This window comes from Muntiacus reevesi, chromosome 3 (assembly GCF_963930625.1).
Source record: "Muntiacus reevesi chromosome 3, mMunRee1.1, whole genome shotgun sequence".
NCBI lineage: Eukaryota > Metazoa > Chordata > Mammalia > Artiodactyla > Cervidae > Muntiacus > Muntiacus reevesi.
The window spans coordinates 269403905-269520941 of record NC_089251.1 but is presented as its reverse complement, the minus strand read 5'-3'; the positions used below and the strand labels follow the sequence as shown (position 1 = coordinate 269520941).

At 44.5% G+C, this 117037-nt stretch overlaps 1 long non-coding RNA gene and 1 pseudogene across 1 annotated transcript; both read left to right on the top strand.

Annotated features, from left to right (window-relative positions):
- The first annotated feature begins 23971 nt into the window (after positions 1-23971).
- LOC136164260 (adenomatous polyposis coli protein-like) lies at positions 23972-71884 on the top strand (annotated as a pseudogene).
- Positions 71885-77353: 5469 nt separating this feature from the next.
- LOC136165513 (uncharacterized) lies at positions 77354-85470 on the top strand. The gene is made up of 2 exons (XR_010662536.1): positions 77354-77943; positions 84397-85470. It is a non-coding gene; the product is annotated as an uncharacterized lncRNA (long non-coding RNA).
- The last annotated feature ends 31567 nt before the right edge of the window (positions 85471-117037 follow it).

The following is a 117037-nucleotide window of genomic DNA, read 5'->3' as shown; positions in this document are numbered from 1 at the left end:
AGTCAGGAGCTAGAAGTGTTTGAGGAGGAGTTCTGGCAGTGTCAGCAAGATGGAGGGGCTGCCATCGGGTAAAAATCCAGTTTCTTACCATGGCCTCAATGTTCCACCTAAACTGCCCCTGTCCCCCCCCCCGCCCCCCCACATATCCTCCCCAGGTGTCCACATCACCTAGTCTTTCTGTCCTTTATGTGCTGGTCTCACTCCCACCTCAAGAATGAGAGGTGTGCTGCATTTGCTGTTCTTCTGTCTAGAACGCTCTGCCTGGATGATTCTCATAGCTTCTGGCCCCAGTGGTCAGTCAGGCCTCAGATCAAGTGTCATCTCTGGAGAGAGATTGCTAATTACCACCCCTCACCCAACATTAACTTTGGTGGTATTTTCCTCTTCCCATCCCTCACCACTATGAAATGTTATTTCGTTGATTTTTTGAAGTTTGTTTTTTTTGTTTGTTTGTTTTATACTCTCCCCTAAAATAGAAGTCCCATGAGTTTATATTTCTTATTGCTATAACCTAGAACCATATCTAGACTATAAATGAAACTCAAATAGTACTTGTTGAATTTACAATGAATGAAATAAAGCTTAAAGAGGTAAGGCGAGGTATTAGAAAAGAACTAACCAAATTGTGTGAGAGTAAGGACTTCCTGGAAGAGGTATGTTTTCAGTTATTAAAATCAAAGGGGCAAGAGAGTGAAGGTGGCGTGCAGGTAACAAACAAGAATTGTGGAAATCACTCGTTCATCCCCGTCCTTTTTCACTAGATTAGGAACACCTTTAGCACTGGACGGAGAAGGTGATGGCACCCCACTCCAATACTCTCATCTGGAAAATCCCATGGACGGAGGAACCTGGTGGGCTGCATTGCATGGGGTTGCTAAGAGTCGGACAGGGCTGAGCGAGTTCACTTTCAGTTTCATGCATTGGAGAAGGAAATGGCAACCCACTCCAGTGTTCTTGCCTGGAGAATCCCAGGGACCGGGGAGCCTGGTGACCTGCCATCTATGGGGTGGTACAGAGTCGGACACAACTGAAGCGATTTAGCAGCAGTGGCAGTTAGCGCTGAAGCCGCGTTTTACTAATCTTTCACCAGAGCCTGTCCCGGGACCTGGCACACAGATAGGGTTTTACACAATGACTGACTGTGAGGTGCGCAGAAGGGTCTATTAACTCGGCTGCGGTGCAGTTTGTGGCTGGCCACTAAGCTTGGCAGCACCCGTGCGAGGGAGCAGACGGCTTTGCGGAAGACGGCCTCGGCGGGTGGGGGTGGGGGGTGGGGTGGGAAGCGCCCCCCGCGCCTGCGCGTTATGGCGGGGAGCCGGCAGCGTCGGCGCGCGCCTGCGCAGTGCGGTCTTTCCCGCCTCCGACAAGATGGCGGCGGCCGAGTAGCGCGGGGGCGGGTTGTGGCCGCAGGAAGCCCGGCCGCTGCAGCGGGCCGAGGCGGGATGCTGTTCCCAGGGAGCGCCGTTGGCCACCGGTGAGGAAGGTCAAGCACAGAGCTGCCTTCCCGAGCCCCCCGGCGCCCCCTACGTACACCCCCGTCTGCTCGAGTGCGGTCGCCGCTTTGCCTACTTCGCTACCGCCCTGTGCTGTCGGGTCCGGAGCTCCGGCGGCGGCAGGGGCTGTGTCCGGCAGGAGAGGAAGCGCCCGGGCTGCGTCCGTGCTTCTGTCCGCGGGGCGAGCGTCTGGCAGGTGGGTGAAGCTGCAAGCTTCGGTGTCTCCTCTTGGGGCAAAGCTTTCTCGGCTTTGCCCCGCCGTGGCTCAGACCCTGGTGGTGTTCAGCCGGAGTCCACCGCTGCTTTGTCTCCACGTCCCGCCCCCTCTCCGCGCCCCGCTCCAGGCCTCCGGCTGGCCCCTGACTTTGCGTGCCCTCCATTCCCACGCAGGGGCCGGGGGTCGCAGTGCCGGCCGCCCTCCGCAACCTTTCCTGCCTCCTGCTGAAGCGTCAGCCCTTGCAAGCGGTCCCTCCTTTGCGTTAGGTGGGTGGGTCGTCTGCCTGTTTTAGTCACCTCCCCATCTTCCTGGTCTCGACCTTTTGCTTCCTTGAGAAGTCTTTTTAACTGTCTGGAAAGCTTTCCCAGGCTTATAGACTTACAGAGAAAAGCTTGCTATCCAGACGCCAGTGGATTTTGTTCATCTTGTCGGGGGGATCCAGCCCCCAGGAGACTTTGATGGTTTTGAGGAATGGTGCCAGTGACGGCAAGTGATTCTTCATCTAAATTAATCCTTTTCTGACTACAGCGAGTCTTTGGTCTCTAAACATTTTTTTGGGGGGGGGCGGGGCGGACGGAGGGACATATGTATACTAGATGCAGGGAAAGAATTGAGAAGTGGTCCTGGTTTTAAAAGAAGGCTTTGTGAGGGTAAGAAATGTAATAGCCCAAGAAAGGATAAGCGATTTTAGTGATTCTTTTATTCACTGTTAGGCTAAATCGTCCGTTGAAGCTTCACAATCTTGTGTTGTCCAAGCCCTTTGTTTTATTTGGAAAGGACTGAAATGGAGAAAACGCTTTTTAAACTTGAAACTTCTCAAATTTCTTGGGTTCTCAATTGTTATTAGTACTACTTGGCAATCTTTCTTGTACTTGATATTTTCTGCAAAATTTAGGTTGTGCCAGTGTCATTTCTTCTTCATTTATTACTAGGGCAAGAGTAGTCAGAATTAATGGTGTAAAAAGTGCAAACTGAAGGAGGGATGTGGTAGTGGAGGTTGCCATGTCTGATTTTTCCCAATTTTTTCCTGTAATTGGATAATGTGTCAAGAGCAGCAGAATGGTGAAAAATGAAGCTATGAGTATAAATGGTAGTGTATCCACTGAGATTGCAATGGGTGGAGCTTTTAAAATTAAATTGAGTGATATCCTTTTTTTGAAGCCATGCTAGGTGCTCTCCAGAGTTTCTAAAGCACAGACTGTTGTTGCCTTATTGGAAATTTATGCTAAAAGTCTTTTAACAGGTGGGTTACAATTGGCCTGACAGATTTAACTTTTTGTTCTACCTCCTGACACACATCTGCCTTAACCTTTATTGTAGACTTTTAGCCTCTTGATGAATTTCTTAAATTTGGAGATAGAATTGTTCATTTTAAAAGGAGAGGAGATATTTTAAGTGTTTGATTCCTGTACGGGCAGATTCATTCACTTGTTTGTTGCTGTGCTATGCTAAGTCGCTTCAGTCACGTCCATCTCCTTGCAGTCTCCACAGGACAGCCAGACTCCTCTGTCCATGGGACTTCTCCAGGCACGAATATTGGAGCAGGTTGCCATTTCCTCCTCCACAGGACCTTCCCGACCTAGGGATCAGAGCCACATCTCTTCTGTCTCCTGCGTTGGCAGGTGGGTTCTTTACCACTAGCGCCACCAGGTAAGCCTGTTTGTTTCCTGCACCCGAGGACTGCGTGTTTTTACAGGCACTTGTCTCTCAATTCTGTGCTTTTAGCTGACGGGGTAGTGCTCAGCCCTAGGCAGTAGCTCATTGCCTGAGGCATTGTGTCAAGACCTGTCTGACCACAAACAAGCACTCTTCCACACTTATGGAACCCGTTTTCTCTCTCTCTTTCTTCCCCTCTTCCTGTCTTTAGGAACCCTCCCGTCTTTGTGTCTATTCATTCAATTCTTTAGCCTACTGCTCTTTTCATTTGCCTCCCCTAGTCACCAGGATCCCATGGTCATCAGTTTTTACCAGCCCATCATTGATACCTTAGAATACTTAACTTTATGTCAATTTATCTTTCTAGTGCCCAGTTCTGAACAGGCCTAATCACTATCTTGATCCCTGAAGGATACAAGAGACAGTTGTGTGAGGATTTTGGATTGTTTTCATACCAGTTAGTGTTCTGTTATCCTCCAGATCTATAATGTCGATTGTGAGGGGTTTTTTTTGGTCTTACTTCATGAAAGTGTTTATAGCAAATAACTTGATCTTTTCCTTTCCTGAGAAAAATCTCAAGCATCTGAGGTATAATCTTTTCTATCCTGATATCATTTCTTTATTTACTCTTCTCTGAAAAGAAGGAATTGTCCTTCCTTTTCTTCAAGAGCAACCTTCTCCAGATGTGTCCATGATCATCCCTCTTTATCTTTCTTTCTCAGTAATTATCCATGATCACTCCTTTTTAAGTTTTGCCCTCTCTAGCCTCCATGCATGCTTAAATATACCTTTGCCAGGGCTGCCAAACACCGTGCTGTGTGCCGTGCAGCTCACAGAAGCCAGTCTGAATTTTGAGCCTGCTGTGCCACTGTATTTTTATTCTTTAATCCTAGGAGCCTGGTGTAGTTGTTGTTCAGTCGCTCAGTTGTGTCCAACTCTTTGCAACACCAAGAACTGCAGCATGGCAGGCTCCTCTGTCCTCCATTACCTCCTGGGGTTTGCTCAAATTTATGTTCATTGAGTCGGTGACACTACCTAGCCATCTCATCCTCTACCACCTCCTTCTCCTTTTGCCTTCAGTCTTTCCTAGCATCAGGGTCTTTTCCAGTGAGTTGGCTTTTCGCATCAGGTGGCCAAAGTATTGGCGCTTCAGCTTCAGCATCAGTGCTTCCAGTGAATATTCAGGGTTGATTTCCTTTAGGATTGGTTGATCTTCTTGCAGTCCCAGGACGCTTAAGAGCCTTCCCCAGCACCACAATTCTCAATTCTTTGACACTCAGTCTTTATGGTCCAACTCTCACATCCATACATGACCACTGGAAAAACCATAGCCTCGACTCGACGGACCTTTGTCGGCAAAGTGATGTCTCTGCTTTTTAGTATGTTGTTGAGGTTTGTCATAGCATTTCTTCCAAGGAGCAAGCATCTTTTAATTCCATGGCTGCAGTCACCATCCACAGTGATTTTGGAGCCCCAAAAAATAAAGGTCTGACACTGTTTCCACTGTTTCCCCATCTATTTCCCATGAAGTGATGGGACCAGATGCCATGATCTTAGTTTTCTGAATGCTGAGTTTCAAGCCAACTTTGTCATGCTCTTCTTTAACCCTTATCAAAAGGCTCGTTAGTTTCTCTTCACTTTCTGCCCTTAGAGTGATATCATCTTCATATCTGAGGTTATTGATATTTCTCCCAGCAGTCTTGATTCCAGCTTGTGCTTCATCCAACCCAGTGTTTCTCATGATGTACTCTGCATAGAAGTTAAATAAGCAGGGTGACAAGATACAGCTTTATTATAACTCTTTCCCAGTCAGTTGTTCAATGTCCGATTCTAACTTGCTTCTTGACCTGCATACAGGTTTCTCAGGAGGCAGGTAAGGTGGTCTGGTACTGGTGTTTCTTTAAGAATTTTCCACAGTTTGTTACGATCCACACATTCAAAGGCTTTAGCGCAGTCAATGAAGCAGAAGCAGACGTTTTTCTGGAATTCTGTTGCTTTCTCTATAATCGAACAAATGTTGGCAGTTTGCTCCCTGGTTCCTCTGCATTTTCAAAACCTAGCTTGTACATCTGAAAGTTCTAGGTTCACATTCTTTTGAAGCCTAGCTTGAAGGATTTTGAGCGTAACCTTGTTAGCATGTGAAATGAGTGCCATTGTATGGTAGTTTGAACATTCTTTGACATTACCTTTCTTTGGGATTGAAATGAAAACTGTGACCTTTTTCAGTCTTGTAGCCACTACTGAGTTTTCCAAATTTGTTGACATATTGAGTGCAACACTTTAACAGCATCATCCTTTAGAATTTCAAATAGCTCAACTGGGATTCCGTCACCTCCACTAGCTTTGTTGGTAGTAATGTTCCCTAAGGCCCCCTTGACTTCACGCTCCAGGATGTCTGGCTCTGGGTGAGTGACCACAGTGACTGGTGTACTGTTCTCTGTGTATTCGTGCCACCTCTTCTTGATATCTTCTCCTTCTATTAGGTGTGTACCATTTCTGTCCTTTATGGTGTCCATCCTTGCATGAAATGTTCCCTTGATGCCTCCAGTTTTCTTGAAGAGATCTCTAGTCTTTCCCATTGTGTTGTTTTCTTTGCATTGTTCACTTAAGAAGCGTTTCTTATCTCTTCTTGGTATTCTCTGGATCTCTGCACTCAGTTGAGTATATCTTTCCCTTTCTCCCTTGCCTTTCACTTCTCTCCTTTCCTCAGCTCTTTCTAATGTCTCCTCAGACAATCACTTAAGCTTCTTGCATTTCTTTTTCTTGGACTAGTTTGGTCACTGCCTCCTATACAATGTTACGAACCTCTTTCCAGTGATGAACCTCGTATATAAACTCATATAAAACATATGAATCTCTTTCAATAAACTCATATATGAACCTCTTTCAGTTTTACGAATCTGGTAGACACTTTCTCTACCAGATCTCATCTCGAATCCATTTGTCACCTCCACTGTATAATCATACGGGATTTAATTTAGGTCGTATCTAAATGACCTAGTCGTTTTCCCTACGTTCTTCACTTTAAACCTGAATTTTGCTATTAGGAGCTCACGACCTGAGCCACAGACAGCTCCAGGTCTTCTTTTGTTTGTTGTTTTTTGGTTTTTTCCATGTCCAGTTCTAACTGTTGCTTCCTGACCTGCATACAGGTTTCTCAACAGGCAGGTCAGGTGGTCTGGTATTCCCGTCTCTTTCAGAATTTTCCTGTTTGTTGTGATCCACACAGTCAAAGGCTTTGGCAAGTCAACAAAGCAGAAATAGATGTTTTTCTGGGACTCTCTTGCTTTTTCGGTGATCCAGCAGATGTTGGCAATTTGATCTCTGGTTCCTCTGCCTTTTCTAAAACCAGCTTGAACATCTGGAAGTTCACGGTTCACGTATTGCTGAAGCCTGGCTTGGAGAATTTTGAGCATTACTTTACTAGCGTGTGAGATGAGTGCAATTGTGTGGTCGTTTGAGCATTTTTGGCATTGCCTTTCTTTGGGGTTGGAATGAAAACTGACCCTTTCCAGTCCTGTGGCCACTGCTGAGTTTTCCAAATTTGCTGGCATACTGAGTGCTGCACTTTGACAGCAAGCATCATCTCTTAGGATTTGGAACAGCTCAACTGGAATTCCATCACCTCCACTAGCTTTGTTCATAGTGAGACTTCCTCAGGCCCATTTGACTTCGGACTCCAGGATGTCTGGCTCTAGGTGAGTGATCACACCATCGTGATTATGTGGGTTATGAAGATCTTTTTTCTCATGTCACTACATGGTTCTTTATTGCATCCATACTGGTCTTAACTAAAGCAGATATTTTCAATGCCAGCATTGGATAAATGTCAGCCAAACAGAGCCAAAACAAACTTTGCCATTGTTCTGAGCTTTAGGGCAAGGGTCACAGTGCTCTGGGGCTCATCTTCCCCATGTAAGCTCATTCTTTAGAGTGTGTTCCTTCTTTAGGGTTGCAGGCTACCATATGGCATGCAGAGAAAGTGCCAAACGAGTGACAGTGAATCTTGTCTCCTTTTTTTTAAAGTCTGCTAGTTAATAACTTTAGTTAACATCTGCCAAGTCCTTCTTACCATGTAATATAGCGTATTCACTACCGTAACACCAGGGCATACATGTTTGACGTCTTTAATATCATATAAGAGCAGTGAAGCAGAATTAACTCTGACAGAGTTAATTTTTGAGTCATTCCAGTTTTTAAATTTCTTTTACCTTTACTTATATGCCTACCTTCAAGGATTACCTTGATAGTGACGCCTGATAGATTAGCCATACTCCATAAGACAACCCGAAACTGTTTATCTTTAGTTTTAGTTATTTAACTAACTGAACATAAAAATGTGGAAATGCCTCTTGCATTTAAAGAGATTTTGTTCTAGATATCTTCCAGAGAAAGCTGTGGTTACTCATTGATAAAAAGTTGTGGGTCAAGAGAATTTATTGATACTGTCTAAGCTGTTTGAGATTTTTTGTTTTCACTTATTCTGATTATTTAAAAGATGTATTCACTCAATAAATGTTTATTGAGCAGCGCTAGGTGCTAGGATGATAATAACTGAACACGTAACTTCTTTTGGTAATTAATTAATTTATTTCAATTGGAAGCTAATTACTTTACAGTGTTGTAGTGTGTTTTGCAGCACATTGACATGAATCAGTCATGGGTGTACATGTGTCCCCCATCCTGAACCCCCCTCCCACCTCCCTCCCCATCCCATCCCTCTGGGTCATCCCAGTGCACCAGCCCTGAGCACCGTGCCTCATGCATCAAGCCTGTCCGGGTGATCTGTTTCACATATGATAATATACATGTTTCAATGCTATTCTCTCAAATCATCCCACCCTCGCCTTCTCCCCCAGAGTCCCAAAGTCTGTTCTTCACACATGTGTCTCTTTGGCTGTCTCGCATATAGATAGGGTCATCGTTACCGTCTTTCTAAATTCCATGTATATGCGTTAGTACACTGTATTGGTGTTTTTCTATCTTCACTCTGTATAAATAGGCTCCAGTTTCATCCACCTCATTAGAACTGATTCAAATGCATTCTTTTTAATGGCTGAGTAACATTCCACTGTATATATGTACCACAGCTTTCTTATCCGTTCGTCTGCCGATGGACATCTAGGTTGCTTCCATGTCCTGGCTATTGTAAACAGTGCTGCGATGAACATTGGAGTACATATGTCTCCTTCAATTCTGGTTTCCTTGGTGTGTATGCCTAGCAGTGGGATTGCTCGGTCGTATGGCAGTTCTATTTCCAGTTTTTTAAGGAATCTCCACACTGTTCTCCACGGTGGCTGTACTAGTTTGCATTCCCACCAACAGTGAAAAGACAGCCTTCAGAATGCGAGAAAATAATAGCAAACAAAGCAACTCGCAAAGAATTAATCTCAAAAACATACAAGCAACTCCTGCAGCTCAGTTCCAGAACAATAAAAGACCCAATCAATAAATGGGCCAAAGAACTAAACAGACATTTCTCCAAAGAAGACATACAGATGGCTAACAGACACATGAAAAGATGCTCAACATCACTCATTATCAGAGAAATGCAAATCAAAACCACAATGAGGTACCATGTCACGCTAGTCAGAATGGGTGCTATCCAAGAGTCTGCAGGCAATAAGTGCTGGAGAGAGTGTGGAGGAAAGGGAACCCTCTTACACTGTTGGTGGGAATGCAAACTGAACACGTAACTTTTTAGGAATCATGAGACTCTGAAGGAGAAACAAGCTGCTCTGGGAGATAACACAGTCATCGTTTAGTAACTGTGAGTGGTTGGTTCTGAGACCTTGGAGGATATCAAAACCCAGAGATGCTCAAGTCCCTTTTATTAATATAAAACAGTATAGTATTTACATATAGTCTACATATATCCCTCCCATTATACTTTAAGTCGTCTCTAGGTTTGTTATAATAACCTTGTAAGTGCTATGTAAGTAGTTGCCAGGCTGCTTGGCAAATGCAAGTTTTGTCTTTTGGAACTTTCCCCAGATCTTTTCTGTATAGTTTTGACCCGTGGCTGGTTGAATCCACAGTGGTTGAATGGAGAACCCAAGGATACAGAGCACCTACTGTACGTATATCTAGGTAGGTGGTCTAGCATGATCTGCTCATGAGGATTTGACCAACACTGGCTTGCCACTTCACTGTGGGTGGACCTGAATTAACCTTGAAATTTCTTTGAGCGTCAGTTTTCTATGTATGTGAATAGTAATCTTTAATTGGAGTTCCTGTGCCCTTTTGCAGTAGCACTAGCAATTTTGAATTAATTTGTATTAAGAAAGGCTCCCCCACAATTTATATATGTACCTGAATCTGCCTTTGGCTCCCTTACTTTTCTTCTCCTTCAAATGTGATGATTTCAAATTGTGTCCAAACTAGAGGTACTTAACTTTTGGAGGAAAAAAATACAGAAATAATGTGTGTTAGTTGGTAGAAGTGTTATAAAATTTAGAAAAATCACGATTTTTATCATTTCTACACCCAGGGAAGACCCTTGACATTTTAGTGATCTTTCAGTCTTCTCTGTGCACATACATAGTTCATTTAAAAAAAGACAAGGCTAGTTGGCTAGATAGTATCATATTACAAATACAGTATGTATTTAACTTTAATTCATAATTATTATGATCACTGTCATTTAATAAGTTTATATAATTATTAGATTATATAAATTATACAACTATCATAATTTATATAATTTAACAAAATATTTATAATATATGTTATCTAGTTATAAATATTTGTGTATTAATAATTTGATAATTCTGCATTTTCACTTAATGCCACATGAATTACATAATACAATTGTATCTAATTATCTTCTATGACATAATTTAATTTTGTTAAGGTTGGAATGATGCATTTCTCAAATGTTTGGTAGAAGGTGTTTATAAAGCCATTTGAATCTGGTATTTTTGTGTGTGTTGGACAGAGGAAAGGGGAAACATTTAAACTCCTCTAGCTTTCAGTAGTTGTAGAACTATTAAGATTATCTATTTCTTTCTTGAGTCAATTCCCCCCACCTTTAAACTGTGTTCACTTTATATATTTGGGATCTTGTCTGTCTCTAATATTCAATCTTTTAAAGAAACTAACCTTTTGCTCTGAGCTTCAAACTTTACAAAAACGTATACAATGAAAAGGAAGGCATCTTCTCAGCAGAGCTGAGACCTTTCCAGAGGCAGTCAGTGTACTTTTTCTCAATGACATTTTTATCTTTTTACAACCCTTTTATTTTTTACTAAAACAGGATGAACAGTATGAGACGTAGTGATCAGTACTCTCTTGTTTTCTCTCTTCTTTTTGTTTGTTTGTACATCAACCTCATTTTTAATGCCAGTGTAATATTCCACTTCATGGATGTATCCTGTTTAATTAAAAGTAGTTATGCTTTTTTCCCAGTAAAAACCTGTCCCATTTGTTTGATATAACCTAAGAACTTGATTTATTAACCCTATTGTAGTAATAGACATAATCATTTCAGAGGTCCAACAAGCCTTCCATGTGCCTTACCCTTTCACAAATAAGTTGAAATTAAAATGTTCGTTGCTCTATAATAGCCTCCTTGGAAGAGGGTATGTTCCATTTAAGTATTTTTAATTACAAACACAACTCTCTTCTGTAATTTAAATGCCATGTGATGTTGTTAGCACTTGAACCCCTGTTTCTTCTATAACTTACCCTAATGTGCAGTTTGAGAGATAGGTGCCGTCTTATGCTTCCTCATGGCTGCCCTTGCCACTTATTTATTTATTTATTTTTCATTTATTTTTATTAGTTGGAGGCTAATTACTTTACAGTATTGTAGTGGGTTTTGTCATACATTGACATGAATCAGCCATGGATACACATGTGTTCCCCATCTCGATCCCCCCTCCCACCTCCCTCTCCACCCGATCCCTCTGGGTCTTCCCAGTGCACCAGCCCCGAGCACTTGTCTCATGCATGCAACCTGGGCTGGTGATCTCTTTCACCATAGATAATATACATGTGTCGATGCTGTTCTCTCGAAACATCCCACCCTCGCCTTCTCCCACAGAGTCCAAAAGTCTGTTCTGTACATCTGTGTCTCTTTTTCTGTTTTGCATATAGGGTTATCATTACCATCTTTCTAAATTCCATATATATGTGTTAGTATGCTGTAATGTTCTTTATCTCTCTGTCTTACTTCATTCTGTATAATGGGCTCCAATTTCATCCATCTCATTAGAACTGATTGAAATGAATTCTTTTTAATGGCTGAGTAATATTCCATGGTGTATATGGACCACAGCTTCCTTATCCGTTCGTCTGCTGATGGGCATCTAGGTTGCTTCCATGTCCTGGCTATTATAAACAGTGCTGCGATGAACATTGGGGTGCACGTGTCTCTTTCAGATCTGGTTTCCTCGGTGTGTATGCCCAGAAGTGGGATTGCTGGGTCATATGCTTGCCGCTTATTTCAAGTTCATCTTCTTACATGTCTTTGAGATGCTACCTTTACTATGACTAACTTTTCATATACTTCTGGAATTTAAAAAAATGTGTTCCCTGGTTGATCTGCCAGTATCATAGCTTTTTAAAGTCTTTTTATTTTTAAATGACTTTGTACTTATAAAAGAGAAAAATAAGAGAGTTCCTATGTACCCTTCAGTTAGTTTCTCCTAATGTTAACATCTTATATATCCATAGTATAATGATAAGAGCTAAGAAATTAGCTTACTGATACAGTACATTTGACTTCGTACTCTTTTACTTATAATGGCTTTGCAGCAATTATTTAATATGTCATAGGAATACTCTTGCTCTTCCCTTCATATTTTCCCTTTTTTTTGCTTGTTTTTTCTTTCCAGTTGTCTAGCTGTAGCAAACAAAATAAAAAAAAATTTATATAGTATTTATTTGGGGACCATGTAAAATTAACTCAGGGAGAAAGAACATCATTATGCTACTGAATCTTTAGTACAGAAACAAGATATGTCTTTCCATTTGTTGAAATCTACCTTTGTGTCTCTCAGAAGTGTTCTATAGTTTTTCTCATACATGTTTTGAACTCTTTATTCAGTTTATGCCTGTTTTTTTAAAATTATAGATAAGATCTTTTCTTTCATTTTATCGTTTATCTGGTTTCTCTTTGTACATACAAAGGAAAGATTTCTTTATGTTTTGTACTTGACTAAACTACTAGATTATCTTGTTGTAGTAATATTTAGTTGGTTCTTTTGGATATTCTAGTTATTTAATTGTACCCCTACCAGTAGTATTCCTTTCTAATTTCATTCTCTGTGTTGACTGATAAAAATGAGTAACGGTGGTAAAAATGGGGCTTTCCCTGACTATAGTAATATAGTATATCTAGTATTTCCTCATCGGGTGGTGCTGGCTTATTGTGGGTCTGAAATATATTGTGTTTAAAAAGTGTGCTTTTATATCCAGTATTTTCAATAAGAATGGGCATTGAGTTTTTAAGGCGTCTTTTCATCACCTTCGGCATGATAATATTTTTCTTCTATGTAGCTCTATCAGTTTTACAACAGTGACTTTTGTTGTAAATTTTAGATTTTCCATCTCTTGCGGTTAGTTTTTATCAAAGTAGTTTGTATCAAAAGTACACTTTCTAGTAAATTATCTATTTCATTTGGTTTTCAAGTTTGCTTACATAGACTTGAGCAAAGTAGTCTTCTATGATTCTTTTGGTTTCTTTTTGTATTGATATTTTCTTTTTTTTTTTTCATTACCATCTGATAGTACTGACAAATACATCTTTTTTAAAATTCATTAAACCAAAAGAATAAAAGCAGTTTAACTAATTTTTTTAAAATCCCAAACTTCTTAATTTATAATAAAGAATCTTTCAGATTTAATTCTAATTGTGTATCCCTTACCTACCTAAACTTTTCTGCCTCCTTGCGTTAATATCTTAGGGTCCTTGTAGATTTGTTTCTAGTGACCATTTGGATAAAAGTCTAGATAACAGTCCTTTTATAAAACTCTCTTCTCCCCTACCCTGCTCTTAAGGGGTGAGAATCCTTTTAGTGCACACCCTGTCTCCCTGGTGACTCAGAAAGAATCCAATGCTGGAGACCTGAGTTCTGTCCCTGGATCAGGAACATCCATTGAAAAAGAGATTGACTCCCTTCTCCAGTATGCTTGCCTAGAGAATTCCGTCGACAGAGGAGCCTGGCGTGCTCCAATCCATGGCGCTCAAAGAGTTGGACAGGACTGAGCAGCTAACCCTTTCGCTTACTGAGAAGCATGTTTTAAAGATTCAGAGATTTTTCCCATTTCATCAGATAAATTTTGAGTTTGTTTTTTTTTTTTTTAAATGATGCTGGGTGAGTTGCATTTACGATATATTTGGTATGAAATTCTTGTGATTGTTTAAAAGGCTTTCTAAAACAAATTTATGATTTTTTAAATTTTGCATTAAGCAATTTTGACTTAGGTATGGCGGCAACATATTAAAAGGACATAAGGCAAAGTATTACCTCGAAACATCTTATTTTTCTCATAAAATTATATGAGAACATCCTGTTTTCTAAAGCAGAAATGACTTAAATGTTTTGATTCTGGAGGGAGAGAGAAAAAAAATAATGGTATGTTTTAATTGTCCACCTAAAGGGTTGAATTCTTTTTTGTTCCAGTAAAAAGCACTTTTAGTAGTCTCTTGCTCATTTTGTCCATCTGGCTCTTTTTGTGATTGTATGTGGTTATAGCCTCTGTGTCTAAACATAATTCCAGTAATTTTCTCTTTCCCTGTATTATTACTTTTTCTCTTATTTATACTATTTTAGTGGAAAATTGCCTGTTAGGATTTTATTTGGAGTGAGGAATTTTAGGTCTTACGTTACTAAATGCTGTCAGATTCCCACCTTTGTCACATGATTTTTAATGTACTGCCTCTTTGTAGGTAGAGCTGCTTCTTAGTGGTATGGTATAAAATAGATAGGGCTTCCCAGGTGGCTCAGTAGTAGAGAAACCGCTTGCCAGCACAGGAGACTGGGGTTCAATCCCTGGGTCAGGAAGATGCCCTGGAGGAGGAAATGACAACCCACACCAGTATTTTTGCCTGGATCATCCCATGGACAGAGGAGCCTGATCGGCTGCAGTCCATGGAGTTGCAAAGAGTCAAACCCAACTGAGCATGCATGCACACAAAACAGATAAGTGATCCCACCTATGAATTTCTCCTTTGTTTCTCATGTACCTTCTCAGTCCTTTTTCAAAAGAGTGAATTACTTCTTCACCTCTTGTCGATTGGTCAGAGGACTAAGGCTTTTAACAGTAGATTAACTTTAGGTCTTACTAAGGAAGTTACATAGTAAGTGTATTTTCATGGTATAACTTACACAGGACTTTTATTTTTAGACCATCCTTTTGTTTCTCAATTCTAACAATATCCCTGTAAATTATATTAGAAAAGGTAGTAAATGTCCATTTTACGAATGGTGAAATGAGTTAAAATTCAGGGGCAAAGGTGAAGGCACGACCAAGACTGAAACTGAGACCCGGATCCCCAAATACTAGTCTAGCGCTCACTCTTTTCAGTCATGAAGGTTTTTGAGGGTGATCCCCACCACCCAGGACTCTTGTTTCCTTCCAGATTTATTGTCCCTAGCTGTTGGAGAACAGACGGAGACCTGTGTCACTTGATTTCCCTTGTTAGGGTATCCCTTCCAGTTGCTGAACTACAATATTGTCATGACTAGCCAGTGTTGTAATTTGTCTGCCTTATTTCGTATAGTGGATTTTTACTGCAGAAACATTTTTTTTATGTCCAGATCTATTAAGTATTGCTTGAGTACAGACTCTGTTATACTTTTTAACTCTTAAGAGATAGGTAGAATTTTATTCCATAGAAATTAAACTACAAAGAGGATCTGGGTCTTTGGAACTTCGGTAGTCTGAACATAATTTCTAACATTCTCTAATTCTTCAGGCCAAGGACCTCTTATTACCTGACTATCATCTGTATCTTTCTTTTCTCCCCTTTTCTTTCATGGTAATGTAATTAATAGCAAGGCTGTGCTTCGTTTCTCTTTGACAGTCTCTACTCCTAAAATCATCTGTTTTCTTCAAGTGTCTTTCAGCCTCAATGTGAGCACAGTGGGTCCTGTGATACGTATGCCATAACATGGCCTATTGTATTCATCCTTTTGGATAAATGTAATATAATTTATATTAGCAGTTTTTATCATCTTTCTTTCCAAAAGAGTTGAAGTCTCAATCCAATCCTCTCCCTTGTGTCTGTTTTGTTTAATGACCGCCTTTTTAATGAGGCCTTTTTGGAACTTCATATTTCCCCATGGATAATGTTTAAGACTAGCCTTTTATCAAATGAAAAGTGGTAGACTGCAATACCTAATCTCATTAATCCATTTGGGCTATAAAATTATGTGACTGTTGGGCAAAATCCAGAAATAAATTAATATGACCAATATAAATATATTTCTTATCAATAACTGCATTTCCCAAATCTTGTCTGTAAGACCATTTAAAATATCTCTGAAACCTCAAAAAAATTCTAACCTGATAGAAATCTTACCCACCTGTGAAAAGGCAGGTGTTTTTCAAACACTACTGACGTTCTCTTCTATGTTAACTCTTATTTGTCTTTCATTAAACCCCGGTATTTCGGCTTCTCAGAAAGGCCCTGCCACTCACACAGTGTTGTTTTGGTACTGAAACTGCTACATTAACACAGTTCTTGTTAAATGTCTCTGAGGTTTTATTTCTTTATCCCTTTCTTTGTAACAAGCAGCCACTCTATTTTTTCAGTAGTGAATTTCAAAATCCTTTTTAACCTTATAGGTCCAGGGGTAGCCAAGGATGGCTGCAGCTTCCTATGATCAGTTGTTAAAGCAAGTTGAGGCCCTGAAGATGGAGAACTCAAATCTTTGACAAGAGCTAGAAGATAATTTCAATCATCTTACAAAACTGGAAACTGAGGCATCTAATATGAAGGTATCAAGACTGTGACTTTAAATTGTAGTTTATCCATTTTTATTCCATGTTTCTTCCTGTAAACTTTGGGTTAGACACTTCACTTACTTAGAAGTGTATTTTTTAAGTTAAGCAGTAATCTGTAAACTCTTTCTTGCAAAAGTTAACATTGATATTTTCAGTCCAGATGTTTTTAATTCATCCAGCAAATCATATAAAGAAAATGATTATAAAACCACAGTTGACTAAGTAGTTAGTCCTTAGTTATTTTTAAGCTTAAAAATGAGAGACCAACTTTACCATCACTATAGTGAGGCTGAGCATTCTATGTAATTCACAGAAACTAGCCTCACAGCTGCCAAATTTATCTTAAGGATTAAAACAAAGCATAGTCATCATCCCCAACCCCCTCAGATCTTGTCATCACTTAAGTGCTGCAGTGATAGATCGTCAAGAAATTTGGGGTGACCTAATGAGAAGAGTCCCGAAGTGAAGATTAGTACCTGATTCTATTTCTGGTTTTGCCATAAGCTGAGCTACAGACTGTCGGGTGCCCTTCTGGAATTAAATTGCTTTATTTGAAAAAGTAGTCATTGCACTAACAGAAGATGTCCACGACACTCAAGCCCTGAAATTGGTTTGCTGTATAGCATTGCAAAGCTGTGATAACCTCCATGAAAAGTTATAAAATATTCAGTGTTCACTGGGAAAATATGTTCTTAAATCAAAATAATTGCAGTCAAAACTTTAACTGTTTTAATTTCCAGTTAGGCAGATTTTCCTCTCACTGAATTTAATAGAACTGGAGGTCATCAACAAAACTGTTACCTCCTTCTCTTTAAAAAAAATCCTTCTTGCTACGTGTTTTTTCTGCGCCTTGGCCATTTTACCATCTGGGTTTCTGACCCTCTTCTTCCTGTCTGCTTACTACTCTTATTCCTTATTCATTTATTATTCTCTTCTATTTCTTTTTCCATGCATTTTGAGGTCTCTCTTATTCTTCAAGCTTCTGTGTATTACTGAACTATTGAGCTGCTCCTCTTTTGCCTTTTTATTCACTATCAAAGCAGTTTAGCCTTTTACTCATTTGAACCTTTCTTTCTTTTTCTCTCTCTCTTTCTCTTCTATGCATAAATCTTTTCTACTGTGTTGCCTATTTCTGTGGCAGTAGCAATGACAGATCTCCAAGATACCGATCTCAGATCCTTCATAAAGAAATATTTTTTTCTATAGACTGTAAAGAAGCATTTTTTTTTCTCACTGCAAACCATGAAAACAGCTGTGAATCAATTACCTACTAGGTTAAAAAAGCGTAGCTTGATATTTTAACACTGATCAGCATAATGTATCTAAAATTATTGTTCATGACACGTGGTTTTAAAAGTTTAAAGATACAAAATTTAAATTCCCCAGCAAGACTAATGGTTTATCTGCTTCAGAAGTATATTTTGTAGAGAATTCTTCCTAGCACACCTATCTGAATGTCTCTTGTGCAGAATTCTGAGTCCCTTTTTCAAGTTTTTTATTTTTATAAACTACTCGAGCAAATTGAAACTTCATTTTGGTGAAACATTTTAACATACCTTTAGATCTATCTCCATGGATGGAAATGCTGAAATGTGGAATGTCTCTCAGAGTAACACTATAAGGCAGATCCTTAAGTTTCTGCAATGGAATACCAGGTTGGCCTCTTAGGAATGAGGTCATGAATATACATCATGAATATTAGTATTTAAGATATGTCTGAATTCAACCATGAATTGATTACTGCTCAGTGAGTGTTTTTACAGACATCCTTGCAAAGCCATCCACATATTTCTTCAGGATTTAGTGTATGGTATCATAGCAGTTATGCCCTTATACTGAAGTTATTTATGTATCTCCTTTCAAGAAACTTTTTGAAAAAAAAGAAGCAGCAGCAGCTTTATAGTACTAACAGGAAACCATGCTCTGTTTATTTTGTCTTAAAATACTGATGTGTGAATGAAGACACTTGGAAACATTGGAACTTACTACATTGGATTAAAGTTAATCCGAAACAATGGTTATTTTTCAAAAAAATAACTTTTTAGACTTTGTAATACATCATATGATCTTGTATTATGTTTGCTGATCGTTCCTGTGTAATGTGTCCACCCTGTGGATGGCAAGGTGTGTCTCTTTCAACTACATTATTTCAGGATTTCTGAAATTTATACAGTAGTGCCATCTAGTGGCAAAAGAGAATACTGCTTTGTTATTGATTACATGTCATTGATAGTATAAAAATATTCTGTGTGTGTGTGACAGTCAGGGAAATATGCGTACAGCAGTTAAGGAAATGTGAGCATTGACTGTATTTGAGAATATTAAGAAAATGTTTATTTTGTAGTTCTAATGATGGCATTGTGGTTGTGTTTAGGAAGAATCCCTTTTTAAATATACATGTAGAATTTTTTTAGAGAAGAAACAGTATGATGACTGAGATTTGTTTTTCAAATAAATTTGGGTTGAGGGGGAATGGACGAAGTGGTTATAAGCATAGATGAAAGAAGCCCATGAGTTGATAATGTTTGAACTAACATGAGGATACATAGGAGTTCATTACATTATTCTCTACATTTATGGATATACTTGATGCTTCTGTGATTAAAATAAACTGCAGATTTTGTGGGATTTAGAATAAGAATGCAGCAATTATAGCTAAACTTAAGGGAAATTATATAGTATACTTCTTACTCCAGGGCAGGAAGTCAATGTGATTTACTTTAAAATGCTGAGCATCGCAGCATGATAAATATGGTGAAAAATTAAGTTAGTTGCACGGTCGTATCCGACTCTCTGTGACTCCATGGACTGCACCTGTCCCGCTCCTCTGTCCATGGAATTCTTCAGGCAGGAGGACTGGATTGGTTGCCATTTTCTTCTCCAAAATATGGTGAAGTATGAAGCATTTAAATTGAAAGATGGCATGGTGTAGAAAAATATATCTAGGTAAAATATTAACCAACCATTTATATCTCTTGTATTTTAGCAAAATGAAGTATTTATAAATTGTTTTAACTATAAAACCGTGTATATGGAGAGTATCTTGTATTTTCAGAGTGTAAGAAAAAAATGAGAAGTAAAAATTCAAATTGGCACAGTTCATAATTTATTTTGAAGATTTAATTACCAAGTATACTTTTATCTAGTAATAAAAAATATCAGTAACTGTGACATAGTGAGGAAAACAGAAGTGGATCAAGTTGAAAACTCCCTTGAAATGACACAGTTACTCATTCATATTTTCTATTCACTTATATGACCACAGTATATTTGTCTGTAATAATTAATTCTCTCATGTTTCTAAAATCTTAACTTTTTAAAAATAATGTTTGATTATATGATTAATTTTTTAAAACCAAACTTCCAGAATTTATAAATACAAATGAATATTCTCTCCTTTAAAATTACATATTTATTTTAAAAACTGTCATTTCTCAAAACATTTTTTGAAATATTTTGTTTGGAATTGCTTTGTAGTTGTGCTGCATCTTTTAAAACCTCTTTGAAATTAAGGACTTCTTTTTAGGCTGTATTCAGTATGCAACCCCAAGCAATTGATCAGCCCTACCGCAGCAATTAGAAAACACTGGATAAAAACAAAAACCATTCTTTTAAAGACATTGGAGAACTGTGAAATCATCAAGAACTATACTAACTAAAATTCCTAAGAGGAAAGAGTCCTTTCTAGATGAGCTGGGATCACCAGTAATTTTCTTCCCCAGGGGTATTTACTGATTCTGTAACACACCGATAATTAATCATTGGCACAGGCATTGAGACTCCACTGGAGGAAGGAAACCGTTGGGCAAAGACGTGGACATGTGCAAAGCATTGACATTTAGCAGGGCTCCAAGTGTATGACTAGTGTCTCACATTCTCTCCAAATGCATGGGGTGTTAGCTGAGTCTTGTTGGGGGGAAGATGCCCGGGAGGACTAGGAAGCAGATCATTAAGAGGCAGTGTCCTGCTAAAGCAGGTCTCAGCCTCAGTGTAAGAGAAGAGATACATTCAGAGAACTCAGCAAACCAAATCAGATGTGAAAGCGAAAGTCGTTCAGTCATGTCCAACCCTTTGCAACCCCATGGACTATCCAGTCCATGGAATTCTCCAGGCCAGAATACTGGAGTGGGTAACCTTTCCCTTCTCCAGGGGATCTTCCCAACCCAGGGATCGAACCCAGGTCTCCCACATTGCAGGCAGATTCTTCACCAACTGAGCTATTAGGGAATCTCATATGAATTTCACTTAAACTGCATCTGCAACCCATTTTCAGTTATTGGTTGAAGGAAATCAGACCCCAGTGGTGGAAAGGGCAAACTCTGTAAGGGAAACTCTAATCTCAAGTCTTTCCTGCTCTTGTATGTATAATGACTGGCATACGGTTAAAAGTTACAAGAAATACAAAGAAATAGGAAAATGACTGATAACCAACAGAACAAATAGTTAATAGAAGCAAATCCCAAGATGATCCACATGTTGTAAGCAAGTAACAGTCAAGGATTTTAACATAATTATTTTAAATGTTTTGATAAAAATGATGGATTAAGTGGATAAAGAGTCAGAAAATCTCAACAGAGAATTGGAACCTATAATTAAGAAGACTCAAACTTAAACCTTGCTGGTAGGAGTATAAAATGGCACAAACACTTTGAAAAACCACTCAGCAGTTTCTTTTAATCACTGTGACTCAGGGTTTAAACCTCCAGATATATATTCAAGAGAAGTGAGTACGTGTGTCCACCTGGAGATAAGTGCAAGAACGTACATAGTAGCATTCTTCACAATAGCCTCCAAACTGGCAACAACCCAAATGCCCATCAAAAGGATAAGGGATGTATCAGTGCAGATCTATTCATACAGTGGACAACTACACAGTATTAAATAACTGATACATACAACAGCATGGATGAGTGTCATAGAGATTTTGATGAGCAAAAACCACGAGACACAAAAGGCTGTATACTGTATAATTTCATTTATATGCAATTCACAAGGAGGCCAACTAACTGATAACAAAAATCAGAGTACTGATTACTTCTGGAGAATGAATACTGATTGATAAGGGGCAAAAGGGAACCTTCTGTGATACTGGAAATGTTTTGTGTCTTCCCTGGGTGGCAATTACATGGATACTTGGATTATATAAGAAATTTAAGATTGGCGTGCTTTTCACATGTATGTTCTGTCTCAGTAAAACAGAAAAGAAATGAGCTTAATTTTTATTATGGAATAGACACAAACTGTTCACAAGAAAATAGTAATGTAGTCATGCTGGGTGGTGTCATCTTGAGACAAAGTAACTGGATCTATAAATTAACTGCGTATTTTTGAGATTCATAACTCAGAATTTACAAGAATAATTTAAGAGAACACATTGGAATAAGTAGCTTTTCCAAGATAGATGCTTTGAAATTTTAATTTTCTAAACTTTATAAATTTCCATAATTTTATTTACTTTATGGTTATTGCTTTTATCAATAGACTTCTAGCCATATGCACAGAAACTTAAAACTTACAAGTTATGTATATTCACTATCTTTAAAATTTAGGAAATACAGACAGAAAGAGATCAAGCTCACCCATTTAAAAACATTTTTTTAATGTTGGTAACCTTTGATAATGTGTATATTTTTCTCTCTGCATTTTATGCAAGCATGCATTCAATGGGATCATATTTTGCAGCATGCTTTTTAATTTAATATAGCTATCATTTCATGTCATTAAGTATTTTATAGTATTTTCACAGATGTATAATATGCCGTTGTTCGGCTAATGCCATAAATTTATTTAATCCTTTATTGTTGTACATCGCCTTTTCATTTCTGTTGTTGGTGTTATTTTAATTTTTCCTTCTTTTTAATATGTTTTTTAAAAACCAATAATGTGCCATTAATTTTCAAAAATTAAGTATATGTCCTATGACATATATACTATGACATATAATTTTCAAAAATTAAGTATATGTCCTATGACATATACAGGGATTTCTTTTAATTGTTGCTTTTGAATTCTTAAATGCTTGTACTTTTTCTGAAAACAGTATTTGTTTTGATAATATCTGTTGTTTTAAAATGAGGAAACCAAAAACAAAAATTGCTTGTAATCCCAACTTCTATAGAATACTCACTGTTAACACCTTGATGATAGGCTGTAGAGAAGGATCATCTATAAAGAAAGACCTGATCAGAGCTGTGCTTTAAAAGTCTTATTAATCTGTTAGTTCTATGCAAGGTAGGACCATTTAGGAGATTATTTTAGTAGTTTTGGTGGGGTCAATAGTCAGGATAATGACATAAAAATAGAGAAGAGATGGCTAATAAGAGATATTAAGCCTAGAATGCATACCACTGATAGTTCCTTGAGAAAGGTAGCTGTTGAATTGTGAGCCTGCGAATTGTAAGAAATAGGATAAGATTAAAAGATCTTTGAATTACAAGCTGCAGTGGATGGAAGGAGACCCAGGATCCTGAAAACTGCAGGTAGTTTTCAGTGGTAATTCTCAAACTTTGTGGAAGAGAATTGTGTCCTGATGTTTATAGTAATCTACATTCATTCAAGAAAGACATCCCTGTGCAAATTTATTTCCTATCCCACAGTTGTGATACACTGACACAATTTCTGACTATAAATAACAGTCACCTCCACGTTCCCACATCTACTTGTCTAAGCCTTTTAACTTCCAACATGGTCTTTATTTGAAGGTCAGATCATTAAGGTCACAGGCTATTTCTTATTGTTAACATAGGAATTCTTTTCTTAATGCTTCTAATGTCACTATCAAGGTAAACCACTGACATAGTCTTTACTATATTTACTCTTTTTGACAGATTTTCTTTTCAATCTATTTATGGATCCTTTTTCACATAGAGGAACACTGCCCATAGCTATAGGATTGTAACTGTTCAAATACATTGTTTTGCATTTGGAATCCTACTTGGCCAGCAAAGATTTTGCTGTGAACTAGAGTGGGATGCCTCAGAATATGTAAAATGTAAAAATATGTATAAATTATTGTTAAGGAATATACAGAAAAACTAGTAGAAAGTGAAAGTTTTTGACCTCCTCTGACAAAAATTTGTTGAGAGAAGGCTTTAGATGGGAAAGGAAGCAATGGACCAAAAGTCAGGAGACAGCATACAGTCACTTAACTGCTGAGTATAAATCAATGTAGTAGAATGTATATAAATTTAGTATATAACTGCTTGGTATTTATTGGGGTGTTAAATGTGTTAATTTGCTGTCTTTCATGGCCATGTTGGTACAAGCTTAGTTTTTCTGTCTTCAGCAAATCTTTTGAGTCTCAGTTGGTCTGTCTGAAAAATGAGAGTAATCCACCTTGTTATGTTATTTCAGAAGTTACAAATATCTTAACTATTCCGTGTATACTGTATGGAGACTATTTGTAATCACCATCACCACAAAGTATCACTGTTGTTGTTGGGCTGTAATTTATTATTTATAATTAGTAATAGGTAATATATGTAAAGTACTTTGCATTTTATATGTTTTCAGATAGATCTGAAATAACTTTTTTCCCCCAGCAGACCTAAATGCCAAGAAAGTTAAAATCATATCTTCAAAAAGTCATTTAGAATTTCGTCATATTGAGATACTGTGTTCTTTTTTACAGGAAGTACTTAAACAACTACAAGGAAGTATTGAAGATGAAGCTATGGCTTCTTCTGGACAGATTGATTTATTAGAGCGTCTTAAAGGTAAATTTTTAAAAAGTGTTTTAAAGTAATTTTTTTAAGCTCCAGTTGTCAGCTTTAGGTGTGTGTGTCCAAATACAGCTTCTCTTGATTAGAATGTTGGTGTTGGATTTTCTTAGCCTCATGCATTAGGATGTAATTTTTAAAGTACAAATACGTAAAAAGTCTATTTGCTTGTCATTTTTTCAGTTATAACATTTAACTGCCTTTAAATAAACTATTTTAGATACCTTTCTTGACAATTTTCAGCTCTTTCTAAAACGCATTGCTCTTTTGCCAGTCATTAAGTAGGCCTTTATTAAGCTTTATGCTATAGACTGGACCCATTGCTTCATTTGAAGGAGTCAGTGCCCTTCTTTGTTCCATTCAGAATAGAAGTGCTTTATCTTTGCACTTATATACACACAACACTGATTTTAAGCCATTTTAAATAGAATTTTAAAAGAATGTCTTTCTTGTTTTATCACTTAAAAATTCAAATGTCAAATCAGTAAGTTTTAATTGTAATTGAAGATGGGCAGAGAAATTACTTTTGGATCCCCAAATATATTATTACTTAGTAGGAATCTAAGAAAGCACATTCTGTCTAATTTTTCTTTAACATACTTTTTCCCCACCAGACTGACTCAAGCTATCTTGGAGGGAAAGTTTAGCTATTCTGTTCATAAATAATTGTTCATTCACTCATATACATTTGTGGCTTTCTCTGATAGAAATCTATAGTTGCAGGCCTCTAAACCAAAAGGTGAACACTTTTTATTTTTTAATGACCCAATATTTGTGTATATTGCAAGATGGTCACCACCACAAATGTACCCTTTTATAAGTGCTTTGACCTGGTGTTTTTTTTTTTTTTTTTTTTTTTTCAGGACGTTTCTGTTTTAGAACCAGTAGTCAGTGAATTTTTCTGGTCATCAGCATTTGAGATAAGGATTTCTTCTGTCCCTGTATAGATCTGCTGCTCAATAACTGCAATAATTTAGTACTCCTGCATACTTTATGTGATATATATATAATGTATTTCAATTATAAAATGGTTTAAAATTTGAGGGCTAAATGTGAACCTAAGGTTTCATTATTAAAAGATAATATAATACATTAGCAATATTTTAGATCACTTAAAGCAGTTGTTTTATTAAAAACTTGTCTGTATTTTATTTAGAACTTAACTTAGATAGCAGTAATTTCCCTGGAGTGAAACTACGGTCCAAAAATGTCCCTCCATTCTTACGGAAGCCGAGAAGGATCTGTATCTAGTCGCTCAGGAGAGTGCAGTCCCGTTCCTATGGGTTCATTTCCATGAAGAGGGTTTGTAAATGGAAGCAGAGAAAATACCGGTTATTTAGAAGAACTTGAAAAAGAGAGGTAACATTTCTTCATTAAGTAGTAAACTTTTATGCTCCAATTTTTGCTAGATTTTGTCGTTTTGTGGCAATACAGAATAGGAGTTATGAAGCGTGTGTTGGAGGATCACAAGCAGCACTTAGAGAGCATTTTCCATTCATTGTCTCAGAGTGATGAATTACTGGGCGTCCTTACCTTACACCTGAAAACGTGAAGGAGGCAGCTTCTTGGGACTCCAGTGCTCAGATGCTCTGTACAGTGAATAATGTACGAATAGTATGCATAATCACAGTGGCTAAAATATGTAATGCGTTTTGATTGACTTTTTGGTTATCTTTTCAAATGAATTAAATGACTACCAGATTTAGTATAAGGTGACTGGTTTCCATTATTAAAGACCTATTTCAAGGAGTCACAAATGAAGCAATTTATCAGTTTTGGTTTCTTAAAAAAATGTTGCCTGATAGAGAATCAGTTCTCCTTTCTAAGAGCTAGTGTGTTAATTCTTTTCTTCTTGAAGTTAAAATCATCACACTACAAGTATCAGAATATATAGTTACCAAGCACTTGGTCAAGTATTTTTGTACGTCCTATGAGATTATAAATTCCTTTTGCATGATTAATACCATATTATATTGATATTCCTAAAAGTTCTATTAGACTTTCAAGAAATACTCAAATGTATAAATGTTAATTTGCATAAATGTCCAAATGTATAAATTCTCTGGGATCTTGGTCAAGTCTTTAAATTTTTGTGTCATTTCCTTCTGTAAAATAGGAATATGGTTCTACCTTGTGGAGTTATGAACAATGGATATTAACATATGGAAAATACCCAGCATATCTCATTGAGAGGCAAAAGACCTTTTACTACTTTCTCTCTGGTTTTAGATGTGTACATCTCTAAAAATAACAATAATCATGGGCCAGAAATAGTGTTAAGCTTTCTTTAATCTCTTGAGTTTCAGTGAATCTCTGTTTCATATCTTGAACCAGGACTCTTTCTGAGAGTCTAGGAAACAGTGTCCTGAAAAACCAGAAGCTAATTGGAGTGTACATTCTTCCATCGCTTTGTCCCCTTTGAACTCTGTCAAGAGGCATGTGAGCATGCCAGTTTTCCTAAGAACTTACTTTGCTTTATGTGATAAAGGCCTAATTTTATTCACAAAGAGTGTGTGTGTATGTAGTTGTCAATACCCTGTGTCCTCCTGGCTCCCACCGTTGTTTGAAGGTAGATTTAGCCCTTGTTTATGGGACAAAATCTGTGTTTTGCTCTTGTACTTGAATGATAGTTTGGCTAGGTCTAGGCTCAAACTCATTTTCCTTCTTTATAATCAGTGTCACTGATGAGAAATTGCATATCAGTCTTAATTCACGTTCCTTTGCAGGAAGTCATTTTTCTGAAGTTTTTAGAGTACCTTGATATGTGTTTTCTTGATTCATCATACTGGATACTACTCACTGTGCCCTTTTGATCTGGAAATTTATTTTCTTCAACTTTTGAAAATTCTGTTATTTCTTTGATGATTTTACCCCCTCTGTTTTTCTGTTCTTTCTTTCTAGACATCCCTTAAGTCAGAGAACTATCTCTGTATCTTTTTTTCCTTGTTCTCTGTATTACCTATAGATACAGTAAGTTTAAGTGACGTAAGTGTTAGAAAACACTCAAGCCAGAACTCAAGCCCAGATGCATACCCTTTTTTTTTTCTTAATTTATTTTTGTTTTTGACTGTGTTGGGTATTCCTTGCTGCACAGGTGCTTTCTCTAGTTGCAGAGAATGGGGTCTTGTTCTGCCACATGGGCTCTAGGGAGCACAGGCTTCAGTGGTTGTGACGCGTGGGCTTAGTTACCCTCTGGGCATGTGGGATCTTCCAGGACCAGGGGTCAGACCTGAGTCCCTGCGCTGGCAGGAGGATTCTTAACCGCTCTGCAGCCAGGGAAGCTCCATGACCTTTTTGAACCTCAGTTTTCCAGTTAAAAGATGTTGTGAGGATGAAATTAGATATTTTTTAAAAACTCCTTAGTACTTTTGTCTGATACACCCAAATAGTTATTGTCACATTAGCCAGTAATACTTTTTAACAAATATTTAAATGCCTGATACATGTGCCATGTTCTTCTAGATGATCCTGAGTTAGCTAGAGGACTAAGAAGACATGAAATTTATGTCAGATCAGTGTATTTATCTTCCTTGGTTCTTGTCTCATTGCAGCAAAAATTTGGAGCAATGGACCAAAAGGTATAGAACATCAGGCAAGTTACAGCTCAGTTCAGCTCAAGCGGACAGACCTTTTATTAGTAAGATACTCCCAAAGGAGCCCTCCTCATCTTCCCTTGGTCCTCTTTTATGTGTCCAGTCTCCTCCTTTTGGACATGCCTGGTGCAGAGTAGGGCTTGTACCCGCCACCAATCAATGAGAGGAATGCAAATGGTCAAACATTCAAGGCCAATTGACAGTTTCAAGTTATATAACAGCAGGCTGTGTTGTTTATGCCTTCCCATGTGTCTTCGCCTAATGCCATCTTATAATTAGATGTAGAATATTCATGAGCCCTTAATGGTCCCCTAACTGCCTAAAGTTACTTGGAGAAGTCCCTATGGTGGTTTTCTGTCCACTGTGTGCCCAGGGCCCATGTGTTGAAAAGTCTCTGTGGTTATTTTGTAGCATCTGTGAGCTCTCATGGGTGTGTCTGGGATGGAGGTCAGAGATCAGTTTGCATCCCTTTCAGCCAGGCCTCCCCTTGTTTCTGTCTAACTTCCTAGCTAACATTTACATTTTAAAGAAGACTGTTGACAGTCACTAAATACACCTTCAATATGCTAAACAACAAAGACCCACCAGCTTCTGAGTCTGTGCCTTGTTTCAGTTTTGAGCCTTAAATACAGTGATTTGAGTTATAAGATCAGTTCCTATCAGTTAGCCACTTGTTACCATGTTGGCTCTTGACTTTGGCTTCCCAAGAGTATTTTGCCAGAGTTCAGTCTTAAAACTTGATAGCAACAACTTGGCCCTATTCTCCTTAACGTTTTTCTCACTCCAGTACCATCACTAAAATTAGCTTATTCATTTGAGCACTTTTAGCACCAGATCTTGATTAATTGATTAAATAGGCCAATTTATTGAAGATTAATCAGAAGAAATAGCATCTCCCTCTGTCCCTTGTTCCCTTGCCTTGGTCCTGGTGGGTCCTGCAGGTGCTCACCAGGGATCATTAAAAAAATAGGATCAGATCTCATGTTTTTGCTAGTGGTAATACCCAGCCTGTGGAAGGGGTTCAGGATTTCTGCACTGCTTTCTCCTGCTCCTGTTGTCAAAAATGGAAGGGAGAGGGCAGCTTCTCATTGGTCAGCACCTCTGCCCCAGGTTGGCACATCGTAACCAGGAGCTGGCTTCTTCCCATGAATTCCCCCACTACTGAGGTTGCCGCAGCAAAAAGTGAAGGCTTATTCTTATTTTTTAAGTTGCTTCTCAGTAAAGAATGGAAAGTTTAGCAAGAGTAGAACCTTCCACATACATGCATACTTATTCATCAAGAAAATACAATCAAATAGAATTTTAAAGTATTAATAACAGAGTCAGAGTGGGGAATGACTCGGTAAGAGTGAAGCCCAGAAGCTGTAATAAAAAATATCCTCATATTCAAGTGATTCACTGAGAAAATATATTTATAGCTGACAGAGTACTATCATTCTTAATACAGAAGAGGTCCTATAAATAAGAAAAAGTCACAGAAAAGGAAATAAAAATGGGTTTTAAACTTGGAAAAATGCTTACACTTACCTATACTAAAAGAAATCAAATTAAAACCATAGTGAAAAAAAAAACAACAACAACAAACAAACCCATAGTGATAGGGAATTCCCTTTTGGTCCAGTGGTTAGGACTCCGCACTTCTAATGCCATGAGCTGGGGTTCCATCCATGGTCTGGAAACTAAGATCCCACAAGCTGTGCAGTGTGGCTGAAAACAAGGAAGTCCATAATGATATACCATTTTTTAAACCCTAGAAATGTAAAAGAATCTAAAAGGTTTGATGAAGCATTTATATTGTCAAAGGTGGCAGAAGCATAAATTGGTACAATATCTAGTAAGGACAGTAAGTTAAAAGTTTACATATCCTAGGAATTTGTCATCTACACATGCTTGCATATTTGTACAATGAAGTTATATATAAGTATATTCAATGAAGCACTGTTTATAATAGCAAAAGATTAGAAAGACCCTAAATGCCCTCTAACATAGAACCAGTTATTATTTATTCTTTTATGGATTCATAAATATCTTTGCAGCTAGCAAAAAACCACATAGGACCTTTTTATATTCTGGTACAAGAATGATCTCCAAGATAGACTTTTAAGTGGTAAAAAGTTATAAGACAGCACAGATAATAATATGCTATTATTTATGTTTTAAAATGTACATGTACATATGTACACATATATTCTTTCATTTTTATAGAATGTCTCTGGAAATAAATATAAGAGAATAATAGTGGTCGCTTAGGGAAGGAGTCACAAAAAAGGACATAGATCATATATACTTCTTGTACCTACTGATTTTTTCCTCTTAACCCTTTATTTTGCATTTATGTTTATATTGATCAGATACGGAGTATTGATATAGAATATTGATATAGGTTGTTATTGAGGACATCATCGATTGGGTTGTCAGAAATTATGTAACAAGTTCATCTTCAGATTTCAAGCCTAAGAAAATGTCTCTCTCCCTCAGAACAACCTCCTGTTACCACACAGTGATAATATATTTCTTATTTTGACTAATAAGAAGCTGAAAGCTACGTGCAATAGTTCCCTATACTCTAAATTTATTTTTTGCATAATTACTGCTTTTCTTTGCTCCTTTATTATACTTTTTATTCTTATATTTGAGTTTTATTAAATCTATACTTTTAACTGTATACCAACATCAAATTCGCAGACTCTAAATGTGAAGAAAGCATTTGGTTGAAATGTAAATATTCTAGTAAGAATGGTTGCCATCTTATTTAGCTGAAAAAGTTTAAAACTTTTAATATTCAAATTTTAATGACTGTAATCTAAGTCCCACCTTCAGAAATCTAAAATTAGTAAAATTCTCACTTATTTATTATATTACTTTAAATAGAAAACATTACAGTTATAGCTTATGAGAGTTGCTGTTATGTGCTCCATATTAGCATTGTGTAAACTTAACTTTTTTTTGAAAAACAGATCATTGCTTCTTGCTGACCTTGACAAAGAAGAAAAGGAAAAAGACTGGTATTATGCTCAACTTCAGAATCTCACTAAAAGAACAGATAGCCTTCCTTTAACTGAAAATGTAAGTAACTTGACAAAATAACTTATTTTTATATCTGAAAGTGTATATAAGTTTATAACTATATAGTTATTTGTAAACTGTAATATGTTTTATCCAACTTCAACATAAATATATAGTCAATGAATTTTGTATGTAGAGATGATAAAACTAAAAGATTCAGGATTCAACTAGGTGTTTTATTATTTGACGTGTTGAATTACCAAAGATACTCTGTAGAAATGTTTATTACCGTCTGTCTGTTTTTTGAACTATATTACAGGACTTGTGCCAGATGGTTTTTGCAGTGAAGGTATCTTTGAGATAACCTGAGTCCTATTCTAGTTATTGTAAATGACAGTAGCTGTTGGCACAGATGTTAGAGCTTTTTGCAAGCACTAAAAGTTGTTTGTTTTGCTAATATAACTATGTAAAAAATAACTTAATTCCGTCAGCCTCTCCCTCCCCACCCAAGCTCTCCAAGTCAACTGTTCTATTCATGGGGTGACACGTATAAGAACATTTCTGAAATACATTAATAATTTTAAATAAGACTTTATTTTAACTGTTACCCATAAATTTTAAAACAATTTTTTAGAAATAGGCCAGTTAAAATTAATCTTCCACTCTTAGCTTAGATTTTTCATTTTCTAATAGTTTTGAGAGGACATTATAAAAGAAAAAGTAACAATGAAGGAAAAACCTTTTCCAGAACACGCAGTTAATCACATTCCTGCGTGGGTGGGCATTGTCTGGCGGGAGCTAGAACTAGAAACTTCAGTGGTCAGCCTCCTGAGCACAAACTTATCCAGGTTGTGAGAGGGAAAGAATCTCCCTTCCTGACAATGTCGTTAACATCATTTTGGGAGCTAAGGAGACACCACAAGTGAAAGAACAGTTCATAGAGAGTGTGGACGTATGAGGATTAGGAACTCAGTAGGGTTTGGAGGGATCGTTGCTCTTAATATTAAAGCACTGTTTTGCTTAACATTCACTTTGGTAATTAAAATGTACAGTATTTAGAGTCTAGCTGTCTGCATGCAGTTGTGTATGAAACAGTTCAAGAGCAATTGGTTAATACCTGAAACAAAGATCAGTTGTCAGCTCATTCCCATATTAATTTACCATATAGTCAGTCACATTTATTTAAGAGGATATGTAAGACATTATAGACCATTAGGCAACATTAGCAAATGTAAATTGCTTATATTTCATAAATATTTTTAAATTCACAAAATTTTTATTTTATATTGGGAAGGCAGGTTAAGAATGCTTTCATATAGAAATACTTATCAGGTTACCAGGCATTGCTTAAAACATCAAATATAAACCACGTTATTGTAATATAATGTGTCATCTTCAACCTTTTGCGCAAGGGATTTTTGGAAGTGGAGGACAAATAAGTGTAGTTATAACATGACTCACAGCATGGAGACTATTTCAACTGTGTTGCAACACATAATGTGGATATGCCTATAGGAACGCATCCTGCATATGTCGTCTGTATATTGCAAGGGGAAAGGGTGAAAGCTTCTCTAACTTAACCTGACAACACATTTTGGGATTCTTAGGCCTACAGAATGCTATTCTGAGTCAGACATTTCTGATCAGGGATCAGACCTTCACCCTTGACAGTGAGTGTGTGGAGTCCTAACCCCTGGACCTCCAGGGAATTGCCCACATGCAGCTTTTTATTGGACTTACAGAGCATGAAGAATCTACAGCACTTCCTTATTCCCTTCGTGGTCTGTTATAACTGTCACTCATTATTTTGTCCAGCTGTTCTTTTAGCCTTGGAGCATGTCTTTGTAAGTTTCTTTGCCTTCTCCTTTTTTCATTTTTTATACCTAGCAGTTACCACAACATCTGGAATTGTAGTTAAGAGGGCTAATAAAGTTTTGAATGCACTAACACCCACTCCATGAAGAAGTACTTTTTTTGGTTTGTTTCAACTTTGGTTCATATTTATATTTTTACCAAAAAGTTTGTGTTATCTTGCAACTTATTTTTATATAAAAGCTTTTCTTTATTCTGTCTTCTTTATTTTACATGTGGGAAAGTTCTCTCTATTTAGTCTCCATGTACATAAGAATCCTGAAGTGAGGTATAAACTTAAGGATGATGGACCTGATCCTTGATTTTTCTATTTTGTCCACATTAATATTCTAATTTTTAACAGTTCAAAGTAGTGCTTCTTCAGGGCAGAAGAATTGTAAGGTAACTGAAAATAGGCTTACCTTAACTAGATAAATATATATATTTTAAAGAGCTAGTACAATTTAATTAAAACTATTTGTGACTGTGGGGCAGTAAAAGTGTTTCAACTCTTCACTTCACATCAGAAAGCCAGGCTGAGCCTAGCAGTGATCATCAAGTTTTAGGACTTCTTAGAGTAAAAAATAACTTTCTTATGATAACTTATGTATTTGTTTATTCATTTTCTTTATGGATACTTATATGCTTTTTTATTTTTACTGATAAACACAAGATATTAACATTTCCATTTTACTTGTGGTTTTAGTTTTCCTTACAAACAGATATGACCAGAAGGCAGTTGGAATACGAGGCAAGGCAAATCAGAGTTGCAATGGAAGAACAACTAGGTAGTTGCCAGGATATGGAAAAACGAGCACAGGTAACATATTTATTATTAAACTATGAAACAGTAGTAGCTAGATTTCTATGAAGAATCTAATGAATTACAGCTCTGTTAACTTTGGTCAAGTTTTATTCTTAAAGATTTTTTAAAGTCTATCTTTACTTTGGCACTAGTTCAAAATAAGAATAGTTTACTATGGCTGCTGGGAAGCATAACCAGTATTCACATAATTCTGCCTTCATATTTCAATTCTCGGATACTGTTCTGCTATGCCTTGGAATTATAAGAGGGAAGAAGAATTCAATTCTGGTCATCTTATTAGTTGCTAGCTAACTTCAGTTATCCTTTGAGATTTTTACTTCTGTGTTTGTGTAATGAAAAAAGGAAAGTCTCATTCGAGGAGAGAAACATATAAAAAGAACCTTGGGAAGAGAAACAAATTGAATGGAGAACATTCTCATGTTTCTACCCTCAACTATGTAAAGAAAGAATATTGGCATAAGAAAGGATTTCTTAAGACATTAGACTAATTATAAAGACTGGTAAAATTCTACTATTTTAAAATTAAGAATTTATCTTATATTAGGTACCTTAAAGAAAATGAAAAGGGGAAAAAGCATGTTTGGGAATTCCCTGTCTGTCCATTTGTTTGGACTCAGTGCTGTTACTGCCAGGCCCTGAGTTCAGTCTGTGGTCAGAGAACTAAGATCCCGCAAGCCAAAATGGCACGGCCAAAAGAAGAAAATAAAAAGGTGAAAAGATAAGTTACATATTGGGAGAAGGTATTTATCACCATATAAGTGGTATGGAATCAAGAATATATAATGAATTTCCAAAGATACTTTAAATTATATGATACAATTAATACAGATTTAGTATTTGTAACAGTTGGTGTTTTCATGAAATTATTTTAAAATACCAGGCAGATTTTGTTTGTTGATAGAAAAACTATGAGAAATTTTACTCTGGTTTATATGAATTTACGTTTTTAGAATGTGAATTTATGGAATACTGTATACATGTTTTTCTATATCTGTTAATGTGTTTGCTTTTAGAGGTTCTTAAGAAATGAGATGTTGATATGAAAATGTCTGTATTAATGTATAAATATAAATAAGTATATTCCAGACAGCTTACTCTAGAACAGGTTAACCTGAGTTCTTTCTTGGCCATTTTGTCCAGATATGTGCAGATGTATTCATTTTAATTTTGTTCTGGAATATAGTGTTCTTTTGCTAGTTAATATTCTAAGGAATTTTTAGTCCATATTTTACAAATACAGCAAACATTCATTTATTCTGGAAATATATTAAGCTTAGGGCTAAAGAGATATTGTACACAAAGCAAAAATGGAAGTATTTGCAGTACATATGAGGAGTTACTATCCCTAATATACAGGGAGCACCTACAAATCAATTGAAAACAAGACAACCAAAGAGGAAAATAATCAGAAGGTATGAGTAGTCCCATCACAAAAGTACAAGTGGTTAATAAATCATTGTTAAAATATACTTAAACGTCACTAGTTATCAGGGAAAAGTAACATACAATAATGTTGTTTTTTGTTTGTGGTGGTGGTTTCTTGTTTGGTTGGTTAATTTTCTGCCTATCAGGCTGGCAAAAGCTTTAAAGTTTAGTGTCATGTAATACTGGTGAGATTTTGAGAGATTGTAATATGAAGCATCGTTGTCTGCCTGTTGTAAGAATAAACTGGTACAGTCCTGAAGGACTCTGTAGCACTACCTGTCAAAGTTAAAATGTTTGTACCCTCTGACATAGTAATTCTGTAAGACTCTCAGAATATGTCCTCCAGGAATGTCGAGTTAAAGCAGCAAGAATATAAGTATGGATTTTATGCTATTCATCACAACACTGTAAGACAGAGAGAGAGAGACGATTGCAGTGTCCACCATTTGGGTAGTTATTAAATTATTACATTAGTAGTATGCAACTCTTACAAACACTAATAATTAGGTAATGGGAATAATGAAAATAATTGTCCATAGTAATTCTCTCCCTCATAACTCTGCTTGAGTGACTCAGCACGTAAGACTAGAATGGTCAGCTAACGAACATGAAAGTGAATTCCAAGAAGGCCTGAGGCCATGAGAAAAAAATGTGTTACCTCCTTTGCAAGGAAAAGATGGATAAAAATTCCAAGTAAAATAAAAATAGAGTGAAAGTTTTTTTTAAAAACAATCATGTACCAGAAACAGAAGCCAACATTATATTAGATTGAGAAAATAGAGAAATAATTAGATTATTACCTTTGCAGTCATTAACATGGTTTGCCGCTTGCTCTCATCACTATTACTTAACTTTGTTTGGAGGTTCCACTAATTCAGGTAGAAAGAAAACAAATTGTTTAACTACTGCACTATTTTCCAACTAGAAGGGAAGAGAGCAAATAATTGTCATTTGTAAACTACATTGTTGTCTACCTAGAAAAACCATGGTGAAGAGCCAAAAAGTTTTTCAGCTAATGAGAGAACTCAGTAGGGTGGCTGGAGTTAAGATACATTAGGGTTTCTCTATTAGCAATGACTACCATTTGGAAATGGAAATTGGGTAGAATGATCTCTTCATAATGACAGGAAATTTTAAAATACCAAACACAGACCACATGAAGAAAAATATAAAATTGCTAAAGGACACACTATGGGGCCCTAGAAGTAGAAAAGCCTGTGTGGCTCTCTGCATTGTATTTGTGTTATCTGGTTGCAGCGATGCCAGGGATATCACAGAAGAGGGGCCAACTAAGATTGTAAGGTCCTGCAGGGTATGGAGGAGTGAAGTGAGTAGTCAGACCACTCTTGCTGTCTGTACATCCTGTGAATGCCTGCTTCCCCTGCACCCTGCATACAAGCCTGACCTTCCCACACACTTGCCCCTGGCCCCAGCTATTGTCTGTGCTGATCACTGGGGCAGTGAAGGGCATTCCCCCTCTGTGGCTTTCCCTGGTAACTGATGAGCCAGCCTGACATCACTGTGTAACTGGCACTCTCCCCTTCCACCCAAGAGGGAAGCCTGCTGCGTGTCCTGCCTGCCATCCGTCACACATGGTAGGGTATCACTCCAGGACTTTGTTTCAGGTGTGTAAGATCCCCCTTCCATTAAACCACTGATGTCTCTGTTGCTAAAAATAAATAAGATCCCTGGGTGAGAAGATTTTAATATCCTAATAATGTCTTTCTTTAAAAAGTTGATATAGAAATATAATATGATTCTAGTCATAATCTTAATTTTTTTAGAGCCCGGAAAAATGATTTTTAAGTTTGTAAAGTAAGAATTTCCAAAAGTATTTAAGAAAATTATAGTGAGTGAGGATTTACCTTACCATTTGGTAAAATTTGCTGTAAAGGTGTTGCAGTAATCACAGTATGATATTAATAGCACAGGAATAGACATAGGCAAATAGAACAGAATAGAGACTAGAAAAAGATGTAAGAAAATCTGGAATCTTTTAATGATAGAAGTTGCAAGTTTGGGGGGGGGGGAATGGTAAATAACTCAGTGAGAACATAGATGATAACTGGGAACCTTTCTGGTGGTGGTTGTTTTTTAGTCACTAAGTCGTGTCCGATTCTTTCGTGACCCTGTGAACTGTAGGCCGTCAGCCTTCTCTGTCCATGGGATTTCTCAGGCAAGAATACTGGAATGGGTCGCCATTTCCTTCTCCAGGGGATCTTCCTGACCCAGGGATTGAACCCACATCTCCTTCATTGGCAGGCAGATTCTTTACCACTGAGCCACCAAGGAAGCCCTATCTAGTAGTAGAGAAATTAAATTAGATCCCTACCTCACATCTTGTACATGAAGAGTTACAGGTGAGTTAAATATCTAAATGTAAAAAATAAAATTAATAGAAGAAAATATAGGACAAGAGAGATCTTAATTAAGAATGGAAACTCAAAAGCAATAGGAGGGGACAGGATTTATTTTGTAAAATTTTAAAGCATTCATCCTGCAGGAAAAAAAAATACGGGAAACTATTTGTGACACATCAAGGGGGAAAGGTTTAATATCCCTGTACTGTAAGAATTCTACAAACTAAGAAGAAAAAGACAACTTTTTATATGGGCAGAGGATGTAATCATTCAGTTTATTGAAAAGAAAATGCAGATGACCAATAAAACACATACAAATGACTGTGGAACAGTTTTGGGGAAATTGAAACAAAATCCACTCTTGCCCATGCCTATTTGAATTAGTCTCTGCCTGTCTCCATTAACAGTTTGGTTATTTATTTATTTGTTTCTTTATTTGTTCAACACAAATTTGGGCTCATAGTATGGTGCTCCCTACTCTCCTCTATGCGTGTAAGAAAAGGTTGGATAAATGTACATCAGCTTATTCATAAGAGCTTTTTCTGGGAGTTGGGGATTGGTAGAACGAAAGTTACTTATCCTTCTGTGCTGCTGTAATGTTTTATAAATACATGGATGACATAGTTCTGTGTAGCTTTACCTGTTTTCTGCTTGACATATATTTAGGTGATTTATAATTTCTCACTGTTGAAACAACTCTGATAAACATACTTATCCATATCCTATAAACGTGCACAAAAGTTTTTCTAGGTCAAGAGTCTTTTTCTTAGAGGGCTGTATGGTAAGTAGCTTAGACTTTGTCAGCCATGTGGTCTGTTGCAACTACTCAACTCTGCCTTTGTAGCAAGAAAGCAACCATAGACAACAGTATATGAGCAAATGAGCATGACTGTGTTTCAGTAAAACATGATTCATAAACAGATGACTGGCAAGCCTTAACTTGCTGACCTCTGCTCTGGTACACATACCTGAAAGCATAATTGCTGGTCCTAAGGTAGGAGTGTTCTGAATAGTGTTGGCCAGATTGCCCTCAAAATGATTTTATCAGTTTGCGTTTCTCCCAGGAGTATATGAGAATTCTGTTTCCTTTGACTCTTGTTTTCTTTTTTTCCTTCAGAAATTGTGAGTCAAACTTTATAATTAACAATCAATGAGCATATGAAACATTATCTTGTCATTTAGTTTATACTTTCATGAGTGCTACTGAAGTTGAATATCTTTTCATATATGTATTAGACTTTTAAGATTTTCTTTTTGCTGTTTTTTTCATATTGTTAGATGTCTTATTCATTTATATTTGAGAGATATTTTAATATACTCTTAATACCCATCTGTTATACATGATGTATTTCATAACTGTTCCCTGCCAAATCTGTTACCTACTTTTGCTTAATGATAACAAAAAATTATTTTTTATTGTAATGCTAAATTAGTTATATTGTCGTATTTGTGCTTTCTTCAACCTATTTTTACATCTTTTCCTATCTTTAAATATACCCTATTTTTTTCTAGTAAGTCTAATGTTTTATTTTTCAATTAGATCGTTAATTCATCTCAGATTTGCTATTATATTTGTTTTAGAGGTCAGTAAGTCAGTTCAGTTGCTCAGTGATGTCCGACTCTTTGCGACCCCATGAACCGCAGCACGCCAGGCCTCCCTGTCCATCACCAACTCCCGGAGTCCACCCAAACCCATGTCCATTGAGTCGGTGATGCCATCCAGCCATCTCATCCTCTGTCATCCCCTTCTCCTCCCGCCCTCATCTTTCCCAGCATCAGGGTCATTTCAAATGACTCATTTCTTCACATCAGGTGGCCAAAGTATTGGAGTTTCAGCTTCAATATCAGTCCTTCCAATGAATACACAGGACTGCTCTCCTTTAGGATGGACTGGTTGGATCTCCTTGCAGTCCAAGGGACTCTCAAGAGTCTTCTCCAGGGAGGTGGGAGAGGGGATCGGGATGGGGAATAAAAAAAAAAAAAAAAGAGTCTTCTCTTTTGAACACCACAGTTCAAAAGCATCAATTCTTCGGCACTCAACTTTCTTTATAATCCAACAATCCATACATGACCATTGGAAAAACCATAGCCTTGACTAGACGGATGTTTGTTGGCAAAGTAATGTCTCTGCTTTTTAATATGCTGTCTAGGTTGGTCATAACTTTCCTTCTAAGGAGTAAGTGTCTTTTAATTTCATGGCTGCAATCACCATCTGCAGTGATTTTGGAGCCCAAAAAAATAAACTCAGCCACTGTTTCCCCAACTATTTTCCATGAAGTGATGGGACCAGTTGCCATGATCTTAAGTTTTCTGAATGTTAAGCTTTAAGCCAACTTTTTCACTGCCCTCTTTCACTTTCATCAAGAGGCTCTTTAGTTCTTCACTTTCTGCCATAAGGGTGCTGTCATCTGCATATCTGAGGTTATTGATATTTCTCCTGGCAGTCTTGATTCCAGCTTGTGCTTCATCCAGCCCAGCGTTTCTCATGATGTACTCTGCACATTAGTTAATTTTAGCATATGTGCTGCCAAAGCGAGCACTGCACTTTAGTTAAATAAGTAGGGTGACAATATACAGCCTTGACGTACTCCTTTTCCTATTTGGAACCAGTCTGTTGTTCCATGTTCAGTTCTAACTGTTGCTTCCTGACCTGTATACAGGTTTCTCAAGAGGCAGGTCAGGTGGTCTGGTATTCCCATCTCTTTCAGAATTTTCCTCAGTTTGTGGTGATCTACACAGTCAGAGGCTTTGGCATAGTCAATAAAGCAGAAATAGATGTTTTTCTGGAACTCTCTTGCTTTCTCGATGTTCCAGCGGATGTTGGCGATTTGATCTCTGGTTCCTCTGCCTTTTCTAAAACCAGCTTGAACATCTGGAAGTTCACAGTTTATGTAGTGTTGAAGCCTGGCTTGGAGAATTTTGAGCATTACTTTACCAACGTTTGAGATGAGTGCAATTGTGAGGTAGTTTGAGCATTCTTTGGCATTGCCTTTCTTTGGGATTGGAATGAAAACTGACCTTTTCCAGTCCGATGGCCACTGCTGAGTTTTCCAGATTTGCTGACATATTGAGTGCAGCACTTTCATAGCATCATCTTTTAGTTTTAGAGGTAGGAATCTAATTTTATGTATATATATATATAAACACTCATGCATATGATTTTTAAATGTGTGTATATAGTATATGTTATATGCAGTATAATTTCTATTCAATAATTATATAATTAGTGATATATACAGACATACAGATACACACAGATAGATATATATTTATGTTGTTAACAGAATTTTCCATTAACATTTATTGGATGCATCTCTGTTTCCCCATGGATTAGTAATGCTGTTTTTGGCATTTGAGAAGTTGTATTTGCTGAATATTTGTGAACTCTGTTCCATTAGTCTGTTTTAGCTTCTCTGGATACCACACTTGTTTTATTTGCTATAATTTTATTAATCTTAAGTCTTGTAGTATGAGTCCTACTTATTTACGTCTGTAAAAATGTGTTTATATTCTGTTTCATTACTCTTTTATTTGAAATTTAGTATCAGCTTATTTTCTTCAAGGAAAAACCTTATTGACTTTTGATTAGTTATACATTGAATTTATAAATTAATTTCAGGAGAATTTATATCTTTACAGTATGAAGATTGGATCTTGGTTGAAAGATTGGTCTCTGGATTCTAATTCCGTGTCACTTATCAGCACAGTGATCTTGTTTAAACTCTGCCTCAGTTTTCTCATTGGTAAAATGTAGAAAATGATTCCCTGTAAAAAATGTAAGGATTAAATGAGTTAATATGCATAAAACCCTTGGAGTTTAGCAAATTCCAAGTAAATATTAGGTACTGTTACTCGTTTTGTATCTCATTCATTTGGGTCTTATTTTATGCCCTTCAGAAAAGCTTTATAACATTCTTCATAAAACCCTTGTTGTTCAATTGTTAAGTCATGTCCAACTCTTTACAGCCTCATGGTCTACAGCATACCAGACTTCCCTGTCCTTCACTTTCTCCCACAGTTTGCTCAAATTCATGTCCAGTGAGTCTGTGATGCTATCCAAACATCTCATTCTCTGTAGTCCATATTCTTCATGATCCTCTTACACATCTTTTTTTTTTCATTTATTCCTAGATATCTTAGTTTTTGTTGCTATTGTGAATGGAATTTTCTCTAGTTTACATTACTAAATTTGATGTATCCAGGACTCTTCCTGAACTCTTTTGTTAGATTGTCTCAGTAGTTTAAGATTTTCTTGGATTTTTTCATTTAGATGTTAAATTGTCTCCAAGTAATGACAGTTTTGTCTTTTCCAGTCCTTTTTTCCCTCTTTGTATTATATAAGAAATGTAATACATCTTTGAATAAAGCAATGATAATTGGTCTTCTTCATCTCACCTTGGCTTTAAAGAGAATTCTGAAATTTCACGATTAAGTATGCTGTTTACTTAAGGTTTTTGATACCATTTATCATGTTAAGGAATTTACCTTCTATTCCTAATTTCTTGAGAGCTGTCCTGAATTCATACTGAACTATTCAGTTCACTTCTGTTCAGTGGCTCAGTTATGTCGGACTCTGCAACCCCATGGACTGCAGCACACCAGGCCTCCCTGTCCATCACCAGCTCCCGGAGTTTACTCAAGCTCATGTCCATTAAGTCAGTGTTGCCATCCAACCATCTCATCCTCTGCCGTCCCCTTCTCCTCCCGCCTTCAGTCTTTCCAGCATCAGGGTCTTTAAATGAGTCAGTTCTTCGCATCAGGTGGCCAAAGTCTTGGAGTTGAATCTTCAGCGTCAGTCCTTCCAATGAATATTCAGGACTGATTTCCTTTAGGATGGACTGGTTGGATCTCCTTGCAGTCCAAGGGACTCTCAAGAGTCTTCTCCAACACCACAGTTCAAAAGCATCTATGCTTCGGCACTCAGCTTTCTTTAAGTCCTACTCTCATATCCATGCATGACTACTGGAAAAGCCATAGCTTTGACTAGACGGGCCTTTGTTGGAAAAGTGATGTTTCTGCTTTTTAATGTGCTGTCTAGGTGGGTCATAAATTTTCTTCCAAGGAGCAAGCGTCTTTCCTTTCACGGCTGCAGTCACCATCTGCAGTGATTTTGGAGTCCCAAAAAATAAAGTCTGTCACTGTTTCCATTGTTTCCCCCATCTATTTGCCATGAAGTGATGGGACCAGATGCCATGATCTTAATTTTGATGTTGAGTTTAGAGCCAACTGTCTTGCTCTCCTCTTTCACTTTTATTAACAGGCTTTTTAGTTCTTCTTCACTTTGTGCCATAAGGGTGGTGTCATCTGCATATCTGAGGTTATTGATATTTCTCCCAGCAGTCTTGATTCCAGCTTGTGCTTCATCCAGCCCAGCATTTCTCATGATGTACACTGCACATTAGTTAAATAAGCAGGGTGACAATATACAGCCTTGACGTACTCCTTTTCCTATTTGGAACCAGTCTGTTGTTCCATGTCCAGTTCTAACTGTTGCTTCCTGACCTGTATACAGATTTCTCAAGAGGCAGATCAGGTGGTCTGGTATTCCCGTCTCTTTCAGAATTTTCCACAGTTTGTTGTGACCCACACAGTCAAAGGCTTTGGCATAGTCAATAAAGCAGAAATAAATGTTTTTTCTGGAACTCTCTTGCTTTTTCGATGAGTCAGCAGGCGTTGGCAATTTGATCTCTGGTTCCTCTGCCTTTTCTAAATCCAGTTTGAACATCTGGAAGTTCATGGTTCACATACTGTTGAAGTCTGGTTTGGAGAATTTTGAGCATTACCTTGCTAGCATGTGAGATGAGTGCAATTGTGTGGTAGTTTGAGCATTCTTCAGCATTGCCTTTCTTTGGGATTGGAATGAAAACTGACCCTTTCCAGTCCTGCAGTCATTGCTGAGTTTTCCAAATTTGCTACCATATTGAGTGCAACACTTGCATAGCATCGTCTTTGAGGATTTGAAATAGCTTAACTGGAATTCCATCACCTCCACTAGCTTTGTTCGTAATGATGCTTCCTAGGGCCCACTTGACTTCGCATTCCAGGATGTCTGCTCTAGGTGAGTGATCATATCATTTTGATCATCTGGTTTGTGAAGATCTTTTTGTACAGTTCTTCTGTGTATTCTTGCCACCTCTTCTTAATACATTCTGCCTCTGTTGGTCCATACCATTTCTGTCCTTTATTGTGCCCATCTTTGCATGAAATATTCCCTTGGTATCTCTAATTTTCTTGACGAAATCTCATCTTTCCCTTTCTGTTGTTTTCCTCTATTTCTTTGCATTGGTCACTAAGGAAGGCTTTCTTATCTCTCCTTGCTATTCATTGGAACTCTGCATTCAAATGAGTGTATCTTTCCTTTTCTCCTTTGCCTTTCACTTCTCTTCACAGCTATTTGTAAGGCCTTCTCAGACAACCATTTTGCCTTTTTGCATTTCTTTTTCTTGGGGATGGTCTTGCTCCCTGTCTCCTGTATAATGTCACGAACCTCCGTCCATAGTTCCTCAGGCAGTCTTGTCTATCAGATCTAATCTCTTGAATCTATTTCTCACTTCCACTGCATCGTCATAAGGGATTTGATTTAGGTCATATCTGATTGGTCTGGTAGTTTTTCCCTACTTTCTTCAGTTTAAGTCTGAATTTGGCAATAAGGAGTTCATGATCTAAGCCACAGTCAGCTTCTGGTCTTGTTTTTGCTGACTCTATAGAGCTTCTCCATCTTTGGATGCAAAGAATATAATTAGTCTGATTTCAGTGTGGACCGTCTGGTGAAAACCATGTGTAGAATCTTCTCTTGTGTTACTGGAAGAGGGTGTTTGCTATGACCAGGGTGTTCTCTTGGCAAAACTCTATTAGCCTTTGCCCTGCTTCATTCTGTACTCCAAGGCCAAGTTTGCCTGTTACTCCAGGTGTTTCTTGACTTCCTACTTTGCATTCTAGTCCCATGTAATGAAAAGGACATCTTTTTTGGGGTGTTAGTTCTAGAAGGTCTTGTAGGTCTTCACAGAACCGTTCAACTTCAGCTTCCTCAGCATTACCGGTCGGGGCACAAGCTTGGATTACCATGATACTGAATGGTTTGCCTTGGAAATGAACAGAGATCATTCTGTCATTTTTGAGACTGCACCCAAGCATTTCGAGTGCTTTTGTTGACTTATGACATTTCTTCTAAGGGATTCTTTCCCACAGTAGTAATAATGGTCATCTGAATTAAATTCACCCATTCCAATCCATTTTAGTTTGCTGATTCCTAAAATATTGACGTTCACTCTTGCCATCTCCTGTTTGACCACTTCCAGTTTGCCTTGATTCATGGACCTAGCATTCCTATGCAGTATTGCTCTATCAGCATTGGACTTTGCTTCCGTCACCATCACATCCACAACTGAATGTTGTTTTTGCTTGGCTCCATCTCGTCAGTCTTTGTGGAGTTATTTCTAGGAGCATAGTGGGCACCTACCAACCCAGGGAGTGCATCTTTCAGTGCCCTGCCTTTTTGCATTTTCATGTTGTTGTTGGGGTTCTCAAGGCAAGAATAGTGAAGTGGTTTGCCTTTCCCTTCTCCAATGGGCCATGTTTTGTCAGAACTCTCCACCATGACCCATCCATCTTGGTTGACCCTACAAGGCATGCTCATAGTTAGATTGAGTTAGACAAGGCTGTGGTCCATGTGATCAGTTTGGTTAGTTTTCTGTGATTGTGGTTTTGAGTCTGTTTGCCCTCTGATGGATCAGGATAAGAGGCTTATGAAGCTTCCTGATGGGAGAGACTGACTGAGGGGGAAACTGGGTCTTGTTCTGTTTGGCGGGGCCATGCTCTGTGAACCTTTAATCCAATCCTCTGTTGAAGGGCAGGGCTATGTTCCCTCCCTGTTATTTATCTGAGGCCAAAGTATGGTGGAGGTAGTGAAGATAATGGCGACCTCGCTCAAAAGGTCACATGCCTGCACTGCTACATCCAGTGCCCCTGACCCTGCAGCAGGCCACCGCCGACCCCTGCCTCTGCCAGAGACTCCTGGACACTCATGGGCAAGTCTGGGTCAGTCTCTTGTGGGGTCACTGCTCCTTTCTCCTGGGTCCTAGTGCACACGAGGTTCTATTTGTGCCCTCCCAGAGTCTGTTTCCCCAGTCCTGTGTGAGTTCTGGCAGCTCTATGTTGGGTTAATGGTGACCTCCTCTGAGACAGCTTATGCCATACTCAGGTCTACTGTACTCAGAGCCCCTGCCTCTGCAGCAGTCCACTGCTGACCCACATGTTCACAGGAGACACCCAAACACAGTTCTGTCTCCGTCTCTGTGGAGTCTCTGGGTCCTGGTGCACATAAAGTTTGTTTGAGCCCTCTGAGTGTCTCTGGCGAGTATGGGGTTTGATTCTACATGGTATTTCAATATATATATCAAATTATATTACTAAATAATTTTTATATCAGTTTTTCAAAAGTCATACCATGTCTATATGCCTGAACAATTAAGCATGTTGCATTTTATTTAATTTCATAAATATTCAAGATTGTCATACAGAGAATGGAAAGAAGTGCTACTGACTTCTTCCATTTTATGTTGAGTAACGAAAGCACAAATGTTATTGTGGAAGCAGTCATCAAGGTGCAGACTTGATTACAGGGTCTAGTGACCTAATAGCAATACAGAAATACAGTTCTGTGAAGAGGAATGTTAGGTATATTTTCCTGTTTTCACCCTCTAAATATTAAAAATTTTGACTTGGGACTTTATTGGTGAGGGGGAGCTGGTTATATAGAGAGAGGAAAACAATGAAATATTATGAAACTAATAAGTGTAGATAGTTTTGTTGTTTCTGTAATGCCAGGATGTATTTGGTGTCTGATGTAGAAGTAATCACTCATCTCTGCAGAATCTTTAGAGAGCTACTAAAAGTATTTCTTCTTCAGCATGTTTTCATGGTGAAAATTGGACACGGTAAAATGTCTTAAATAGAAAATATTATTTACCTTCAGTTCAGTTCAGTCGCTCAGTCATGTCCAACTCTTTGCGACCCCATGAATCACAGATCACCAGGCCTTCCTGTCCATCACCAGCTCCCGGAGTTTACCCACATTCATGTCCAGCGAGTCGGTGATGCCATCCAGCCATCTCATCCTCTGTCATCCCCTTCTCCTCCTGCCCCCAATTCCTCCCAACATCAGGGTCTTTTCCAGTGAGTCAACTCTTCGCATGAGGTGGCAAAAGTATTGGAGTTTCAGCTTCAGCATCAGTCCTTCAATGAATATTCAGGACTGATCTCCTTTAGGATGGACTGGTTGGATCTCCTTGCAGTCCAAGGGACTCTCGAGTCTGCTCCAGTACCACAGTTCAAAAGCATCAATTCTTCGGTGCTCAGCTTTCTTCACAGTTCAACTCTCACATCCATACACGACCACTGGAAAAACCATAAGCTTGACTAGACGGACCTTTGTTGACAAAGTAATGTCTCTGCTTTTTAATATGCTATCTAGGTTGGTCATAACTTTCCTTCCAAGGAGTGAGCGTCTTTTAATTTCATGGCTGCAGTCACCATCTGCAGTGATTTTGGAGCCCAGGAAAATAAAGTCAGCCACTGTTTTCACTGTTTCCCCATCTATTTGCCATGAAGTAATGGGACCAGATGCCATGATCTTAGTTTTCTGAATGTTGAGCTTTAAGCCAACTTTTTCACTCTCCTCTTCCACTTTCATCAAGAGGCTCTTTAGTTCTTCACTTTCTGCCGTAAGGGTGGTGTCATCTCCGTGTCTGAGGTTATTGATATTTCTCCCAGCAGTCTGGATTCCCGCTTGTGATTCTTCAAGCCCAGCATTTCTCATGATGTACTCTTCATATAAGTTAAATAAGCACAGTGACAATATACAGCCTTGATGTACTCCTTTTCCTATTTGGAGCCAGTCTGTTGTTCCATGTTCAGTTCTAACTGTTGTTTCCTGACCTACATATAGGTTTCTCAAGAGGTGGGTCAGGTGGCCTGGTGTGACCATCTGTTTCAGAATTTTCCACAGTTTTTTGTGATCCACACGGTCAGAGGCTTTGGCATGGTCAATAAAGCAGAAATAGATGTTTTTCTGGAACTCTCTTGCTTTCTCGATGTTCCAGCGGATGTTGGCAGGTTGATCTCTGGTTCCTCTGCCTTTTCTAAAACCAGCTGGAACATCTGGAAGTTCACAGTTTATGTATTACTGAAGCCTGGCTTGGAGAATTTTGAGCATTACTTTACTAGCGTGAGAGAGGAGTGTGATTATTTACCTTAAGTTCACTATTTTCAGAATTGTGATAGAGAATTAGCATAGTTGTAGTGATACAACTGAGGGACTGAGAGAGGAAGGTTTCTTTTTTGGTGAGCACATCTGTTTTGAACTTTTCCAAAAAACAGCAACAATAATGATTCCTACTATGGCAATAAAATCATAAGGACATTGTATTTAAACAAAACTGTGTATGATTCAAGGGTAAGTTTTGTATGTAAGCTTTTTAGCTGTATATACTTAAAGCTATTTGTTATAATACTTTAATTATCTATTGAAGTATACATGCTCAAAAATCTTTCATTGATGGGTGCATAATCATAAAAAGTTTGCAAATCACTCCGTCTATTTTCTGACACTTTTTCCTCATTGAAACAATTACTCTTACAATACAGTTTCTTATACCAATGTTACAGTGTCAACTATGGAATTCTGGCAGTTGATGATAAAATATTGGCAGTACTTATTTTTAAAACATTTCCCACATTTTTCACTTCCACATTGTTTGATCTGTAGTTACTGCTTTGTGTTCACTTGAAGATCTCAGTATATGGGGGAAGCAATAACTCCTACCATCATTGTGATCTTTAGTGTTTGGAGTAATGTTTAGCTGAAGTATTTGGGAAAGCTAACTCTGAAAGGTACTGCTGACCTGTAATAGGAATAACTTTAGGGAAGATTGTTCTTATTGTTTACGTACTGGTGCTTCTTAAAAAAAATCAGATGCTCTTTCTCTTTACAGGATGCCATACTTTACATAAACTCATTATACTGAACTGACATCTGAATTAATATAAAAGTTTAAATTCAGATGTAATTTTCTTTTTGAAAGTTTTTGAGAACAGCTTTTATATACCAGTTTCACACTGTTATGTATCATGTGTTGTTCAGTTGCTCAGTCATGTCCAGGTCTTTGCTACTCTGTGAACTGCAGCATTGCCAGGCTTTCCTGTCCTTCACTGTCTCCCTGAGTTTGCTCAAACTCATGTCCGTTGAAATCCATGATACCATCTAACCATCTTATCCTCTGTTGTCCCCTTCTCCTTCTGCCTTCAATGTTTCTCAGCATCAAGATCTTTTCCAGTGAGTTGGCTCTTCGCATCAGGTGGCCACAGTATTGGAGCTTCAGTTTCAGCATTAGTCCTTCCAGTGAATATTCAGGACTTTAGGATGGGCTGGTTGGATCTCCTTGTGGTCCACTGGACTCTCAAGAGTCTTCTCCAACACCACAGTTCAGAAGCATCAGTTCTTCAGCCCTCACCTTTCTTTATGGTCCAAGTAGATACATAACTTGCATTTGTACAGTTTTCCTAAATTTAGGGATCTGTTTTATAAAGTTAGATATGTTAAAAAGTTGAACTGATGCACTGATGTCCTCAGTATATGAATATGTATATGTATATGTATCTAATTCTCACATAAGAATGACTTGGCATAGAAAAAAGAATGATTTGATATAATCCTACTTTTAAATGGTAACCATAGAATGGTTAATGTTAAATTAATATTAAAAACTAATGTTTTTTTTTTAATAAAAATAGATCTAACTTGGTTACTTATTTTATTTTAGCGAAGAATAACCAGAATTCAACAAATAGAAAAGGACATACTTCGTATACGACAGCTTTTACAGTCCCAAGCAACCGAAGGTTAGTGAATTGTCTCTTTTGTTTGTAGTTATAATGATAGGTGGTTGTTCTAAGAAAAGAAAATATGTATAATTAGCATGGCGTCATTGAAATAGATGCTCTAGAGAATTGAGACACTTGATAAGCTTTTTCATTAAATTAAGTATAGATTTCAAAAATCTATACTAGTATGATTTCTTCATAACTTTTATGCAATTAAAGCTTATAGAGCCATAAATAGATACCTTACTTCAGTTATCTGTTTACATATAATTTGGCTACTAACAGTTTGTAAATAAGCTATCTCCTTGTGTAATCCATAGTAAAAGTTGATCATATACATTTATCTGTGCTTACTTTACAAACTTCATTAAAATGACAGTAAAAGGGTAAAATGAAAAAGCACAAATACCAGGGAAGGTGACAATAAAATTTGGAGAACTGCAAAGCAGATAAACAAACAATTCTTCTAGATTATGGTAGAGAGCTGACCCCAGAGTGAGCAGTAGGAGGTCACAAAGCAACTCATTTTACACTGTGGAGTCCTGAAAGTTTCCAGAGTTGGTTACACTAGGTACTTCTGGAAATGAGGATTAAAAAGGGGGTTAAAACCATATTTGTCAGCTCTTCAGCTGAAATTTGGTTTTGATCACTACACAGAAGGATGGGGTATAAAAAACCATCCCTTCAGCTATCTGTTTATAGCCACTGAATTTGGGCACTTGTCACTTTGTTTATGGGTAAATAAAAAGAAAACCTACATGGAACTTAAATGAACTATTGCTGAATAAGGAAAAATAGCATGTGGGAGGCTCAGAGAAAATAAAGTATTTCTTCTTAAGTCAACTACAGGATGACCTGTCTCTCTGCAATAAGAGCAAAAAGTGTTGAATAAAAGTCCTCATTGAACAATACAGAATTGTTGCTAGGAAAAATTGGCTCAGTATTTGGGGATATACCAATGCAAAGTTTCTAATATGCAGCCAGATTGAGACTCACATTCCAGATCATACAGGAAAAAAGAAGAGAATGCAAAGAATGAAATATCAACCTAGTGCTTTTTTCTAACTATAATTACTAAAAACATGATGAAGTGCTTGTTGATATTTTAAAATGTTTATGAGATACAAAATAGTATGTACACTTTGATCCCATTTTTTAATATGCACAAACAGTCTTTCAGAAATAATATGAAAAGGCAGGTAACCACTGCTAATACCTCCTTGTTTTCTTAGTTTGGCCAGTTTTGTAATGTTTTTATAGTAGCTGCACAGCTTTTAGAGTGAGAGAAAACTTTTGTATGCGAAACAAATCTGACGTGTCCTTTCATCACCAGCATCCTTCCCAAGTAGCTCGATGGTAAAGAATCCGCCTGCCAGCCCAGGAGACGCAGGTTCTATCACTGGGTCGGGAAGATTCCCTGGAGAACGAAATGGCAACCCACCCCAGTAGTCTTCCCTAGTAAATCCAGTAGAAAGAGACACCTGGTGGACTACCGTCCATGGGGTTGCAAAAGAGTCGGACATGACTTGGCAAGTAAACCACAGCAACAGCACTTACTGCCAGCCCTGAGAATCTGACTGGATAATGAACAGTTCTGTTTGGAGGCAGAAACTTAGTGCAAGCCCATTTACACACAGAGAAGACAACTAATTCTAATGTCAAAAAGTATAATTTTGAAAACAGTGTCTTTTAAGACTCTGGTCATGCATGCCTTGCTTTTTAAATCTCTTAGAAGCTTTGGCTTCAGTACATTTGAATTTGAAATATGTAGAAACATGTACTTGCTAAGTAGTCAAGTTCAGTGTAATAGTCATATTGCTAAAAGTAGTTTAATCTGGATGTTTTAAGTCAGTATGAACCAAATATTTGTAATATACAGACTGTGTCCTTTTTGCAATATTAACTCTTCAGTACTGTTTTTTTCTTTCCAAACTAAAACAAAACTATCTCTTTACTCCTTTTTCAATGTCATTGGCATTGCTGTATGTGGCATTCTGGTTATTATGGCCCCTTTGGGTTTCCAGGGTAGTTTATCTGTGGTGTTTTGTTTTTTTTTCCCCTTGATCAAAATTACTATACTCTATTTTTAAAACTGTTTTTAGAGAGGCAACTTTTGTTTTTTATTGAGCAGCACTGCATTTATATTTTCTTTTTATATATATTTTTTCTGCTTTGAGTGTTTGCTGTTGTTTTTCTAGCTTCTTTAGTTATAGTTAGCTTTTATTCACCATCTTTCTTGTATTATGATTTTTACTGTTTGGCTGCATCAACAGGGTTGTTTTTTTTTAAATTTCTAAATCAATATTTACACTTATTTTTTCTACTTGATTGACTCTTTCATGTGTGTTAAATAGCCTTCTTTGCTGTTAGTATTGCTGCACGGGGCTTCTTTTGGTCATCATTTGCCTGGTATAATATACTCACTGTCAGTACATTTCCAAACGTTACCAACATTCTGGCCTCTAGAAATTCCTAAGAAAAACTGTCATTTGTTAATAATAGTTCTCATTATCAGTACAATTATAAGTTTATTGCAGGTTGGGGGCTTGTTTGTGTTTTTTTATCTGTTCAAGATTTCATTTATATCATTGGATTTGGGACCAACTGTCTACCACCATAACCTAGTCTATTCTTGTTTCTTTTTGTTATAAAAATGGCCATATTTTTCATAGCCTTAAGTCGTTACATTTATTCAGTGAATATAAACTAAAAGAAGGTATCATGTCTTATTTAAGAAAGAAAGGTTTTTAATTTTACTGTTTGCTGTTTCTTTATTACTATCAGAAGGAGAAGCTAGAAAATGGAGAAAACGGGATCAGATACTCATAAATTAGTTCACATACAGTACTGAGAAGAAAAGATGTCTGCCAAATAATTTCTCCACCATGAAGCATCTTATAACACTATCTTTGCCCTACCTGCTAACAATTCTGGTTTAAGATCTAGATGCAGGATATAACTCAGATGATATAACTATTGCACTTGATTCAAATCTCAGAAGTTCCAAGAGGGTACATGAGGCAACCAGTCCTACCACTTTCTTTTGTATTCTATAGGTTATTTACTGACAAATGTATACCATTTGGGGGGGAGGGGCCCCAAAAGATGGGAGCTATAAGGAAAATTGTGGCATGATTTAATAGTCTCTAGAAAATAGCCAATGAGAAATAGTTTTTAAAATCCCATGCAGAGTACTCTTATAACTCATTAATAAAGAGACAACCCAACTTACAAATGGGCTAAAGATTTGAATACACATTTCACCAGAAAAATTCATAGGAATGGCTAATAAGCACATGAAAATAGGCTCGACATCATTGGATGTTAAGGAAGTCAAGTTAAAACCACAATGCTATATCACTCTATACTCACTAGGATGGCTGTAATCGTGAGGAAAACAATAAGCATTGGCACGGATGTGGATAAATAGAAGCTGTCATATGTTGCTGATGGGAATGTAAAATGGTTCAGCCACTTGGAAAAGTTTGGCAGTTATCTAAAGTATTAAAGGTATAGTTACCATATGACCCAGCAATTCCACTTCTAGCTATCTAAGAGAAATGAGCACATATGTCCACACAGAGACTTTAATTTGAATATTCATGGAAGTATTATTCACAGTAGCCCAAAAGTAGAAAAATGCAAAAGTGTATCAACTGGTAAATCAATAAATAAAATGTATACCGTTACAATGTAATACTACTCGGCAATTAAAAGGAACAAATTGTTGACACACACTATAACTGAGGTGAACCTCAAAAACATTATACTGAGTAAAAGTAGCTAGACATGTAAGTCCGTATATTCCATTTACAATAAACGTACAGAAAAGGCGAGTTTACAGAGCAGAGTCATAGTTACTTGGAGCTGTGAGTGGGAATGGGGATTACCTATAAATGAGCATGAAGGATCTTTTTAGAATGATGAAAATGGTCTAAAACTGAAATATAGTGATTCTTGGTAAGTTTATTCAATGTCATTGAGTTGTACACTTAAAGTGGGTGAATTGTCTTAAAGGCATTTTAAATCCAACGTAACCAAAGCACAACTAATGATGGTCTCCTCCTAAGTCCTCCTTGTGACCCCCACATCCTCCAAATCCTCCTTCTCCTTTAGTATTATCTGTCTCCATGAATGGTACCACCATTATTCAGCTGTGTGAGCTAAGAAACAGAAGAGTAGTTTGTGACCCCAGATCTCTTCTTCCACTCACTGTATCCAGTCTGTCGTGCAGTCCTTCAGGTTGACCTCTGTCTCCAAGCATCAGTGCTTCCCTGGGTGTAAAGGACTGTCATCTCCCACTTACTTTAATATTTAGTCTGCAAGTTGATCTCTTGTGTTTCCCATCTTCTTAGACCATTCAAAATTTGAGTTTAAACGATCAGAATACATGCACCTTTTTCCTTTAGAGTATTGGTTATGTGGGGGCATGAGTGCCATCTGAGAATCACACTAAAATTCAACAAAATCATTAAGTTCCTTTTTTTTTTTTTTTTTTTTTTTTTTTAATATTATTTTATTAGTTGGAGGCCAATCACTTTACAACATTTCAGTGGGTTTTGTCATACATTGACATGAATCAGCCATATAGTTACACGTATTCCCCATCCCGATCCCCCCTCCCACCTCCCTCCCCACCCGACTCCTCAGGGTCCTCCCAGTGCACCAGGCAAGAGCACCTGACTCATGCATCCCACCTGGGCTGGTGGTCCGTTTCACCATAGATAGTATACATGCTGTTCTTTCAAAACATCCCACCCTCACGTTCTCCCCCAGAGTTCAAAAGTCTGTTCTGTACTTCTGTGTCTCTTTTTCTGTTTTGCATATAGGGTTATCGCCACCATCTATCTAAATTCCGTATATATGTGTTAGTATACTGTAATGTTCTTTATCTTTCTGGCTTACTTCACTCTGTATAATGGGCTCCAGTTTCATCCATCTCATTAGAACTGATTCAAATGAATTCTTTTTAACGGCTGAGTAATATTCCATGGTGTATATGTACCACAGCTTCCTTATCCATTCATCTGTTGATGGGCATCTGGGTTGCTTCCATGTCCTGGCTATTATAAACAGTGCTGCGATGATAAGTTCCTTTTTTTAACCATCTCTCTGTTCTACTCTTCACACTGTAATTCTTTGATATCCTAGAGCAAACCACGTTTCTCCCATCACAGCTCCTTTGCATATGGTCTCTATTTCCCTAAATTTTTGCATGTGGTCTCTGTTTCCTTCATCCTCTGCCATATCCCGTTTCCTAGAACTCCTGTTTATATTTTAGATCTCAGTCCAAACAATACTTCCTAAGAGAGCACTTCCCCCGACTCCCACAATGTCTGATGTCCCTCTGTTATATATCCTTATAAGCAACTTGTGCTCTTTTTTCAGAGTGCTTGTCGAAGTGTTTAACTTTACTGTTGTTTCTTTCATTATTTGATAGCATCCCTGACTAGACTAAATCTGGAAGAGTGCGTTGAACGATGCCTGGGTTTGTCAGTACTGTGTTCTCCAGCCCTATTGCAAGTAACTGACATAGCACATACTCAATAATTACTTTTATATTGACATCTTCAGTGATGTCAGTGTCAAATCTTTGTAGATTTAGTGCTCGTTGATTCATTTTTTCTCTTCACTGACTTTGTATTCTCTGCTTTAGATGATTTTGTTGAATTTTATGGTATCACTTTCCCAAGGTACTGTTTTTTCTTGTTTCTGAATTATTGGGACTACTTCTCTTTTGCCTATGTATAACTTACACTTGTTTATTGATGGAAATAGTATATGTAAATTATTTTAAAGTCACATTTTAAATGGTCTAGGAAAGCTTTATGTTTAAATAAATTCCAGTGGAAGCCATTTTGTAACATAGTTTTCCATTATTATGTCACAATTTTTAATGTGTAATTTTTAATTTTGCCTATAATGTTCCTAGAGGAGGCACACTGGTAATTGTTTCTATAAAAGATACTTGATTATTTTCTTTCTTTGATTCTGTGGTGATAGTTTTCAAAGTGACTGCTTTGTACTAGATATAATCTGTCTTGAAATTACTGCTTTTACTGGATATAATCTTGCCCTTTCACTTTACCTAACAGATGGTGGTTACATTAGAAAAGGTTTTGGTTTTATTCATATTAGAATCTAAGAGCTTATCTGTTGGTTTCATATTACTTTTATTAGCAGATGTATATAAAAATATATGTGTGTGTAAGTATAAATATACTTACATAGAAGGTATTTATAAGCTATAGTAACTGCTATATTTGCAGCTCTATTAAATACCAGAACCATGTGACCTTGCGGAAAAGACAGTTATTTGCTCTAGTTGGGTTATGTCCCCGATAGTGATGTGAGCACAGCTGGTGGAGGATGGTGTTTCTGTGGGTCTCAGAAAACCCTTTGTCTTGTGCAGCCCTAGTGTTCGAGGGACACACTTCACTTTGCTGTGACCGAGACAGGCAGCTGACAGCCCGCTGGAGGCTATGGAGTGCAGCTCCGTGCTTTTGTGAACCTGTGTCATTGAGGCCTTCAGAGCTTTAGAGCAAGAAAGAAGGAAAGCTGTGGGCTGAGAAAGCATGCACCGTTTTTGTATGTATTGATGTTAACTCCATATTAACAGAGGTCATCTCAGAGCAAGCATGAAGCTGGCTCACATGAAGCCGAACGGCAGAATGAAGGTCAAGGAGTGGCAGAAATCAACATGGCAACTGTGGGTAGCGGTCAGGTAAATAGATTATTTTATTAATTTCTTTTCTAGTTAACTATTTAAATATTTTAAAAGAAATACTGAGTGAGATGATTCTCACATGACCTGTTTCCTTCCTAAATGGATATCTCCAGAAGAATTCAGTACTAAAATGCTATGTCATTTTTCTTTATTATATTTAACTATGAAGCTTTCAAATTTCCAAGTATATTTTATAGCTCTAAAGTATGTGTCTCTGTTTTAGCCTAAAATGATTAATGTGAGTAGAGTTTCTTTGAAAAATAAATACTAAGCTGCATTTTGGTCATATGTGATTTGACCTAGTTATTACTGCTTGCATTGAATAGATTTGCTCTTTCTCTGTGGCATTCTAAGATATTTTTGTGTTTTTTAAAAAAATCATAAAGAGTTAATATTTTCATCTTCAGTTGTATTCCAGGATTATAGAAACCTAGCATTTAAATAAACAATTCTAATGCCCATTAAAATAAAAGTAAATAAATACCCTAGTCATATTTACTATTATCATCTTTAGCAAAATTATGGAAGACAATTTTTTAAAATGTAGAACATTATCTTGTTGTGCTGCCATCAGTTTTCTATTAGAGTTTGATTGGAATGTATCCTAATGAGTATTTTTCTTTGGAGTGTTCTGTATTCTCCACATTTTTTCAAGCAATATTTTATGTTTTAAATGAATGATTTTTTAAAATACAGTTTCAACTAAGTTGATTTTAAGGAAATTTTCTTACTGTTGATATAAAATATTCCTTTAGTGCCTATAGATTACTTTTAATGATACTATTTATTTGTTCTATTAGTTCATTAAAATTTAAAGCTTAAAATGTCTCATACTTAATTTAAATATTTAAATTTACCACATTTAAACAAAAATATACTTCATTTTAATATTACTGGTCCACATTGTACTGGATAATACTCTACAGATGGTAAATTAGGGCAAAAAAAAATTATATTCCAATAGTACATTTGGGTTCTTTGTCTACTACTTAGGGAGTTCTCTGAGATTATCATGTGTTCCTACACATATGTAGAAAGAAGTTCTGTCTTCTTGACAAAAATCTTTTTTTTTTGCTTTAGGATTAAGACCCACTATTAATACTTTGGGGTCATATTTCAATTATTATATCCTTTAAAGCCTCACCTAGCCAATAAGCTCAATATTTATTTTTTTAATTGAATTCTTATCTCATTTCTTATATCAGAATTTAACTCTGAATATATTAGATTTAATGTCAAAGATGAAAACTTTAAAAAACAGTTTACTTATTTACCTATGTTGTGTCTTAGTCGTGGCATGTGAGATCTTCTTCCCTGCGGCATGCGGGATCTTCTGTTACGCCGTGCAGGCCCAGAAGTCGTGGCCCTCGGACTTAGTTGCCTTGCAGTATGTGGGATCTTAGTTCCCAGACCAGGGGTCAAACTCGCATCCCCTGCATTAGAAGGCAGATTCTTAATCACTGAATCACCAGGGAAGTCCCCCAAATGAAAACTGTTAGAAATATTAAAAGTTAAGGAAATGAGCATAGAGTTTTTATAATCATGAAGTGAGTAGGAAACCATAAAAGAACCATAGGCTTCATTTAAAAATGTAAGACTTTAGTGTGCGATAAAATCATAACAAACTTACAAGACAAAAACCAAAATCACATTAATGACGCTACAGCTACTTCCAGATCTTAATGTAGATAAGAGGTGTGTCTGTGAGACTGTGATCCAGTTATGCCAAAATCCCTTTACCTGTCAGACTCTTGGGGTTTGTTCATTTCTTTTGTTATTTGCTCCAGAGACAAAACAGTTGACACTAACAAAACTGAAAATAATCTCTTTGACTTTCTCAGAATCACAGTAATATGATCCATCAAGCTCCTGCCCTAGTGCCCTTGGGGAAGGAAGTTCATTGTACCTCACCTGGTTTCCTGCCCACAGCCACTCTGCCAGAATGATCTTTCACGAGTAAATCACCCTCTTGGTAAAATCCTTTGTTGGCATCCATTGATTCTCAGAAAAAGACAAGCCTTACTACGACCTGTATAACCTGGCTCCTGCCTAAACTTGCCAGCTGTCTGTCACCCTTTGCTCTCAGCACGCCTGCCACGCTGGCCCTTCAGGACTTCCCCTTGACGGCTTCCTCTGCTGCAGCCTGCACACCATCTGCCCGTTCCCTCTTGTGCCTTCTCATCCCACTTCACTCAGTTAACAGCAGTTTGTGTGTGTCTGAACTTTAGCGTGATTTCTCTCAAGAGGCTTGAACTGTTCACATCCCATTACAGGCTGTCCTCGCTTGTTCTTCTCACCTTGAAGACCACATTTGCAGTTTTATATTTATTTATGTGGTTATTTCTGTTCTCCCTACTAAATTGTAAGCTCCAGAAAGACAAAGATTCTTTCCAGTTTTATTCATTTTTATATCCCCACAGTCCCTGATAAATAAATAGTAGATAATAGCAATGAATATATGTAGGTTGGAAGGGATAACTAACATCCCTTCTAGAAAGAGGGATTTTTGATCTGTGATTAATCTCCCTTGAATGTTAAATGAAAAGAGAAAGCTAGAAATAAATTATATGGGCTAGATCCCTACTTGCTTAGTATATAACTTTATGTGTAATTCATTTATGAATCGATCTCAGCTTTTCCATTTAATGTTTAGAACCAGATCTCTAGTGAGACAACCAGTAAGTAGTGATGAAGTTCAAACAAGACTGGGAAAGAGATGAAATGGTAGGAGAACCTTTTCCACTGCCAATAATATGTTTTTAAGCCTGTTATTATGGAAAATTTCAAATATATACAGAGGCAAACAGAGTAATAGAGTAATCTGCAGGTACCCTATATACTTTGTCCTCTGATTTTATTTTTGGAAAAGATCCCAGACATCATCATTTTTTGCTTAAATATTAAATACTTCACTGTGTATTTACAGAATATAACATTTTTTTAATTGAAATGTAGTTGATTCCTAACATTGTTAGTTTCAGGTATACAGCAAAGTGATTCAGTTATATTGTATTTTTCCAATTCTTTTCCATTTTAGGTTATTACAAGATATTGAATAAAATTCCCTAGGGCTTCCCAGGTGGTGCTAGTGGTAAAGAACTTGCCTGCCAGTGCAGGAGACAAAAGAGCTGCGGGTTTGATCCCTGGGTTGGGTAGATCTCGAGGGCATGGCAACCCACTTCAGTGTTGTTGCCTAGAGAATCCCACGGACAGAGGAGCCTGGCGGGCTATGGTCCATAGGGTCACAAAGAGTTGGATGTGACTGAAGCGACTTAGCATGCACACATGCACATACTATAAAGTAAATCCTTGTTTATTTTATATATATCAAAGTGTATGTATCTGTTAATCCCATACTCCTAATTTATCCCTCCTCCCATTTCCCCTTTAATAACTATAAGTTTGTTTTCTGTGTCTAAGAATACTTTCTTTTAAATTGAAAATACAGTTGATTTACATTATTGTGTTAGTTTTAGCTCTACAGCAAAGTGATTCAGTAACATATACATAGTTTTTGGATTATTTATATCTGTTGATCCCATACCTTTAATTTGTCCTTCTCTGTCATCTGTGGTAACCGTAAGTTTGTTTTCTGTGTCTGTGAGTCTATTTCTGTTTTGTGTGTAGATATATTTGTATTATTTTTTAGACTGTACATATAAGTGATCTCATATAATGTCTGTCTTTGTCTGACTCCCTCACTTAGTATGGCATTCTCTAGCTCCATCCATGGTGCTGCAAGTGGCAGTATTTCATTCTTTTTTGTGACTTCTTAAACCATTGTATCTTCTTAAAACCATCATCTGTTGATGGGTACTTGGGTTCTTTCCAGGTCTTGGTTAATATAAATAGTGTTGCTGTGAACATTTGGGTGCATTTATCTTTTCAGATTAGAGTTTTCATCTTTTTTGGATTTATGCCCAGGAGTGAGATTGCTGGATCATGTGGTAACTCTATTTTTAGTTTTTTAAGAAACCTCCATACCGGTTTTCATTGTGGCTGTACCAATTTATATTCCCACTAACAGTGTAGAAGGATTTCCTTTTCTCCACATGCTCTCCAGACTTTTTGCTTTGATGGTGGCCATTTTTAATTTGAATTTCTCAGTAATCAGTGATGTTGAGCATCTTTTCATGATTTGTTGGCTATCTGTATGCCTTTTGAAGGAATGTCTGTTTAGGTCTTCTGTCCATCCTTTGATTTTTGTTGCTTTTATTTTTTATTTTTATTTTTTTGATACTGAGTTGTATGAGCTGTTTGTACATTTTGGATATTGACTGTCAATCAAATATTTTCTCCCAGTCTGTAGGCTGTGTTTCTGTTTTGTTGATAGTTTTCTTTACTGGAAAAAAATCTTTTAAGTTTGACTAGGTCCCGTTTATTTATTTTTGCTTTTATTTGTTTTCCCTTGGGAGACTGATCTAAGAAAATATTGCTATAATTTGAGACTATGAGACTATTTTGCCTATGTTTTCTTCCAGAAGTTTTATGGTATCATGTCTTATACTTATGTCTTTAAAACAATTTGAGGGATTTTGGGGGCTTGTTTGTTTATGGTGTGAGGGTGTGTGCTGACTTCACTGATTTACATGTAGCTGTCCAGCTTTCCTAGTGTCACTGGCTGAAAAGACCGTCTCTTCTCCGTTGTGTGTTCTTATCTCCTTTGTCAAGGATTAACTGACTGTAGGTATGTGGGTTTACTTCTGGGTTCTCTATCCTGTTCTTTTGGTCTGTGTGTCTATCTGTCATGTTTCTGTACAAATGCCATGCTGTTTTGATTACTGTAGCTTGGTAGTATTGTCCGAAGTCCCAAAGCACTCTGCAGATTTAATGCAATTCCTGTCAAGATGCCTATGACATTTTTCACAGAACTAGAACAAATAATACTAAAATTTCTATGGAACTACAAAAGGCCCAGAATTGCTAAAGCAGTCCTGCAGCCAGAGGACACCTAGAATACATAACTATTATGCCATTATTACACTCCCAAAGAAACTAACAGTAGTTCCTCGGTAGCATCAGATTTCAAATTTGCAGTTGCTTCGTAAATGTCATAATTTTTAAATTTATGTGACACAAGGGCCAGATAAAGTCCATGCACAGAGATTGGTTAGTGTGTCTTTGAAGTTTCTTTTAATCTATAGATTTCTTCTTTGTCTCTTAGATTTTTGCTGTATATTTATTGAATAACCAAAGTTATTTGTCTTCTCAAGTTTTCCATAGTCTGAATTTTGCTAGGAACATCTGCATGGTGAAGTTTGACCTATCTCTCTGTCTTCTGTATTCCCTGTAAATTGGTATTGGGTCTAGCAATGTGATCAGATTTGGTCTCAGGCCCTCATTCTATGCCTGAGACTTTCATAGGTAGCATAGTGGTCTTCCACCAGAAAGCACATAACATCTTTTTGTGATATTCACAGCATTTATACTTAATGTCTACCTTTATTAATTCACTAAGGGTTGTAGAATTAGCTGTAGTACTTTAATAAAGAGAAACTTCTCATCTACTGTTGGGCCACTTCCGTGTACCATCTGTATGAAAAAAGGCAAGGTGAGGAGGGTGCTTGCTTCTTTTGCTTCTTCTCCCTCTTACACAGTTTCACAGAGAGTTGGAGACTGTTGCTACCTTTATGGTGAACTTCTTAGAGTCACTTTGTTTTGTTTTGTTTTGTTTTCTCAGAAAAATACTGTTTTTTGAGTCCCTTCCTAAAGTGAGCAAGTAGATAATAGAAGAGGGATTTGTACCCAGCAAGTGTAGTTGAAATTGACTGTGTCCCAGCTGTACTGATTGAACTGCCAGGCATAGTCCTTCTTGGGCCCCTCGGCACACATTTGAGTGCCTCTGATGGCAGTGGATATTGAAAGGTGGATAAAGGAGGACCAGAAGATAGAGAAGTGCTTGATTCTAATGTGTGTTGAAAAGGAGATGCAGGTCAGAAGCAACAGTTAGAACCAGACATGAAACAACAGACTGGTTAAAAATCTAGAAAGGAGTACATCAAGGCTGTATATTGTCACCCTGCTTATTTAACTTATATGCAGAGTACATCATGAGAAATGCCAGGCTAGGAGACTCACAAGCTGGAATCAGGATTGTTGGAAGGAATATCAGCAACCTCAGATATGCAGATGATACCACTCTAATGGCTGAAAGTGAAGAGGAACTAAAGAACCGCTTGATGAAGGTGAAAGAGGAGAGTGAAAAGGCTGGCTTAATATTCAACATTCAAAGAATGAAGATCATGGCATCCTGTCTTATCATTTCATGGCAAGTCGATGGGAAAAGTGGGAACAGTGGCAGATGTTATTTTCTTGGGTTCCAAAATCACTGCGAATGGTGACTGCAGCCATGAAATTAAAAGACACTTGCTCCTTGGGTGAAAAGCTATGACCAACCTAGACAGCATATTAAAAAGCAGAGGCGTCACTTTGCTGACAAAGGTTCACATAGTCAAAGCTATGGTTTTTCTAGTAGTCATATACGGATGAGAGATTTGGACTGTAAAGAAGGCTGAGCAGTGAAGAATTGATGCTTCACTGTGAAGAATTGAACTGTGGTGTTGGAGAGGACTCTTGAGAGTCCCATGGACTACAGGGAGATCAAACCAGTCAATAGTAAATGAAATCAACCCTGAATATTCATTGGAAGAACTGATCCGGAAGCTCCAATACTTTGGCCACCTGATGCAAAGAGGCAAGTCATTGAAAAAGACCCTGATGCTGGGAAAGATTGAGCACAAGAGGAGAAGGGGGCAAAGGAGGATGAGATTGTTGGATGGCATCACCAACTCAAAGGACATGAGTTTGAGTAAACTCCAGGAGATAGTGAAGGACAGCTTGGCATGCTGCAGTCCATGGGGTCACAGAGAGTCAGACTTGGCTTAGCGACCGAACAACGATAACCATTTCTTACAGGTTACTGCTTCTCTGGTCCCTCTGAAGGATGTTGGTGCAGACTTAATCATAATAAAAAGGCCCAGGAAAGATTCTCAAGACTCAAGTTCTGGCTTATAGGTAGTATGGGTATGGGAATGTTCTCTTGGAATCTCCTTATAATAAATCCATCTAGGTTTCTAGCTAGAGAGTTTGGGAGAGCAGAGTGGAGAGTGTCCCAAAATCAAGAATCTATATAGAAAGATACTAAGTCTGAAGCTTAAAGGTGATTGATGTCTACACTGAAATGAATGTCAGAACATGTTTCATCGTAGACATGGGTTTTTCCTTGCTTTGTAATGTAACCTCTTGTTTCTCTTCTGTTTCAAACAATATGTTAGTTATCTATTGCTGCCTGACAAATTTAGCAGCTTAAATCAGCAACCATTTATTGTCTTTGTAGGTCAGGAATCCTGGTGCAGCTTAGCTGAGTGCCTCTGGTTCAGGGTCTCTCATAGGCTGCAGTCGCCATGTTGGCTGGGGCCACAGTCATTTCAAGATTTGATGAGGGGAGGATCTGCTTCTAAACTCACCATATGACTGTTAGCAGGCCTGAGATGTCCAGGCTGTCGGCCAGTGGTATCATTTCTTGCCACCAAGGCCTCTGCAAAGAGCAGTTCATAGTGTAGTATCTGGCAATCCCTCAGAGAAGAACAAGAGAGGGTGTCCAGGATGGAAGCCACAGTTTTTGTAAACTTATCTTGAAAGTGACTTCTCATCATATCTATAGCAGTCTGTTCGCTAAAAGCCTTACACAAAATCTGGCCTACACTTAACCACAGGAGTAGTTCACAAGGTGGTGAATTCTAGAAGACAAGGCTCCTTACGGGTTGTGTTACATCCTCACTACCAGAAACAGTCAAAGTATTTAGATATCCTTAAAGACAGTATGCTTGCTTCAGCATAAGGAGTCATTCATTTCCTCCTGTAGATCAAAAGCAGCCCTTTGCCAAAATTTCCTTAAAAGTCTCCCACCTGCTCTCTTTATCTTGAGTCTTGGTCCCTCAACTCCATCCTCCTTATTGCAATCAGAAGAAGCTCTTAATCTCCAAGTGAGTCAGTTTCTCTGTCTCTCTCTCTCTCTCTCTCTCTCTCTCTCTCTCTCTCTCTCTCTCTCTCTCTCACAGGCACACACACACGTACACATTCTTTGTGACCTGTGCTTAGGGCCTCTGCCTCATCTGAGCTGCTGTGTGGCTGACCCTCCTCTTTTTTAAGGAGACACCTCTCTGTCGTTCACAGTCAGACAGCCCTTTACTCTACAATCCCGAGCTGAGTGCCCGCCACTCCTGTCTGCACACCTGCGCTCGTCACGGCACTGTGTGTTTACATGTTGAGCAACCTGTCCAGGCTCCATATGCAGCGAGGGTGGGGGTGTCTTACTCACTTACATTCCTACAGACTAGCATTGCACCAAGAAAGGACAGAAATGGTATGGACATAACAAGCAGAAGATGCTAAGAAGAGGTGGCAAGAATACACAGAAGAAGTGCACAAAAAAGACCTTCATGACCCAGATGACCACGATGGTGTGGTCACTCACCTAGAGCCAGACATCCTGGAGTGTGAAGTCTAGTGGGCCTTGGGAAGCATTTCATCACTCAATGGGGCTTTCTTCCAGCCAGTGTATATTTAGCTGAATATGGTTTCATGCCTTTTGATTTGGGAAAGAATATTACTCTTAGAATGTCTTCAGTGTTTGGTTTCTTCTACATTGTACTTTGTCTTTTACAACAGTTTTTTTTTTTCCTCCTTCAGTCTTTCTCTAAATTCTACTCAAGTTTATAGATAAAAATACTCATTTTGAGCAGTTATAAATGTTCACACTTTAATGGTATATTTAGCTATTTACCCTAAAGACAGTTCATTTGGAGTATCTTAGCATGAAGCTAGCTATATTTATCTATAATCTAAATTATACTGTCTATAATTTGCTTAATTTCTAGGGGTCAAGTACACGAATAGATCATGAAACAGCCAGTGTTTTGAGCTCTAGTAGCACACATTAAGCTCCTTGAAGGCTGACCAGTCATCTGGGAACCAAGGTAACGGATTATAGAGTCTTGTCGCTAGAACTCTGAGTGCTCTACTAAAACATTCTTCATGCTTCTTTTAATTTTGGCTTAAGTATTCTTTTGTTTCCATCATCGCAGTCTCTTAAAGAAATGACAGCCAGGTCTCTGCAAGCATCCTGAGGTGCAGCCCACAGCTGGCTCGCCCCCCTGAGCTCTCCCCTCCCCGTGACTTTCTGCCTGGCTGCCCTGGCTGCAGTGGTGCAGCCCTCCACTTCCCACCCTGCTGCACAGTGACCCTCAGGGTCCTCGCCAGCCTGCAGAGCTCTTCTTGGGCTTTCCTTCTTTACAGAGCGTTTTCTGACCCAGGGCCCTCGCGCCTGCCCATGCAGTCTGTGTCTGCCTCCTTTGAAGCACTACATTTGGAGCACGGGGACTATTTTTTAAACAGTATATTTTCCATTACATCTAAATACTTCCTTGTTTTCATAGCATATTCTACATACTCTTTCTTTACTTTAGTAATATAATGGCTCTGAGGAAAAGCATTACATAACTAATGTCGATATAAGAAATGAATTTTAGAGTAGCAGTGATATTATTAATATAAAACTTAATCCTTTTAGTAACTCACAATAGTTACTACTTGGGATCACTAATATGCCAGTAACTGCTAAGACTTGTACGTAAACTATCTCTGATCTTTTCCAAAACCCTTTGAATGTATTATTCTTGCCCCTCTTTTAAGTGAGAATACTAAAGCCAAAAAGATGGTAATTAAATTAGAATTCCACCCCAGTCTGTCCAACACGAGTAGTTTTTACTGTAAAGAAAACCTTTAATATATAAGAGTACTATTGCTTGAAAACTGGCAGCTTGAATACCATTTCCTTTTGGAGTGATTTTTGCATGATAATATTAAGACCTTACTACATTTTTGAATGCCAGCTACTGTCCTGTATACATGTGTGACTTTAGTTAATCTTCACAAAGAAAACCCTATTAGGTAAATTACTCCGTTTGGCAGCTGAGACAGCTGGACCTCAGAGAACTCTGGTAACCTGCTTGTGTCACACAGCTCACTTGCAAATAGTAGGACATTACCAGAAGAGTCTCAAGGTGGCTAAAGTTGCCCCTGGTTTGGAACCACTAATTTATAGATATGATGCATTTCTATAATAGCCTCAACTTTCACACAGTAGCTCTTGCTTTTAAAAAATGCGGTTGATCACAGGACAGGATGACTGGGTGCTATTTCCTGTTTCTGATCTGCTTCTGAGTAAATTCTTGGAATTTACAGGAAGGGAGTAATGATGCTTACCAGCTGCTTAAAAAAAATTAAATAAGAATATTGACTTTGTATCTCTATATGATCAGGGATCATCCCTATATGATCCCTTTATGAGAAAATACTTTTACATGTATAAGGGAGATATCATAATTTTAACAATATTATAATCTGGTGACGGTTAGCAATTGCTTAGAACCAGTACTTAGTAAATAGTAATTGCTAAAAAACATTTTCTCTTTACTGATTATGGTTGTAGATTTTAAAAAGTAAAATTTTTAATTGTGTAAAGAATTTTAGATAAACCACATTTCTTGCTCTGTATGTGTTGGTAGGTGTGTGTGTGTGTGGTGGGTGGGGGAGATGTGAGAAAGAGAAAAATCAGTTGATTGTCTTTCATTATGATAACAGATTTTCACCCACTGATCCAGATAATAGCAGTTTAGGTATGCAAGAACCTACTGTCTCCTTATGACTATATACTACCACTACTAATATTTACTCATAAAGAAGATGGTGATAATGATTATAGCAATATGGATTTTGAAATAACGCTCATTACTTCATCCTGGAAAGAGATTTTTGTTTTTGTTTCTGTTTTTGTTTGAGTTACAGCTAATATCCCATTCATCACTTCATTGGTGTTGGCTTTTGGCTATTAAAGTCATAATTTTGTTTCTAAACTCATTTGGCCCACAGGTGGAAATGGTGTATTCATTGTTGTCAATGCTTGGTACTCATGATAAGGATGATATGTCGTGAACTTTGCTAGCTATGTCTAGCTCCCAAGACAGCTGTATATCCATGCGACAGTCTGGATGTCTTCCTCTCCTCATCCAGCTTTTACATGGCAATGACAAAGACTCTGTGTTGTTGAGCAATTCCTGGGGCGGTAAAGAGGCTCTGGCCAGGGCCAGTGCAGCACTCCACAACATCATTCACTCACAGCCTGATGACAAGAGAGGCAGGCGTGAAATCCGAGTCCTTCATCTTTTGGAACAGATACGAGCTTACTGTGAAACCTGTTGGGAGTGGCAAGAAGCCCATGAACAAGGCATGGACCAGGACAAAAATCCAAGTATGTTCCATATGGTGCATGTGACAAAGCAAATGTAAAAGTTTTTGAAATGAAAAGTTTTTTAATTAGGACGGTGTCTTTATGAATCAGAGTGGGAAATTCATATTAGCCACCTGCACCGCTCACATAGTTTAAAGCTTAATTTCTCTATTTCCCTAGGAAAAAAAGTTATCAAAGGGAAATGTTGTGTGCACTACAGTACAACCAGAAAATAACAGAAAATCAAAGTAGACTTAAACAGTCATAGCATAGTTGATCTAGAAAGAACTTGAGCGATTATGTTCTCCTTCTCTTGAGATTAAGCTCAGGAAAGTGACTTTACGTAAGTTCCTTCAGCTGTGAGTGACCAAGCCGTTCTCTTATATTTGCATATCGCTTTACTCAGTGGATGCAGAGCTGTGTTATATCTGTTATTTGATCCTTAGAACAGCCTTGTGAAGTAGGAAGAGAAGATATTATCATCTTCATTTTACAGATGAAGAGACTGAGGTTCAGAGAGGCCAAAAGACTTGCCTGTGGCTTCACAGGTAGTGGGTGGGGGATCCAGGGCCAGAGGCCAGACCCCCTGACCCTCAGCCCAGTGTCCTTCCCACTTCACTGCCTGTCTTCAGGCCTTGGGGCCCCAGCTGCTGGGGTGATCAGCCACCCAGCTCTTTTCTCAGGGAGAAACCCTCTCCCCCAGGAGCAGGGATCATGGGAGTTGGGACCCTTGAGGAGATAAGTTACTTCATTCCTATAGGAAGAACCAAAAGCAGTAAGTATATAAGGTAAGACCTCCTTTCACCTGGTAAGAACCCACACATAGACATACACACAGCAAAGGACTATCGAGTCAGTATCTTGATTGGGGGAGCAGGAGAAAGACTGATGATGAGAACTTGATCTATAAAGATTTAGTAGATTTCTCTTAGGGTTAGGTATAAAGGTGAATTTATTTAAAATTAAAAAATTTTCAACAGTAAGAATATAGCAGAAATGTCCTTTCTGTTTGTCCTAGGGCTAGGGAGAATTAATAAGTTGCTTTACTGGGAGAACATTATCTTTCTGGATTGTTTTCTTTGGCTGTCCACAATTATGTAATGACTTGTATTGTGTGCTCTTAATACCTGTTCTCAGACAAGTTAAATAGAATAAATACTATTACTTCTGAAAAATAGACTTGGTTTTTCAATTTTTATTTCAAGTAACAGTTTTGAAACTTTATGTATAGCACTAAATGTGTAAGTACATTTTCTTAGACACTTTTCCTTTAAATTTTTATTTACTATCTGGTGTCTATATAATAAACTTTCTCTACTAGAGTTGCACTAGGTTTCTCTATACATTTCTATACAGCCATGTGCCTTTCAGCTTTGAAAATATAAATTATAAATAAATAGTTTTATACCAAAATGTTTTTATTATTTCAAATAACCAGTATAATTTTTAAGTTATTAGTTGAATTATAGCATAAACCTACATGGGAGTTAGTCCAGCAGACTTGGTGAAAGGCTGGTGAGGGGTAAACATTTTTACAGAACCAAGGAAAGCCCTTTACCTGTATTTTCCTTTCCATGTGTATAGTAGTTATTCATCTCTTCAGCAAATACTTGTTGATTCACTAAGCTACCATGCATGAGAAGTATATCTGCAAACTCAGTATTTTTTAGGTATAATAAACATCACTACTTTGAGAAAACAAAGCATTATGGTTTATGTCAACTTTATTTTTCAGTGCCAGCTCCTGTTGAACATCAGATCTGTCCTGCTGTGTGTGTTCTAATGAAACTTTCATTTGATGAAGAGCATAGACATGCAATGAATGAACTCGGTAAGATAAAAATGTTTCTTAATGCCATAGAAGAATCCTGAAGATTTTTTGTCATTGTTGAATTAGGATATAAGGTCACTAACTTCTATTACCATCTGTTTCTTCCTTGTAGCAAGTGACTGGTTTCAAGAGAAGACAATGTCCTAAGTGACAGAAACTGCTACCCTTTTATAGCCTAACTTGGGTTTTTAAAATCTTAGCCAGAGATGGGCGAAAATAAATAAATAAATGGGCCACTCCTGCCAATATTGTCAAGGTAGACTCTGGGTGACAGTTGGTGGGAGGGTAATTTGAATCGTTTTGAGATGTGATGATGTGGAGCTTTGTAATTATTTTTGAACTCAGTCACCTCTGATGGACACAGGAATGAATTATTATTAAGATTCTCATTTATCTTCATGGTCATCCGTACTTTACTGGATTTTCATGATAAGCAGTGTGTTTGGTATCTCTGAAACTCGTCAATAATGGAAAAAGCATTATTCTCTAATTTATGTTAGAAAGCATTCCATTAATTTTGGAAGGATTACTCTCAGTATGTATTCTCACATACTCTGAACCTTACAGAACCTGCCTCTGTGGCCCGCATTTTTCATGTGATGGTTTCTCTTTGGTTTCTAGGTTCATTTTGCACATGTGGTATTTGTAAGTTGCATCATGCTGAGCCATCTCATGTGAACCTGGATAGCTGTAGTCATGCCACAAGCAAGAAGCACGCACTGAGTCTCCATCTTGGTGTAGCTGTGCCCTTGCTTTCTGTGCTGTTTATGTTACCTTTCATTCCAGGCCCCGCTTTGCATCTCTGCCACCCTTACCATTTTCATTCATCATTTATCTTCAAAGTGACAAAGTTGTGAGTTTCTTAAGACGCAGAGAACCTGAACAGCTGAGAATGAGTGCTGTCCCCTTGAGACCGTCATTTTGGGAGGCTGTGTGTACTTGGTCTCCGCCGGCCCCCAGCTGCACGTTTCTCCCCACAGGCCCTAGCCCACTTGATTCTCTTCCCTTACTCCCCAGGTTCCTGTGAAATTGAGTATGCACTTGTGAGTTCTCCCCTCCTCAATACAATCCAGCATTGGTGAAATTTCAAGTTTGGGTGGTTTTTTTGGTTTTTTTTAACACTCATAATAATGAGAAAAATAATGAACAAACAGGAAAACTAATCCAGTTTTAAGCTCCCACAAATGTTTTCTTTAAATGTCCCTGTGTTCCAATGAACTGTAGACTAGGACTGACCCACATTAATCATCTGAATTTCCAAGTGAAATCTAGACTCAGTATTTGTTCCTCTTCCTTCTTCAGGTAGGAAGGCTACCCGGGGCATTTCATCCCAGGAGCTATGGCAGGGGCTTTCAGGTGAGGAGCAGGATGGGGCCTATGGGGGTGTTACTGTGGGGATGTAGCCACAGGGGATTACCTTCTCACTCCTAGCCTCTGACTTTGCGTTGGAGCCAAAGAAGAAACTAGGTGTGTAGACTGTGGATAGATGCAGTCAGGTAGCACAAGGGATCTGACAGTGAGGGATAGGAGGAAAGAAGTCCCAAGTAGATGAAGAAAAATTCCTAAGCCCAGTCAGCTAGGACTGTCTTTTGTAGATGCAAGAAAATTCTACAACCATTAGGGTCATTTAAGTTTGCAACTATTAGTGTTGCAAGTTTTAGACTATAATACCAGGAATGTACACATTTATTAATTTCCAACTCTGTCCTAGAAACTGTGCTAGGCACTAGATAACAAAATGAAATCCAGTAAGTGGCCCAGGTGATTCTTATGGGACTAAAAATGCCAAAGCTTCTTTCTTTCTGGCCTCTTAAAAAATACAAAGTCTTTTACACTAAATTTCATTCTGCTCAACAAAATAAATTATATGCTCTTATTCAAGTTATTTGCTTATATCCTTACCCGATTAATAAAGTCTCTGGTGCTAAATATTCAGTTTTTGTTTTACTAGATACAGAAACCTCCACCATAAACTCCTAGTTCTATTAAAACAGACACTGGCCCTGCCTATATTTCTAGATACTTTAAACAATTTTTACAATCTTTTTCTATTAAACATATTATAAGTGTTCCTTATAATCCACAGACACGAGACATAGTCGAACGAGCACCTCACACACTAAAGTTACAAATAAAAAGAACTTAAAGAAAGGGGAATACACAGGAACACTGCTGTCTTCCTTATCCAGAGCAGACTTTACTAGATTCCAACATAAGATATTTTCTCAACCCATCACTATTGTTAATACAGCTTTATTCATTTTAAAGTTTTTAAACCTGCCACAGGGAAATATTTTAACCAGGGCAGAAAGGCATTTCGAGGAACTGAAGGACACGTCTCTTCCCCTGCCCATTTGGTACCAAGACGGGTTAATGAAACAATGGAAATCTGGGAAACTAATCTTACAGGGAAAAGGATATGCTTGTATTTCCCCAGGTGGATCCAACAAACTTTTTCCTCGGAAAATTCGACCCAAGGGGGCCCCCGACATTCAAAATGGAAACAACAAAAGCCCTAAGAGGAAGACGTTCCAATACAGGCCATGGCTGCGCTAAAGACCTCCAGAAAGCACCACCCTCAGTGACATCTGTAAGGCATAGTTCCGGCCAGGCAGAAAAGGAGAGCCGACCTCAACAGAAGTAGGTTGCCTTTGTTCAGGCAAGGAGGGGCGACAGTCGGCCTAACGACAAGGCTGAGCACCGAGAGGGATCAGGGAGGCTTCATACTTATAGGGAGGTTTGTGGAAGCAATAAGGGAAACGTCAATCAGGCGGGATATTTTAAGTATTCTTTTGTTGAAATGACACTCTATAGTTGGGCAGAGGGTGATAAGTCTTCTGGGCGGGTGTAGGGGGTGGTAGGTTTCCGGACAGGGGGTGATAAGTCCCAGATAGATGCAACTGGCCTGGAGCATCAGGATGGAACTAAAATTATGCTTTGTTTTCTCCAAAGTTAGATGATTCAGCAAGGGGCCTTTGAGACTGTTGCTGTCTTTTCTAGGCCCAAAAGACTCCTTCATTCCAGACCCTGAAATCATAAAAAAAAAAAGGGGGGGGGGAGAAGGGCGCCTTATCTCTCTGGCTACTTCCTGCCGGATGGTGCGACGGTTTTGGGTCTGGAATGGAGGATCGTCCTAGGGCCCACAGTCTCCTTTTTTCTGAGCTTGAGGTGAGGCTCTCGAGAAGAAGAAAACAGTCTTGACCTGATCTCAAGAGATGGCCCGAATCCGTTCTTGGAGAAACCTTTGAAAGAGATTAAAGAGACAGGGTCCAGATAAGAGGAATAGAGTGATAAATACTAATGGCCCCAGAAAGGGAGCAGCCAAGGGAGGATCTGTGGGAACAGGTTTTGGGGAATGTAAAGGTTTTCTAACTCTTTCTGCGGCATTCAATTCTGTCTCTAAGTTCTCTGACTCGACCCTGGACTATCCCCGTTTCATTAGCAAAATAGCAGCAGTCCTCTCCTAGGAAAAGGCAGGTCCCTCCCTTTTCTGCAGTGAGAAGGTCCAGGGCTCGCCTATTTTGTAGGGCCACAGAAGCTAATGAGTTAATTTGTTTTGGGATTGAAACGAAGGACTCTACTACCTGCTCCATGTCTTCATTAAGTTCTTGGGACAGCTTGTAATAGAAATGGGCAGAGGTCCAGATGCCTCCCATCCCGGTGCCTTAGGGCTGCTGCTATCTATGCCAGTCCCAACCAGGAGGGGGGGGGGGGGCGATGACAGCTCATCTTTTTCTGTGGGAAAGTTCCCCTTGGGGGGTAAACTCTTTGTTCTAGCTCTCCCTCTTCGAGGAATGTTAGGCCTGGGGTCAGGAAGACCAAGATGCAGGGTCCACGGGGGTCTAAGGAGAGGCATGAATATGCATAGGTCCCACAGAGAATGAAGATTCCTGGATTGGTGCAATTATTTGTGCTGTTCCAGAGAACCCAAGTGGAACAGAAGGAGGGAGTGGAGTTTGTAAGACCAGTGCAGTTGGGACTAGAGTAGTCAATACAGGTTAGGTTTGAAGAGGCTGAGAGTAAGGACATTGTCAGAGACTGGCCCAATGAGTTGTGTAGTTTTCTGTTGGGAAGGGGAAGTACAGTTGCCCTGTGACAGCCAGGTTGAGGGTAAGGGAATGGCTCTGTGTGGTGAGGGAGAGAGTGACATGCATATCCAACACTGGGATGTGTGTGGTGTGTACTGGAAGAATTGAAAGGAAGAGTTGAGAAGGCGGGGAAGGTGTTGGTTGCCAGAGGTAGGTTTTAGGAGAGGCCGTAATTGGGAAAGGAGGTCTAGGTGTTTGTAAGGCTCAGGGGTCAACTGTAACCGGGAAATTATGTTCTTTGTAACTTGTTCTTGTTTCTTTTCCCGATTTTGATCTAGTACCCCACCCCCGTCTGAGTACCCCCAGTGGGTAATGGGATAGAAACATATGTTTCTTCCATTTGGCTTATGGCAGGTACTCATGAAACTCCCTCTCTTTTGTACTTTGACAGTGAGTAGGGATTTGGACTTCCCGCCCCCGAGGTTCATGTCATGGTGCATGGTTTTGGAGCTGTATTGTAACATGAGGAATGTACGTAGGAATAAATGTCTGAGCAGGGGCAGGGAGTAGCCAGGAGGCTGGGGAGTGCAGCAAGGATAAGGAGCAGGGGAGTCATGGGGCTGTTAGTTAGACAGTACAGAGGAAATAGCACCCTAGGAGTAGAACCCAGCTAGCAATGTAGGCGATACCCACGGAAAGATGAAGAATAGGTGGCCAGTCCTGAGGGGAGACAGTTACTAGGCCTACAGCAAGGATTAAGATTAGGAGTGCAGCTATAGTTAGAGAGACAGGGAGAGGTCAGTCAGGGTGAGGGGCAGAAGGCCCCAAGTTGGTGGTGATTTGAATCTGAGGAGGAACAGTGCTCATTAGGATGTAGAATGATGTAGAGAATGAGAGTAAAGAAATCAGTTTCGTCTGGAGTCAGGTTGTAGAAGGTTCCCTGGAGCCACAGTTGAGACACCAGTGCAGTCAGGTCTTTGAAGGAAGTTCCTGTTGGGGCGCTGATCCAGAGGTCTTGTAGTAGTTGGGTCAGGAGCAGTTGTAGGTTGAAGAGAGTCCAGGTCATTCAGTGTCCTCTCCGATAGTTGGCAGGGGTTGTCGCTGGGTGAATTTTAAGGAGGTGGGTGCTGTGCGGGAGACCTGATAGGTGTCATTTAAGGAGGGCAGCGCAGGATTGGAGGTGACCCATTTTAGACGAGAGAGGTGTACCCAGGAGGCGACCTTTTTGAATTTAGCTGCAGTTGGGGCAAGGAGGATGACTTTGAATGGTCCCTGCCACTGTGGGGTTAGGTCACCCTGGGGATGATCAGACAGATAGGCCATGTCCCCAATTTGTAAAGGGGGCAGGGAGGCTTGGGGGTCAGGGGCAGGCAGATTGTGACTGATGTATTTCCAGAGGGCATTGCGGAGTTGCGTCAGCAGAGGGGGGAGTGTAGGAAGCTTGGTATGGGAGGAGGCTCAGGGGGGAGTCCAGGAGGGAGCCTGGGCCTTCCATACATCACCTCAAAGGGGCTCAGCCCCAGGGGCTTTCTGGGCAAAGCCTGTATTCTGAGGAAAACAATTGGTAAAAGTTTACTCCAATTCAGATGTACCTCGAGGGTTAGTTTGGTAAGGGTTTTTTTGATTGTTCTACTCATCCTTTCTACCTTTCCTGAGGACCGGGGAGGGTATGGAATGTGAAATTTCCAGGGTGTCTGTAAGAATTGAGGAAGTTGTTGGGTGCCCTTGGATGTAAATTCTGGGCCATTATCAGACTGTAGGGATGAAGGCAGGCCAAACCTGGGGATAATTTCTGTGAGGAGGATTTGGGCCACTGTGTGGGCTCTTTTGTCTGTAGTGGGAAATGCTTCTACCCATCCCGAAAAGGTGTCCCGCAGGAGGCTCCGAGGACCGCGGCCCCGGGCCAAAGCGACACACCTCCGGAGCCACGTGAACCCTGAGTAGCAAACGGGATGGTGGGGGGCGGTGGGGGGGGGAGCGGTGCGGCGCCGCTCGCTGCCCCACCCAGCTCCCGCAGGCTCGCAAGGCCGCTCAGGTTCCCAGAAGCGCCCCGGGCCGGGCCAGGCGGGTGCTGGCTGGGGGTGGCGGTGTGCGGGGCTGGGGCGGTGTCGGCTGCTCTCAGAGCTGCAGGGCCTGGCCGGCCGGAGTCCAGTCACGGGTCGTGCGGCTGGCTCAAGTGCAGCGCGCGCCCCCCGTGGAGAGCTGCGGTTCAAGGCCCGACCAGCAGGTCAGAACAAAAAGGGAGGTGCAATGCAGAGCTCTTAGGGCGCCTGGCAGCTGCCTCGGTCTAAGGACATACCACCCTGAACGTGCCCTGTCTCCTCTGATCTGGGAAGCTGAGCAGGTTCGGGCCTGGTTAGTACTTGGATGGGAGACCGCCTAGTAGTTAGACAGTTTTTTTATTTTTCTGAATGCTTACTTCAGAAAGTTAGAATTGGATGACTGTAAACAATAAAACGAATAATATTTTCATAATGTTAAGAATACAGAGTTGGATATTCTTTTTCCTGTTCTACCACAGCTAACTGGAAGTCAGTTGTAGTAAGTGTGTATATATATATATATATATATATATATGTATGTATAATTTTTCTTCTTCTCTATATGAATTTGCAAAGAGGTTTCTCTTAAAATACTGTGTTAATGTGCTATACATTTACCCCAGACTCTGTCTTCAAGTTGGTTCTGCCTAAGACTCATATTCAGACTTGACAAACTGGTATGTTTACTCATGCAAATGTTCTCTTAAGTTATGTGAATGAAAGTGTATTTGCTAGAAAACCTGCCTTTCTTCAAGATTCATGTCAATCATTTTGTGGCCGGAGACAACTCACCCGGTGCTTAGGTTTTCGCAGAGTACATGTTGTAGGTGAGGGGCCTGGTGCTATTCTCTTCAGTTTTGAGACATTTCCTTTCTCTAATTAACAGACTGCTGGTAGTTATATGACATCTGGCCAAAGACTAGCAGGGGGACACTCTTTCCGCCCCCTTCTGATGCCTATGTCAGAGGCTTTCTCTATCTCCTTTATACTTTAATAAAACCTTATTACGAATAAGTCTCGATTTGAGAACACATTACCAACATATACTGGTTTCCAAATAACTTTTCTAAAATACTGTAGAAAAATTTCATATCATGATCCTTCTGGTAAGCTGTGAAATTTCTTCAAAAACACTAGATTTATTATTTCTCGCATTATCAACTCACAGCCTATACCACAAGCTGAGGTTTTTTTATATAAATGGGACTAAAAAACGCCGAAGCTTCTTTCTGGTCTGTTGAAAAATACAAGTCTTTTACACTAAATTTCATTCTGCTCAATGAAATAAATTATATGCTCTTATTCAAGTTATTTGCCTATATCCTTACCCCATTAATATAGTCTCTGATTCTAAATATTGAGTTTTTGTATTCCTAGATACAGAAACCTCCACCATAAACTCCTAGTTCTGTTAAAACAGACACTGGCCCTGCCTATATTTCTAGATACTTTAAACAATTTTTGCAGTATTTTTCTATTAAGAAAAAACGCCTCAGGGTGGTCCTCTCTCAGGGTCCTTGCCCCTGAGCCTGGGGGCCAGCGAGGGGCTCCACACTCCCAGGCCAAGGCAGAACCACATGCACACGTCTGTTCCTGCCCCCTGCACCGTCAGAGAGCTCGGGTGAGCCAGAGTCTGTCAGGCAGCTCCTGGGCAAGCCCAGCAGCACCGCCTGTTGCCGGGAGCCAACACATGAGACCCTACCCCTAAAAAGGCCATAGGGGAGAAATCCTGACAGGCAAGGCGAATCAGGTTTTCAGGGGTTTCGAAAAAGTCAGCTCACGAAACCCTACCCCTAACAAGGCCATGAGGGAGAAAACCTGATGGGCAAGACGAATCAGGTTTTCAGGGGTTTTCGAAAAGGCTAGTTCACAAGATCCCACCCATGACAAGGTCACGAGGAGAAAGCCTGACAGGCAAGGCAGATCAGGTTTTCAGGGATTTTGAAAAGCTGCCCCCGGCTCTAACCTTAAAGATGATATCTGTCTTTCTGATGCCTGCCTCAGTGGACTACTCCCTAATTTCTCTGACACAGACAGGAAGGCCTTCCCCGATCTCTTCCCAAATAAGAATCAATTTAGAACTTTAATCAATAAGTTTCCCAGGTGGTAGTTTTTTATGAGATTATTCAGGGTGAAAGGAGTGTTTTAATTCAAACACCTCTGCTGGTAGTTTTGTTAGCCAAATGCATTTATGCGCTTGGTACTAATATGCATGATTGCTTATAATATCCTAATCATAAAATAGCATGAAGAACCTGATTATATAAAAGCCCTAATAGACATAGAGCCCTTTTAAGGGGTAAAGGAGTCCTATTAGAAAACATAAGAAAATTATTCTATAGGTGGTTATTGGGTTGTGATTTGCTTGCTGTGTTTTGCTTGCTGTATTTTTGCCTTTAATGTGCTAAGGTTGTGTTATAAAAACCATTGTTAATATAGTTAAAGATCTAGACAAATAAGAACTTAGCCCTAGTGTGGTAACAATGAGACGGTTGTTAATTGTTAGCCAGGAATACTAGGCAGAAGTTGCCTCACTGAAGCCGCAGAGTCTGTATGGGGTAAACTTCTTAGATAAACGCAACTGACAACTTTTGCAGTAAGATTAATTTTTGTATTAACAAGAATATAATTCTACTCTGTACTGTTTCCCTATGACCCTGTTACCTTTCAGTTAAGGTCACCATAAAATCGGAAAATAGGTTTACAATCACTTGACCTGCATAAAATGTTAATAGCCTCAAGGCCAGAAGATCATGTACTAAAAATTACTATAGAATTAGAAAGCAAAAAAATCCTGCTTTTCCTAAAATTCAAAATGATGTAATGCTAATCCTGTGAAATCATGAGTAAACATCTTGTACCTTAAAAACATTCTGTGAAAGGGTATAAAACCGGTTGTCAGAAAGTAAAACACAGACTTGGGCCTATCAAGGCTAGTCTCACGTCTCTCTCTCTCTCTCGCCGACGCCGTTCATCCTGAGGGTACCCCCTGGATCATGTCGAGGCTGGATCCCGGCAAGTGGCACCACGAACAGGGAACCCGCAGGTAAGCCCCCCCCCCCATTGTTCAGTTTTCAGGACGGCTAGGACCCCACTAGGGTGCTGCAGGGCCCCCTGCATAAGATAGGTAGGGTGAGAAAAGTGGGTAGGCTTTAGGTTTCTTCTTTACAACCCTACTAGGGCGCTACAGGCCCCCCTACATAAGAAAGGTAGGGTAAGAAAAGTGGGTACGTTTCAGTTTCCTTCTCTAAATTAAGCCTCTTCCTTTTTTCTCTTTTTTTCTTCTTCTAATTAGCAACAAAAATGGGTAACAGTGAGTTAAAAGAAAGACAACTTTTTATTGGAATCATAATGCAACTTCTTAACTACAGAGGAATTAAAGTTAAAAAGACCAGTGTTCAGTCCTTTTCCCCCTTTGTCCAAGAGCAATGTCCTTGTTTTCCAGAAGACAGCAGTTCTCCTGGGTTCCCTTACCCTCCTGCCCTCCACCCCGGTGCTCTTTCCAATGAGATCTCTTGCTTTCTCAGCACATGTGTCTCCTCCGACAATTCATTTATAAGAGCTCAGTTACGGGCCCTAGAAGGGGTCCCCCTTCCTGCAACTGGTGGGAACTCTTCTTCCCTGAGACTGACATCCTGACCACTCAGGGTACTCAGAGGCCAGCTTGCCTGCCAATGGACCAGACCCAGCGGCCGCAACTGGGACCCTTTTGTCCCTGGTCTCCTCCTGACACAGACAACTGGCCAGAGTGCCCCGACTAGTAAGGAACAAGAGACTTTATTGACCTCTTTCCCCTTCCCTCTCTCTGTCCTCTCCTTAGCCCTTCCTATCCCTCCCGTTTTTCTAATCCCCCAGTAATTTGGTCGAAGGGCCTCAGCTTGAGCTGAGGATTGGAGACTGATCACCTCCTCTTGGCAGAGAACTCGAATTCCGGTAGGGCCGAGTTCCAGTCCTCCCTTCTCTGGATGCCTGGGTACCTGCAGGTGGCAGGAGACGTCTGTAAGGCCACCCTTTTTGCCCCCCCCTTTCCCGCCTCCTCCTCCTTCTCCTTTTCCTTTCCTCCTTAAAATCTTTGAAGACATCTGAAGTTCTGTGTCTATCTAGAAGGTTTTCTGAGAGACTGTATTCTTGTATTTAAGGGAGTGTCTGATGAGGACTGCCAGGTTTATATGTGTGTGTTTTAACTCTGTGTTCTGTGTTGTGATTTTTGATGGCTATTTTGCTTTTTGTTAGAACTTGATTTTCTTTCCCTGTGCCTTGAGACCAGGGAACACTTATCTAGACCATCTCTAACTCCTGAGACTGAGAGAAAAAGGGGAAAAGCCTTTAAAAATTTTTATTTATTTCAACTTTTTTATAAACTAGTAAATTTTATATTATAATATCTAATTCATCACCAAACTTAAAATATGAAGCTAGATCTCACACTGTGTCTAAATATGTCTTGGTATATCTTTGTCTTTGGGTAGTATTTTTTAGGTTAATTTGTAAAAGAGCTCTATTTAATTGGCTTAAAAAAAAAAGGTAAGTGCTTACAAATCAAATAATTCTAAATTAAACAATAAATTCCAGGTTCAGGTAAACTAAAAAATATTCAATATTAAATACCTGATATTAATGTTTGTTTGTTGACCTATCTAATATAGACATGTCTTAGAGTAATTAACATCTAGTAAAATATTTTCATTATGCCTAGGTTTATTATAAGTTAAATGTTGTTATACTGTAATATCTGTTACAAGTTTGTCAGCAAGGAAAGTACCTCAAGTAAGAAACTTAAAAAAAAAGAAGGTAAGTGAGATATGAGCTTTTAAACTTTATTAAGATTAAAAATATCTGTCTAAAACAGTTTCTCTAGGTTTTGGTAACCTAAATTTCTAAAGTTGTGCTAAACTAATAGCAGAAGTTTATTAAATAGCTTGGTCATTTCCAAATAAAATAAGATTCTGAAACATTCATTACTGAATACTAACTTACAGAGAAACGAAAGATTTTAGACTATTAATAAATAATGTTTGATGCCATCCTGAGATGTTCATTAGAAATTTTTTAGAAATTATCACTGGTATTTATGTTCACCAATCTATAGAGTGCTAATATAAAGGTAAATTCTTGGTTGCTTAAAGAAAGTAGGATGTGTGTGTTCAGTAAAAAAGGTATAAAAAATAAAGTTACATTTTACGAAGGGAAAAGAAAGTAAGTCTGACTTACAGGTGGCTGTTTCAGGATGGGAGAACAAAGTAATGGGTACAAAAAGTGTTAAGAAGGCTTGATGGAAAGTACACTCCAAGGGAAGAGTTTTGTGCATAAATACAAGTTTTCTTGAGACGTTGAACTGCCTTTGATAATGGATTTTAAGTTTCTTTACCTCTAAAGTGGTCTGTTCTATGTTTACCTTTAAAATCTTTTTTACTTTGGCTAAGTAAATATATTATTTCACAGTGATCTATATGATTCTACCTGACAGAGTACTATAAACCCTTTTGATATTTATTGACAAAACTGCCTAAATAACTTGACTTCTAGCTGACTTTGGGATGCTTCAGAGGGCCCCTGAGACATCCCAAAGAGCTATTAAACTACCTGAGTTCATTTGACCTGTTAAATTGCATGGGAATTACTGTTGGAGGAGTGATAAATCTTCAGGTTATATTGTATGGTTGATGTTACTTATATAGATATCCTAGAAATTATGTGAAATTCATGAAAATCTGATATGTCCTGGTAAAATATTGTCAGTTATAATTTTAGCTATCACGTTAAAGTGTTAGAAGTCACAGCAATGACCAGGCTACAATTTAATTAGATTTTAAACATGCCTTGTATGGTTTCACTCTCATGCCTTTTAAAAAAATACTGCTGGTTCTTCGAGATTTATAAAAAGACTTTTCTAAGATTAACTAAAAAAATTTGTTTGTTTGCTATCCAGTAAATTGGTAACAGACTGGAATTTAGTCTACTCTCTATGTTAAGAGAAAAAAGTTTTCTTAGAATGAATCTTTCAATAAATAAGTGTTATTTAAGATTATGGTACATATAAAAGCTCATTCTGCTTCTACCAAAAATAACCCCTCACTGTTAGACTTGTGCTATCTTAATGTCTTAAAACTGACAACGCCCCTGCTTACACTTCTAAACCTTTTCAGGCTTGAATATTGGGGCAACGACATTAAACCCATTCATACCCTTCGTCCCGTCACAGAACTCATCAGAGCAACCCCAAGCAGTGCAGGACTGGACCTCTGTTCCACCGTCACAACAATACTAACACCTGACTCCACCGCTGTGAAAGTTCCCACTGGTGTTCATGGCCCTTTGCCTAGAGAAACGATGGGACTATTAATAGGCAGGAGCCCCACATCCTTACATGGGATCACAGTGATTCCAGAAGTCATAGACTCAGACTATACTGGTGAAATTCAAATAATGGTGTCTCCCCCCACTAAGACTATTCAAATCTATAAAGGACAGAAAATAGCTCAGTTGCTGATGCTACCTTGTCATGCTGACACAAGAAAAGCAGCTTCAGCTGCCAAGTGTTGGGACAGGGGGTCTGATTCAAGTGATTATGCCTTTTGGGTTACACAAGTTACTCAAAAAAGACCTATGAAGACAATTCTAGTTAATGGTAAAAAGGTGACTGGCCTGCTAGACACGGGAGCAGACATTTCCTGTATTGCGGGCAGTGACTGGCCCAGTGCTTGGCCAACTCAAACCACAGCTAATGAGTTGGTTGGCATTGGTAGAGCACCTTCAGTGACAAAGAGCTCACAAATTTTACTTTGGTATGTAGATAAAGACTGCCAGGGACATTTTCAACCTTATGTAATTCCTTCATTGGGAGAGATATTTTTGCTCAGATGGGAGTTTTGCTGTATTGCCCAGATGAAAAGGTGGCTGCACAGATGTCGCAGATAAGTTATAATCCTTTTATGGGTCTGAGTAAAGATCAAGAGAGACAAATTGAGCCAGTTGTCCCAAAAATAAGAAGAGAGAGACAAGGCTTAAGATATCCAAATTTATAAGAGAGGCCATTGTTCTCGCTGCTGACCCCATAGTCTGGAAATCTCCTGATCCGGTGTGGGTGGAACAATGGCCTTTAAATTCAGAAAAACTTTCAGCAGCACGACAGTTAGTGAGAGAACAATTAAAGGCTGGACATATAGAGTCTTCAAATAGTCCATGGAACATGCCAGTTTTTGTAATAAAAAAAAAATCGGGGAAATGGAGACTCTTGCAAGATCTAAGAGCAATAAATGCCACTATGTAAGATATGGGAGCCTTACAGCCTGGCCTTCCCTCCCCTGTGGCTGTTCCCCAAGGCTACAATGTTATAGTGATTGATCTTCAAGATTGCTTCTTTACTATTCCCTTAGACCCTCAAGATAAAAAGAGATTTGCCTTTAGTCTTCCCTCAGAAAATTTTAGACAACCTCATCAGAGATTTCAATGGAAGGTTCTTCCCCAGGGTATGAAAAATAGTCCCACATTGTGTCAAAAGTTTGTGGACGCTGCCCTACAAGGTATCAGGGAGAAACATCGGGATGTCTATCTAGTCCACTATATGGATGATATATTGCTAGCACACCCGGATAGGGTTTATTTACAGTAAGTTTTGATTAAATTGCAAGAGACTTTGAATCGCTGGGGCCTAAAGGTGGCCCCTGAAAAAATCCAAGTGAATATGCCTATAACATATGTGAGAAGAATCCTAAATAATGAAACAGTTACTCATGTACCTTTGCAGCTTAGAAAAGATAATTTGGTTACTTTAGATGATTATCAAAAGTTGTTAGGGGATATAAATTGGATTCGGCCCTTTTTAAAGTTGACTACTTCTGATCTTAAGCCTTTCTTTGACATTCTTCAAGGGGATCCAGACCCCACCTCTGCTAGAATGCTGACACCTGCAGCCAGGGAAGCCTTAATGAAGGTAGAAGAAGCTTTAGATAAAAATTATATTAAGAGACTTGATTATAGTATGGCATGGCAATTTATAGTGTTGCCCACAGCTGTGGCCCCTACAGGGGTGCTTTGGCAAGAGGGTCCCCTAGAATGGTTGCATTTACCTGTCACGGCCAAAAAGGTTGTGGCCTGTTATCCAGGACTAGTGACTACTTTAATAATTAAAGGGAGACATAGAAGCATTGAAATGTTTGGAAAAGAACCATCTGAAATCATAGTGCCTTATAATAAAGAGCAACTAAATGCCCTTCTATCATTAAATGAAGACTGGCCGATTGTCATTGGTAATTATCCAGGACAAATTTTACACCATTTACTTGCTAGTCCTTTATTAAATTTCCTCTCACGACATCCGGTGATATTTCAAGAAAGGTGTCAAGTTTCCCCTATCGAGGGGGCAATGTTGGTGTTTACAGATGGGTCTTCTAATGGAAAGGCTGCTATTGTCACCCAGACTTCAAAAAGGGTTTTAAATACTGGGGAAACATCAGCCCAGAAAGCAGAATTAACAGCCGTGATAGAGGCGTTCAAAGAGTTTTTAGACCAGGCTTTTAATTTATTTTCTGACTCACAGTATGTAGTTAGGTTGTTCCCTCAAATTGAAACGGCTGTTTTACCAGAAAATAAAACCACAATTTTTATATTGTTATCTACCCTTCAACAGCAAATTTGGAAAAGGTCAAAACAATTCTATGTTGGACATATAAGAGCTCATTCTAATTTACCTGGACCCCTCCATACGTTTAACCAAGAGGCAGATTTGCTAACCCGAACCATAGTGGCCAGTGATTTTGAAGATGCTAAAGCCTCACATGCTATGCATCATCAAAATGCAACTGCCCTTCAATACCAGTTCCACATTCCTAGGGAATCTGCACTCGAGATTGTTAGAACATGTCAACTTTGCCCTACTTCAGTTCCCGCTTTGCTTTTTGGGGTAAATCCCCGTGGCTTACTACCTAATGTGCTTTGGCAGATGGATGTAACACATGTTCCTTCTTTTGGAAAACTATCCTTTGTGTATGTTACTGTAGATACCTTCTCCCATGTCATTGTGGCTACTGCCAGAATGGGAGAAGCCTATAAAGATGTAGTTCAACATCTTTTTGCCTGTTTTTCCTATTTAGGAATGCCAAAATCAATTAAGACAGACAATGCTCCAGTTTATACATCTAAGTCCCTTAAAAATTTCTGTGCCCAATTCGGTATATCCCACTCTACAGGAATTCCTTACAATCCCCAGGGACAAGCAATTGTAGAAAGGGCACATCAGACACTTAAAACACAAATTTCTAAATTACAAGAAGGGCAGTTCAAATACAGTTCTCCACACCACGTTTTGCAGCACGCCCTCTTTGTGCTCAATAACCTTAACGCTGATCAAGCCGGTTTAACAGCTATGTTCCGTCACTGGAACCCAGAACAAAAAGATATGAAACCTTTAGTAAAGTGGAAAGACCTCCTTTCCGGACTATGGAAGGGACCTGATCCCTTGCTAACCAGTGGGCGAGGGTATGCTTGTATTTTCCCACAGGGTGCTGACTCGCCAATTTAGATCCCAGACAGACTGATTTGCCATGTCGAAGTCCCCCAGACCTCCGGTTCCCTCGCAGCCTCAGCCACAAAAGAGGAAGAGCACTCCTCTGCCCTCGCCTCGGTCACTCACCCGGGAAGTCCAGCAGACTTGGAAATGACCGGCAACAGAGATCCCGGAGGAACCAACGGCGGATCCACCCACTAAACAGATGTCATGGCTTTGCATGAAAGATGGCGCCCAACCTCCTACTCCTTCACGTCGCAGAAGACCACCAGGACGTCCTGCGCGGACAACTCAACAAGCCTCCATACCCACATGGGGACAAATTAAGTCAGTCTGTCATCAAGCACAGGGAATAGTTTCCCTGCAGGGATCTTCAGCCTCTCCCGAAAGGGTTTTTATTGCTATGCTTGCTTTACTGTCTTGTCAGGCAAGTGCTACCTCCTCTACTTCAGAAAAATACTGGGCATATTTCCCTGGTCCCCTGACCTTCCAAGTAGTTACTTGGAACAGCGACCCTATACGGGTCAACACAGACCAGCCTCATCTCTTGGGAGGATCCTATAGTTCTTATGATAAAGATCATTATCCCATCAATTTTAACTATACTTTTAGGGGATTAACAGATGACCTTCCCCTTTGCTTTAACTTCCCCCATAGTCATACAAGTGATCTCATCACTCCCTCTAAGGAGGGACGTGTTGGAGCCTCCAAAACAATTCTGACAGATTCTCCAGCATCAAAATTTTCAGACAATACAGGAGATCGGCTGGTTTGGATATTACAGGCTCATATGCCTGGGGTCCTTGACCCCTATAAATCTTTGTTCCTTAATGCTCCACCAAAATATCCAAATTGTATTGATGTTGCTCCGTCAGATGTCATATGGAAAACTATAGACAACCGCCTGGGATACCCAGTATGGAAATCTTGTACTTATAATTCAAACATAGATTATAGAATACCGGGAGGTGGAAATTATTCGGTACAAGACTGGAGCAATCCAAATCCAAGTCAGAATCTAGGAGCTGTCAGTAGGCTTAGCAATTAAAATAATGATTCCCTCCCTTGGCCATTGGTGCCCAGCAGATGGCATTATAATCAATTTGTTCCCCCCATGTTGTCCTATACAACTAAGGGTAAAACTTTTTGACAGCCAGAAATTTGGAGAGCCCTTGCTGCCACCTCCATTGTTACTTTAACTCGACCAGAAAACAATTCCACCTATTCTGTGCTGGCTTGTTTACCCTCCCCTTAGGTTTTTTTGTTTACTAATGATTCAAAAAGACTTCGTATACAAATGAATCATTCAGGTGGACCAAATATAGTCTACTGTGAACAATGCATGCTTTCATCCTGTTTAACCCCTCAATGTAATATTTGTTCTTTTGTGGTACTGCAACGTCCACCTTATCTTATGGTGCCTGTCAGAGTGAACGCCTATTGGTATGACAATTGTGGTTTAGCCGTTCTGCAACACCTACAAGATTTAATGTGTTCCCAACGGTTTGTAGGACTACTTATTCTAGGGATTTCAGCTTTGATAACAGCAATTACCTCTGTCACTGTGGCAGCGATATCCTTGACTCAACAAGTACATACCACTCAATATGTCAATGATATTTCAAAAAATGTTTCCTTAACTCTAGCTATGCAAGAGATTATAGATAGGAAATTAGAAGTAAAAATAGATGCCCTGGAAGAAGCAGTCATGCATATTGGAACTGAGTTACAGGCTTTAAGGGTAAAGTTAGCGTTATCCTGTCACGCTGATTATCGGTAGATCTGTGTAATGCCCCCCAAAAGTAAATGATATGGATTACAATGGAGAAAAGATTAAAAATCATATTTCGGGTATATGGAATAGCTCCAGCATTACTTTAGATCTTGGAGAGCTTCACGGTCAGATAAAAACATTAGAACATTCCCGCCTGGACTTTATTACTACAGGAGCTGCTAACGATATTTTTCATAACTTTTCTAACTTTATTACTGAAAAAAATATCCTATCAACTATTTTCAGTTATGCAGCTGTAGCAGCACTAGTTTTACTATTCATTATAATCCTTCCTTGCATCGTCAGAACTCTCCGGCAGAGCACTCAAAAGCTTGCGACTCAGATCCATCTGGCTGTCTTAAAAAGTAAAAAAAGGGCGAGATGCCGGGAGCCAACACATGAGACCCTACCCCTAAAAAGGCCATAGGGGAGAAAACCTGATGGGCAAGGCGAATCAGGTTTTCAGGGGTTTCGAAAAAGTCAGCTCACGAAACCCTACCCCTAACAAGGCCGTAAGGGAGATAACCTGACAGGCAAGGCGAATCAGGTTTTCAGGGGTTTCGAAAAAGTCAGCTCACGAAACCCTACCCCTAACAAGGCCGTAAGGGAGAAAACCTGACGGGCAAGACGAATCAGGTTTTCAGGGGTTTTTGAAAAGGCTAGCTCACGAGATCCCACCCATGACAAGGTCACGAGGAGAAAGCCTGACAGGCAAGGCAGATCAGGTTTTCAGGGATTTTGAAAAGCTGCCCCCGGCTCTAACCTTAAAGATGATATCTGTCTTTCTGATGCCTGCCTCAATGGACTACTCCCTAATTTCTCTGACACAGACAGGAAGGCCTTCCCCGATCTCTTCCCAAATAAGAATCAATTTAGAACTTTAATCAATAAGTTTCCCAGGTGGTAGTTTTTTATGAGATTATTCAGGGTGAAAGGAGTGTTTTAATTCAAACACCTCTGCTGGTAGTTTTGTTAGCCAAATGCATTTATGCGCTTGGTACTAATATGCATGATTGCTTATAATATCCTAATCATAAAATAGCATGAAGAACCTGATTATATAAAAGCCCTAATAGACATAGAGCCCTTTTAAGGGGTAAAGGAGTCCTATTAGAAAACATAAGAAAATTATTCTATAGGTGGTTATTGGGTTGTGATTTGCTTGCTGTGTTTTGCTTGCTGTATTTTTGCCTTTAATGTGCTAAGGTTGTGTTATAAAAACCATTGTTAATATAGTTAAAGATCTAGACAAATAAGAACTTAGCCCTAGTGTGGTACCAATGAGGCGGTTGTTAATTGTCAGTCAGGAGTACTAGGGCAGAAGCTGCCTCACTGAAGCCGCAGAGTCTGTAAGGGGTAAACTTCTTAGATAAACGCAACTGACAACTTTTGCACTAAGATTAATTTTTGTATTAACAAGAATATAATTCTACTCTGTACTGTTTCCCTATGACCCTGTTACCTTTCAGTTAAGGTCACCATAAAAACGGAAAATAGGTTTACAATCACTTGACCTGCATAAAATGTTAATAGCCTCAAGGCCAGAAGATCATGTGCTAAAAACTACTATAGAATTAGAAAGCAAAAAAATCCTGCTTTTCCTAAAAATCAAAATGATGTATGCTAATCCTGTGAAATCATGAGTAAACATCTTGTACCTTAAAAACGTTCTGTGAAAGGGTATAAACCCAGTTATCAGAAAGTAAAACACAGACTTGGGCCTATCAAGGCTAGTCTCACGTCTCTTTCTCTCTCGCCAACGCGGTTCATCCTGAGGTACCACCTGGATCATGTCGAGGCTGGACCCCGGCAGCCTCTGAGGCAGGGCCGACCTAGGGGCACAGTGGGCCTCTTGCTCTCCCTGCTGCCCTGAGGCTGCTGGGCCAAAGAGGCCTTGGGCATCGACCCCCTTCCTGGCCTCTTCCCTCTGACCAGGCCGTCCAGGCTCCAGGCCCCTGCAGTGTGGAGAGAGCCCCTGCCAGAAACCTCCCCTTCAATTAGGCCTCAACTGAGGCCTAGGCAACAGGGGAAAGGCGCTAAGGGAATGAGCCTGGGGAGGCATCTGGGCATGCCTGGACACACTTCCCGCAGCCTGCCTCCTTGTGGGGCAGTACCCCCGGAGGCCAGGAACGTCTGGACAAGGCTGGCCTGGGGCAGGGTCCATGCTGGGACCTGCCCCTGGCCTGTGGGGCCTCTGAGCAGAACCGGCCCTCGCCGCTGGAAGACCTCCCCGGATGCCTCCAAAGGCCGGTTTGCAAGCACTCTCGCTGGCTGGCCGCCGCTCCCTCCCCGAGGGAGGCCCGCGTTTCCCATAAGCCACGAACTCTGCTCCCAAGCCTGGGAGAAAAGCGCTTCGGGGTGATCCTCTCTCAGGGCCCTTGTCCCAGAGCCTGGGGGAGAGGTATAGGCTCCACAATCCCAGGCCAAGGCAGAATCAAATGGACACGTCTGTTCTTGCCCCCTGCAACGTCAGAGAACTCGGGTGAGCAAGAGTCTGTCAGGCAGCTCCTGGGCAAGCACAGCAGCAGCACCTGTGTGGGAAGGGGCAGGGCCGACCTAGGGGCACAGTGGGCCTCTTGCTCTCCCTGCTGCCCTGAGGCTGCTGGGCCAAAGAGGCCTTGGACATCGACCCCCTTGCTGGCCTCTTCCCTCTAATCAGGATGTCTGGACTCCAGGCCCTTACAGTGTGGAGAGAGCCCCTGCCAGAAACCTCCCCTGCAAGTAGGCCTCAACTGAGGCCTAGGCAACAGGGGAAAGGCGCTAAGGGAATGAGCCTGGGGAGGCATCTGGGCATGCCTGGACACACTTCCCGCAGCCTGCCTCCTTGTGGGGCAGTACCCCCGGAGGCCAGGAACGTCTGGACAAGGCTGGCCTGGGGCAGGGTCCATGCTGGGACCTGCCCCTGGCCTGTGGGGCCTCTGAGCAGAACCGGCCCTCGCCGCTGGAAGACCTCCCCGGATGCCTCCAAAGGCCGGTTTGCAAGCACTCTCGCTGGCTGGCCGCCGCTCCCTCCCCGAGGGAGGCCCGCGTTTCCCATAAGCCACGAACTCTGCTCCCAAGCCTGGGAGAAAAGCGCTTCGGGGTGATCCTCTCTCAGGGCCCTTGTCCCAGAGCCTGGGGGAGAGGTATAGGCTCCACAATCCCAGGCCAAGGCAGAATCAAATGGACACGTCTGTTCTTGCCCCCTGCAACGTCAGAGAACTCGGGTGAGCAAGAGTCTGTCAGGCAGCTCCTGGGCAAGCACAGCAGCAGCACCTGTGTGGGAAGGGGCAGGGCCGACCTAGGGGCACAGTGGGCCTCTTGCTCTCCCTGCTGCCCTGAGGCTGCTGGGCCAAAGAGGCCTTGGACATCGACCCCCTTGCTGGCCTCTTCCCTCTAATCAGGATGTCTGGACTCCAGGCCCTTACAGTGTGGAGAGAGCCCCTGCCAGAAACCTCCCCTGCAAGTAGGCCTCAAATGAGGCCTAGGCACCAGGGTAAAGGCACTAAGGGAATGAGCCTGGGGAGGCGCCTGGGCATGTCGGGACACACTCCCCGCAGCCTGACCCGTCGTGGGGCAGTACCCCAGGAGGCCAGGAAGGTCTGGACAAGGCAGGCCTGGAGCAGGGTCCATGCTGGGACCTGCCCCTGGCCTGTGGGGCCACAGAGCAAATCCAGCACTCTGCCGCTAGAAGACGTCCCCGGCCGACACCTGAGGGCATGTTTGCAAGCACTATACCCGAGGAAAGCCCACGTTTCCCGCAAGCCGCGCACTCTGCTTCCAAGCACGGGAGAAATATGATTAGTGGTGGTCCTCTCTCAGGGCCCTTGCCCCTGAGCCGGGGGCCAGCTAGGGGCTTCACACTCCCAGGCCAAGGCAGAACCACATGCACACGTCTTTTCCTGCCCCCTGCACCGTCAGAGAGCTTGGGTGAGCCAGAGTCTGTCAGGCAGCTCCTGGGCAAGCCCAGCAGCAGCGCCTGTGTGTGATGGGGCAGGGCCGACCTAGAGGCACTGTGGGCCACTTGCTCACCCTGCTGCCCTGAGGCTGCTGGGACAAAGAGGCCTTGGGCATCGACCCCCATGTTGGCCTCTGTCCTGTAACTAGGCCGTCCGGGCTCCAGTCCCTTCCAGTGTGGAGAGAGGCCCTGCCAGAAACCTCCCCTCCATGTAGGCCTCAAATGAGCCCTAGGAACCATGGGAAAGGCGCTAAGGGAATGAGACTGGGGAGGCGTCTGGGCATGTCTGGACACACTACACGCCGCAAGCCCCTTTGTTGGGCAGTTCCCCCGGAGGCCAGGAAGTTATGGTCAAGGCTGGCCTGGGGCAGTGTCCTTGCTGGGACCTACCCCTGGCCTGTGGGTCCTCTGAGCAGTACCAGCACTGTGCCGCTGGAAAACCTCCCCGGCAGCCTCCAAAGGCCGGTTTGCAAGCACTCTCACCGGCTGCCCGCCTCTCCCTCACCGAGTGAGGCCCGCGTTTCCCTAAAGCCATGAACTCTGCTCCCAAGCCTGGGAGAAATGCGCTTCGGGGTGTTCCTCTCTCAGGCCTTTGCCCCTGAGCCTGGGGGACAGCTAGGGGATCCACACACTCAGGCCAATGCAGAACCACATGAACACGTCTCTTCCTGCCCTCTGCACTGTCAGAGAGCTCGGCTGAGCCAGAGTCTGTCAGGCAGCTCCTGGGCAAGCCCTGCAGCAGCGCCTGCCTGTGAAGGGGCAGGGCCGACCTAGGGGCACAGTGGGCCACTTGTTCCCCCTGCTGCCCTGAGGCTGCTGGGCCAAAGAGGCCTTGAGCATAGACCCTCTTGCTGGCCTCTTCCCTCTGACCAGGCGATCTGTGCTCCAGACCCTTGCAGTGTGGAGAAAGCCCCTGCCAGAAACCTCCCCGCCAAGTAGGCCTCAAATGAGGCCTAGGCACCAGGGAAAAGGCGCTAACGGAATGAGCCTGGGGAGGTGCATGGGCATGTCTGGACACACTCCCTGCGACCTGCTCCTTCGTGGGGCAGCACCTCCGGAGGCCAGGAAGGACTGGGCAAGGCTGGCCTGCGTCAGGGTCCATGTTGGGACCTACCCGTGGCCTGTGGGTCCTCTGAGCAGGACCAACACTCTGCTGCTGGACGACCTCCCCGGCTGCATCCAAAGGCCAGTTTGCAAGCACTCTTGCCAGCTGGCTGCCGCTCCCTCCCCGACGGAGGCCCGTGTTTTCCGCAAGCCGCGCATTCTGATCCCAAGCCCGGGAGAACTGCGCTTGGGTGGTCCTCACTCAGGGCCTTGTTCCTGAGCCTGGGGGTCAGCGAGTGGCTCCAAACTCCCAGGCCATGTCAGAGCCACATGCACACGAGTCTTACTGCCCTCTGAACCATCAGACAACTCGGGTGAGCCAGAGTCTGTCAGGCATCTACTGGGCAAGCCCAGCAGCAGCGCCTGTGTGTGAACGGGCAGGGCCGACCTAGGGGTGCAGTGGGCCACTTGCTCTCCCTGCTGCCATGAGGCTGCTGAGCCAAAGATGCCTTGAGCATAGACCCCCTTGCTATCCTCTTCATCTGACCAGGCCGTCCGGGCTCCAGACAATTGTAGTGTGGAGAGAGCCCCTGCCGGAAACCACCCCTCAAAGTAGACCTCAAATGAGGCATAGGAACCATGGGAAAGGCGCTAAGGGAATGAGACTGGGGAGGTGCCTGGGCATGTCTGGACACATCTCCGCAGCCTGCCACTTCTTGGGGCAGTACCCCCGGAGGCCAGGAAGGTCGGTGCAAGGCTGGCCTGGGGCAAGGTCCATGCTGGGACCTGCCCGTGGCCTGTGGGGCCTCTGAGCAGAACCAGCATTCTGCCGCTGGAAGACCTCCCCGGGTGCCTCCGAAGGCCGGTTTGCAAGATCTCTTCCCGAGGGAGACCCGTGTTTCCGGCAAGCCACGCACTCTGCACTCAAGCCCAGGACAATAGCGCATAGGGGTGGTCCTCTCTCAGGTGCTTACCCCAGACCCTGGGGGACAGCTAGGGGCTCCACACACCCAGGTCAAGGCAGAACCACATGCACACATCTCTTCCTGCCCCCTGCACCGTCAGAGAGCTCGGGTGAGCCAGAGTCTGTCAGGCAGCTCCTGGGCAAGCCCAGGATCAGCGTCTGTGTGCGATGGGGCAGGGCCGACCTAGTGGCACTGTGGGCCACTTGCTCACCCTGCGGCCCTGAGACTGCTGGAACAAAGAGGCCTTGGGAATTGACCCCCTTGCTGGCCTCTTCCCTCTGACAAGGCCGTCCGGGCTCCAGTCCCTTGCAGTGTGGAGAGAGCCCCTGCCAGAGACCTCCCCTCCAAGTAGGCCTCAAATGAGGCCTAGGCACCAGGGGAAAGGCACTCAGGGAGTGAGCCTGGGGAGGCGCCTGGGCATGTCTGGACACACTCGCTGCAGCATGCTCCTTCGTGGGGCAGTACCCCCGGAGTCCAGGAAGGTCTGGTCAAGGCTGGCCTCTGGCAGGGTCCATGCTGGGACCTGGCCCTAGCCTGTGGGGACTCTGAGAAGAACCAGCATTCTGCCGCTGGAAGACCTCCCAGGCTGATTCTAAAGGCCAGTTGCAAGCACTCTCGCTGGCTGGCCACCTCTCCCTCACCAAGGGAGGCCCGTGTTTCCAGCAAGTTGCGCACTCTGCTAACAAGCCCGGGAGAAAAGCACTTCAGGGTGTTGCTCTCTCAGGCCTTTGCCCCTGAGCCTGGGGGACAGCTAGGGGATCCACACAGCCAGGCCAAGGCAAAACCACATGCCCACGTCTCTTCCGGCACTCTGCACCATCATAGAGCTCTGGTGAGCCACAGTCTGTCAGACAGCTCCTGGGCAAGCCCAGCAGCAGCACCTGTGTGTGAAGGGGCAGGGCTGACCAAGGGGCACAGTGGGCCACTTGCTCTCCCTGCTGCCCTGAGGCTGTTGGGCCAAAGATGCCTTGAGCATAGACCCCCTTGCTGGCCTCGTCCCGCTGACCAGGCGATCCGTGCTCCAGACCCTTGAATTGTGGAGAGAGACCCTGCCAGAAACCTCACCTCCAAGTAGGCCTCAAATGAGGCCTAGGCACCAGGGGAAAGGTGCTCAGGGAGTGAGCCTGGGGAGATGCCTTGGTATGCCTGGACACACTCCCCACAGCCTGCCCCTTCATGGGGCAGTACCCCCGGAGGCCAGGAAGGTCTGGGCAAGGCTGGCCTGGGGCAGGGTCAAAGCTGGAACCTGACCCTGGCCTGTGGGTCCTCTGAGCAGAGCTAGCACTCTGCCGCTGGAAGACCTCCCCAGGTGCCTCCAAAGGCCGGTTTGCAAGATCTCTTCCCAAGGGAGACCCACATATCTGGCAAGCCACGCACTCTGTACCCAAGTCCAAGACAATAGCGCATCGGGGTGGTCCTCTCTCAGGCCCTTGCCACAGACCCTGGGGGACAGCTAGGGCCTCCACACACCAGGTCAAGGCAGAACCACATGCACACATCTCTTCCTGCCCCCTGCACCGACAGAGAGCTTAGGTGAGACAGAGTCTGTCAGGCAGCTCCTGGGCAGGCACAGCAGGAGCGCCTGTGTGTGATTGGGCTGGGCCAACCTAGCGGCATGGTGGGCCACGTGCTCACCCTGCTGCCCTGAGGCTGCTGGGCCAAAGAGGCCTTGGGCATCACACCCATTACTGGCCTCTTCCCTCTGACCAGGCCTTCCTGGCTCAAGTCCCTTGCAGTGTGGAGAGAGCCCCTGCCAGAGACCTCCCCTCCACGAAGGCCTCAAATGAGGCCTAGGCACCAGGGGAAAGGCGCTCAGGGAGTGAGCGCTGCACCTGGAGAGGCGCCTGTGCATGTATGGACACACTCCCTGCAGTGTGCTCCTTCGTGGGGCAGTAGCCCCGGAGGCCAGGAAGGTCTGGGCAAGGCTGGCCTGGGGCAGAGTCCTTGCTGGGACCTGCCACTAGCCTCTGGGGCCTCTGAGAAGAACCAGCATTCTGCCGCTGGAAGACCTCCCAGGCTGCCTCCAAAGGCCGGTTGCAAGCACTCTCGCCGGCTGGCCACCTCTCCCTCACTGAGGGAGGCCCACGTTTCCCGCAATCCACGCACTCTGTACCCAAGCCGTGGAGAAAAGCATTTCGGGGTGTTCCTCCCTTAGGCCTTTGCCCCTGATCCTGGGGGACAGCTAGGGGATCCACACACACAGGCCAAGGCAGAACCACATGCACACATCTTTTCCGGCCCTCTGCACCATCGGCTGAGCTAGAGTTTGTCAGGCAGCTCCTGGGCAAGCCCAGCAGCAGCGCCTGTCTGTGAAGGGGCAGGACCGGCCTAGGGACTCAGTGGGCCACTTTCTCTCACTGCTGCACTGAGGTTGTTGGGCCAAAAAGGCCCTGGGCAAAGACCCCCTTGCTGGCCTCTTCCCGCTAACCAGGCAATCCGTGCTCCAGCCCCTTGCAGTGTGGAGAGAGCCCCTGCCAGAAACCTCCCCTCCAAGTAGGCCTCAAATGAGGCCTAGGCACCAGGGGAAAGACGCTAATGGAAAGAGCCTGGGGAGGCGCCTGGGCATGTCTGGACACACTCCCCGCGACCTGCCCCTTCGTGAGGCAGTACCCCCGGAGGCCAGGAAGGTCTGGGAAAGGCTAGCCTGGTTCAGGGTCCATGCTGGGACCTGCCCCTGGCCTTTGGGTCCTCTGAGTAGAACCAACACTCTGCAGCTGAAAGACCTCCCCGGCTGCCTCCAAAGGCCTGTTTGCAAGCACTCTCACCAGCTGGCCGCCTCGCCCTCACTGAGGGAGACCCGCATATCCTGCAAGCCGCGCACTCTGCTCCCAAGCCAGGGAGAATAGCAGTTCGGGGTGTTCTTCTCTCAGGCCTTTGCCCCTGAGCCTGGGGGACAGCTAGGGCCTCCACACACACAGGCCAAGGCAGAACCACATGCACACGTCTTTTCCTGCCCTTTGCACCGTCAGAGAGCTCGGGTGAGCCAGAGTCTGTCAGGCAGCTCCTGGGCAAGCCCAGAAGCAGCGCCTGTGTGTGATGTGGCAGGGCCGACCTAGGGGCACTGAAGGCCACTTGCTCACCCTGCTGCCCTGAAGCTGCTGGGACAAAGAGGCCTTGGGCATCGAACCCCTTGCTGGCCTCTTCCCTCTGACCAGGCCGTCCGGCTCCAGTCCCTTTCAGTGTGCAGAGAGGCCCTGCCAGAATCCGCCCCTCCAAGTAGGCCTCAAATGAGGCATAGGAACCATGGGCAAGCCGCTCAGGGAATGAGCCTGGGGAGGTCCCTGGGCATGTCTGGACACACTACCCGTCGCCTGCCCCTTCGTGAAGCAGTATCCCCGGAGGCCAGGAAGGTCTGGTCAAGGCTGGCCTGGGGCAGGGTCGGTGCTGGGATCTGCCCCTGGCCTGTGGGGCTTCTGAGCAGAACCAGCAGTGTGCCCCTGGAAGACCTCACTGGCAGCCTCCAAAGGCTGGTTTGCAAGCACTCTCGGTGGCTAGGCACCTCTCCCTCACCTAGGAACACCCGTGATTTACGCAAGCCACACACTTTGCTCCCAAGCCCAGGAGAAAAGCGCTTTGGTTGTCCATTCTAAGGGCCTTGCCCCTGAGCCTGGGGGACAGCTAGGGGCTCCAAACTCCCAGGCCAAGGCAGAGCCACATGCACACGAGTCTTCCTGCCCCCTGCATTTTCAGAGAGCTCAGGTGAGCCAGAGTCGGTTAGGCAGCACCTGGGCAAGCCCAGCAGCAGCGCCTGAGTGTGAAGGGGCAGGGGCGACCTAGGGGCACAGTGGGCCAAACCTCCCCTCCAAGTAGGCCTCAAATGAGGCCTAGGAATCATGGGAAAGGCGCTAAGTGAATGAGAATGGGGAGGCCCCTGGGCAAGTCTGGACACACTCCCTGCCACCTGCCCCTTCGTGGGGCAGTACCCAAGAGGCCAGGAAGGTCTGTTCAAGGCTGGCCTGGGGCAGGGTCCTTGCTGGGACCTGCCCCTGGCATGTGGGGCCTCTGAGCAGAACCAGCACTGTGCCATTGGAAGACCTCACCAGCAGCCCCCAAAGGCCGGTTTGCAAGCACCTCCCAGGCTGGCCGCCTCTCCCTCACCGAGGGAAGCCCGCGTTTCCCACAAGCCGCGCACTCTGCTCCCAAGCCTGGGAGAAAAGTGCTTCGGGGTGTTCCTCTCTCAGTCCTTTGCCCCTGAGCCTGGGAGACAGCTAGGGGCTCCACACACCCAGGCCAATGCGGAGCCACATGCACACGTATTATATTGCCCCCTGCTCCGTCAGAGAGCTTGCGTGAGCCAGAGTATGTCAGGCAGCTCCTGGGAAAGCCCAGCAGCAGCGCCTGTGTGTGATGGGGCAGGGCTGACCAAGGGGCACTGAAGGCCGCTTGCTCACCCTGCTGCCCTGAGACTGCTGGGAAAAATAGTTCTTGGGCATCGACCCCCTTGCTGGCCTTTGCCCTCTGACCAGGCCGTCCGTGCTCCAGACCCTTGCAGTGTGGAGAGAGGTCCTGCCAGAAACCTCCCCTACAAGTACCCTCAAATGAGGCCTAGGAACCATGGGAAAGGCGCTCAGGGATTGAACCTGGGGAGGTGCCTGGGCATGCCTGGACACACACCCCGCCGCCTGCCCCTTCGTGAGGCAGTACCCACGGAGTCCAGGAAGGTCAGGTCAAGGCTGGCCTGGGGCAGGGTCCGAGCTGGGACCTGCCACAGTCCTGTGGGGTCTCTGAGCAGAACCAGCACTGTGCCAATGGAAGACCTCGCCGGCAGCCTCCAAAGGCCGGTTTGCAAGCACTCTCGCCGGCTGGCCACCTCTCCCTCACCGAGGGAGGCCCGCGATTCCCGCAAGCCACGCACTCAACTCACAAGCCCAGGAGAAAAGTGCTTGGGTGGTCCCGTCTCAGGGCCTTGCCCCTGAGCCTGGGGGACAGCGAGTGGCTACACAAACCCAGGCCAAGGCACAACCACATGCACACGAGTCTTCCTGCCCCCTGAACTGTCAGAGAGCTCGGGTGAGCCAGAGTCTGTCAGGCAGCTCCTGGGCAAGACCAGCAGGAGCGCCTGTGTGTGAAGGGGCAGGGCTGGCCTAGGGGCAAAGTGGGCCACTTGCTCTTCCTGCTGCCCTCAGGCTGCTGGGCCGAAGAGGCCATGGACAACGACCCCCATGCAGGCCTCTTCCCTCTGACCAGGCCATCCATGCTCCATACCCTTGCAGTGTGGAGAGAGCCCCTGCCAGAACCCTCCCCTCCAATTTGGCCTCAGATGAGGCCTAGGAACCGGGGAAAAGGCGCTAATGGAATGAGCCTTGGGAGGCGCCTGGGCATGTATGGACACACACTCCGCAGCCTGCTCCTTCGTGGGGCAGTACCCCCGGAGTCCAGGAATGTCTGGGCAAGGCTGGCCTCGGGCAGGGTCCATGCTGGGACCTGCCCTTGGCCTGTGGGTCCACAGAGCAAATCTAGCACTCTGCCGATAGAAGACCTCACCAGCAGCCTCCAAAGGCCGGTTTGCAAGCACTTTCCCCGAGGTAGACCCGCGTTTCCCGCAATCCGCGCACTCCGCCCCCCAGACTTGGAGAAAAGCGCTTCGGGGTGTTCCTTTCTCTGGCCTTTGCCCCTGAGCCTGGGAGACACCTAGCGGCTGCACACACCCAGGCCAAGGCAGAACCACATGCACATGTCTCTTCTTGCCCCTTGCAACGTCAGAGAGCTTGGGTGAGCCAGAGTCTGACAGGCAGCTCCGGGGGAAACCCAGCAACAGCATCTGCGTGTGATGGCGCAGGGCCGACCTAGGGGCACTGAGGGAAACTTGCTTACCCTGCTGCCCTGAGGCTGCTGGGATGAAGAGGCCATGGACAACGACCCCCGTGCAGGCCTCTTCCCTCTGACCAGGCCGTCCGGGATCCAGTCCCTTGCACTGTGAAGAGAGGCCCTGCCAGAAACCTCCCCTCCAAGTAGGCCTCAAACGAGGCCTAGGAACCTTGGGAAAGGCGCTCAGGGAATGAGCCTGGGGAGGAGCCTGGGCATGTCTGGACACACTCCCCGCAGCGTTCTCCTTCGTGGGGCAGTACCCCCGGAGGCCAGGAAGGTCTGGTCAAGGCTGGCCTGGGTCAGGGTCCAGGCTGGGACCTGCCCCTGGCCTTTGGGTCCTCTGAGTAGAACCAACACTCTGCAGCTGGAAGACCTCCCCGGCTGTCTCCAAAGGCCTGTTTGCAAGCACTCTCGCCGGCTGGCCACCTCGCATTCACTGAGGGAGGCCGGCGTATCCCGCAAGCCGCGCACTCTGCTCCCAAGCCTGGGAGAAAAGCACTTCTGAGTGTTCTTCTCTCAGGCCTTTGCCCCTGAGCCTGGGGGACAGCTAGGGGCTCCACACACCAAGACCAAGGCAGAACCACATGCCCACGTCTCTTCCGGCCCTCTGCACCGTCAGAGAGCTCAGGTGATCCAGAGTATGTCAGGCAGCTCATGGGAAAAACCCAGCAGCAGCCCCTGTGTGTGAAGGGGCAGGGCCAACCTTGGGGCACAGTGGCCACTTGCTCTTCCTGCTGCCCTGAGGCTGCTGGGCCAAAGAGGCCTTGGGGATCAAACCCCTTGCTGGCCTCTTCCCTCTGACCAGACCGTCCGGGCTCCAGTCCCCTGCAGTGTGGAGAGAGGCCCTGCCAGAAACCTCCCCTCCTAGTAGGACTCAAATGAGGTCTAGGAATCATGGGAAGGCGCTAATGGATTGAGGCTGGGGAGAGGACTGGGCATGTCTGATCACACTCCCTGCCACCTGCCCCTTCGTGGGGCAGTACCCCCGGAGGACAGGAAGGTCTGGTCAAGGCTGGCCTGGGGCAGGGTCCTTGCTGGGACCTGCCCCTGGCCTGTTGGGGCTCTGAGTAGAACCATCACTGTGCGATTGGAAGACATCACCAGCAGCCTCCAAAGGCCGGTTTGCAAGCACTCTCGCTGGATAGCTGCCTCACCCTCACCGAGGGAGGCCCGCGTTTCCCGCAAGCCGCGCACTCAGCTCCCAAGCCTGGAAGAAAAGCGCTTCGGGGTGTTCCTCTCTCAGACCTTTGCCCCTCATCCTGGGAGACATCTAGGGGGCTCCATACACCCAGGCCAATGCAGAACCACATGCAGACGTCTCGTTCTGCCCCTGCACCGTCAGACAGCTTGGGTGAGCCAGAGTCTGTCAGACAGCGCCTGGGCAAGTCCAGCAGCAGCGCCTGTGTGTGATGGGGCAGGGCCGAGCTAGGGGCACTGAGGGCCATTGCTCACCCTGCTGCCCTGAGGCTGCTGGGACAAAGAGGCCTTGGGCAATGACACCCTTGATGGCCTCTTCCCTCTGACCAGGCCGTCCGGGCTCCAGTCCCTTGCATAGTGGAGAAAGGCCCTGCCAGAAACTTCCCCACCAAGTAGGGCTCAAATGAGGCCTAGGAACCTTGGGAAAGGCGCTCAGGGAATGAGCCTGGAGAGGTGCCTGGGCATGTCTGGACACACTCCCTGCTGCCTGCCCCTTCGTGAGGCAGTACCCCCGGTGGCCAGAAAGGTCTGGGCACGGCTGGCGTGGGGCAGGGTCCATGCTGGGACCTGCCCGTGGCCTGTGGGGTCTCTGAGAAGAACCAGCACTCTGCCACTGGAAGACATCCCCAGCTGCCTCCAAAGGCCAGTTTGCAAGCACTCTCCCCGAGTGAGGCCCACGATTCCCGCAAGCTGCGTGCTCTGCTCCCAAGCCCCAGAGCAAAGCTCTTCGTGGAGGTCCTCTCTCAGGATCCTTGCCCCTGAGCCTGGGGGATAGCTAGGGTTTCCACTCACCCAGGCCAAGGCAGAACCACATGAACACGTCTCTTCCGGCCCTCTTCACCATCAGAGAGCTCGGGTGAGCCACAATCTGTCAGGTTCCATCTGGGCAAGCCCAGCAATTGCGCCTGTGTGAGAAGGGCCAGGGCCAACCTAGGGGCACAGTGGCCACAAGCTCTCCCTGCTGCCTTGAGGCTGCTGGGCTAAAGAGCCCTTGGAAATCGACCCACTTGCTGGCCTCTTCCTTCTGACCAGGCCGTACATGCTCCAGTCCTTTGCAGTGTGGAGAGAGGCCCTGCCAGAAACCTCCCCTCCAAGTAGGCCTCAAATGAGGCCTAGGAATCATGGGAAAGGCGCTCAGGGAATGAGCCTGGGGAGGTCCCTGGTCATGTTATTACACACACCCCGCCGCCTGCCCCTTCCTGAGGAAGTACCCCTGGAGGCCAGGAAGGTCTGGTCAAGGCTGGCCTGGGGCAGGGTCCGAGCTGGGACCTGCCACTCTCCTGTGGGGCTTCTGAGCAGAACCAGCACTGTGGCAATGGAAGACCTCACCGGCAACCAGCAAAGGCTGGTTTGCACGCACTCTCGTTGGCTGGCTACCTGTCACTCACCGAGGGAGGCCCGTGATTCCCACAAGCCATGCACTGTGCTCCCAAGCCCAGGAGAAAAGCGCTTGGGTGGTCCCCACTAAGGGTCTTGCCCCTGAGCGTGGGGGACAGCTAGGGGCTCAACACACCCAGGCCAAGGCAGAACCACATGCACACATCTCTTCCTGCCCCCTGCACTGTCAGAGAGCTTGGGTGAACCAGAGTGTGTCAGTCAGTGCCTGGGCAAGCCCAGCAGGAGCGCCTGTGTGTGATGGGGCAGGGCCCACCTAGGGGCACTGAGGGCCAGTTGCTCACCCTGCTGCCCTGAGGCTGCTTGGGCAAAGAGGCCTTGGACATCGACCCCATTGCTGGCCTCTTCCCTCTGACGAGCCCGTCCGGGCTCCAGTCCCTTGCAGTGTGGAGAGAGGCCCTGCCAGAATCCTCCCCTCCAAGTAGGCCTCAAATGAGGCCTAGGTATCATGGGAAAGGTGCTCAGGGAATGAGACTGGGGAGGCGCCTGGGCATGTCCGGAGACACTCCCTGCAGCCTGCCTCTTCATGGGGCAGTACACCCAGAGGCCAGGATGGTCTGGTCAAGGCTGGTCTGGGGCAGGGTCCTTGCTGGGGCCTTCTCCTGTCCTGTGGGGCCTCTGAGCAGAAACAGCACTGTGCCCTTGGAAGACGTCACCAGCAGCCTCCAAAGGCTGGTTTGCAAGCACTCTCGCAGGCTGGCCGCCTCTCCCTCACCGACGGAGGCCCACGTTTCCTGCATGCTGTGCACTCTGCTCCCATGCCTGGGAGAAAAGTGCTTGTGTGGTCCCATCTCAGGCCTTTGCCCATGAGCCTGGGAGACAGCTAAGGGCTCCACACACACAGGCCAAGGCAGAACCACATGCACGTGTCTCCTCCGGCCCTCTGTACCATCAGAGAGCTCGGGTGAGCAAGAGTCTGTCAGGCAGCTCCTGGGCAAGCCCAGCAGCAGCGCCTGTGTGTGAAGGGGCAGGGCTGACCTAGGGGCACAATTGGCCACTTGCTCACCCTCCTGCCCTGAGGCTGCTGGGACAAAGAGGCGGTGGGCATCAAACAACGTGCTGGCCTCTTCACTCTGACCAGGCCGTCCAGGCTCCAGTCCGTTGCAGTTGGAGAGAGGCCATGCCAGAAACCTCCCCTCCAAGTAGGCCTCAAATGTGGCCTATGAAGCATGGGAAAGGCACGAATGGAATTAGACTGGGGAGGCACCTGGGCATGTCTGGACACACTCCCCGCCAACTGCCCCTTTGTGGGGCAGTACCCCCAGAGGCCAGGAATGTCTGGTCAAGGCTGACCTGGTGCAGGGTCCTTGCTGGGACCTGCCCCTGGCCTGTGGGTCCTCTTAGCAAAACCAGCACTGTGCCACTGGAAGACCTCACCGGCAACCTCGAAAGACCGGTTTACAAGCACTCTCGCCGGCTGGCTGGCTCTCCCTCACCGAGGGACGCCTGCGTTTCCCGCAAGCCGCGCACTCTGCTCCCATCCCTGGGAGAAAAGTGCTTATGTGGTCCCATCTCAGGCCTTTGCCCATGAGCCTGGGAGACAGCTAGGGGCTCCACACACACAGGCCAAGGCAGAACCACATGCCCATGTCTCTTCCGGCCCTCTGTACCGTCAGAGAGCTCGGGTGAGCAAGAGTCTGTCAGGCAGCTCCTGGGCAAGCCCAGCAGCATCGCCTGTGTGTGATGGGGCAGGGCCGACCTAGGGACAGAGTGGGACACTTGCTTTTCCTGCTGCCCTAAGGCTGCTGGGCCAAAGAGGTCTTGGGCATTGACCCCCTTGCTGGCCTCTTCCCTCTGACCAGGCCGTCCATGCTCCAGTCCCTTGCAGTTTGGAGAGAGGCCCTGCCAGGAACCACCCTTCCAAGTAGGCCTCAAATGAGGCCTAGGAATCATGGGAAAGGGGCTAAGGAAAAGAGACTGGGGAGGGGCTTGGGCATGTCTGGACACACTCCCCGCCACCTGCCCATTCGTGAGGCTGTACCCCCGGAGGCCAGAACGGTCTGGTCAAGGCTGGCCTGGGGGAGGGTCCGTGCTGGGAACTGCCACTGGCCTGTGGGGCCTCTGATCATATACAGCACTGTGCCGCTGGAAGACCTCACTGGCAACCTCCAAAGGCCGGTTTGCAAGGACTCTCCCCAAGGGAGACCCACGTTTCCCACAAGCCAAGCACTCTGTTCCCAAGCCCAGGACAATAGCGCATTAGGTTCGTCCGCTCTCAGGCTCTTTCCCCAGTGCCTGGGGGACAGCTAGGGTCTACACACACCCAGGTCAAGGCAGAACCCCATGAACACGTCTCTTCCGGCCCTCTGCACTGTCAGAGAGCTCGGGTGAGCCACAGTCTGTTAGGCAGCTCCTGGGCAAGCCCAGCAGCAGCGCCTGTGTGTGAAGGGGCAGGGCTGACCTAGGGGCACAATGGACCACTTGCTCTCCCTGCTGCCCTAAGGCTGCTGGGCCAAGGAGGCCATGGGCATCGACCCCCTTGCTCGCCTCTTTCCTCTGACCAGGCCGTCCGGGCTCCAGACCCTTGCAGTGTGGAGAGAGCCCCTGCCAGAAACCTCCCCTCCAAGTAGGCCTCAAATGAGGCATAGGCACCAGGGAAAAGGCGCTAATGGAATGAGCCTGGGGAGGTGCCTGAGCATGTCTGGACACACGCTCTGCCGCCTGCACCTTCATGGGGCAGTACTCCCGGAGGCCAGGAAGGTCTGGGAAAGGCTGGCCTGGGGGAGGGTCCATGCTGGGAACTGCCACTGGCCTGTGGGGCCTCTGATCATATACAGCACTGTGCCGCTGGAAGACCTCACTGGCAGCCTCCAAAGGCCGGTTTGCAAGCACCCTCCCCGAAGGAGGCCCGCGCTTCCCGCAAGCTGAGCACTCTGCTCCCAAGCCCGGGATTAAGGCGCTTCGGGGTGGTCCTCTCTCAGGGCCCTTTCCATTGAATCTGGGGGCCAGCTAGGGCCTCCACACTCCCAGGCCAAGGCAGAAACACATGCACACGTCTCTTCCTACCCTCTACACCGTCAGAGAGCTCGGGTGAGCCAGAGTCTGTCAGGCAGCTCCTGGGCAAGCCCAGAAGCAGCGCCTGTTTGTGATGGGGCAGTGCTGACCTAGGGGCACTGAAGGCCACTTGCTCACCCTGCTGCCCTGACGCTGCTGGGATAAAGAGGCCTTGGGCATCGAACCCATTGCTGGCCTCTTCCCTCTGACCAGGCCGTCCAGGCTCCAGTTCCTTGCAGTGTGGAGAGAGGCCCTGCCAGAAACCGCCCCTCCAAGTAGGCCTCAAATGAGGCCTATGAACCATGGGAAAGGCGCTCAGGGAAAGAGCCTGTGGAGGTCCCTGGCCATGTTATGACACACACCCCGCCGCCTGCCCCTTCCTGAGGAAGTACCCCCGGAGGCCAGGAAGGTCTAGTCAAGGCTGGCCTGTGGCAGGGTCTGTGCTGGGACCTGCCACTGGCCTGTGGGTCCTCTGAGCAGAACCAGCAGTGTGGCCATGGAAGACCTCACCGGCAGCCTCCAAAGGCCGGTTTGCAAGCATTCTTGCTAACTGGCAACCTCTCCCTCACCGAGGGAGGCCAGCGATTCCCGCAAGCCACGCACTCTGCTCCAAGCCCAGGAGGAAAGCGCTTGATTGGTCCCCTCTAAGGGACTTGCCCCTGAGCGTGAGGGACAGCTAGGGGCTCCAAACTCCCAGGCCAAGGCAGAACCACATGCACACGAGTCTTCCTGCCCCCTGCACCATCAGAGAGCTCAGGTGAGCCAGAGTCTGTCACGCAGCTCCTGGGCAAGCCCAACAGCAGAGCTTGTGTGTGAAGGGGCAGGGCCGTCCTAGGGGAACAATGGGCCACTTGCTTACCTTGCTGCCCTGAGTCTGCTGGGACCAAGAGGCCTTGGGCATTGACTCCCTTGCTGGCCTCGTTCCTCTGACCAGGCCGTCCAGGCTCCAGTCTCTTGCAGTTTGGAGAGAGGTCCTGCCAGGAACCTCCCTTCCAAGTAGGCCTCAAATGAGGCCTAGGAATCATGGGAAAGGGGCTAAGGAAAAGATACTGGGGTGGCGCCTGGTCATGTCTGTAGACACTCCCCGCCGCCTGCCCATTCATGAGGCTGTACCCCCGGAGGCCAGAACGGTCTGGTCAATGCTGGCCTGGGGGAGGGTCCATGCTGGGAACTGCCACTGGCCTGTGGGGCCTCTGATCATATACAGCACTGTGCCGCTGGAAGACCTCACTGGCAGCCTCCAAAGGCCGGTTTGCAAGGACTCTCCCCAAGGGAGACCCACGTTTCCCGCAAGCCAAGCACTCTGTTCCCAAGCCCAGGACAATAGCGCATTAGGTTCGTCCGCTCTCAGGCTCTTTCCCCAGTGCCTGGGGGACAGCTAGGGTCTACACACACCCAGGTCAAGGCAGAACCCCATGAACACGTCTCTTCCGGCCCTCTGCACTGTCAGAGAGCTCGGGTGAGCCACAGTCTGTTAGGAAGCTCCTGGGCAAGCCCAGCAGCAGCGCCTGTGTGTGAAGGCGCAGGGCTGACCTAGGGGCACAATGGACCACTTGCTCTCCCTGCTGCCCTAAGGCTGCTGGGCCAAGGAGGCCATGGGCATCGACCCCCTTGCTGGCCTCTTTCCTCTGACCAGGCCTTCAGGGCTCCAGGCCCTTGCAATGTTCAGAGAGCCCCTGCCAGAAACCTCCCCTCCAAGTAGGCCTCAAATGAGGCCTAGGCACCAGGGAAATGGCATAATGGAATGAGCCTGAGGAAGTGCCTGGGCATGTCTCGACACTGTCCCAGCCACCTGCCCCTTCATGAGACAGTACCCCTGGAGGCCAGGAAGGTCTGGGAAAGGCTGGCCTGGGGCAGCGTCCATGCTGGGACCTGCCCCTGGCCTGTGGGGCCTCTGAGCAGAACCAGCACTGTGGCGATGGAAGACCTCCCCGGCAGCCTCCAAAGGCCGGCTTGCAAGCACTCTCGCCGGTAGTCCACCTCTCCCTCACCGACGGATGTCTGCGATTCCCGCAAGCCTTGTACTCTGTTCCCAAGCCCAGGAAAAAAGCTCTTGTGTGGTCCCCTCTCAGGGCCTTGCCCCTGAAACTGGGGTCAGCTAGGGGCTCCAAACTCCCAGGCTAAGGCAGAACCACGTGCACACGAGTCTTCCTGTCCCCTGCACCGTCAGAGAGGTCGGGTGAGCCAGAGTCTGTCAGGCAACTCCTGGGCAAGCCAAGCACCAGCGCCAGTGTGTGAAGGGTCAGGACCAACCTAGGGGCACAGTGGGCCACTTGCTAACCCTGCTGCCCTGAGGCTGCTGGGACAAAGAGGCCTTGGACATCGACCCCCTTGCTGACCTCTTCCCTCTGACCAGGCCGTCCGGGCTCTAGGCCCTTGCAGTGTGGAGAGAGCCCGTGCCAGAAACCTCCCCTCGAAGTAGGCCTCAAATGTGGCCTAGGAACCATGGGAAAGGCGCTAAGGGAATGAGTCTGGGGAGGCTTCTGGGCATGTCTTGACACACACCCCGCTGCCTGCCCCTTCGTGGGACAGTTCCCCCGGAAGCCAGGAAGGTCTGGTCAAGCCTGGCCTTGGGCAGGGTCCATGCTGGGACCTGCCCCTGGCCTGTGGGTACTCTGAGCACAATCAGCATTGTGCCGCTGGAAGACCTCACCGGCCGCCTCCAAAGGCTGGTTTGCAAGCAGTCTCACCGGGTGGCCACCTCTCCCTCACCGAGGGAGGCCCGTCTTTCCCGCAAGCCCCGCACTCTGTTCCCAAACCTGGGAGAAAAGCACTTTAGTGTGTTCCTCTCTCAGGCATTCGCCCCGGAGCCTGGGGACAGCTAGGTGTTCCACTCACCCAGGCCAAGGCAGAACCACATGCACACGTCTCTTCTGGCCCTCTGCACCTTTAGAGAGCTCGGGTGAGCCAGAGTCTGTCAAGCTGCCCCTGGGCAAGCCCAGCAGCAGCGCCTGTGTGTGAAGGGGCAGGGCCTACCTAGGGGCACAGTGCGCCACTTGCTCTTCCTGGTGCACTTAGGATGCTGGGCCAAAGAGGCCTTGGGAAACGACCTCCTTGCTGTCCTCTTTCCTCTGACCAGGCCATCTGTCCTCCAGACCATTGCAGTGTGCAGAGAGCCCCTGCAAGAAACCTCCCCTCCAAGTAGGCCTCAAAAGGCCTAGGCAACAGGGAAAAGGTGCTAATGGAATGAGCCTACGGAGGCGCCTGGGCATGTATGGACACACATTCCACAGCCTGCTCCTTGATGGGGCAGTACCCCCAGAGGCCGGGAAGGTCTGAGCTTGGCTGGGCTGGAGCAGGGTCCATGCTGGGACCTGCCCCTGGCCTGTGGGGCCACAGAGCAAATCCAGCACTCTGCCGCTGGAAGACCTCCCTGGCTACCTCCAAAGGCCAGTTTGCAAGCACTCTCCCCGAGGGAGCCACGCGATTCCCACAAGCCCCGCACTCTGCTCCCACGCCCGGGAGAAAACACTTCGAGGTGGTCCTCTCTCAGGGCCATTGCCAATGAGCCTGGGGGCCAGCTCGGGGCTCAACACTCCCAGGCCAAGGCAGAACCACATGCACACGTCTTTTCCTGTCCCCTGCACCGCCAGAGAGCTTGGGTGAACAAGAGTCTGTCAGGCAGCCCCTGGGCAAGCCCAGTAGCAGCGCCTATGTATGATGGGGCACAGCCAACCTAGGGGCACAGTGGGACACTTGCTCTTCCTGCTGCCCTGAGGCTGCTGGGACAAAGAGGCCTTGGGCATCGACCGCCTTGCTGGCCTCTTCCCTCTGACCAGGCCATCCGGGCTCCAGTCCTTGTAGTGTGGAGAGAGGCCCTGCCAGAAACCTCCCCTCCAAGTAGGCCTCAAATGAGGCCTAGGAACCATGGGAAAGGTGCTCAGGGAATGAGCCTGGGGAGGTGCCTGTGTATGTCTGGACACATTCCCCACTGCCTGCCCCTTCGTGAGGCAGTATCCTCGGAGGCCAGGTAGGTCTGGTCAAGGCTGGCCTGGGCAGGGTCCGTGCTGGGACCTGCCACTGGCCTGTGGATCCTCTGTGCAGAACCAGCACTGTGCCGCTGGAAGACATCACCGGCAGCCTCCAAAGGCCGGTTTGCAAGTACTCTCTCCAGCTGGAAACCTCTCCCTCACTGAGGGAGGCCCACGATTCCCGCAAGCCTCCCACTCTGCTTCCAAGCCCAGGACAATAGCGCTGGGTGGTCCCCTCTCAGGGCCTTGCCCCTGAGCCTTGGAGACAGCTAGGGGCTCCAAACTCCCAGGCCAAGGCAGAACCACATGCACACGAGTCTTCCTGCCCCCTGCACCGTCAGAGAGCTCAGGTGTGCCAGAGTATATCAGGCAGCTCATGGGCAAACCCAGCAGCACGGCCTGTGCGTGAAGGGGCAGGGTCAACCTAGGGGCACAGAGGGCCACTTGCTCATCCTGCTGCCCTGAGGCTGTTGGGCCAAAGAGGCCTTGGGCATCGACCTCCTTGCTGGCCTCTTCCCTCTGACCATGGCCTCAGCGCTCCAGGCCCTAGCGCGGTGGAGAGAGCCCCTGCCAGAAACCTCCCCTCTAAATAGGCCTCAAATGCGGCCTAGGCACCAGGGGAAGAGTGCTCACGGAATGAGCCTGGGGAGGTGCATGAGCATGTCTGGACACACTTCCCACAGCCTGCCCCTTCGTGGGCACTACCCCCAAAGGACAGGAAGGTCTGGTCAAGACTGGCCTGGGGCAGTGTCCATGCTGGGACCTGCGCCTGGAATGTGGGGCCTCTGAGCACAACCAGCATTCTGCTGCTGGAATACCTCACCGGCAGCCTCCAAAGGCTGGTTTGCAAGCACTCTCACAGGCTGGCGTCCTCTCCCTCACCGAGGGAGACCCGCGTTTCCCACAAGCCATGCACTCTGTTCCCAAGACCAGGAAAATAGTGCATCGTGTTCGTCCGATCTAAGGCCCTTGCCCCAGTGCCTGGGGGACAGCTACGGGCTCCACACACCCAGGCCAAGGCAGAACCACATGCACACGTCTCTTCCTGCCCCCTGCACCGTCAGAGAGCTTGGGAGAGCCAGAGTCTGTCTGTCAGCACCTGGGCAAGACCAGCAGCAGCACCTGTGTGTGATGGGGCAGGGCCGACCTAGAGGCAGTGAGGGCCAGTTGCTCACCCTGTTGCCCTGAGGCTGCTGGGCCAAAGACACCTTGGACATCGACCCCATTGCTGGCCTCTTCTCTCTGACCAGGCCGTCCAGGCTCCAGTCCCTTGTAGTGTGGAGAGAGGCCCTGCCAGAAACGTCCCCTCCAAATAGACCTGAAATGAGGCCAAGGTATCTTGAGAAAGGTGCTAAGGGAATGAGACTGGGGAGGCGCCTGAGCATGTCTGGACACACTCCCTGCTGCCTGAATCTTCGTGGGGCAGTACACCCAGAGGCCAGGAAGGTCTTGGCAAGGCTGGCCTGGGGCCGGTCCTTGCTGGGGCCTGCCCCTGGCCTGTAGGGCCTCTGAGCAGAACCAGCACTGTGCCATTGGAACACCTCACCAGCAGCTGGTTTGCAAGCACTCTCACAGGCTGGCATCCTCTCCCTAACCGAGGGAGGACTGGGTTTCCTGCAAGCCGCGCACTCTGCTTCCATGCCTGGGAGAAAAGAGCTTCGGGATGTTCTTCTCTCAGGCCTTTGGCGCTGAGCCTGGGAGACAGCTAGGGGCTCCACAATAACAGGCCAAGGCAGAACCACATGCACACGTATCTTCCGGCCCTCTGCACGGTCAGAGAGCTCGGGAGAGCCACAGGCTGTTAGGCAGCTCCTGGGGAAGCCCAGTAGCAGTGCCTGTGTGTGAAGGGGCAGGGCCGACCTAGGGTCACTGAGGGCCACTTGTTCACCCTGCTGCCCTGAGTCTTCTGGGAAAAAGAGGCCTTAGGTATCGACCCCCTTGCTGGCCTCTTCCCTCTCACCACGCCGTCCGGGCTCGAGTCACTTGCAGTGTGGAGAGAGCCCCTGGCAGAAACCTCCCCTCCAAATAGGCCTCAAATGAGGCCTAGGAACCATGGGAAAGGCGCTCAGGGAATGATCCTGGGCAGGTGTCTGGGCATGCCTGAACAACTCGCCGCCGCCTGCCCTTTCATGAGGCAGTACCCCGGAGGCCAGGAAGGTCTGGTCATGGCTGTCCTAGGGCAGGGTCTATGCTGGAAACTGCCCATGGCCTTTGGGGCCTTTGAGCAGAACCAGGACTCTGTCCTTGGAAGACCTCACCAGCAGCCTCCAAAGGCCTGTTTGCAAGACCTCTCGTCTGCTGGCCGTAACTCCCTCACCGAGGCCCATTCTGCCCCTAGGTCGGCTCTGCCCCTTGACACACAGGCAGTACTGCTGGGGCTGCGGAGGACATGTCTGACAGGGCTCAATCAAGCCCTCGGAAGGTGCAGGGGGCAGGAACAAACGTATGCATGTGATTCTGCCTCTTCCTGGCAATGTGGATGTCCAAGCTTGACTCCAAGCTCAGGGGCAAGGGCCCAGAGAGAGGACCACCCTGAAGCGCTTTTCTCCTGGGCTTCAGAGCAGGGTGTGCGACTTGCGGGAAAAGCAGGTCCCCCTCGGGCAGGGAGTGGCAGCAGTCTGGCGAGAATGCTTGCAATCCGACCTTTGGAGGCAGTTGGGGAGGTCTTCCTGCGGGAAAGGGCCGGTTCTGCTCAGAGTCCCCACAGGCCATGGGAAGGACCCATGGCCTGTCCTTGGCCAGCCTTGCCCAGACCTCCCTGGCCTCCGGGGCTCCTGCCCCATGAAGGGGCAGGCTGCGGGGTGTGTGTCTAGACATGCCTGGTCGCCTACCCAGTCACTTACCCCCTAGCATACTTACCCTGGCCTAGGCCTCTTTAGAGTCCAACTCGGAGGGGAGGTGCTGGCAGAGGCTGTCTCCACACTGCAAGGACTTGGAGCTCAGACGGCCTCGTGAGAGGGAAGTGGGGAGCAAGGGGGTGGATGCCCAAGGCCTCTTCACCCCAGCAGCCTCAGGGCAGCTGGGAGAGCAAGAGGCCCACTCTGCCCCTAGGTCGGCTCTGCACCTTGACACACAGGCTGTGCTGCAGGGGTTGCCGAGGAGCTGCCTGAGAGACTCTGGCTCACTCGAGCTCTCGGAAGGTTCAGGGCGCAGGAACAGGTATGTGCATGTGGTTCTGCCTCAGCCTGGGAGTGTGGACTTCCAAGCATGACTCCAGGCTCAGGGGCAAGGGCCCAGAAAAAGGACCACCCCGAAGCGCTTTTCTCCCGGGCTTGAGAGCAGAGTGCGCGACTTGCGGGTAAAGCAGGCCTCCCTCGGTAGGGAGCGGTAGCAGTCTGGCGAGAAGGCTTGCAATCCGGCCTTTGGAGGCAGTTGGGGAGGTCTTCCTGCGGGAAAGGGTCGGTTCTGCTCAGAGTCCCCACAGGCCATGGGAAGGACCCAGCAAGACCCCTGTCCTTGGCCAGCCTTGCCCAGACCTTTCTGGCCTCCGGGGCTCCTGCCCCATGAAGGAGCAGGCTGCGGCGTGTGTGTCTAGACATGCGTGGTCGCCTCCCCAGTCACATACTCCGTAGCATATTTTCCCTGGCCTAGGCCTCTTTTGGGTCAAAGTCGGAGGGGACGTGCAGGCAGAGGCTCTCTCCACACTGCAAGGACTTGGAGCTCAGACGGCCTGGTGAGAGGGAAGTGGGGAGCAATGGGTCTTTCTCCCAGCAGCCTCAGGGCAGCTGGGAGAGCAAGAGGCCCACTCTGCCCCTAGGTCGGCTCTGCCCCTTGACACACAGGCTGTGCTGCTGGGGTGGCCGAGGAGCTGCCTGAGAGACTCTGGCTCACTCGAGCTCTCGGAAGGTGCAGGGCTCAGGAAACGACGTGTGCATGTGGTTCTTTCTTGGTCTGGGAGTGTGGACCCCCAAGGTTGACTCCAGGCTCAGGGGAAACGGCCCAGAGAAAGGACCACCCCGAAGCGCTTTTCTCCCGGGCTTAAGAGCGGAGTGCGCGACTTGCGGGAAAAGCAGGCCTCCCTCGGCAGGGAGCGGCAGCAGTCTGGCGAGAATGCTTGCAAACCGGCCTTTGGAGGCAGTTGGGGAGGTCTTCCTGCGGGAAAGGGCCGTTTCTGCTCAGAGTCACCACAGGCCAGGGGAAACACCCAGCAAGCCCCTGTCCTTGGCCAGCTTTGCCCAGACCTCCCTGGACTCCGGGGCTCCTGCCCCATGAAGGGGCAGGCTGCGGGGTGTGTGTCTAGACATGCCTGGTGGCCTCCCTAGTCACTTACCCCCTAGCATATTTCCCCTGGCCTAGGCCTCTTTTGAATCCAACTCGGAGGGGACATGCTGGCAGAGGCTGTCTCCACACTGCAGGGACTTGGAGCTCAGACGGCCTGGTGAGAGGGAAGTGGGAGCAACGGGTTGGATGCCCAAAGACTTTTTCTCCCAGCAGCCTCAGGGCAACTGGGAGAGCAACAGGCCCACTCTGCCCCTAGGTCGGCTCTGCCCCTTGACACACAGGCTGTGCTGCTAGGGTGGTCGAGGATATGCCTGAGAGACTCTGGCTCACTCGAGCTCTCGGAAGGTTCAGGGCTCAGGAAACGGCGTGTGCATGTGGTTCTTTCTTGGTCTGGGAGTGTGGACCTCCAAGGTTGACTCCAGGCTCAGGGGCAAGGGCCCAGAGAAAGGACCACCCCGATGTGCTTTTCTCCCGGCTTGGGAGCGGATTGCGCGACTTGCGGGAAAAACAGGCCTCCCTTGGGGAGGGTCGTGCGGCAGCCGGCGAGAATGCTTGCCACCGGCCCTTGGAGGCAGCCGGGGAGGTCTTCATGCGGGAAAGGGGTGGTTCTGCTGAGAGGACCCACAGGCCAGGGGAAACACCCAGCATGCTCTCTGTCCTTGGCCAGGGTTGCACAGACCTTCCGGGCCTCCGGGGCTGCTGCCTCATGAACGGGCAGGCTGCGGGGAGTGTGTCCAGACATGCCTGGTCACCTCCCCAGTCTCTTACCCCCTAGCGCATTTCCCCTGTGCTTGGCCTAATTTAAGGCCTACTCGGAGGGCAGGTGCTGGCATGGGCTGTTTTCACACAGCAAGAGCCTGGAGCTCAGACGGCCTCGTCACAGGGAAGTGCGGAGCAAGTGTGTGGATGCCCAAGTCTTCTTTGGCCCAGCAGCCTCCGGGCAGCTGGGAGAGCAGGAGGCCCACCCTGCCCCTAGATCAGCACTGCCACTTGACACTCAGGAAGGCCTGCTGGGGCTGCGGAGGACATGTCTGACAGACTCTGGCTCAACCAAGTCCTCGGAAGGTGCAGAGGGCAGGAACAAACGTATGCATGTGATTCTGCCTCTTCCTGGCAATGTGGATGTCCAAGCTTGACTCCAGGCTCAGGGGCAAGGGCCCAGAGAAAGGACCACCCCGAATCGCTTTTCTCCCGGGCTTAAGAGCAGAGTGCGCGACTTGCGGGAAAAGCAGGCCTCCCTTGGCAGGGAGCGGCAGCAGTCTGGCGAGAATGCTTGCAAACCGGCCTTTGGAGGCAGTCGGGGAGGTCTTCCTACGGGAGAGGCCTGGTTCTCCTCAGAGTCCCCACAGGCCAGGGGAAACACCCAGCAAGATTCCTGCCCTTGGTCAGCCTTGCCCAGACCTTCCTGGGCTCCGGGGCTGCTGTCCCATGAAGGGGCAGGCTGCGGCGTGTGTGACTAGACATGCCCGGCTTCCTCCCCAGTCTCTTACCCCCTAGCGCATTTCCCCTGGATCTAGGCCTCTTTTGAGTCCTACTCGGAGGGAAGGTGCTGGCAGAGGCTGTCTCCACACTGCAAGGACTTGGAGCTCAGACGGCCTGGTGAGAGGGAAGTGGGGAGCAATGGGTTGGATGCCCAAAGCCTTTTTCTCCCAGCTACCCTGCTGCTGGGAGAGCAAGAGGCCCACTCTGCCCCTAGGTCGGCTCTGCCCCTTGACACACAGGCTGTGCTGCTAGGGTGGTCGAGGATATGCCTGAGAGACTCTGGCTCACTCGAGCTCTCGGAAGGTGCAGGGCTCAGGAAACGGCGTGTGCATGTGGTTCTTTCTTGGTCTGGGAGTGTGGACCTCCAAGGTTGACTCCAGGCTCAGGGGCAAGGGCCCAGAGAAAGGACCACCCCGATGTGCTTTTCTCCCGGCTTGGGAGCGGATTGCGCGACTTGCGGGAAAAACAGGCCTCCCTTGGGGAGGGTCGTGCGGCAGCCGGCGAGAATGCTTGCCACCGGCCCTTGGAGGCAGCCGGGGAGGTCTTCATGCGGGAAAGGGGTGGTTCTGCTGAGAGGACCCACAGGCCAGGGGAAACACCCAGCATGCTCTCTTGTCCTTGGCCAGGGTTGCACAGACCTTCCGGGCCTCCGGGGCTGCTGCCTCATGAACGGGCAGGCTGCGGGGAGTGTGTCCAGACATGCCTGGTCACCTCCCCAGTCTCTTACCCCCTAGCGCATTTCCCCTGTGCTTGGCCTAATTTAAGGCCTACTCGGAGGGCAGGTGCTGGCATGGGCTGTTTTCACACAGCAAGAGCCTGGAGCTCAGACGGCCTCGTCACAGGGAAGTGCGGAGCAAGTGTGTGGATGCCCAAGTCTTCTTTGGCCCAGCAGCCTCCGGGCAGCTGGGAGAGCAGGAGGCCCACCCTGCCCCTAGATCAGCACTGCCACTTGACACTCAGGAAGGCCTGCTGGGGCTGCGGAGGACATGTCTGACAGACTCTGGCTCAACCAAGTCCTCGGATGGTGCAGACGGCAGGAACAAACGTATGCACGTGATTCTGCCTCTTCCTGGCAATGTGGATGTCCAAGCTTGACTCCAGGCTCAGGGGCAAGGGCCCAGAGAAAGGACCACCCCGAAGCGCTTTTCTCCCGGGCTTAAGAACAGAGTGCGCGACTTGCGGGAAAAGCAGGCCTCCCTCGGCAGGGAGCGGCAGCAGTCTGGCGAGAATGCTTGCAAACCGGCCTTTGGAGGCAGTCGGGGAGGTCTTCCTACGGGAGAGGCCTGGTTCTCCTCAGAGTCCCCACAGGCCAGGGGAAACACCCAGCAAGATTCCTGCCCTTGGTCAGCCTTGCCCAGACCTTCCTGGGCTCCGGGGCTGCTGTCCCATGAAGGGGCAGGCTGCGGCGTGTGTGACTAGACATGCCCGGCTTCCTCCCCAGTCTCTTACCCCCTAGCGCATTTCCCCTGGATCTAGGCCTCTTTTGAGTCCTACTCGGAGGGAAGGTGCTGGCAGAGGCTGTCTCCACACTGCAAGGACTTGGAGCTCAGACGGCCTGGTGAGAGGGAAGTGGGGAGCAATGGGTTGGATGCCCAAAGCCTTTTTCTCCCAGCTACCCTGCTGCTGGGAGAGCAAGAGGCCCACTCTGCCCCTAGGTCGGCTCTGCCCCTTGACACACAGGCTGTGCTGCTGGGGTGGCCGAGGAGCTGCCTGAGAGACTCTGGCTCACTCGAGCTCTCGGAAGGTGCAGGGCTCAGGAAACGACGTGTGCATGTGGTTCTTTCTTGGTCTGGGAGTGTGGAACCCCAAGGTTGACTCCAGGCTCAGGGAAAACGGCCCAGAGAAAGGACCACCCCGATGTGCTTTTCTCCCGACTTGAGAGCGTATTGCGCGACTTGCGGGAAAAACAGGCCTCCCTTGGGGAGGGTCGTGCGGCAGCTGGCGAGAATGCTTGCCACCGGCCCTTGGAGGCAGCCGGGGAGGTCTTCATGCGGGAAAGGGATGGTTCTGCTGAGAGGACCCACAGGCCAGGGGAAACACCCAGCATGGTCTCTCTCCTTGGCCAGGGTTGCACAGACCTTCCGGGCCTCTGGGGCTGCTGCCTCATGAAGGGGCAGGCTGCGGGGAGTGTGTCCAGACATGCCTGGTCACCTCCCCAGTCTCTTACCCCCTAGCGCATTTCCCCTGTGCTTGGCCTAATTTAAGGCCTACTCGGAGGAAAGGTGTTGACATGGGCTGTTTTCACACAGCAAGAGCCTGGAGCTCAGACGGCCTCGTCACAGGGAAGTGCGGAGCAAGTGTGTGGATGCCCTACTCTTCTTTGGCCCAGCAGCCTCCGGGCTGCTGGGAGAGCAGGAGGCCCACTCTGCCCCTAGATCAGCCCTGCCACTTGACACTCAGGCAGGCCTGCTGGGACTGCGGAGGACATGTCTGACAGACTCTGGCTCAACCAAGTCCTCGGAAGGTGCAGAGGGCAGGAACAAACGTATGCATGTGATTCTGCCTCTTCCTGGCAATGTGGATGTCCAAGCTTGACTCCAGGCTCAGGGGCAAGGGCCCAGAGAAAGGACCACCCCGAATCGCTTTTCTCCCGGGCTTAAGAGCAGAGTGCGCGACTTGCGGGAAAAGCAGGCCTCCCTTGGCAGGGAGCGGCAGCAGTCTGGCGAGAATGCTTGCAAACCGGCCGTTGGAGGCAGTCGGGGAGGTCTTCCTACGGGAGAGGCCTGGTTCTCCTCAGAGTCCCCACAGGCTAGGGGTAACACCCAGCAAGATTCCTGCCCTTGGTCAGCCTTGCCCAGACCTTCCTGGCCTCCGGGGCTGCTGTCCCATGAAGGAGCAGGCTGCGGTGTGTGTCTCTAGACATTCCCGGCCTCTTCCCCAGTCTCTTACCCCCTAGCGCATTTCCCCTCCATCTAGGCCTCTTGTGAGTCCTTCTCGGAGGGGAGGTGCTGGCAGAGGCTGTCTCCGCAGTGCAAGGGCTTGGAGCTCAGGCAGCCTGCTGAGAGGGAAGTGGGGAGCAAGGGGGTGGATGCCCAAGGCCTCTTTAGCCTAGCAGCCTCAGGGCAGCTGCGAGAGCAAGAGGCCCACTCTGCCCCTAGGTCGGCTCTACCCCTTGACACACAGGCTGTGCTGCTGGGGTGGCCGAGGAGCGGCCTGACATACTCTGGCTCACTCGAGCTCTCGGAAGGTGCAGGGCACAGTAATAGACATGTGCATGTGGTTCTGCCTCGACCTGGGAGTGTGGACTTCCAAGCTTGACTCCAAGCTGAGGGGCAAGGTCCCAGAGAAAGGACCACCCCGATGTGCTTTTCTCCCGGCTTGGGAGCGGATTGCGCGACTTGCGGGAAAAACAAGCCTCCCTTGGGGTGGGAGGTGCGGCAGCTGGCGAGAATGCTTGCAACCGGCCCTTGGAGGCAGCCGGGGAGGTCTTCATGCGGGAAAGGGGTGGTTCTGCTGAGAGGACCCACAGGCCAGGGGCAGCACCCAGCATGGTCTCTGCCCTTGGCCAGGGTTGCCCAGACCTTCCGGGCCTCCGGGGCTCCTGCCCCATGAAGGGGCAGGCTGCGGGGTGTGTGTCTAGACATGCCTGGTCGCCTCCCCAGGCTCTTACCCCTAGCGCTTTTCCCCTGAGCTTGACCTAATTTAAGGCCTACTCAAAGGGGAGGTGCTGGCATGGGCTGTTTTCACACAGTCAGAGCCTGGAGCTCAGACAGCCTGGTCACAGGGAAATGCAGAGCAAGTGTCCACACACCCAGGCCAAGGCAGAATCACATGACCATGTCTCTTCCTGCCCCCTACACTGTCAGAGATCTTGGGTGAGCCAGAGTCTGTCACGCCATCTCCTGCC